This window comes from Echeneis naucrates, chromosome 19, assembly GCF_900963305.1.
Source record: "Echeneis naucrates chromosome 19, fEcheNa1.1, whole genome shotgun sequence".
NCBI lineage: Eukaryota > Metazoa > Chordata > Actinopteri > Carangiformes > Echeneidae > Echeneis > Echeneis naucrates.
This window is the reverse complement of record NC_042529.1, coordinates 5,580,916-5,725,094: the sequence shown is the minus strand read 5'-3', so window position 1 is coordinate 5,725,094 and position 144,179 is coordinate 5,580,916. Positions and strand designations below refer to the sequence as shown.

At 40.7% G+C, this 144,179-nt stretch overlaps 8 protein-coding genes across 10 annotated transcripts; 5 read left to right on the top strand and 3 right to left on the bottom strand.

Annotated features, from left to right (window-relative positions):
* Positions 1-73,525: 73,525 nt before the first annotated feature.
* On the bottom strand, positions 73,526-80,267 carry chst3b (carbohydrate (chondroitin 6) sulfotransferase 3b). Of its 2 annotated transcripts, none has more exons than XM_029527729.1 (3): positions 79,978-80,267; positions 76,012-76,227; positions 73,526-75,808 (listed from the first exon to the last, which is right to left on the bottom strand). In XM_029527729.1, exons 2-3 carry the CDS (start codon positions 76,089-76,091, stop codon positions 74,578-74,580), a joined length of 1,311 nt encoding a protein of 436 aa, XP_029383589.1. In that variant the 5' UTR covers positions 76,092-76,227; positions 79,978-80,267; the 3' UTR covers positions 73,526-74,577. The 2 variants fall into 2 exon arrangements, with proteins under 2 accessions (XP_029383589.1, XP_029383590.1); XM_029527730.1 differs by lacking the exon at positions 79,978-80,267 and adding an exon at positions 76,299-76,499.
* A 624-nt stretch (positions 80,268-80,891) lies between these two features.
* ghitm (growth hormone inducible transmembrane protein) lies at positions 80,892-86,049 on the top strand. The gene is made up of 9 exons (XM_029527864.1): positions 80,892-80,945; positions 81,283-81,441; positions 82,845-82,947; positions 83,148-83,259; positions 83,344-83,485; positions 83,644-83,752; positions 83,964-84,152; positions 85,031-85,202; positions 85,459-86,049. The coding sequence occupies exons 2-9, from the start codon at positions 81,310-81,312 to the stop codon at positions 85,544-85,546; spliced, it is 1,047 nt and encodes a 348-aa protein (XP_029383724.1). The 5' UTR covers positions 80,892-80,945; positions 81,283-81,309; the 3' UTR covers positions 85,547-86,049.
* Positions 86,050-87,397: 1,348 nt separating this feature from the next.
* On the top strand, positions 87,398-100,567 carry LOC115059781 (cadherin-related family member 1). 2 transcript variants are annotated; one of them, XM_029527468.1, is made up of 17 exons: positions 87,398-88,971; positions 89,396-89,491; positions 89,832-89,977; positions 90,065-90,115; positions 90,436-90,525; positions 90,688-90,774; positions 91,811-91,927; positions 92,536-92,679; positions 92,776-92,854; positions 92,937-93,037; positions 93,133-93,336; positions 93,776-93,928; positions 94,423-94,587; positions 95,205-95,272; positions 96,571-96,799; positions 97,074-97,328; positions 98,874-100,567. In XM_029527468.1, exons 1-17 carry the CDS (start codon positions 88,914-88,916, stop codon positions 99,414-99,416), a joined length of 2,586 nt encoding a protein of 861 aa, XP_029383328.1. In that variant the 5' UTR covers positions 87,398-88,913; the 3' UTR covers positions 99,417-100,567. The 2 variants fall into 2 exon arrangements, with proteins under 2 accessions (XP_029383328.1, XP_029383330.1); XM_029527470.1 differs by having other exon boundaries at positions 97,969-99,011.
* Positions 100,568-102,098: 1,531 nt separating this feature from the next.
* On the bottom strand, positions 102,099-103,849 carry LOC115059783 (leucine-rich repeat, immunoglobulin-like domain and transmembrane domain-containing protein 2). The gene is made up of 2 exons (XM_029527472.1): positions 103,075-103,849; positions 102,099-102,871 (listed from the first exon to the last, which is right to left on the bottom strand). Exons 1-2 carry the CDS (start codon positions 103,841-103,843, stop codon positions 102,099-102,101), a joined length of 1,542 nt encoding a protein of 513 aa, XP_029383332.1. The 5' UTR covers positions 103,844-103,849.
* Positions 103,850-105,547: 1,698 nt separating this feature from the next.
* On the bottom strand, positions 105,548-108,214 carry lrit1b (leucine-rich repeat, immunoglobulin-like and transmembrane domains 1b). The gene is made up of 4 exons (XM_029527471.1): positions 108,093-108,214; positions 107,290-107,750; positions 106,710-107,015; positions 105,548-106,596 (listed from the first exon to the last, which is right to left on the bottom strand). The coding sequence occupies exons 1-4, from the start codon at positions 108,212-108,214 to the stop codon at positions 105,548-105,550; spliced, it is 1,938 nt and encodes a 645-aa protein (XP_029383331.1).
* Positions 108,215-111,584: 3,370 nt separating this feature from the next.
* On the top strand, positions 111,585-114,346 carry rgrb (retinal G protein coupled receptor b). The gene is made up of 7 exons (XM_029528134.1): positions 111,585-111,660; positions 111,951-112,107; positions 112,705-112,826; positions 113,120-113,273; positions 113,399-113,516; positions 113,904-114,017; positions 114,206-114,346. Exons 1-7 carry the CDS (start codon positions 111,585-111,587, stop codon positions 114,344-114,346), a joined length of 882 nt encoding a protein of 293 aa, XP_029383994.1.
* A 5,864-nt stretch (positions 114,347-120,210) lies between these two features.
* On the top strand, positions 120,211-122,241 carry slc18a3b (solute carrier family 18 member 3b). Its single transcript, XM_029528116.1, has one exon. It carries the CDS (start codon positions 120,438-120,440, stop codon positions 122,001-122,003), a length of 1,566 nt encoding a protein of 521 aa, XP_029383976.1. The 5' UTR covers positions 120,211-120,437; the 3' UTR covers positions 122,004-122,241.
* A 1,294-nt stretch (positions 122,242-123,535) lies between these two features.
* chatb (choline O-acetyltransferase b) lies at positions 123,536-133,733 on the top strand. Its single transcript, XM_029527895.1, has 15 exons — positions 123,536-123,612; positions 124,147-124,285; positions 124,910-125,101; positions 125,586-125,704; positions 126,706-126,759; positions 126,940-127,120; positions 128,901-129,078; positions 129,210-129,379; positions 129,456-129,556; positions 129,644-129,769; positions 129,869-129,991; positions 130,078-130,219; positions 130,451-130,513; positions 130,738-130,875; positions 131,709-133,733. The coding sequence occupies exons 2-15, from the start codon at positions 124,241-124,243 to the stop codon at positions 131,958-131,960; spliced, it is 1,884 nt and encodes a 627-aa protein (XP_029383755.1). The 5' UTR covers positions 123,536-123,612; positions 124,147-124,240; the 3' UTR covers positions 131,961-133,733.
* The last annotated feature ends 10,446 nt before the right edge of the window (positions 133,734-144,179 follow it).

Here is a 144,179-nt window from a genome sequence, read left to right as displayed (position 1 = left end):
ACACAACCGAACCTCCCATTCAAATCGGTGTCTATATGTTTCAGTCACTGACTGTCATTATCCTTTTAACGTTAACTTCTGCAGCTTTGATGAAAGTTCCTAAACCAGTAAATCATCTACGGCTTATTAAGTTGGGCTGAAATTCCAATTCTGCCCAATTTTTGAGTAAGCTACGATGATGTTTCCCATGGCAACGGTTAACTGGGATTTAGGTGCGCTTTTTGCTGTCGGAGACATCTCTGGGTGTCCGTGTTCCATGGCAACAGGCAAATGACATCTGTTGCTATAGCAACTTGTACACGACAGGTTATGTACCATTAGCAATTTTAGACAAATGCACCTTTATAAATTTATAAATTTCTTTCCATCTTCATCGTTCATATTTCAGTCAGGAAGTAGAGCTAATGCTAAAGTTCCCACTAGACAAAACCTCAAGTACGCAATCTTGCAACACTCTTTGACGAGTCTGTCTCCTGTGTGGTGGATGGTGCGTTGCCGTTGTTGCCATTTTATTTAAGTATGCACGATTTTGCGTTGAGGATCAAGAGTCTTTGACACCAACGATGCCCCCATTTGGTGTGAAGAACTCCAGTTGGCAAATGCTTAGCAGCATGGCCCGTTACATCTAATTACGATACAATAATCCAATTTTAACACTAATAGAATCTACCAATTGTGTAGGAGCTGATATTTTGTAGGTGGTGTCACTTGATAACAAACTGCTACAAATATGCGATCACAGTGTGAGAGTCTTATCATAATCTTATTTTAATCTTGAATTAATGTTTTCCAGCGAAGAACTGTGCACCAATTTTGGACTTCTTTTAAAAAAAAAAAAACAAAAAAAAAAAACAAACCTTTGACTCCAGTGTGCAGTCTTTTTATACCAAAGCAGATACATAACAGAATATTTACATCTGTCTTCATAATAGAGTGTAACAGTACAACATGTTGTTTCAGTCCCACTTTCATTTCAAAGCAAATGACGACTCCCTATATCAAATGACAGCACCATTAGTAGGATAAATATTCGGCGCGGAAGCAGCTAAAATCACCAGTATTCACCTGCTAAGCCCGTGCACATTAACAGTCCTGCTCCTCTCATAATGTTAAGTCCTCACACGCTGCCTCTGACACAAAAGCCTGATCAACACCCAACGCTGCTGCTTGTCAGCTGCGGAATATATAAAGATAAATGATATTATGTTAAATCCCACTTAATGACAAATTTTTAATTTTCTGAACATGGTCATTTTCTGGCTAGTGAATCAAGTGTAAGGAGCTAATTACGTGAGGATCTGAGCAAAAATAACTCCTCATTTTCAGGGATAATGGAAGAGAAATGTTGTAGATTAATGGCACTATTTATCTTTTTTAAAATTCTATCTTTCTCTGGTGATGGCTGCGCTCCCCAAGGAAAATATTCATAAAATGAAATTGAAGTCATAACTTAATAGGTTATTAAAATTTCTGAGTGCATATCACTTCTCTTTTCGCAGCGCTTTAAATTTAAATTGAAGTTTGTGGTGTTCAGAGTCACCAGTAGAGTGATTTTTTTTTTTTTTTTTTTTTGGTTTCTTTTTTACATGATGGCACAAAAGAAAAGGAACATGCATCTTTGTCAGGGGGCATTTGCTATTCTAATTTTATGGCAGGCCAGATTAGCAAAAAGGACTGTCGCAGCGTTGGCTGCCGACAACACCTCAGCCTTCAGCCATGTGTTTCCATTAGGGGCCCTGGACCGTCCAGGGGTTTGTTCCTCCTATTATTTTCCATTTCAGTCTTTTATCTTGATTTAAAGTGAGGCTTGCTGAATATTCTGCCCCCCTGCCATTCGATTCCCCTTTTAGGAGGTGAGAAATGCTATACTGTATAAGGTTTCACAAGAGGGACTCTTGCTCCTGCTCTCCGGGGAGGTGATGGAGATCGGTTCAAGGTGGAATAACTATCTTTAGCTGTGCAGTGTGTTTGGAAATGCAGAGAGGAGGGAAAGAACTACCTGCGAGCTGCATGAAGGCATGTTTCTATCAAGGTCACAGGGCAAATCTTTTCTTCTCAGCCAAGTTTATAATACATGTTTTACTGAATGCTCTCTAGTTATTATGAGGCGGGCCACATCTCATAAATTTGTCTCAGTTGTTGGTCAACAACAATAAAACTGTTTTTATTTGACTTTCAGGTTCATTGCAGTTTTATCATATGCTAAGATTTCTGGGGTGAACCACTGACATTGGTTTCACTGAGTGTTGTTTATATAAATAAATATAACTAACAATATTTTCTTAATTTTTACATTTTCTGACCTTGTTAAATGACAGTATGTACAACAAGTCTTGTTGTAATTTTTCCTCTATGCCACAAACTGAGATTGCATATTTGTTAATATGCCATGAAAATATTTCACGTTTAATATGTTCAACAAACTCAGCATGTAACATATTCCTCATTTGGATGAAAAAGTCATTAAAAAAAAGTCATACTTTACTGGCTTCTAAGTAAATTCTGAAAAATTCATGGTGAGCTATTGCAGATCATAGAGATCATGGGAAAACAATGTATTCATATTTTTTATGATGAATTGGACACAAAGATATCCAGCCTCCAAAAATGACATTGTTAAAAGCTTTTCACAAATATTTTTGACTAACTGCTACGAATACTTTTTACAAACAGATTTGTGCAAGAGTTTCCATCGCAACTATTCTCCAATATTGTTAATTATTATATATTCAATGTGTTAAAAACCAGCTCTGTCTGACCAGCATTTGATTGCAATACAGTGGCTTTTGGTTCTCCTTGGTCCTCGAATGATATCCTCCATTTCTTCAAATGCATCGTTCCTCAGCCTGGAAGGAGGCTTTTAATTCTTCGTCTCTGTTCAGATATGAAGCGCTAATAGTTTTGGTGAAGTCAGTGCTACTTCAGAGAGCAAGAGCTGAGGCTTATTATATCGTTTGACTGCTTCAAGACAAACCGGAGCGTAGGGATGCTCCAAAACACTCAGCCTGCGCAAAAAGCCAAGCTGTCAGTCAATCATGCTCTCCATGAGAGTTGTATTACTTACAGTCTGAGAAATTGTGATATGGGGGGTCTCCAGTTGGGTTGAAATTAATAACATTTTGTTCCCCCATTTCAAAAACGGACACACCGCAAATTTATCATTTCTTAGGCAAGGGGCTCTGTAGCAACCCCTTAAGGATCCATTTTTTTTTCCTTTTTTCAGTTTCTATTTAGAAATTCTGCCAGCTCAAAACCTTAAAGTACAACATATACGAAGGCTCATACCATCCTGACCTGTTTATGCAGTATAAAGTTGATAGGCTGTCAGGCCCCCAGCGAAAAGGCCCAGAATGAAGCGAGCTATCCTTTAAATTGCCGGGGTGATATTTGCCGATAATAAAAGAAATAAATCAGACAATGGGGCTGAATATTTCATTTGCTATCCATATTCCTTATGGGCAAAAAAAAAAAAAAAAAAATGATACAGAAATGTAAAAACAGCAATTCCACTTTACCCCCTCTGGAATTGTAACACTTGAGATGCTGTTTTCATGTCTGAAGACAAAGTGCATGCTTTCCCTCAGCCTGCAACAGATAAATCTAATAGGCAGCCAGAATTACTGGTTGTAATGTTGTGTAGTCTTAACCTAGTCGGCTCTTTCACTATTTTCATTTCTGTCAATCTCTCAAACTAATGGATACTCTGCAGAAATAGCAGGGGACTGCTTTCTATTTATAGATTTATAGAATCTAGCACAAGACAGAAAAAGAGGTTAGACAACCACTTTTTTTTTTTTTTTTACTGCGTGGAGAAAACCATACGTGATGCCTGTGAATATGAGATTTTCTTTGGAATAAAGTGTGTTAAATTGTTTATGATGTAAATTCACACTGATTCGTTCACTGACAAACTGTTTTCAGCTCTTTTTGCCGCTTCCCTAACAGGAAACATTTCTTACCTTTTCAGATTTTTTTTTAGTTTTCGAACATGAAAACTTGAGTCTTTTTTTTCTTTTTTTTTTCTTCTTCTTCTTCCTGCTGATAGTAAACTTTTAATGTCCATTTGCTGGGTCTGCTTCTCCACTTTGGACCAATCTAATTTAACTTCAGTATTATATTAACAAGATGATTTTCACCCAGTAGACTGAAAAACACTGCATCCCGCTGCTACTGTATGATAAGTCTTTTGCAACACAAGGCCCAGAGCATATCGCCCATCTCCAAAGCCATTATACATTACGTTTCTGAGATGACACCTCAGACCTCCCACAACCCCTGGGTGAGATTTCCTCCCCTCTGCAGAGGCACTTTAATCTTTATTTCGTCATGTCCGTCCTCCCTGGACCTCTAATATACTGTCTCCTTTCTTCTTTGCCCATTTTCTGCTAATTCACCACCATCTGCCTTAGCATCTGTTTGAGAGCAGAAACAGTGGAGAAAAAAAAATCTTCATATTGAGGGAGAAAGTCTGCTCTTTCTTCTTCTTCTTCTTCTTCCTCTTCTTCGTTGAACTTTTTCTCTCTCCCTCATTGTGTCTTCTGCCCGTCTTTGTCGGAGCCGAAGCCTCCGCCCCTCTCTGCCTTCCTTTTTCGCATAAGCCTCCTCAAACCCTTTTTAAGTCTAATGCTACATGTAAACCCCGGACCTGCTTCCTCTCTTGTTCGTGGAGGCCCCCCAAAGACGAAGAGAAAAAAATGGGAGGAGGGAGGTAGAGAGAGAAGAGAGGGTGTGTGTGTGTGTTGGGGGGGGGGGTGCCTAAGGGTGGGGGTCATATCCTTTCCATGTCCAACTGCTTAGTCAATAACCACTGTCAACAGGAGCGCACAAAAGATCAGAAAAGTGCAATTGTAATTTTTGGACAATAGCAGGGAGCTCTCATAAGGCTGGGCTGAGAAAGGGACACCACCTCCCCTGTGCCCCCCCCCCCACACACACACACACACCTCCTCTCTCTGGCTTCCTCCCTCTCCTCTTTGAGCACTGCTGACAATGGGGAAGCCTGCTGCATTGCCGGGGAGAGCCACGGGATCACCTCAGTCAGCCTGCGGATTACAGACATTCTTTGGCAGGGCCAGTGTTGCTGCGGAGAGCTCGGGTCCTTGCGGGCCCTCTGAGGGCTGCAGGACTGCCTCGGGCCCCCCCCCCCCCCTCGCCACCTCCCTTTCCTTTTTTGTATTGTGTTCACATGTTTGACAGACACAGAGCCCATAATAATCTCTTTCCCGCAGGGACCTGCACCATTTGTTTGGCAGACCCTACAAACAGTTTCAATCCCTTTTCTCCCTGCCTTGTCTTCGCTGCTGTAGCCCATCGCCGTCATCTAATTAATGCAGCCTTCCTTTTCATCTCCACTTCCTGTTTATTGTCTGATCCCCACCCCAACACCACCACCACCACCTTTTCTTAAGTCCCAGCTTTAAAAGTCACTGCCTTCACTAGTTATCGAACCGTATTGGAGTGGCTGGGGGATTAAATAGGTCTCTTTTCTGTGGATTATGGCTTTCTTACATATTCATTGTTTTATCATTACTTCTGTTAATATCATCAGAAATGCAGTTAAAGAGGTCAGGATTCTTTTTAAACAGAGTAAAAAGGATTAACCAGTTCATGCTTGCCTGTTACTTGAAGCAGCTTCATGTGATTTAATTTGCAGCTAATATTCTACTTTCACATTGTTCATGAAATTAGCATTTTAATTAGGATATCCCAGGGGACTTAGTTATATTCTGAGACTATATGCCTGAAACAGAGTAGATATCTGTTACATAATGATAAAGGCAGAGTGATTACCAAGAAAATAAGCTGCTAAAGGTGCCATATTAAAAGAAAAGCGTTCATAAAAGAGCAGGATTTAAAATTCCTTGATTGCAACCAATCACAAGGTTCTGGCCAGACTGTTCAGGTGTCTATATTTTTATTAAGAAGTTCTATATTTATTTATATGTTCGATTATCCTCCCTGTACGCTAGTCTCTTAAACATTTTTTCAATTTTGGAACGTGTCTTTGAAAAAATAAATCAATAAATAAATAACTTCGTCAAAGATTCATTAAAAGCACATGTTTCCTGAAAGAATTCCAGAAAATCTCCAGGCCTTAATGTAAGAGGCTTGACAAAAGCTTTTCTTCACATTGTTATAAATATTTACAACCAATAAACTGTGATAATGAAGCCATGAACACTTCATATCCCTGATCTACATCCACGGTTCTTCAAGGTAGCTGTTGTTTGTTTCATCATTTATTTTTACCTATTGTTTCCAAGATGAAGTACAAATCCCATAAAACCAGATAAAGTAATCAAATGTATTTACCCAAGTACTTTACCTGTGCATTTTCATTTCTCGCCATTTAAACGGTCTGGTCAGCTTCATTCCAGATACTTGTACTTTACTTTACACTATTTGTTTGACAACTTATGTTACAAATTACTTTGTTGATTCAAACTGATACAAAATTATATCAAGGAAGAAATGATGATGTATTAATGTAGTTTAAGATAAGACCTGTCCTTTGGGGGAGGATTAACAAGCTTTCCATCAACATATAAAGTAATTCCAATTAATCCCATCTTTACCAGCTACCACATTAAAGTAACATCCATGTTAATACATCAATTATAACGATCCAACGATGTGCTGTACTTTATTCTGAAAAAGGCTTTTCTACATGATGGGCATTTTTCTCTCTTTCATTTTTAACAGGGTGTTGTTACTGCTTCGAGTTAAATAGCAGATCAGAGCGTCTCTCCAACCACTGCACTTGATACTCCGCGGCACATAGACAATATTGAGGAACTAAACATGATTACAACCATGATTGCGCCTCTTGTAACCAATTTTCAGATGATCACGCTCAAATGTTCGACTTTCCAGTGGCGACAGTCATTTTGCTTGGAAGCACATAAGAACATTTTTCATGACAACTCTTCTCTGTTCAGAACTTCGCTGGTGGGTTTTTTTTTTTTTTTTTGTTTGTTTTTTTTTTTTTCTCCTGCTTTTAGCTTTTTACTGCTCTCCCTTAATGTATGGCATGTGTACTCAGTTTAAAGATAGTTGTTACCTTTAATGATAGAGACAGAGAAACATCTCCATATGGAGTGATATACAGCAGACGTACACAACTATAGCAACCTATTTATGACCTCTCCCTCTGTGAAAGAGAGATTTGAGGAGCCATAATTGGTTCTCCTCACATGTATTCTCCCCAGTGTGCGCCCTGCTCACTCCACAGGGAGCACTTTGATGATAACTTGCTGCATTACACGCTAACTTTTCGACAATGGCTACACGCTCTGTCTTTATTGCCCCGACTCCTAATGGCTATCTTGAAGTGCTGCCTCTGGCAATCCGGTCGCAAATAAATAGAAGCTGACACAGTAATTTACTCAAATCTTCTCTACAGTTTTGCCCCATTCTCCCTCCAGAGATTTTCCCTGTAACAACAATTATTTCAAATGTCATTGATTCCTGCCTGCAGGGCAAAGACAAAATGAACATAAAATCTTTTCACATGGTTAAAAATGAAAATATTTAGGGCTTTCAATAATGGGAAGTTGTCTCGTGAGGTGAACAACAAATGTCACCATGACTTGGTGGTGGTTATGTTTGTGTTCTGGATCAGACATAAAATCAGCTGTTTTCTTCACCAAATGACTATTAACCTTTATCTAATAGGGGCAATGGCTCTCATTTAGAGAGAGGACCCAGCGGAGGACATATAATTCCCTTTCAGTGGAGTCTTGTCAGCTCAGTGCACTAAACAAGATGAACACACGGCCATAGTGCTGTTGTCTGGTTGAACAATCCTCACCCTGCACCTGACATGGTATCTTACTGTTACCTGAGAGCTTGTCAAAATATTTAAACTAAGCTTGAAAGCAGTAGAGAATGAGATCAATCCATATTTCCAGTTACTGTATGTTCCCGTCGTTGTGTGTTTGTGGCTTTTGTGCATGTTTGTATGTCTGTGCGTGCACACGTTTGAGTGGAGTGGAGGGGGCGGCGGGGGATAGGAGGGTCAGGAAAATGTTTGTGGTTCATTTCCTTGTTTCATGTTGTTGTGCAAGGCACAGCTCAGTGGAGGGGATCTTAACATGTCACAGTGTCATGCCAGTGTCTTTCTCCGGTTCTACACGACCTCCTTCATCCTCCTCTCTGCTCTCCATGGACTCTGCTTGGTCAGACACACCAGATAATGTAATAAAGATATTTCTGCTCCAATAGGAAATAAATAAGGTGTCCTTGTGTGACCGCTTGCTATTGACCTGAGCTCTTTTATGGTCCTGAGCTGACCTGTGAGCAGAGGTCTGTGAGGTTGTAGTTCAAGCTCTGGTATAATAAGACGGTTATACGAATAAGAACTACAGGTAGAATGTCAAAAAAAAACTGATCCTGTCCAAATTTCTAATTATGCTGATTATTGTCATTTTTAATGTCATAAATTTTATACAAAGACAACTCATGCAATAACGCCATTTAAATTGCAATTTAACTTTCAAGGATTTATACATTTTGCTAAATTGTTCTATGTTTAAGAATCATCTCACATTCACTTCACACTGAAAAGCTCCAAGAGAAAAACAATTACATAGAGAGAATTTTGTGGGTTTCCAGTCACCTGATTTTTTCCCTTATCCATGCAGCTGGGTGGTGGGAAAATTGTTCTTGTGTGCATTTTAATACAGTGGTGAAAATTAAAATGTTACATTTAGAAAAGATAAGAAATGAGTAAGTCTTTGGGATGATAATAGTGCGATTTTAGGCCCAGCATATCTAAATACGACAGCTTTCAGGCCTTTTAACTAGAGTAGAGAACAAGAAAAATAGAAACCTGTCAATGTATATCATTTTTCAGCCATCCAGCCAAATAGCAGATAAAAAAAGAATAAATTGGACAAAAGCAACTCCTCAAACCAATTAAATAATAAACCTCACCATGTAAACAAAGTAAGGGCAGTGTAAAACATCATGAATATGCAATGCAATATAAGATTTCCTCCATCATCATGACTTTATTCAGCCGTGTTCAAGTATAGTGAAAATATCCTACATTATATTATCACCAGTTTTAGATGAGCCAGCTTCTATAATCATTGTGTTTTATAGCTATTGTCTATCAAACTCTACATCCCCTGATTTTGCAGTGATGAGCCCTAAAGCATATACCCACAACTGCCCCAGATTGCTCAATATTCAGCTTCTGGCTCAGTTTGTTGATTAGTTAGCCTCTTTCACATAAATACTCGCTCACACAGACAGACACACAAATGAGAATTGCACCCATGGGACCCAATGATTCTATCATACTTTAGCTAAACATAGACTGGGAATTAGTTGACTGGATAATCAATTTGACAGAGTGCCTCAGCAATAAGTGAGTGAAATGCATGTCGGATAAGCCTCTTTTAGGCTAACATTTGTCACACAGATCACAAACGTGATCCGCCTGGACAAAGAGCCCTGAAAGTTTCAATCTGAGGTGGTCAAACATTCATATTAATGCAGGGACTGAGAACACACTTATATTTGTCCCAATAAAATGTCTAGCACAGCGTATCTCTGAATGCGATGTAATACTAACAATACTTTTTGGAGAAAAATATACCTCTCTTTGGGCATGTCAGGATTTTTACTGCAATCCAGATAAGTGCTAAACACCTCTAAAAGTAAATGACTTCTGAATAATTACTACCTAGAACCTCTGCTCTCAAGGGAGCAATTTAGGGAGCCCAGATGGCCACCAAAATAGGATTTAGATGCCAAATTGACAACATTACTCACACAGGGATTATCAATTACCTAAATATCAATTTCAGTGTAATGTTACTGAATAGAAGGTGTCTTGGAGGAGGTGTCACTGACCGTGGTGTTGTGAAAGCGACTCACAGACCCAGGCATCCTGTATTTCTCTGCCACAGAGACGCATCGTATACTTATTTTGTTGAAAGTTGAACTTGTCGGACAAATAAGGTCCTTTTGCTAAGTTATCCAGCACAGGAGCCCGGCTATAAATCCTACCTCTATAAATCGAAATAGGAAAAGTTTTTGTGGACACTGTGGGATGATGGAAGAGGTTTGTGATGGCTTTATATTATAAATACAATCTATTTACAGTCATATTAATAAGTTTGCAAAGTCTTTCAGCTGCATGAGGTGAGACAATTTCACAGACATTAATATTAGCAGATCCTACCATCAACTTGAGACACTATTAATTCATCAGCAGAATACAGATGAGTGGGTGTACAGTATATTACATGCTGTACAACCACCTGGGAGATTAGTTTAATATTTCTTATTGATACTGTCTAAAGGAAGCCAATGGATATACGTACTGTTTAGCTCCTTTCATTATTCTAACATCTTGATTATTTCTAGTCGGCAGGTTTTTCTGTGAAACCTTTCACCTTGCACGTTATTAATTTTCCATCAAATTTGTGAAGTTTGGATGCATGTAATTAAGAAGTCAAGCAATGTAAATGAAACGTTTCAGTAAGTTTTCATGACAGTGATATATACTACATAGATCATCTTCACTTATTTCGACTTGCTAATTAATCAACATTATTTATGCAGAGGGGGAAAAAAAGCTAACTTTGTAATTAGCAAATAGCTTTGATCTGTTGCAGCGGACTCAGCAAGAATTTGGAACTTCCAATTTGATCTGGGAATCTAAATAACTCATTAGCATTGTGATTTAGTAAATGTTACATGAAGTCAGGCAAAACACTGCTTCTAATGCTTGTCATGTGGCTGATTATATTAGTCACTAAATTAACAGACAAATGAATCTCTGGGCAAGTAATTCTATAATAAACACAGGCTTTCCTGTTATGTTTACTTTTAGTAATTAAGAGTATAGTAGACGCAACACGTGCAACACGGCTTTGTTGTCTCTTACAGTCAATTCAGAGATGAACCAGAACTGACAGTCACTTGTTAATCTCTGTTTGACTGAAGAGAAACAACAATCAGTCAGCATTTCATAAAGCACAATAAGTAGGCATAATACATCTTTCCTTTGTGGAAGAGGCTCCAAAGACAGAAACTTGGTCTAGTTTTCGAGCCGGACTGGAGCTTTGTAGCAGGCAGTGAGTGAGCACATTAATCTAATGCATCAGCAGGTCCACATTTGTTTTAATGCAAACTGGAGAAAAAGAAACGCACTGCATCTCAAGGGAGAAGAAGCTTAAGATTTCACTCTAATGATAATAGATGATAATGTTAATGAGTTGTCCAAACATAACAAATGGAATGAATTACTGCCTTAGAACAAAGTCTGTTTCATTAAAATACAATAAAAAGGAAAGATTAGTTTTATGTGAGAAGTAACTTTCCTCTTTTGTGGTATTGATGAGAGTAAGGAGAACATATCAAAGTTGGCTAAAGCCTCTGGTTACTGTTGAAGAAATATTGCCACCATTTTCCTCGGACGGTTGTGACAACAAGCTTAGTCGAATATTGTCACGACTGCTGAAGTTGAGTTTCAGCCCACTCATTTTTGGGAAGCTTTTCAAAGTAAGAACTCATGCCCGTTTGAACACAAAAGGTGAGTGAAATAATATCTTGGCCAAAACTGCCCACTTTCATCTGTCTTGATGATCTTATTCCCCAAGTAATGTTCTTCACCTTTAATCAATTTTGTGGTGGAGCTGTGCTCATAGCAGTCAGGAACACTGGGATTATGTGCTGAGGCTACTCTCTCTCTGTCTTTCGCTCCCTCTCTGAGACGACCTTGTCTGTGTAACAGTACTGTTAGCCCTCGGCCTCGGGCAGTCAAACACACACTCAATCACCCTCGTAACCCTTGCAGTCAACAGCGGACTGTCGCAGCCCGTTGCAACAATCTCAATTTGTATTTCGTCTCAGACTGTGATGACTTGACAGAGAAAAATAAGAGGATTTGTCTTGATCTTCAACTCTCCCTTGAGGAACTAAGACTTCACCTTGAAGTTTAGCAACTGCACAGCCGGCTGCTCTCAACCAAACATATCCCTTCATCCATTACAGGTCATAAACAGAATGCATTTTGCCTGAACTAGTACAGTTATCCACAGTGATTTCAATCATTTGCAATCTGTTTTGTTTTTTTAAAGGGGATTTGGGAGGAATTCAGTGTTTTTTAGATTCAAACTGTACAACACTGACATTTCACTCTGATCACTTATGGCACCTACTAATAGGAGCCTGTAAACAAACAGTGATTACCCTAAATTTAACAATATCATAAACTTTTATGAACATGCATCGTTGATAAATGCCTTCACTGCAGTCCGACATCTGTTCACCTTTAAAGTCACTGTTGTTGGAGCAAAGAATCTCTGTGTAAAAATGTAAAAACGTTCAGTAGCTGTGCATCAAAAATAAACTATGAGATGAATTAGCAGCTAAGGTTTATTCCATTCTTAATTAATCTACGTTGTCAAGTCATTCATTAATCTTGTGTAAAGAATTTCAGAAAACCATGTAATAATATCCATTGCAGGTTCCTAGAACTCAAAGTGACATCCTGTTTCTAAGTCTAATTTAGATTTATGTAATATATAGATGAATAAAATGCTACATATAAAACATATATTATTAGCAGGGAAACACCTCACCTTTGGGAAGTTGGAGCATATCGACAAATGAATTTTTGTTAATTCCTGCATTTAAATTTGGCTGAAACGACCGTCCAAATTTCATTTTCTTTTGACCCTTCTACCTATCTTTTCCACATTATTTCTCGAGATTCAGTGTTTTTAGTTCATGCCAATCAGTGCTGACTTTTTAAGTTGACTGCACTTAGCTTCGCAGTGTGTCAGGATCACGGCAGCAGCACTAAATGGCAGAGCAGCTCTTTGCCAAGCCTGCATCAGTAAACACTGCGAGCCTCTAACGGTGATGCACTGTAATGGCCCAGTCTTGAGTCTGGCCAGAACATCGCATGAGGTGCTAAACAGCGACTGGCTATAAATATAAGTGGTGAACACTGCCAGTTGCACTCTTGCGGCTGAAATGAGCCTGATGATGGGGGCTTGTGAAGAAAGGGGATATCAGTGGTCACTAAATCATTCTGTAATCAGCTCTCTATGCAGGATCATCCATGCATGTTCAACGCCCCATTCTGGAAAGCTCCAGCAACAGAACGCTCCAGCTGACCCCATCTGTACCCCATCTCGTTTTGCATTATCCCAAACCCATAAAAGTCCCATGCAGCACAAAAGAGTTAATGATTCCCTTTGTTTTGTTGCAGGGAACAGAACCAAAGCAAATGACAACAACAAATCCATCAAACTTAGCAGCAGTGAGCACATCAGCAGTTTTTGCCAGCCCACCAGAGGCCTAAAATGCACATATTGCATGCTGGCCCCCCAAGCAGCAGGCGGCCCTGGGACTCGCCAGCCCCTTGGTGGCCAGAGAGGACTTGATAAATGACTGGAGCAAACTTCTCTGTCACCAGTGAGGGAGGAGTCCCCCACAGTAAGCTACCTCATCCTAACAGCATTATTCTTTTCATGCCCGGTGTCGATACAGCGTCCTGTGATTGGCGTCACGCTTTGCACAGGTTAATTGGAATCCTGAACTGGAAAACAGCGAGGAAAAAAGTGCAAATATTGTTGCCCAGAGAGCCACCAAAAGAAGACCAGGAATATGTGTGTCAACGCCAATCCTGGGTAAAGACATGGGATGCAAGTCGCATTTCCTAATATTTTAGCTGCTAAGCGTAGCTTTTAACCGACAGCACGAAATATATGTGCTATCAATATGGTAACCGCAAAAAGTTTTAACGCAGGTGCTTTACATTAAGGAAAGATTCGGGGCCTGCATGTATCAGTTAACACCCAAATTACAGTGAAAACCAATGCCCTTAATGAATGTAAAAGTAAATGTGAACCATGTTGTCAAGGTTAACTCTGTCAGCTGGACTTGATTCTTTGGCCTCACATCAAGATGCAAGACAAACACAGGGCCATTACACTGCAACGGACAGCTTCCCTCATCAGGGCGAAGAGAAGACAATGTCAGGTGGCCTTATTGATAAATTAATGAGGCACAAAACGCTTCTTGGAAGACCCGTCCACCACCCTCCCCACATCTCCTAAATTACTGATTTGCACATTATTCACCATGCAGCATTTTGTTGCAGAAAAAAGTCGAGGTGATTAAACACTGCGTCCACGTGAGCCAGTAGCTTAACCATTTCCTTTGCTGTTCGTTCAACACGGTCTTGTTGACATATGTTTGCCATATATTGTCGTCATAGTTTGTCAATGGACGAGTAGCCGGGAAAATCCCTAATGAGACCCGAAATACTTGTTTCATGTTTGAGCAGTAATGGAAATTACTTTTCCTTTTGGAACCGGCGCACAAGAATCACAAGAGTCACAGAGACAACAGATCAAGAGTAAAATGAAGTATGCAAATGTAATCATATTTATCAGAGAATGCTTATGGCAGAAAGCTATTAATTTCTCCTCTGCTTCTTGACACTTTAACATATGCATCACCTGCTTCTCGCAAATGATTATTTTTGTGTTTTCCATCTCCGTTGACAGAGCATTATTTTCTTTCCCATTGCGTCTTGTTATTTTTCTAAACTTTCTCTGTCTGAAGAGTGTAATGGCCTCTGATTGAAATTTCATTCAGAAAAACTAAGTGAAATACATGTTGTGTATTTAATGGGAAAAATAATTGCACGTCAGATGAAACAAAGCATGACGCATAGTAACCAGGACGACTGACTGAAAACACAAGTCAGCAAAGAGGTCAGGCTGCTCACTCTCTCATTTGCTGCAATTACTCGCCGCTCTCGTTCATCTACTCATTTCATCACACGCTCACCTGACTGATCTTTTGCTCACTCGCTCACTCACTGGCTTCACTTTCTATTAGACAATTCGACAAATCTTATTAAAACACTTCACATTAGAGAAATGCTTTGTATCTTCAGAGTTTAAACACTTCCAGTATGATCTGTTGCAGTGATTTCAACAAGGAAGCATATAGTAAGTGGACTAACGAACCGTGGAAACAAACATGGTGTTTGTATGTCGAGTTGCTTTTAAATATCAGCGCCTGAAAAAACCCTGCCTGCCCTCCTGTGTTAACTCCTGTCTCCGGCCTCCCCTAAACACAATGAACACCATCGCTAGCCAAAGAATAACTAGTGATTGTTTGAAAAGTTGCATCATATATATTAATATAATCACAGGTGCTGTTCTTAGCAGAAACTGTTGCATCATAGTGCATCAAGTCATTTTCATTTATTGAATCAAATGTCAACAATAACAAACTTGTGTGTTTGAGTACTAGAATCTGCCCAGTGCACGACAACATACAGCTTATCTCCACTAAGGACTTTTGGGGGAAAAATAAATTCCCAGCAGGAGGCAGGACCTGTTGTGCCAGGTTGCTGCTGAACATTTAGACATTCAGCACACTTTCATCGAGAAATATTTTGCGATGCATAAAATGTGTTAATTGGTCACTAACGTCACAATTGTACCGCAGAATATAGTATAAACAACTGCAGGCGTTACAGATGTTTGTGCACCTGTCATGATAAACGGCTCTTTTTCTATTATTGCATCGTGCCGTGGAAAACTAAAAATATCACCCCTGTGCAGTATTTCTGAAAAGCCTTCTTGTCGAGCAGCCTCGTCATGTGTGACTTCTATGGAACTGTGAAACCCACCGGCATACAGCGAGCTCTCGTGCTCTCTGGAGAGGCACAGTTGCCGCATTTGGATGAATAAAAAGCAACGTTTCCTGTAACAACTGACCGCGAGATGACTGTTCAGGAGTGCTATTTCAATTCATCCCCGGAGCAGCCCTCAGGAATTGAGCCCATATTGAGCTCACTCCTGTGCTCCAAGAGTGGTCAGGAAGATTGATTCCAGGCCTGCATCACCACTGACTGAAGACTGAAGTGCATTGTGGTTTGGGCTTGTGCATCACATGACCTTGTAGCTTGGATAAGAAACCCAAACTGGAGATATTATTTTTCATATGATGTAAAGATGGCGGAATAGTGGTGGCCCTTTGAATGTATTCGGTACTGGTCATTCATAATTATTGTCTATCGTAATAGAACAGCAGGCAATCATATTTTCACTATGTATAGTCTAATGACCTGTGGGTTATTGCAGGGACAGTATGGTGGTGATCACTGCATCTGCCAAAGTGCCTCTAACCTTTTGAGTATCACTTATAATTAGCAAGGATAAGACTTGCAAAAATACCAGATGGTAACATTATTTGATAGTCTCCCAAAATAACGACCACGGTCCTTTAATTCTTGTGTGATAGTTTTAATTAAAATGGCTTGTCAAAACGACAATTTACACTAAATTGATGTTATGCATGATGCTATTAATACAATGGCACTGACATTCCTATTAATTATTCTGACTAGTTGATACCACACACATCTTCATTATCGACATAAAGATTAAGATTGCCTTAACTGTTAGAGGAATGGAGAGTCCTAAGTGATGCATTCATCTAATATCCATTCAGTATGGATATTAGCTCATTTTTAGGTCTAAATGATCTACCTTACCTGTCATATCTGACATGTATAGGTGTGTGTGTGTGTGTGTGTACATATATATTGTTTTGTGACCATAACACCAACACCATAAGAGCGACAGTAAGTGATTAGGCTCCAACATCAAAACTCCCTGCACTTTTTGTCAGGATCACAGCTGTAGCATATTCAGGATGCAGCAGTTCTCCATCATGCCAGCTACACTCCTCAGGATGATTCAGTTCACTTCATAAACATGATCCTCAGTCTTCTTAAATAAGATACTGAAGTGGTATAAATTCCAATGTGACTCACTCAACTGTTTAATGAAATAATGAACAATGCAGCCAACACCAACAGCCTAAAAATTCATAAACACAAAAATGCCTCCATACTTTTTGTGCAAACTTTGTAAAAAGAGTGAATGAATGGCTGAACATACTCCACCAAAATGACTATTGATCAAAAACGTATGAAAAAGAACTCAGTTAGGTCGCAGTGTGTTGTAAAAGGCCCAGACTGCAGTTGGTGAGCAGTTCAGTCAGCTCTGTGGCTCATCTGTTTTTTTGCTGTGACAGGGTAGTCATCTTCATTCCCTTTGTCCTTACTTTGGAGCAGGAGGTAATATATAAAGGTCTGTGCTCACATGAGGTGTCTCCCTCGCCTCTCCACTTGTCCTCCTGGACTGAGTAATGTCTGAAGCGTCACTCTTGGCTTGATATGATGAGTTATATCCTGATTTCAGAGGAGTGGACATTTCATTCTTTTGTAATGTAGACATTTTATGATGCGGTCATGTATGATTCCATCCCATTGGCTTTAAGGTTTTATTGTCAGATAAGAACTGTGTCCTATTCACATTATTAGCTTTGACATAGAAAAATCTTATGGCTGTAAATCCTTTGTTCTATCTCACAGCATGCATAAGTAAATATTTCCACTCATATTTCTATTCTAAGTTCAATATCTGGGTTGAGTCAAAGCAAACAGCAGCAGTCAGGGTGGTCAGTTGCATTATTTCTTTAATATAATTAGGCTTCATTCAGGAGCAACGTATGTTAATTGTCCAGTTTATGACTGTTTGTCCACACTGTTATCCTTTGTTTTATGGCGCCCACCACCGTGAGCTCAAAGTCAAACTCAATATGATGAGGTATTAGCCTCCACCATCGTTTCACTCAGACATGTCAAGGTCAGGTCATTGTGGGATTGTGTTCAACCCCCAGTGGCTGCGGCCACACATCTTCCCGCTGTATGGGACGTACGTTATTTGTGTTCACCTCATCACTGCTTAGATGGGCTGTGTAGAGATGATAACACCCCCTTTAACCTTCTAAATGATTACAATTGTTAAGAAAACAGCTGCTTGTGCTGCCACTGCTTCGGTTTCGTTTTCTGGCACGGTTTTCATTTTGCGCCGACACAAGTGCTCGATGTGTTTGTGTCACAGCTATTGCATGTAATTAAGAAGTTATTTACACAGACGCTGTCCATGTTTTATAGGGGGGAGCCGTCCTGTAGCCAGACAATGATGAACCTGCCTCAGCTGCCTGATGAACTTGTACTTCAGAGCAATGAGACCTCCAGTTTTCCGCCATGGTGTTTACTCTGAGTGCCAAAGGAGGAAGGAGAGGGGATCCATTTGTCCCAAGGTGAGACACACTCTCCAACACCCTGATGTTAAATAAACACTCCCAGACCTCTGGCCAGCTCACACCAGCTACAGGAATACCATTGGTGTGTCTAGATGATGGAGGGCTATTGTTATCTATCGCCTCTGCACCGCGCTGAGAGGCCAAGGAGAAGGCTGGCCACAGTGGCATGTTACATATAGACTCGCCCACTCACATTAAGTCATATTTGTTGGCCCTAAATAAAAATACAACAGGAGATTTGCAGACACTTTCGTAGAATAACATCTGAGGGGACAACGAGAGGGGAAGAGGGAGAGAGGGGCAGAAAAAAATTAGAGCGCAGCTCAGCGTGTGTTTCATCACCTGCAAAGCCAATGAGGGAGAGCGTCTCGGCGTCAACAACTGTAAAGCGTATCCCAGCTTCTGCTGCTGCTGCCATCTCCGCTGCACGCTACACTAACCAAGAATGTGTATTTCTGCAGATGATTAAATCAATACCATTTTGACAAGACTTGTTGGAACATGCCTCTTTATTTTACACAATTCCTTCCCTTTCGTCAGGAAGCATTTATCAACCTGCCGGGGTGCTGTCACCTAATGGAGATTGTTCTTTAGTCTGCACTTGATAGAAGGGAACAATTATGATGCATGTCGATAGTTTACAGAGATATTGACATGGGAACAAAGAGCAGACCCTTGCGGCTGATAGTCTTTTCCCTGACACTCCCGCAAAGTACCTTGGTCATGTTTCAAATCTTCTTCCTGTGCAGTCCCTCTCCCGTGATGCTTTCCTTTGTTTTAGTGGCCAATTAAGGTCTGGAGGCCCCATAGTGCTGGAGTCCTTTGTATTTACTTTACACAGCAAGTCAGACGACATCCTTCATCCGTCATGGCGTTTGGCCGACCCCCTCCCCCACCCCCCCAAAAAAAAAGTATGTCTCCTTAAAAATGCCTTCACTCATCTTTTATTCAGTACACAAGGAGTTAAAGATAAAAAGCCACCCAGGGTGTGACAACAGGCCCTGAATATAATAAGCTTGAAGGAGACAGGAATGAGAAAAGGTGGGATGCATATAAAAAGAGGGAGGGGAGCAAGAAAACAAATGATGAGCTCTACCTATAAATTCTTCATCTGCATTGGCTGATTGGAATGGCTTGACTGTGCGCTCAGCTGTGACTTAACAACTAATCCAGTTTGTAAGTTATTATTTATCTTCAGGAAAGTTTGTCAAACTTGGGCTTTGATTTTCTATCCTGATTTCCCTCTTGTGGCTTGCTCTCGCACATGGTCCCCACATAATTTATGACTGCCTCTGGTCTTGATGACAGATTATTAAAAGTAGAATTAGTTTTTTGCTCGGGATTTCTCCACTGGGAATTGGGAAGGCAGTGCTCTCTGCGGAAGGTCTCTTACGAGGTCTCCATTACTAATAGAAGTTTTTTCCTCTGATGGGGGGGCAAGGAGACTAATGATTTGAATTTACTGTGGCAGCCGTCACGTGGTCTGGAAGGCATCAGTCGAACAGACAAGAGGTTAACTTCCTCCCTGTGGAGAGGTTTATTGGATTGTTTAGCAGCAGAAGGATAATGTTTTTGTCATAGACTGCTGCGGCAAAACAGTGGTGTAGCAGAGAGAAGGGGAGAAGAGAAATGAAGGGAGGAAGGACATAGAGAGAAGGGGTCCAGGGGATGGATCAGGGGGCAGGGAAAAGAAGGAAGGGATGAAAGAGAGAAAACAGCATGATTGTGGCACAGTGAGTAAGGCAAAAGCAAGTTATTTCTAATATAGGTGGACAGATGCTATAAAGCATGGTGATAGTGTACCATTCCTCTACAGCTCTTACATGTGTGCAGGAAGAAACACGCTCCCATTCAGCGGCGCACAAAACATAAGCACATACACACACGTTCAGTCTCACTCACACACAGACAAAAAGAGAGATGTTAGTTCCTTTCACCTGATGGCCGTTTGGAGCTTGTACTCCCAGCATGCCTCGGCAGTATGGGTACCAGAGGGGAGTCACAGCGCAGCTGAGAGCCTCGGCTTAATCTTATGCATCATTAAGCACTCAGCGGCAAGCCAGCGCTGTTCATATACATCATCCACGCTTAATAAACATAATGATGACATAAGATGTAATTCTAGATGAATTTTCATTTTATAGGGAAATGGAGAATTCCTGTAGAAAGGAAAGGAAAAAAAAGTAAATTATCTGGGAAGTACAAAATAAATTATGTTTTTTTTCCCACTTAGATGAATGTAGGTGTTTGGTGCATCTGAATTGGGGATAGTGTATTAGGCTGAATACGGATGTGGTGTTGATGGGGCGGCGATGAGACTTTGGGTTATGGCTGTGGTTGATGGTGGGGCAGGTGTGGTTGGACGAGAGGCGGGGTTGTGGCAGAGAGTGGGGAGGGGGTTGGCTGGAGAAAAATGGGGGTGGCTATTGTGAAACATTTGCAATTTTTAATTCCTAATCGCAGGGCATGATGGACAGGCAGAGACACCCCAGAGTGGAGCTCATCCATCATGGGAAGAGGAAACTGGAGCGAGCGACAGACAGAGAGAGAGAGAGAGAGAGAGAGAGGGGAGATGTAAATTTCAGATGGAGTTACCTTCCAGGAGGGGAGAGGGAAAATAGATTCTCGATAAAAGGGAAGGATGTGGGAGTGAAAGGGCAGCGGGTACTGTGGGAGGGCATCACAGGCCTGAGATTGCTTCATGTCTCCCTGCTGGGACTCTGGAGTAGCTTGGCCAGGAAATGAGTTCTGCTTTCAGGGACTGTACCAGACACTGAACCATCCTGAGAGGTATCCTCGCTGCACTTGTCTTCAGAAGACATAAAGTGGTGGTGACCTGGCAATGGTAAAGTGAATACCAATGGGATATAATCAACCAAGGAAGCAGCAGCGGCACTAAAACTCAGTGGATATGAAAATAGCACTTTCCTGGATGCTATATTTTCCGCCCTCTGTGGCAACCTAGATTTGACAATCAACAGCAACATGAAATAAACAAGTCTGTGTGCATGAGCTGAGGTTACTTTCACACTGCTTGACATGACAACTTTATCTCCTAAACGACTCTCTGACTCCACCTTTAGCTGATTGTTTCTTCTTTGTCAGCGCAAGTTTTCACAAACTGCCCCGATAGCAGAGAGGACCCTGAGAGCACGTAAACTATACATCAAACATGATAACGTCTCATTATGTCTGAGAATTAATTAGCTTCATTGTGTTGAGGTCCTGGTTGCCTGCCTTTTTTGAGGCGTAATGTGAGTTTTAGACCTCAGCAAGTTTGGAGCCAGTGGACCATACGTGCCAGTATGCCAGTGGGTGAGCCAAGTCTCTCAATGCAGGGATCATTAACACCCCTCTTTCTCTCTGTCGTTCTTACTCGCTCACTCTCTCTTGCTTTCTAGTCTACTCTTGATTTCATTTCTATGTTAAATGTGTGTGAAGCTACCCTTTTACAACTTTTATATTATTATGTGATATGATATATCATTTACCCATAATCCTCCTCACTCTCCTTTCTAGAAAAAAAAAAGAAAAGAAAAGTAATAGGCAGGGAGCAGTGACAGCATCAGAGAAATGGTCTTTTAACTAACATGCGAAGTGATGAATGGATTGATCACAATGTAGACTAATGGAGCCATGGACCTAATTAGGCCGAGCAGAGTTGTGCTTAAATGTAAATGGATTGAGCTGGATGAAACGCAGGAACAGCTGAGAGAATGATGAGGTCTTTCACTTGGGGGTCAATCAATGACCAAGCAAACACAATCTATGGGACTCGGTTGTAGTCGTGTTTTTGTTTTTGTTTTGTTTTTTTTATATGTTATAATCTATGTATTGTTGTTGCGTGTACCTAGTGTCCGTCTCTATTTCCTCTCATGTTGGGATCTCTCGCAGAGCCTCTGAGTCATTGATGCATATGGCCGACTGCATGACTTTGCAGAAAAGCTGTAATAAATCTCTAATCATTCTCGTCCCCGGTGCCCAGCTCTCAGACCCTGCATCTTGGCACCTACCACATGTTTGCCGGCGTGCCCTCTGACTTTGCAGTCCGTGTAGACAGCTTCTGTTGGCCTTGCTTCAAATCTGCTGCTCTCACCTCAAGAAATGGCTGCAAAGATAATTAATGCGCTCAGCTACAACACCTAACCCGGGGTTCTGCGCCACACGTCGTGCTGCATTTCACTCAGGGTTTATGGGCACGCTGTGACCTTGTAAACATCTGTGGAGTGAAGTAAGTGACAGCAGCATGCAGATTTGGCACATGTATTTCTCCATGTGTTTGTCTTTGCCTGCTATGCTACCCAGTGTGTCTTGTGCGGCATTTATTTTGTGAGAAGCGCTCGCTAGCTCGGAAACTACAGGGCAAGAAGAGCAATAACATCCGCTGTGAAGCCCTCCTGGCTGCTGGGAAGCAGTTCATGCCCTCAGTTTGGCTCTGTAGGTGCTGCACATCTCAGAATTAATGTGTGTAGAAATGCAAATAACCCACCCCAGTAAAAGTTGACATTGCCTCCACTGATAAATTTTTCTGCTGAGGTAAGAGACAATTTAATGCAGAATTAGAAGACACTCTCTGCCACCATTTACATCCCTAATTAGCTGTAATTTCTCTGCACCCATTAGAGAGAGAGAGGGAGAGAGAGAGGACACAATAGAAGAGGAAGTGGTTGAGATGAAAGCAGTGTTGCTCTCCCTGTTGCCAGGCTGATGTGTGTCTGTTTGTGTCTGAATTTGTGTATCTGTACGTCCTCCCCAGCTAGGTTGCCTTTGGTGATTGATACACGTCTTGCTCAGTCACCAGCCATTGGCACTGGGGTGGATGTAAACACTGATTAGAGGGAGGAAATGAGGCCCTCACTTTGTCCTCTGTGTCAGGGAGCACTGCGGTGGCTGTCTCTGTTTGTCTAGTTCTTTCCACCTGAGCACGTTTCAGAGGACACCGTTAGCTACGCTTTATAGCCATTATTTAGATAGCGACACAACGGGATGCTCCCTTTGCTCTTTGACTGACATGCCCAGCCATGTGCTCAGCAATTCAGCTCCGTCGGACAAAGTGCCGACAAGTTTGTGAGTGCACAAAAATGATGACGTGTCAGTTTGTGTGAAGGAGAGGCAGGATGTGGTTACTGTTAATTTGATGGGAATGCACAAGTAGCAAGCTGTAATTTAAATTTTCTGCCAGTTTAATGCAGAAGGCTAGATTTCATAAGCGTTTTCCTACTTTTTCACCACTCTGTCTTTGTTATGCATTGTATTTACAATCTCTTCATTTCGCAACGTATTTACAGTTGGTCATATTGAAGTAAAAACCAGACAGATTCTTGATATTGTTTTTTCTAATATTATAAAATTCAGACAAGCAGTATGGTTCGCTGTATGTTGATGTAACTGGTTATATTTAGGGATATTTATCAATATTGTTTACCTGTTATGTTGCAATACATGCAAATCATGAAACTGGATATTTTCCACTTATAAAATTATGACAAACCATTCAATTTGAACAACAAATCAGCTTCAACTTCTTTGGTGGTGCCTTATCGGGGAGGAGAGCAGCACAGAAAGAATGCTGCACAGAAAACATTTTTCTTTCTTTGCCAGGAAAAATGAACTGTCAACATTTAATGATAGATATTTGCATTGTGATACAAATCGTGTCCTTGGCCCTAAACATAAGATATAGATCCATTTATAATGAATTCAGATAAAGTGTCCTTTTTGCATTCTCGCTCTAATGGATTTGTGGAGCCAGCGTCAGTGACCCTGGTGCAATCGACAAATACCTGCGCCGGTGGATGATCAAGACAGACATCTATCATTTCCTCTCACACCTTCTAAGATGTCGCTGATACTTAGGTGCAAATGTTTTTTTTTTTTTTTCTTCTTCTTCTTTTTTTTTTTTTTTTTTTGGGAGCTGAATGTATGTAACTTCTGCAAGCTGGCTGACTTCTTTTTTTTTTTTTTTCATGGTGTTGTGAGAATGTGAAGAAGAAAGGGGGCAAAAAGACATTAGATTTTTTTTTCCATCATTAAGCTGTGTCTGGGAGATGATGTGCTAGCCGTATGTGGTCCAGGGGAAGTATTTATAGCCCTGCTGGAATCTTGCTGTGCTGCGTTGATAGCAGAGATAATGGGAGAGAATGGGACGCAGCGAACTGTTCTAATGACACCAACAAGACAAGGGAACAGCGAGGATAAATAAATGTTAGCCATTTTCTCTCGCACATCATTTGCATTTTTTCTTGTTAAGGTCACTTATAGACTCAGACAGTAACAATGAGGGGAAAAAAGCTCTCGCCGAATATAAAATCAGAAATAACAAAAACAGAACTACTTAGTATGCAAGTAATTGATTTTATTTCCTAATAGTGTGACATTCAGTTAAAGATAGTCCCGGTTTTTAATTTTTAGCCGCTTTAATTCCCCAGTAGCTGCTTGAGTGGGTTTCCTTGTGAAATAGGGGGAATACAAACAAGATTTCACTTCATTACACAGGAACAAACTGTACAGAAATTGCACTTACTTATGGAAATGACTGTTAAACATGCACAGCATTACGTGCTCTGCCTGTGCCGAAAAACGCAGGGAACATTAAAGCATGAACATATGAGTACAGACAGTGAGCCAGTGAGGAGGACCAATTACCAAGGGCTGAGTTTGAGGAGCACTTTTCCCAGAGATGATCAAAAGGGACAGCTGATTAAAGAAATACATTGACCTTAAAATGGGCCTAATTTAATCAGCCCCTGTTGCTGGAGGCAGAAACACATTCTTGATGATAAACTGACTTTTTTCCTCTTCAGATGCTCACTGTACCACCTAACCCAAGCAACAGCAGCAAAAAAAAAAAAAAAAAACTGCTGAGAGATCGCGCTGAGCGGCCGGGCCTCGCGTGTGGAAAATAACTTAATTGTTTCGTTTCATACTTCCATCTGACAACAGGAGGAGTTGCAATAACTTTGTGAAAGAGTGGGTCATTAGTGTAACCTCTGGGCCCGTTTTGCTGCTGGAAGGTAATGAGAGACAAACAGCATGGTCAGCAGTAGGCATAAGTGCTGGGGTTTATGGCCAGTGTGTTGTGTCCCAGGTTAACACTGATGCCACCATTTAGAGCTCTGTGTTTTAGCACCCGCCTGCTAATTGAGATGACAAAGGCCATAACAATGACATTGTTGGCCAAATGGCCCTCTCTAGACCCGCGTCTGGCTCCAGTCAAGGACGTCCAGCGGGCCGTAAGTGCAACCTTGGAATTTAAGATGGTGCCTGAGACCTTATGTGTATCTCAAAAACAATTAGCACGGCTCAGGTGGGCACATTCTCAGACTCTTCCAAGTGCTAGACCTGCACCACATGTTTTGTTTGGTGTACTTAAACTCCCATAAACCACATCCTCCACTCACGACAATAGCAAATAAATGACTCAGGGAAAACAACTGGAATGGATATTGCGTTAGCTATTTCAAAAATCAAGCTAGATTACCTTATTTGTCATTTATGTTTCTCATTACACACTGAGGCATCCTTGTAAATAGGCTGCTGTTGTAATATGAAGCAACATGAATTGACACCCCATAAAACATATATAATGCGTTAACAAGAGATATAAACAAGGCCAGCTGTTGAATTATCTTCAACTATCCTAAAACCGTGTTTGTGATCAATTAAAGCTCAGTCTCACAATATTACACTGAAAACAGGATGTCTTCTGTTACCAGTCTAATAATAGTAATGCATATGGTGAGTGTTTTGATTAACATAATAGAAAAATAGCCCACGTAATTTATCTTCTAAGTCCAAGTGAGAGAGAGCCAGATTGGAGCCTGAGGACTCAATCCACCTCAACATATGCTGCCATTGTAAGTCTCTCAATGTGGAGTATCTCGAGCCTCGTTCCCATGATATTTATTGAAAAACATTTGACTTTATGAGCTGCATACTTAATGAATGCCTATCGATGCTGCGGCTCAGCAGATGAGGCTATAATTCTACATATAAGTATCACAACCGCACGTAGGCCTGTAATGTTGTTCCTAACTGTGATCTGTTCTAATTCCTGTTTGTCAGTCCTGGACTGAAGCTTGTTAAAAAGATCACCATCTGCGTCACAATCAACACTCTTCTTTTGCAAGCTATGTTAGGAGGATATATTAGCAGTATAGCTATTCATTTTTTTTGTCCTAACTAAATTTGTGCAACAAAAGAGACAGAAATCCTGATCTGTATGGTTGACAGCTGGTCAACTTAAAATAACTTTTTCTCTGACTGGGTCGTTCATTTTCTTAATCAGACAGTAAAGATTTAGCTCTTCAATATCGGTTAGCTGTGTCAATCCAGCTGCCATGTGGCACCAGCAGAAACTGCCTCTGCTGGATAAGGTTTTTTTTTGTTTGTTTGTTTGTTTTTAACAAACCTTGCACACATGCAGCTCCTGATGCGAACTATAACTGAGCAGGAGCCCAGACACAATCCTTTGTTGCCATACCTCACCGTTATGGGAGGTGTTGATGTCTAGTCCAGCTCTAGTTTTATATCCAGCAAAAGACAAACATAATTCAAATGCATTGCCTGGCTTATCTTATCTTTTAAGATAGAAAAGAAAAACCTCGGAAGTAAATCTCATTCATATATTGGTCTGAAACCCGATCTTCTGTTGCTACTTAACGCTAGTCCATTGGTTTTGTCTGAGTGATTCACCTATCAGAGGAAAGTTAGATGTATTCCACTGATTGTCTAGCTGCAAGGAAAAATCCATCTCGGAGCATCCTGCGGCTGCTGGGCCTTTATTGACATATCAGATGGGACATTGGAGGAGAAATTGGCCTCATTTGTTTCTCATGTCACCTTAATGGCAGATCTCTTTCAAGGGGCAAAGAATTGACAGGCCCCTGGTCTCAGTGAGCAAATAGCCAAACCTAGTTTATTAGTTTCCTCTTGCAAACACTGCCTAATGTGGCTGGCAAGATCAGCCACCAAATTTGAAAAGATCCCCAGAAAATATTAATCAAGTTCTTTGACTGATTGTCTCTGCATGATAAATTATCTGGAAAGGGACAGTGTTGCTATAGCCCAGGGACATTTATCACACACGTAGGCTGAGTAGGATTTCCAGGAGGAAAAACGACTGTGCTGACAGAGTGGAAGGGTCAATTAGACATTTTCAGTTGGGATGTACTGCGTGCAGCGTCTTAGAAACAGTGATCAGATGTGTCGGGCTGCATTCAGTCGCAAAGGCAATGGAAGACTCAATGCTTTCCACCAAGGCTTTGTGTGACATTAATATCTTCTACCGTCTGTTATCCATCAACCATCATCGCTGTCAATACTTTTACCAATCACTTCCCTCCTTGGCTGTGTTAGCGTCTCGTTTCCCGGCTTGATTGAAGTTTCTGTGCGTCACTTGGAAGTGAACAGGTGTCAACCGAGCACAGGCACCTCGCAGATGGCAGCATAATTAGCATTGATTCTGGCAGGCTTTCACAGGCCAGGGTCTAGATGGCCGTGACGACCAACTAACCTCCCCACCTCTTGATGGGCTACCTCTGGGACAGATCGAAGCTCATTTTACTCCTAGAGTGGTGCACACTAAAGGACTCCTCAGTAACACCCACCATCTGAGGCTCACAAATTCCACTGTACAGTATTTGAGTGAAACATCTGACCGGCAAAACGCGCTCTTTAGTCGGCTCAAATAAGCTATGGTTTTTGATTTAGCTTATTTAGAATTATAATAACTTTAGCTGAATTTGTTTTTCTTCTATACTTTAATGTATTATTTTCCTTATCGAGCAATCATGATTATTTTCTCAGTGATTTATAAAGTTTCTAAAATGGAAAAATGGTCTAAAGTTTTATCCAGCCAACAGATGCTCATTTTGTAGGAAACATTCAGCTTTGAGCAGCAGAGATCTTTAGCATATGTGATTAAAAAAAAAAATAAAAAAAAATAAATAAATAAAAATTACTTAATTCGTTGCTGGTCTTGTTGCCAGTAAATTTTCCAGTCAGCAAACTTCGATATGTCAACCAATCATCTCAGACGTATTGGTGATCTCAGCCTGGATCAATTTACTGATAGAATAGATTCATCTTGATCTAGGTGTATCCATCCCTCCATCATTTTTTCATCAACAATCCTAAATAATATTTTAGACTTGTTTTTGCACATTTTGTGAAGCATCTCGGATTGGGTGATACAACCATTAGAGGAACATTAAACAGCGTGAATAAATTCAGTCAATATAGTCAAAGTAACTCTGAGAAAAAGATGTATAAATGTTGTTAAATGTGGCAGCGTCCCTTAAAAGCAGACAGCAGGATTATTCCCTAAGTGTGTCACTGTCCATGCCTCAGTACGCCTCTTGGTATTTGTATATTGCAGATTGTATGCTGGAATAGGCCAACCACTGCACTTCCTGCACTTTGAAATGGATCTCATCTAATCTTATTTCACCGTGTCAAATGGCAGCATGACATGCTGTTTTACGCCGTAACATTTGGTTGTAGCGAACCAGCTGACTGCATCCGATGCGAGGAGTCCCCTTGTTATTATGAACCACTTGTAACGGTGTGTCTGTGTGGTTGTTGTCGGAGTCGGTGGGTCATGCAGACATGTCGGTCACTAATACAATACACAGAAAATTGCTTCTGCGGCAGACATTTGTCATTTGTTTTCCTTCTTGTATTTGAGTGTGTTCAATCCATTACAGAACCATTTTCTGAATCGCTAGACAAATTTACACAAAGACCTTTTAATAACATCCAGTGTAGCTTGAATATGGAATCACAGCGCTCTAAATGTCTTATATTGCAATAATAGCAACCCGAATACAGAACACCAAACACAATCACACATCAGTGACTCATTATTATCAGTGGCAATAATATAAATCATGATCTCCAGTGCATTTTTCCCTTTTCATCTCAGTCTCTTTCACCAAATACTGTCACCGCTCGGTCCCTAACAATGCAAACCGCCCAAGCTGTGTTCTGCGCTGGTCAGGTGTCAGGATTCATTATATTTGCCAGATTTGCATAATGCAAGAGTCATCAAATTAAATTTGCATAATTCCTTTGATTACACTTGTTATTAATATGTGAGTGACATTGATTTACAAAATGGCCTGATATAAGGTTAATGGCCGATGCCACCTTCTTGCGCCGCTGTCTTTTCTCAATTATTATGACGCTTCGGTCGGTGTGCCATTTCTGTTTCTACATTCCCAAGTAGCACGGCCTTATACTGTACACATCTCTGCCTTCACCTCCACTTATTGTACGGCTGCTGTGCTTAAACCGCCCTCTTTCTGTAATTATGTAAGGCAGAAAGTAATTTGAATAGGATGAACAGCCATAACATTGGTGTGCCCTGGCCCATTTAAGCACATTTATGCAGGCCATTATTGACAGATGGCTAAGTGTCATTTGTCAAGAAAGGAAGAATTGACAGGGCTAAGAAACAGAGAGGAAAAAGCAGTCAATCAGGCCTACTTCACAGTCATAAGGGGGGGAAAAGGGGATATCTCTAGTGTTTCCTTCTCTTCTGGGAGAAAGTGTAAGATCATAATACCTATTTTCATAATAATATAAACAGCCTTCAGGCTACAAAATAAGAAGCAGGCCATACTCTGTGTGTATCTATGCATTGCCTGTCAGAGACAGAGGGGTTTCAATCTCTTTTTCATTTCATCCTGATAGCTCTGCCTTTTATTACCGAGGGACAGGAACGTTTCCTGAGGTAAAAAGGAGTGCACATTCCCAAGATAAAGTTGGAGGTTTACAGCTATTTCCAGCCGTAATGTATTATTCCGTTAAAGCAATGATCAGGTAGTGTTGGATGAATGGGAGATGTTCAGCACCATTACTGCCTGGCACATCAGTGAGGCATTATTACATTATCGCTGCTCTTTAGTAGGAGATTGGGTGTGTGACCGGGTTCTGAATACACTCATCCCACTCTCCACGGCGTAAATTGCAGATTGGCTCATTGACTTCAATGATAAAATGTAAAAATTGCCAGTAAAGAGAACATAGACTCAGGTTACTCCTTAGCTGTTTGTCAACGGCAGATGTGACTCAGTTGGTGCAGAGCATGTTAAAGAGTTCCATCTCCCAGAAGTCAATGTCATTTATGCCTGAAACTGCTAAAGCAATAGCTCATCTTGTCTCTGGTGCTTCATACTGCACTGCCTTTGTCTGAGATTAAATTTTGCTCTGGTGGTCGGCTAAAATCCAAAAATGCCACTTATAGTGTAGCAAGAATTACTAAGAATATGCTGAAATTGGGGAAAAACAAACAGCATGATTCAATATTTCAAATTAAATTCCTTCAAAAGATGTGAAGATCAAAAGAAAGGTGTGTTTCCCTCATTTAAATAATTAACAATTACAATACATGTCACCGGCATCTTTAGGATAATTTGTGTTTGGTAATTGACAGCTAATTCATTAAATAATGCACCAGCCATCTAATCCCAGAGACCATGTGTTCAACGTGCACTTAAGTGCCACATTGAAGGGGGAAAAAAACTGAAGGTATTATTATTCTGCTTATTAGGCCTGGGCAGGTGATTCTGGAAATGGATACCGCTAATGTTATTTTGCACGACACTCCAGAAAAGCATTAATCCATGATAATTACCCCGGAAGGAAGCAAATAAAGACAAACTAATGGCGGGGTTGATCATCAATTTCAAACATTCGACTCAAATGCCCTACATTTTTATGCAGGAAACGTCCAGTTGCTGTGCTTCTGCTTGAAATGCCTTTTTAAGTGTATATTATCCTGTCCTTGACTGGGGAAGTGCTAGGAGAAATCATTAAAGCAAATTAGACTATTAACATCCTAAAGAGCATTTATCTTGTGGATCAATAGGCTCTCATCTTCTTTAGAGGACCCTTTGGTGTCCTAAAGCCATTATGAGTCAGATTATGAGGATAGTCAATTCATTACATGCAGATAGGCCAATAATTATTGACACCACAGGTACTAATAATAATTTCAAGAGCATATCTTTTGCAACTTTCAAATTATTTTTAAAAACAAAAAGACAAGCGAACGTGTTATTGTGAGTAAAAGAAAATGACTAAACGTCTGCAGCTGAATTCATTAAAGTTTTCACACTATCTCAGGAGAATCCAAGCGTTCACTGAAGAGGATATTTAAAGCATCCTCTCAGAGAGAGAGGGAGCGAGGGGGGGCGGGGGGGGGGCGCAAGTCTCTTGGCATTGATACACTTGTCGTAGATCAAGCAACACCTCACCATATGATTTTCCCTGCTTTGCTGACTGTGTGTGAAGATGCCATACACCAGGAATGGATTGGATCTGCAGTCTACCATCACAAGATCCGCGATGCTCCAATCAACACACAAGATGTTCAGACATTTATAACTGCATCATTTTTGCAGCGCCCTGCACGTGACGTCAGCGCCATCTCATTTATGTTTGCACATGCTGACATTTTATGTCTCCTGGGTTTGTTGACAAGATAAATTGACACATACATGTGTTTTGTTTTTTGTTGTTGTTTTTTTCTCTCATCTCAGGTTATTTTTTTTAGGTTTCTATTGCATGTCAAATCTGCATTTAAAGAAGGAATAATCAGACATCATCTGGCCCAGGAGTCATAAGAACAGCACACACAAATCAACAGCGCAGACTCCTTTGACGTGATGTTGATTTAATGAACATGATGTTGGACCATTATCCCTCCCCAAGCCTTTGTCAGTATGTTGACCAAGAAAGGTTTTGTTCAAAGCCCATAAATCTCACTCCCTTACGTCGCGCCAATAATAGCCCTAAATAGGAAGAAAATGACTTTCCCTTCTTCATCAGTTGTTATGCTAAAAACTGTAACCTTAAAGTGACCGCTGCCACGCATAATATGCTACACCGTTTGTTGTGCGCTGAAAAGGCGAGCGGGAGATCCTTCTGTTCCCCATATGGCCCCATTGTCTTGGCAATGCCGTGCAATGCGCCCCCCTCCAGAGCGTGCTCGCGGCCCTGCTGGTAGAGAATAAACTGTTGGTTTCACAGAGGCGAGCAGGAGGCCTGTGGAGACAGAAGTGTGTAAAATGTGGGGCTCCCATGTGCGTGGCAGGTCGATTCCACCCCACGGCCAGGGACAAGCCGGCTGAAGAGATAGAAAACGTTCCCTGAATGGTTGACGAGGAATTCTGAACCACAGCAGGATGCGTTTGAAAAGTTTCTCTGCTTGTAATCTGGGAATAGACAACTCCGCAGTATTGAGTCCCCAAATTAACATCCATTTGCTTCTTTTTCAGACGGGTTATAATGGTCATCCTTCATATCTTCACTTTATGTCAAGCGCCATTGGATGATTCCTGTCACACAAATTTCAGCTTTAATTTTGAAATGCAATATGTCAATCAGTTACATTTTACATTTATGATGACGTATGAATAAAACTGAACAATCTCTGTCATCTCTGCATCTATTTAGATTAATTTACAACATCAGTTTTGATTGGTGTGTTTAGACACACTCCATCAACAAATAATTACAGCAACCTCCAACAACAAATAATTGTAAATATTTTAATTTATTGATTCATTAGCTATTGGCACAGCGATAGAGTATTACTCGAGCTGTGTCCTTTGTGGGGGCTGTGTGAATATTTCTGCCATAGTCTCCATTGTTTGGCCCCTGGTAGCACTGAAGCTAAACTAATCAGTCACGAGTTGCAGAGTAGACAACTACATGTGTGGTAAAAACACAATTAGACCATTAAAACACAAAATGGCCTTTCCGGACAACTGGACAACATTTTACTTTCTTTTGCCTCGGTGCATGTAGAGCTGTGTGTTAAGCTTTTTTATGATAAATTAATATGATAGGGGTTTTTTTTCTCAGTTAATTATTTGGTTCCAAAAAATTGTGAAAATGTCTAAGAGGGTTTCTCTTGAGAAAGTGACCTCCTCAGATGTCTTTTTGGGCCGGAGTTATTGTGGGAACAATAACATATATCATATTAATAACTAAAGCTGTAGACAGAAAAATGACTGAACTGGAAATGAATCAGCAGCTATTTTCATAGACTACGAAATAGTCATGTGAATACATGTATGCTCACTGATCCACCATGAAATATGATATTATCTCTCATACCACAAGCCTCCTTCTTTTAGCTGCGCTTTTTTTTTTTTTTTTTTTTTTTTTTTTTTTTTTGTGCAGTTTGTTTGTTTTGGGTTTGTCTCTTGTTTTTTGCATCCTTTTCTCTTTGTCTTGAACATGTGACCAGGACATTAACAAGAGCAGAGTAGAGACATGAATCAGGGAGTCTGTGTGGATGGAGCTGGAGGCTTTGGGAATGTAAGGGTCACCTGGTCAATGAATATGAAGGCCCCTCTTATTATAACTTTGTCAATGACAAATAACAAACTGTTGGTATATGAAATGCTCCGTTGTATCATTTTGTGGAGGACAAGGGACATTTTCAGCTTGGCTGCCTGTACACTAGCCTCTGAGCTGGCCCTGGAAAAGCTGTTTGTTTGACCCTAAGGAGTGAGAATTGACAAAGCAAGCCGGGAGCATTTGTTTCATCTGCTAAGCCATAGATTGAAAATGATTTCCCAATGCCCCGTTTGAGATCTCTGTGAAGGGGGTCATCAATTATTTCCTGATACGTGACACAATATTGTACCTATTTTACTGACCACTGCTTTCTGGTTGGTCAGATAGCATCTCTTTTATCAGCCCATTATTGATGGTGAATGGAAGCACAGTAAACAGACCTGTGGGTTTATTTCTACTTTCTCTCTGCCAGGGTGCCGCAGCTCTTTAGGGCAAAGAGTGAGGTTGGTAACACAGAGGTTGAGCAGGATACCAAAAAAATCATAACTAAAAAGGAAAAAACCATGTATGTACATTTAGCAATTTGTGAATACCTTGAATGTATGTTCATGCAATAATATTTATATATTTGACCAATTTATACACATTCATCATGGAAAAGAAATAGAATAAAGACGACTAGAACAATTGCAAGACATTCATATAGAATAAAACTCTTTTAGGCAATGCTGTTTAATCTTCATTTCACTGGGAGAAGGGTGAGTCTGCTGAAAGCACACTGTTTTTTGAGCAAATGGAGTTCTAAATTGCTTTTTTTAAGTACCATGCGCCAGGGTAATGTCTAGAGGTACCGACACAGCATTCCCGTGGCAATGATTTATGGTGTGGGGCAGCCACAAATTGACTTGTATGCAAGAAATGTAAATGGAAGTGGGACATTTGATGGAGAAGCTCATTTCCAGCCTTAAATGTTTTAAATTAACCACACAAACTCACAAGGCAAAAATGTTAATGGGCATTTTTTCACTTTTTTTTCCCCCTTCACCCCCCCTCCTCCTGTTAACTTAATCTACATTACAGGTCAATTTATTATACAAACAGTGATATTGCTCTAGATTTGCAAGGATCAATGGACTTGACAAAGGGGATTCATTTCAGGAAATAAACCTTTGAAATTAGCCAGGGAATGAGGTAAATTTTTGAAATGATATATGCTTGGCACAGGACAGTGTAAATTACACAAAGGTGGAACCAGAACAAAGGAAGCCAGAGACAGACCAACAAAGACAGCACAGCAAATCCGCTGCCATTCCTCAACCAGGTTGTTTAATGCACATTAGACTCCAATCCTCTCTTCTTCGAGGAATAGTGCTGTGTAATCTTATGTGACTCTCTCGGTTGTACTGTAGCAATAAGTTCATACGCAGTGCAAACGAGCCTTTTTCTAATCCTGAGCTATTGATTATTACTTAGCTGCCTTGTGAAAAATGTGAAATGGAATCACAACCTTCCAACTTTTAGCATCATTTATTCATCAGACACGAGGCTGGTGCAGGATAGCAGGATGGAGGAGTGAAACGGGGAATCAGTGTTCCCCCCAGGACGAAGAAGAGGTGGCCTAGAGGGAGAAATTGTTTTCTAATAACAAGAGCTTCAGGTCCCCCGAGGGACAATTACAACGTTAGCTCCCTTGTCAGAGTAAAAGCCGCTTTCAAGCTGCTCCTTTCATAAAGCTATCATGTTTGCCCCTGAGATATGCCTATGGTCTTCATGTCTTTCTCTCTTTATTTCTTTCTATCACTATTGATTGAGGGGCCATTTATATTCACAGTAGGGGGTCTTAATTATTAGTGTGAGTGAGGCCAGCCAAATAGGGCTAAGTGGTAACAGGGGGCCAATGCCTCTGCCACGGGGCTCTTTACCTATTTAACATTCAGTGCCTCACACCATGATCATTGGCAGTACACTTATAAAATCAACGTTGCTCAGTGGAATAATAACAGTTCTTGAAGTGGTTTCAGTTTGGTTTGTGAGGACGAGGAAAATAAGGATTTTATTTGGTTCTGGAAGGACAGTCTATATGTTTTGTCACATGGATTGCAATATAGTACCAGTCATTTTAAAAAAACAACAATGTATTCATGCTAGTAATTTACAGTCCTGCTTTTTTCTGGCTGTCAAAAACTCCTGAATTGCATTTTATGTACAATAAGTTTTATAATTTGAGTGGTTTGTTTAAACACTTGTACTATTTACAATATAATATATTTTTTCTCTTTATAATGTGCCCATGCTGGATTATCTACTGCTAAATAAAAATATTACTGAATTAACATCCACTTCCTCTTCTTTTTTCTGATATGGCAGTCCTCGTGAGAACAGCAGCACCGAGACTTTGCCTCCTCTTTAATTTAAAATCCCCTTATGCAGTTTGGCAAACTGAGACCATCCAGCCAGTAAATGTTCTGAGTGTTAAGTCTCTACATTTCAGTTAGTCCTGGAAATGAGCTCAAGCACAGCTGTGCTAGGTTCAATCTGCCGATCACACGGATAAAAAACACCCTTCAGTTTTACCTTTTTCGCGCCTCTCACAATAGATATTCTTCGTGAATTGACAACAGGCAGGCAAAACGCTTAAATACTTCTAATCACTCACTGTGTTCATGACCTTCACTCGGGCAGCTGATTTGCTGGACCCTTGAATGTGTAATAACGGCTTTGATTAAGAAACATCTTTCACTTGTAGCTGCAGTTTCAAATAACCCAACATCTGACCTTAGAGAAGGCTGCGAGCGTCTAAGTTCAAGTCCTCTCTGTGTGGCACCGCTCAGTGCTGTGGCCACCATGGTTGAGGGTTGAGGTGGTGGTCGAAGGGTCACGTGGTGCTTGGCTCATAGGCTTCTGTATCTGCAGCCGCTGACAGGAGGACATTGTGTTCCTCTTTTTTTCCACTTTAACCAGTCAGCCATGGCTTACATGGTTTGTTGTGGCCCCAAGATCAGAGGGAGGAAGCTGAATAATGTCTTCCTATTCTTTAAGGGGAGGGCCACGGTTGGTTGATTATAGAATAGCTTTGACAGACCAGAGGGAACTATGGCTTTTGTCCAATTCCCCACACAAAGAAAGGTAAGTTCAGAAAGAGCTTGGGTTGGCTTTTTAAGCAGACGCTGGCTGGCCTACCCCTCATCATGCCATCATAAACTTATAATACCTTCAGGGACTCCCACCTATCCAGGCTGTCAAAGGACAAGCAGAACCACTCGCACTTAAAATATGAGGCATGAGTAATTTTAATTCAAGGCCAGTGTGAAGTGAATAGATGAATTATAAAATCTTAATGTAAATGTTCAAGGACAGTTAACATCTTACCAAATCCTGTCAGTGTTTTCTAGTTGTAACTGTTTTTAAATGGCATTTTCTACTTACTTTGTGCTTCATCATGATTTTTATTTATTTTATTGCTGAGTAAATTGTATGGATTCAACCCTTCCTTATGCATACATGCAACGTGTGTGACCACACACACACAAAGAGACCCACAGTCCAGGCAGTCTGTGAGAATTAGCATTTCATTCAATGTAACAAGGCCAATATGTTTCCAGAAGTGCTGCCATACTGAAACAAGTCCTTAACAAAACAGAGCCTGAGGGCTCGGGGCTGACTCCTGGGACCCCAGCAGCCTCCACGGCCTATTTGTTCAGCAGAATCTGTTATTCTGTCACAGCAGGCCTGTCACAAGTGAAATCATTTAAATGTCCAATCCTGTATTTAAGCAGACTGTCTCACCACGAACAGATGAGCAGCACAAAGAATTTATAGCCAGACGTATCAAAGGGTGAGCAGAGCAGTGTGCGACCTGGTGAAGCAGTTGTCCTGTGGGAGCTGATTTAGTGGCTCTTTCCCTTATGCAACAATAACAAACACTCTCTCGTAATGAATGTCATGGGCATTTCTCATTGTAAATTCAAATTCGGCACTTTAACAGAATGTGTGATGAAGTGTCCTTAATACAACTGGTTATTACTCGCTGAATATCTAATTTTACAAAGTTGCCCCCCCCCCCAGTTGTTGTGTTGTCTCTTGTTGAAACCAGTAACAAACAGAATTGAGATCAGAAGTTCAGACTGGGTTTGCTCCAGACAAGTTATTCTCTGTAATATTTCACATTGGATGTAATACCTCAAGTGGGACACAGTGGACAAAAGGGTTGAGACCACTAAAAGCAGTTTGATGTTGGGGTGTAATGGACCTGTCAACTCTGATGGATTTTCAACTCTACCGTATTGTTTGTCCCACTACAGACAGTAGAGAAAGCTAAGAAGACAGCCATGCAGGTCTATGTGTCTGTGTGTGTGTGTGTGTGTGTGTGCAGCACACATCGATCAATAATAAATTTTTATCTGTATTGGACCAAAATATATAATTGCATGAAGCAGATAAGGGGGAAATCCGATGCAGACTGCTCTTAGGGTGATTTCTCATAAGCATAAAATCTGTTTGGAGGATTATAATCAATGGTGCAACACGACCCACCACGTTGATGATAGACTATCATTACAGATTGTTCTCTGTGAGTAATGGGTCTGAAGCAAAAACAGATAATGTGATTCAATAATATATTTACTTAATTTGTGAAGAGAAAGAAATGGGAAAATCTCGGAGTATCCCAGAGGCCTTAATTAGAAAACTTGCCAGAATAGTGAGGATGTAAGTCGGAGCTCGTTGTTTTCTGCCTACTGTATGTGCATTCATGTCAGATTTAAGGCAGAAGTGGCTTTCAGCCTCCTAATGCTCGGTGTAGACTCACATTAAGATAGATGATTTGTTTATTAGATTTCCAATCAGAATATAATGGCTTTGAAGCATTAGCTGCTGTAGGGTGTGTCTGCTGAAGACTTCCCACCCCCCCCATGCTACCCCCTCCCCATCCCTCCTCCAACCCCACCCACACCCTCCAACCCTCCTGATTTCTTAGCTCTTCCTTTGAGTGTAAACAGACCAGAAAGAGAATTAAAAGGGATCGTATCGCTGTGTGCCACGCCACTGTGCAATTCCCGAGAGATAAACATTAAGCAAAAGGCAGAATGACTGTGTTGTTGTTTTTTTTGTTTTTTTTGGGGCTGTTTTTTTTTTTTCCCTAACAGTCATCAAAGACCCCACCCTCTGAGATTGTTATTAGCCAGGATCCCAGGGAATGTCATATTAACAATGAATGTCTGGTAGCGAAGGAGATTGTCCTAAGTATGAGCCCGGCAGGGAGCTCTCTTTAACTCTAATTCACACTGGAATCAGATCGCCCTGCTAAGATCTCATCAGCGTTATTACTCCTGTGCCCAACCGACGCCTTCTCTACTGTCCATGTGTGTCCTACTGAGCAGAGCAGGCCTCTGCCATCTCACTCTGTCATTACCACTCCCTCTCTCATTTCATATGGCCTAAACTAATGTTGATCAGTATGAAGGAGGTGTGGTAGGGGGTGGCATAAAATAACCCTTTTCTACTACCCTTTTTAATCCATTCTTTTGCAAACATGAACCCCCCCACCCACCCAAATGGATCATCTAATTCTTCATGAAAACACTTGGTGTGCAGGTCTACCAGGAAGTGATGGGTTTTATATCTGCAGTAGTTTGTCTGGAAAAATAGCTGCCAGGGCAGACAAGTGGCACCACTTGTAACTTTCGATACAGACTGAGCAAGTGAGGGTCCACAATTGGAGAATATCTGAATCCTGTCTGTGAATATGAGGGCTCTGTATATAAAAGGATTGAGAAATGTCAGGAGAGTCGTGTTTCTGCAGCACCACCTATAGGTACATGATGCCATCAATTTTAATACATTTATTCAGAGTTGGAGGTGGAGCTGAAAAATTTTTGTCCAACAGAGGAGTAGAATAAAAGAGTTGGTTGTCTTTTACGCCAAAAAAAAAAAAAAGAAAGACAAGAAAAAATGCTTCTTATATTTAAGTTCCTGTTGTTCTTCAGCAGCAAAATATTGAGGGTATGGAGGATTGTATTTTGAAATGAGCAGTCCAGCAGTTCAGAGAAAAAGGAAAAAAAAATGGCTTCGAGATAATAAAAGTGGAAGAAAGGAAATTGGCTTCATAGACTGTGATTCTGAGAAGGGGCATCAAACACTATTTAATACATAATGGTGTCAGAAATATGTCAACATGAGGCAACAATTAGTTTCTTCTTTTGATGTAATTTGTGACATGTTTTGTACTGACAATGTGACTCAGGGCTGTCATGGATGCTGAAATCAGTACGTTGAAATGTACAAATCGCCATGCAAAGCAGCTGCACTGGAGATCCTGTGGGGGAGACTTCACTGTACAAACCTCTGTGTGAGTGCAGTGTGTTGGGGAGGGGGGGGGGGTGGAAGACTTCACTTGTTTTACTCAGATGAATTGGACAGGCTACCAGAGGCTTCAGCATCTTGATAGCAAACTTGATAGAGCAATGGGCCGTGGTGGCACAGAACATAGGCTTACATCGATAAAATGCAGCGTAGTGTGTATACAGTATATATCCAACGAGATGTGTATTCAGTTGAAACCATTAAAATGCTAAGAGAACCCTATAGCACAAATGAAATTGTTGTACATACTCACTGGGCCCTGACCGACAAAATGGAGTGCAAATGTTAAGTACTGCGAGATGTAAAAGTACAAACACATTATGGGCAGGTATTAGCTTATAAAACACCGCAAAGCAGGGAAGAATGTGAACAATCCTTGCACGGCTGTGGCTCAGCCCACTTTCAAAAAGTAGCGAGAAGGCTTTTTTATTGTTTTCTGAAAGATTTCATATAAAAAGAATCAGATGATTGAACTTTGTGTATTTTAGGTTGGGTTTTTTTTTTCACCATTTATGATACAATATTATTGAAGTAAAGCTGGTAGATAACTATACAAATCAGCAAGGAAGGTCTAATTATTTTCTGATTAAATGCGTAACCATTGCAGACTTTATCTCTCATCCGAATTTTGTGATTTATTTATTCCGAAATCAGAATTTTCATTCAAAAATCTTTGCCAGACTCATCTTATCTCAAACGCGAGTCTGACTTGTTCATAAAGCTTTAAATGACCTGACTCCTCCCTACATTAGAGATCTTCTTTCATTTTATGCTCCTGTCAAGTCACTGAGGTCCTCCCCCAGTCTTTTAAATGTTCCGTATGTTTCCCATTAAAGTGCCGCCTCGCCCGCCTCGCCTGTCTTTATACCCCTCAAACTCTTTCAACTCTAGATATTAGAATAGCAAGAAAGGTTAGTGAAGACCTATCGCTTTAATCTGGCTTTGAGTTTATTATGATATAGAAATTGGTTTTCATAAGTTGGGTTAGTGTCAAAGACTGATAAGGTTTCTTGCTTAACAAGTTGAATTATAGTCAGTTTGAGAAAGTTGATGACATTAAAACGGAGCCACGTGATGTCATGTAAAAATAGACCGCAAACTTTGCCACACTCTTTAGTCTTTAAGTCTTGAAGGGGAAATGCTCACTGATTTGTTACCACTCAGCAGTACTTTTCTTCTTAATGAATTTTTAATATCCTTAATGACAGCAGAAGAATGATGTCATTAGGAGTAGATGTTTGGAAAAATGCTGACTTGAACTCTTTTGGACGACCATTTTTATAATGATTTAATATAGATTAACGCCCTTTAGTAATGAGCAGTTTGGCTGTGGGGGGGGTCACCATTGAAAGTAAGACCCTCACCGTCCATTTAACTGCCCACTTTTAAAACTTCACTCTTAACTATCTGTCACTTATTCTGTGAGGTCATTATTATTTTATTTTTTTTCCTTTATTTTATTTTATCTTTTGGTAAGCGACAGTGACCTATCCTGTTAGATGAGACATCAGTGTCAGCTGATTAACTATCACAACTATCATGTAACAAGTTTTGAAATATCCCTCACATCTCTGAGATGTAATCACACACACATTTCTGAATATCTGAGGCAGGTATGGTCCTACAACAGTCTACAGCCACTAATGCTGCGATCATCTCCGGACAGAGCAGTAATGCCATGAAGGCAGAGAATTAGGATTGTGTCCTCCTGGTAATTTACCTACTGGACCTTGTGCGCTGGTGAAGTGTGAATCAATTTGTAAAGGATAGTTAAATTTCTATAACAACCTCCCCCTTCTTCACACTTGACTATCCCACATCAGCTATTAAAAATGAAAAATAAAAAAAATAAAAAAAATCACACGACATCTTATGAAGATGATCAAGGGGAAGGCCACTCGCTGGGAATGATAAAACGACTGGCTGCACTTTCACCCCTTTTCTTTTGTGCTGAATGGATTGACCTCTCTCTCTGTGTACTGTATATGTGTATGACAAGAACATGCATTAGGTGGCGAGATGTATAAACAAGCCTGGAATATAAAATGAATAAAACAAGAAGGAGGAAGCTGGCTGGCTAGGACACTGATATCCCTTGGCAAAATGTTTTATCATATTCAGCAAAGGAAGAGCCTTTATTTTATTGATTTAAAAAAAAAAAAAATCCCAGAGGCACTAAAAGGAACAGGCAATGATTAATGTCCCTCTCAGAAAAAGAAATTATATGGAATAAATTAAACTACTGCGGCAGCAAATTGAAAAATAAGGATGTAAATGAGGTTTGAATACTTAATATCTTATAAAGAAAAATAGTCAATGAGGCCCAAAAATGAAGAGGGATTGCCAAAGAAACATAATATTAAGTCTAATGACTGAGGCTAGATTCTCTGTACTGTCAGAATTTACCTGTCACAACTGATTTTCTAGCACAGACATGAAAAATGAGGGACAGTGTTTGAGGCAATTGAAGGAAGTCAACCTGCTCTCATTGAGAGAAATAAGAGCAGAAACATGAAAAAAGCGTGAAGTATGCAACAAATCTTCGGCCTCAGCTTAGCACTGGCATGTATGGCACAATGCACCCTTGTGAAAAAAGTAAAAAACTAAAGAAAGCCTGAATGCTACATCTGTTGTCATGCCAGCAAATGTTTGATTGTAATCACATACCAGCCCATTACTATAGCTCGCAGGTTAATATGTGCATCATTGGAGTGCATTATGTTCATATAAGAGCTTGTGTTTATCACAGACTTCTTCTCCAGGCTCCATCAAACCTCAGTACGTCTTTATGTTAATGCAAATGATCTGCGCTTGATTTATCCGGCGCCATGACGTTTATTTTTCTCTCACTATCATTGGAAAAGGTCAAGCTGCTGGAGAGACAGCTCCTGAGATATTTGTCACTCTCACTCGTTTCAGATCGCCCTCATCACGTTCACACTCTCTCAATTAAGTTGCAGGGCAATCTGGAATCAGTCACTCCTCCAGCTATAATTCACATCACGGTAACATGCAGCACAATGCCAGCTAAATGAGAAGAAAGCCAAAAGCGAGGGGGGGGGGAGAGAGAGAGAGAGAGAGAGAGAGGTCTGTGTTACGCTATCATTCGAAGTCGTTGTGGAGTTGGCCGCCGGTCCTCCCTATCCATCAGAGGTGGGGTAAAGATGAGAGAGTGAGACGGGGGCCTGGGGAGTGGCAGTCGGGTGCTTGCATTGCACCCCATTACTTCAGATGGATAGCAGAGGGGTGCTCCACATTAAACACTGTTCCCTCAGTCGGAACCTTTAATTATAACTCCTCAGTATCACTTACAGCAGCCCAGCGCAGATGTTAAAAACCTTTCGCGGCTTGGTTACCCCACCTTACTTAATCTCAAGGAGGGGTGAAGATACAGATGGCATATCAAGAGTCTGAGGATATGCTTGATCTCTGACAACAGAAGTGCTTTTCCTGGTGGGGAGGGTGGATGCTCCTTGTTTGTGTACATGTGCGGTTTAAAAAAAAAAGACCTGCATACTTTCCAGTGAAATCGTACTGAGTCAGAAGTTGAGAAGTTGCCATAAAAACTGGTGAGGGGTAAAATGCATCAGAGCTCACACTGTCACTAAAGCGGCGCAACCAATTCAGCAGGGAGCAAGACTTGTGCTCTTAGGTAGGGAGGGAGCACTGTAAATCAGTGTGCCTATGAGCAGCTTTGTTTACATATTATACTCTTTACTCTAGTCTGAAGGGTTCAGCAGCCCTTATATCACCTTGCCTTTGTGTATGGCTCATAAAACTAAAGAAGGAATATAACGCCAGTGTGGTTTGCTTCTTCAACGCTGTGTTGTGGCAACACCGTCAGAGTAATGCACACGGAAACATCAGAGAATATGTTGAATTTCATCGATACACCAGAACTCATCGGTGTTCAGAAGAAAGTTTTTATCTTGGCTGACACCCCCCCCAAGCAAAAAAACAAACAAACAAACAAACAAACAAAAAAACACTTCTTCACGTATTATCTGGAAAGGTTAATTTACAGGATTCCTCTTTATTGAACTCTGGACTGTGCTATTGTACAGCGACACGGTCATTAAAACGACTCTACAAGAAGTGCTTCACACAGTCACCTGTATTAAACCGAGCAGGTAAACTCGCGGGCAGAGAGCAGCAGTACATCCCACTGTTGCACTCAGATCACTGTGCTTGAATTACATTATACCACAGAGCGGTACTGTATCTCAATGGGTAACCATTTAAACGCTGTAACTGAGGTGCAATTTAAAGCCGTGCCTTGGCAAATTACCACGCTCAGCTGTGAGGAGACGCTGCAATAAAATCCAAATCTGGTTCCGTTTCTTGCTGCTGTTACCGCTCCGTCCGCTCGTCAATAGGTGGCTCCACACTTGCCTCTCGCATTTACGACGGCCTGCTCATTTCCCAGCGCAATAAATTACACCTGTGAAATCTTGTAAAACGTTAATTATCGCTGTCACCTTCAAGTTTGTGATCTCAAAACTTTGTACAGAGCAGTATTTTCCCAATCCTTTCACAACATCCAAATCAAAACACTTTTAAAGGTTTTACTTAATTGCACCTCCGTACTTAATTGTATTTACACTACCAACGTGGAGGTATATTGGATCAGTATCAAGGTCATAAAGCTTGGTTGTTAACTTAGATTTCCAGACATGTTGCTCACGGCTCTCTCATCCAGCTGATTTTATTACGCAGGATCTAATTAATTGACCTCTCCGACGCTCTTTTGTTGTCACGGGTCGTCTGTAAAACAGTGTCTGTGGAGGTGATTTTATATGGGCCAGAGAGTATTTGTGTCAACGTCAAGTCAGGCCTGGATACAAGGTGCCACACTCTAAAGGTTTGGTAAGTGTGATATCCTGACATGGAATCCATTTCCCTGAATCTATAAGCCTTGCCTGAGTGACTATGTATTGTGTGAACAGATAACTCCCTCACCCTCTCTCTCTCTCTCTCTCTCTCTCTCTCTCTCTCTCTATACAAACATTCATTGCTGATGGTGCATGCATGGTACCTGAGCAAACACACCAACAATGTGTTCCAACAACTGCATTTCAGCTTTGCCGTCTTGCCACTGTGATGCAGATGAACCGTCAAAGTGTTTCTCGATTTGTTCCTTTTACATTAAAGAACAGCGTTATCACTCATGACAACGCTGTTTCCCATTAAACTGACATCCTGCTTTAACATACAGAAACAGAGCATGGATACAAAATTATGATAAAGCTGGAGCTGCTGAGGTTACCACAGGTATCAAAGGCAAGTCAGCGAAATTTCACCTCTTACACTATCACACATCACCCTGATAGCTCAATAATCCAGTAAATGCATTTTAAGAGACTCACAGTTATTCGTGATGATGGACTTGTTAAATAAATAAGATGAATGTTCCTAAAATCGCAAATTGTTTTCTTTGATTTTGGAGTAAATATAAATTCCTCGATAAAAGAAAATCCTGCCTTTCCCTCAAAGTACACGTTGTATTGGCAAGTATATTTGAAGCAGCAAAATTTAAAGTTTATGATTCAGAGAGCGGTGTTATTTGACTGTTAACACCAACACATTATTGCGTAAACAGCATGGATTTTAACAGCTTTATGTACCCTAACGATCCAATGTATTAAATGTAAAATCTTAATTTTCGAATTAACCAGTGGGAGTTGCTGCAAAATAAATGTCATGGAGTTTACACACAGCACAAACATTATGAACTGTAGCCTGATGGAGTACAAGAAAATGAAAATGGAAATTGTCGGGTCAAGTAAAGTATTTAGTTGCTTTACAATGCAAGTGTTCAAATTTTCTTACAATATAAAAATCTGTCAATAGGAACTCCAGGGAGAATAGTCCATAATTGTGCTCAGTAAGCGAATCGAAATCCAATGATATCAAAATGTATGTAAAACGATACCAACCTTTCACAGCTAAGATTTAAATTATTTATAAACTTCCCATGTCTTTTGACAATCAATCAACCGAATAGTGTATAAGAAATCAGAAAATAGCTGAGAGCTCAAGCTGTTGTCTGAAGATTGTTTGCTTGACGACAGGCTATAAAACCCAATTTGATCTAGAATAATGTAAAAGAAGGAAAAACAGGAAATACTAATTTTTGCCAGGCTGTAAACAGAAAGTTCTGTCTGCTTGGCTACAACTGCTGGTCATTTCTCAGGTGATTGACTAATGAGTCAATCAACAAATTGTTGCAGCGTGCTGTAGCCTTCAACACAACTGGACATATATTAAGCATTGTTGTTTTGTTTTGTTTTTTTTTTTTGCTTTTATGTTCGAACTGATGGCAGACAAAGAAAAATTAAATCCATCTGTGTCATTTGCATGAATATTTTAAACATAAAAAATACATAATCCACAGGATGAAAACACTCATGCAGATATTGACTGATGTATTCTTGTTTTGGTGCTGGTAATATTGTACACTGTAGAGGTGACTCCGCTGCACAGCACTGGAATAGAAAACTTAACTTAACAGACCTATGCATTAAACATATTGTAGAATACAGTGTAACATTCATCACTGTCAAGGAGAGAGTTTGTATAAATTTAAATGCACTCAAGCGTTTACAGCATTTTTCCCCTCTTCCTTTGTCGATGGGTGGGAGTATATGTGTATTGCTATCAAACTGCTCTATTTTTTTTGCAACACCGCAGGATTAGGTATGAAGACTTAAACAACATAATAGTCTTGTTATGTTTAGCGCAGGTCAAATTCAGGTGATTTTAAATATGCTTAACTATTAGGGCTGCAATACTTTGTCTCAATGTGACATGAAGTCAATTCAATAAAAAGCTGAGCAAAAGGATTGCATTGTGATTTGTGGGAATAGCTTGTTCAAAGATGAAGCCTAGTTTAAAACCAATCATGGCCCCAAGTGCCGAACGTACTGGGAACCAAGACATGGCTGTGTAAGTGCCTGACAGTTTTAACATTAAAATAAATTGCCTAACCTTTTCAACATCCAGTGACAAAAACAGGAAAAATGAAAGATAATGGGTTATTATTCACTGGGAGATCCTATACATAATAATGACATCATCAATAATGGTACACTGGGGCTCATATACCAGGGCTCCTGTGGCTTAAAAAAAAGCATTTAATGGAATTACTTATTTTGAATCATCAGTCCTAGTCCAGTCTTCGGCCATTTGAATAAAAAGGAAAGAAAGTGGTGAATAAATGGTGAGAGGGAAAATATTTGTTGGGAAGAAGGAGAGAGGAGAGGGGAAAAAAAAAAAAAAGGCTGACACCGAGACAGAAATGGACAAAGCGCAGGAAAAATGTGGCACGTTATCATTCTTTGAGGTCCGTTTCCAACCTTCAGCCATGAGTCAATTTGCCAAATAACACAAGCAGAACCACACAAAACAGGCACATCAGTAGCAGCTTAAAGTACATGGCAGTAAGTGGGCAATAGACTTACAAAGTATTGCAGCGCTCGCCTGACAAATGCAATAAACAGCATTATCCTTCAGAGGCGACGCTGGTGGTGGCGGCTGTGCTCCACGGCCCTGTGCCCACCTCCTCCTCATTGTGGAGGCCAGGCACAACACACAACACTTGGGAGAGCCGGGGAGCAGTGGGTGGAAGTGAGCGAAAAAGGGGGCGGCTTCTTATGGGCGGTGGTGGTGGTGGTGCCGGGGGGGGGTTTTGGTACAAGACTTGCTGGTAGAACGTGACTGGCACCGACATGTGGGGAGGTGGGTGTGTTAGGCAATCTACAGAACAAATGAGGGCACTATCACCTGTCATATTTCACATTTTCCAGGTTCTAAATAAGACAAAAACCATGTGAGCCGGGTGAGCAAAAAGCTCTTAGGAGGCATAAACAGCTGGAGAATGCTGCACCTCCACTGCACTGTGGCCCAGGCTGCAATAAATCTGTGTGAAAGTGATTATGATGGCAAAGTGATCAAGCAAATGAAATATCTGGGCTTTAGCATATAACTCGCTGAGGTGAGCTTTATAGCCCTTGCTCTAGGAGAGCCATAGCTTGCATGTCCTGGGCAATTTGCTCCTCTTATTGCATGTTCTTTCTTTACTCTGAGAGGATTTGGTAATGTGAATGCTACATGTTTGAGAGCCTCCTCATGCTGTTGTATGGATACTTGGAAGAGTGGTTTAATTTGTGCATCCACGATGGCATTAAATGCACCTCTAGCGGAAAATATGTCATATGTTACAACTGAAGTGTAGTGTAGTCACCTAGGCAGCAGGATTTCAAAGTTTTTCCTATATGCAAGTTGCTTAGGCCCCCGAGCCTCCAACAAATCAAAACTGGAACTTACATTTAGTCTAAATTGTATTTTAAAGTATGCAACGACTTGAGTTACGTTACTGCGCAATTTGATGAAAATGTTCGGGGTGCTTTGAAAAATTCTGAGACTTGTAGGTAAATAGTCAGTAATTAGTAATGCTTGTTGTAATTCTCTTGTCATAATTAAAAAAAAATTGCAAGTTGTTCAGGGCAGCAAGCCGGCATAGTGGTCAGCACTGTTGCCCCACAATAGGGGGGCTGTGCGCCGTTTGCTTGTTCTCCTCTTGTCTGTGTGGGTTTCCTCCAGGTACTCCGGTTTCCTTCCACCATCCAAAGACATCATGTTTGGGTTAACTGCTGACTCTAAATTGCCCGTAGGTCTGAGTATGAGTGTGAGTAGTCGTTGGTCTCCGTTTGTCTCTGTGTGCTGGCCCTTTGACGGACTGGTGACCTGTCCAGGTGACATGAGTGACATGAGATGAATGAATGAATGAATGAATTATATGAAATAACATATTTGTCATACGCTAAACCAGACTTTGTGATTCGACTAACAAACATATCATGTTAAACTCATGTTAAAATTTTCCAAACCTTCATTAAAATGATGAGGTGTAATAAATTTCTCGGTGAGCACGTTTGGGGATAAGGGTGGAGTACAGATCCCGTTTACTGCCCCTCCACAACCTGGAGCCAGCTTTGGCTCTTGAGACCGCTCTTGTTTGTCAAGATCACGGTGCAACAACTTTTTTTTGTTGTTGTTGTTGTTGTTGTTTGTGTTATTTTTTTTACTGCATTTCAGTCACTCATTCAGTAAGCGTCTCATCAGTTCAGTTAGTCAGTCACCATCCCAGCTCTCTGTGCTGCTGAGTCTATACAGTGATGATCTAGCAATGATAACTGGATCAATACCTCCAGCCATGTGGACAGCCGGTTGGGAGCTGCATCACTACTCTCACAGGCGACCGACTTGCAAGCAAACACTTCACCGCTCCCCCCCACCCCCACCCACCCACCACATTGCCTTCACTCCCACTGCGACTGTGAGCATGACAACTCCTCTGATACACTTCATCTTATAATTTGATCAAGAAAAGTGTCACATTAAGCAGATCTCACGGTCATAAATGAGAAATATGTGGATTTTATGATGTGTAAATGAGTGGCCCTTCATGGATGGTTATTTTAGTGTCAAAATATATTAAATACATAGGAAGGAATGGCTGCACCTGATCACTGTTTCCATACAGTCAGCCTCGCTCTGCGCTTAGTTCTTCTATCTTGTTGCACATTTATCTTAAGCATATTTACATTCAACTATAACCAGCAAAAGAATGAACAAACGTTCATCTTTTAACAAAAAGTCCATAAAAATAAAATTTTATACATGCATGCTGGGAGTGTGAGAGCAAGCAGCAGAGGTAAAACCAATGAGATGTTACTTGTAGAGGAATGAAACTGGTTAATACAAAGGCATGTCGGTAATAACAATGTCCTTTCTCCGATGACAAAGACAAAGTGCCTGCGTTTGGAGCGTACAAGCGCAAGAGACAAGTGATGTCTGAAGGTAGACTTTGGGAGAGCATTTGAATTTCATGTCCAAGAAGAGGCAGCCCGTCATTAAAAAACCCTAATTTCTGTGTCAGGTGGAGTTACAGGTAATCGATCATCTTGTCGCAGCGATTTATTTTTTCTCTGGCCGTTCAAAGTGAATTCTGCTTCTTTCCAATTAAACTTGTTGCTGAAAAAGAAAATGTCTCTGGCTATTAAAGGCACATTTTGCCACGTTGGGTCTTTTTAAACCAAAAGTAATTTCTGAACATTTGGAAGAAAGGAGCCCAAGGGAGGCTGTGGCTTCCAGGCAATTCTTCATGTAGAGCTGATCTGAACAAATCAAACCTTTTGAGGTTGGCAGTGGACGTCTATTTAATATATGTGCATAGTACTGGATGATTTGTTTAGCTCTTTCTACCTGCCATGTGATTAGCAAAGGTCATGGGACCATATGTGTATCTTTTGATCAAAGAAAACATCCTCATTAATTCTTTGCAGTTGCAAATGGTGAAAACGATGAACAATACAGCATTTCAGTAATTATTCTAAGTAATGAGATAATCTGGACACAAAGGAAACTTTTCTCTTGACAGCTGCTGCCAGCTTGCGAATAAATTTGATGTGATTCCAGTTAATCTGTCCGCACAAAATGATACTGCAGTGAAGTTTTTCTATAAGCACTGATAGTTGCTTAAGGTCTTGAGAGGGGCTTATAATGTGGAGGGTTTCCTCAACTCTGACGCCTTCACTCAAGCTGACACTCCAGAAAAGAGGTGCTGGCCCTGACAGTGTGTGCCACCAAGGCATTGGGATATGTCTGCATAAAAAGCCATTTATTGGTACATTTCTAAATGGTAACGCTTGTCAGCTTCAATTTCTTGAAAGACCCTCGGTTCACCTGGGGATAGCATGCCTGTGCAGCTCGGAGGGAATACTCCTCTGTCCCTGACAGACAATGACGGAAAACGTTGTTGCTTGTGGCCTCTGTCACTGACAGTGAGGTTTCATATGGGAGCAAGTGCTCCTTTGTCCCTGGGTCTAATTTATTTATGTGGCTAATCTTTAGGGGGTGGAGTGGGCATGCTCAGGGGTGTGTCATTTTACAGGGGGGACCCACCAGAAGGATCAGTGACCTTGTAGAGACATTGCAGGAGATGTCTGATTCGTTTCAATTAGCACACAAGAGGTGTTTTAGTACATAAACACATAATCAAGGATAATCGAGGGGCATCTCTGGTCCCAGATATACTGCTGTACAGCCCCTATCACACATCCGCTGTTTACAGTTGAACTTACAATCAAATGACTTGAATTAGTCAATCAAAGTAAGGGATGTTAGAAAAGAAATTTAAAGTTGAGTCTTCTTAAAGTTAAAGTTGTGGTCTGGTTAAACATGGCATGAGAGCTGCTTCACAGGGCTCCTGTAAGATTCAGTGTCAAAGCCAAGACTACATTCATCCTTAGCCAACAGCATTTATTTGGACAGAGGTGCAATGGCAGCAGAAAACGAGTGGAGGAGATGGAGCCTTGATTAGCAGCTCCCTTCCCAGCATGCTCCACTATGACAAATGACTGACTTCGAACAATATCTAAGGCGATCAGGATAAAGTACCAACCATTTCAAGGCTCAGCAAAATTCTAATTCTAATTAGACTTTGCACCACACACCAAATAAAAATTGTTCCCATGGCATTTTGGCCTATCAACTGTTTCTCCGATCACTGAGACAAAACGAATAAAGAAAATGATTAAAGTGATAACAAAGGCATAAAATTTAAATTATTGAGGCACCACATCTGGGATCTGTATGTCACTGCGCTGCCATTTTTACCCTCTCATTCAGTACTCCATTCTTTCTGCATGAGAGAAACTGCAAAACAGAGGGAGGCAAGGAAAAGGAGAGAAAGAGCAGGAAGAAACTGTAACATTAAAAGGTAGGAAGCGAGAACGCAAATAGGCCTTCAGCTTTAGCGTTATTAATGACTCTTCAAAAATCTCCGACTTTTCCAATCTCTCAGAGAAGCGCATGAAGGAGTCTGCAGATGAAGCTGACCTTCAAAATGTTCTTTGGTCTTTAGTTAAGAAATTCACTTGCCATTATGGCATCATTAAGGAAACAAGGATAAAATTACTCCATGGTTAATGGCCTATAGGATCCCCCACCAAAATTTGTTTCAGATCTAATAAAACTGTGCTTAACACACTTGAATGAATTATGAGGACTGTTATGCAGGGTATTAAAATGTGGAAAATAGATTTTCGAGAGCTTGGAGGACTGGACTTTTCAAATCAGATAGTAGAATGGGATTTTCTGGGCAATAAATTCCACCATGTCTCAATTTAATTTCTTTCAGCTCTTAAATCTGAAGGTGTGATTTATCACGTAGTTTTGATCAGCTTAAAAATACACTTACTCACTGTAGTCAACTTTGCGACCCCAAGAAGAACAAACACAAGTGGGCATTCACATGTTATAGTCTGCGTGCATTAACATGGAAAATAGCCTTTCGTTTTTTTGCCCACAAAGCTGCATAAAGAAAAGCTTTGTAATTAACAAGACGTGTTATTTGAGGTGATAACTTACTATTAAGGCCTTTCATGAAACGGGGGATTTTGCATTTACATTTGCTCAACATGCTGTCGAGAGAAAGGATGCCGAGTTGGTCATTAGCATATCGCCATCAGAGGGCAGAGAAAGCATGCAGGAAACTGGTATGGAGAAAAATGAAGCGGCGGGCTATTGAGGCTCTTCATTGTCTCATATACAACTGCATCGCAAGCCTGCAGAGCTCTCTCATCTACATCACTTATTACCTGCTATTGTAATCCAGACCCTGATGCCATCGTGAAATACAGACTTATTATGAAGAGGGGGAAAAGTTAGCCCAAGATGGTGCCACAGAGAGGTGGTTTGTGTGGTAATGGCATTTGCTCTCTTTAAACTTTAATCTTTCCTATTAATTCCCTGCAACTGGAGAATGTACGAGAGTTAATGTTCCATGAACGTGTTTCTCACTCCGCAATCTCTTCAAGCTAATTACCTTCAGGTGCTAAATGGTGGGAAATTGCCATCCATTTGGATGAGAAAAATTTCACCTCCTGCTCCCTAGTGAAACATTTTTTTGCCAGGCACATTAAGGAAAAAAAGAGAGGAAAAGAGGCAGGCCTCCACCAAGGTAAACAGTGGTCATAAAACTACCTCTTCCTACTCCTCTCCGCGCTCCCGCCTGAAACAGGAAACCACGGTCCCTCTCTCCCGCCACGCCACTTACCGGTGGAGGTCAGCTAGAGGTCAACAGGTGCTCCTCTTGACAAGGGGAATGCAGAACAGATGTTTGATTGGCATGAATCATCTAAACTGCCCATTAGAAACTTATGATGTGAAAGGATAGGACTCCTGGTGCCAGGACACTTTTTAATTTGTCGTCTAAACAGAAAGGAGATCTTAAAGTTGCTGAATTTTTAATTAGACCTGAATGCTTGGCTGTCCACTATCACCGCAGCAGCAGTCTGGACAGGACTTTGACAGCTTTATCTGACGGATCTGTTTGGGTTATTCATTGAACTTTAACATACGTTTGCAGCCAGCTTAGAGCACCTACATTTACAATTCCAATAATAATGACATTAGTATGATTGCTGACGTGTGTATGTCGTAGCATGTAGCTGTCTGGGCAAACAAATGTAAAAATTAGCCCCCCCGACTTTGAAATAAGTTGTTTAGACCATATAATTTAAGAAGTGCTGAGAAGTGCCTGTGTAGTTAACTTTTTTGTCAAGGTGTGTGTAGTTGTGCTGCAGTGTCTCATTGCTCACAAAAAGTAAGTTAACAACAAACAATTGAAACAATTGGCAAAACTAACAACAATAAGAGCAGCAAGAACTTGTGTAACAGAAACCATATAAAAATGTGACAGATTTACGTTGCAGTGTCTCTCGGCTGCTAATGGGGAATCAGACCCCTTTGGAAGCCTTAAACACTGAGTCCTTCCAACTGTATTCAGCCCCCCGTGAACTCCATATGAAATCCTAACGCTGCAGTTCAGCGGGTTCTCAGAAAGAGTCAGGAAGATGCATCATATGAGGGGAGTAAAAAGGCCAGCTGGGATGGGTGGGCCACATTGTGATCACTCACCTTCATCCCTGATTTGTAGTCATTATCCCAACCAGCGTTTGAAGATCAAAAACAAGGACAGGGAGAGTGATGGGGGACAGAGAGAGGCAGCCAGAGACAGAGAATGGGGGAAATGAGTGAAGGAGGGAGGGACAAAGAGAAGAGACGGCTGGATATGTGTGCGTGTGTGTGTGTATGTGTGTGCGTCCTTCCCAGTGACTGCCGTTTGCCCCTGTTTGGTGGATATAGGAGTGTAGATGGCAGGGATGTTGGGGAGTGGGTGGGGTTGGGAGGAGGGTGGATAAGGGTGATAGCACCTTAAAACCAACCAAGCTGCAAAAGCAATGAATATTAAATTCACGCCTAAATAGCTGGGTCTATGTGAAGCATTACTGTATTATAATTTTAGATTTGTCACCGATGGGATGCGGGCTTGAGTTGGAACAACAAGGCACATCAGAGAAACCTTTACCCCTGTGATAACAGCGGTGCTGGTAATTGACAACCTTATCATCAATTTTTATGAATATGGCTTGTGGTGGTCTTGCAATTAGACAAATTCAAATCAAAGTTTGTTTCATTTGTGCTGGAAAGTATGATAAGGTAAGACTGTAAAAAGGAACATACAGTATAACAACTAGAGGGAAGTATTCTCTTTACCCATCCATGTCCCAGGCAGAGTGTTAATGTTGAAGGACTCCCATCAGGCCATTGTATAAATTAGCCAAACCCTTACTGTGCTGAAATCTATCCCCAACTGTTTGAGTGAGAAAGCAGAGATTTTTCCCTCCTTTTTTAGATTTAATTATCTTTTGTTGTTCTTTTTATCTACCTTCAAGGATTGTCCTCAGTGGGGGGTTAAAAGAATGGGAAGTGGAAAAGACGAGGGGGGTGTCTGACAGCGAGTGTCGGGTATGTAGGGCTAGTTTTGTCCTCTGTTTGATCTGATTCCTTACAATGACACAGCGGGAAATTAAATATGAAACCAAATTTAAGCCACTGCTTAATGAACAACAGGGAAACAAAGTTGACTCTGCTCCAAATGAAGTGAAAGTCTTTAACTTCTCCTCACGGCATTATCTCTTTAGTTCAGCTTAGTCTGAGGTCATTTTTGCTTCATTCAGACACCATTTTCAGGAAAATGTTTTGATGATTTGTCATAAGATCCAAATCTCAAAGTATTTACCTCACAAACATATCCCAAAACTGCGCACAGAACATGGAGCCAGTGCCGACTTTTGAGGGTTTGAAGTGTGAAATCCAGCAGGTTAATTACTGACTCCAGTTTGTGTGTGATGTATTAGAGGCGAGTTATCCACAGTGGCATGCCTTCCCACATTATTGATTTAATAGACCTTCTGAAAGAGCTTAGCTTTTCCCCTTTGAGAGGAACAACACATGTAGAACATTAGCTGAATTGGTGGTGTTAAATAATTTAGTATCAACCTATACTGTTTTGTGCAGGCAGTCATACAGAAAAGAAATGAAATGTTGTTATGTTGTTAGATCAACGAATAACAATAACAACATTTCATTTCTCTTCATTGCTCCTGCAACCACATAAAAGATTTGGCCATACCTGAGTTTATATCTTTTTTTTAAATAATTTAACACTTTTCATGACGAGTTCGGGGTAAATACAAATAAGGATAGAAAAATCGTGACAAAAATGTGTACCATACGTATAATAATTCATCTTCCTTTATCCTCTTCTATGACCAACAATATGATTCTACCTGTGAATAAATCAATGGATTGTTTTACTTCTGGCAGGTGGAATAAGAGGGAATTATTTCAAACTGAAGGAAAACTAAACGCAGCAAAAACACTGCAGAACGATGCCTTTGGCAGCAACTGCTCCCCTGCCAAACTGTCACCATTTAGGCCCCGATAACGCAGGTAATTGCATTTCCAGAAGAGCAGGAGCAGATGAAACATGCTGTGGACAGATACTGCTGGCACACTGGCCCCTTCTGTTGGAAAATTTCATTTTTCCACAAGGAAGCCATGAATGCTAAGGCTGAATCCAAATCCGTTTTTCCGCACTTTATCAGTGTGTGGCCCACCAAGTGGGGAGATGGAGGTAATTCATTCAGCTGAGACTCACCACCCTAATCCAATTTCCAGCCTCCCCCAGCAAGAGATAATTACAAGTATTAAAGCTGTTAGGACAGGGGGGAAAGGGCCCTCTCTCCGAAACTCTGCTGCAGGCCCTGGAAATATCGACTGAGCGGGGGGATTTCTGCTGGGAGAACTCAAGCTAAGGTATTGTTCAAAACTAAGAAAGTGTGTTAACTAATGAGGCAAAGGGAATCTCAAGGTATAAAAGGACACCCATAGCCACATGTCATAACATACCCCAGGACTTTTTTTCCCTTCTTTCACCTCGCGCATCACTTAAGCCTGCGCGAACAATCGGTCATTTCATGTGTAAAGACTAGCAGGGGTTCCTGCACAATCAGTATGCATATAATAGTCCTTGAAATGTCCCAACACTTTCAACTCTAAATGAACTTCATGATCAGAGGCACAGCAACTTACCGTCAGTGCAGCTCTTAATAGAAAAACTCAAGATGTGACCAGCTATACGTCTAAGATTACCAAAACATTGCACACAGTCCTGGAGCTCATTATAATACGCTCCTCTGCGGGGAGAAAAATGTCCCTTTTCACGCTTGTCTTTGCCTCAGCGTCTCCAGCATCACACTCACCTGAACTTAAACCAGTGGTAAACTATATCTTTTCATGTCTCAGAAGCCAAAATGGAGGAGTGAGGATGAAACTGCACAGAGGGTTTCTCTTTCTTTCGTTCTTTCTTTTTTTTTTTTTTTTTCTTTCCGCTGCTTAAACTTTGACTCCTCAAGGAGCAGAAGCTGCAGAAAGCTCTAATTAACGGAAGCAGAGACGCTCCTGCGCTCTCCCATTCAGCACTCCACAATAGACAAACCTATGAAGCAGAACCAGGAATGGAATATTGAAGGAATGAATAGAAAAACACCCAAATAAGAGACCCGACATCACCCTGTCCACTCTTAGTCCCTGCTCTTTATTGTGTATCTTCGTTGAAGAGGATCTGCCATTGGATTCCCAATTCTCTATCAATTACTGAAGATCAAAGCGGCATGTTGATGTAAATGACAATGATTGAGTTTGTGTATCATCTAAAAGGAATTTTCTCCATGTTGAGCCACACGCAAATAGGAACCACCCTTTGTCACAATGTTTGCCCGCTTCAAAAGCCTTCATTTGTTGCTAGTTTTTCATTCAATTAAATGCAATAGTACATAGCAACCAAAACAACAAAAACTTAAGCACTCTTTGGACATCAAATTTCTCAAAGTTTTTCCTGAAGGGGGGTTTAAAAAATGCTGAAAACTAACACAAAAAGCAAACGAACAATGAGACACGCTCAGAGATTATAGTTTTTAGTCACTCTTGCAAAGCACATTACATTATACACCATATCATTTATATTTGTACCCTAGAAAACAATACCTCAGTGCACAGCTCTGTTCCATATTATGTTGTGACAGTGTAACTGATACCAGCTACTTGGAGTTAAAAAAAATAAATAAATAAAAAATCCACATTGTTTTACGTAACTCACATTTCAGAGACATCCCACAGCTCCATGCATATTCATACCAGCCGTTTTAGAGAAGTGCTAATCCAGTTAATGAGGCTCAAACTGGTCTTTTTCTATTACATCTTAGGTGTGTTCGGGCTCCAAGATGAGTCAGTTATCCCTATTTGAATGTTGTACTAATTCTAATAAGGAAAAATGTTTGTGCAAAATAGAAAAAAAAGGAAATGTAATGCTCTCCAAAATTGTCTAAATCTGCTTTTAATGGGAGAAATCACTTTCTCCTGCAATCCAGAGTTTTAGGTCATTAAGTGCAAACAATAAATACTGCAGTCAGTGACAAATGTTAATAACGTTAATAAGGCAAATCAAGTTTATTTGTATTGCACCTTTCAACAACAAGGCATTTAAAAGTGCTTTACAAGTTCTAAAGGAATACAAGCAGTATAAAAAGAGCACGAGGTTTGAATGAATCCTGCTATATTAATTTGTAAAAGGCAGTGCTAAACAGGAAAGTCAGTAATAGCTTTAAGCCATGTAAGTTAAGGGTTCATAGTACACTGCTCGGGATAAATGGGTGCATATTACACCCAGGAGTGATCCAGATAAAGGATGATCTCATAGTAAACAGTGCTTTCCATTTAAATAAATTGGCTTTCGCTAATTATCCCTCCTAACACGGGGAGGATCTGGAAATGCTGCATATTGTTGCTAAAGTGGCGGAAATAGGCTTGCTGCTCGTGCTATTTGAAATTCAGACATTTCTATTCTTTACCAAAAATCATACCACTATTGTTCGCGAGCTTTGTTTCCTTGAAATATGACTTATACTGGGGAACAGGGGGAAACTGCAAAGGGGCTTGTGTGAAGTTTTTAATATGTCACAGGCATAGTGCTGTTTGGAAATGCAGTGTATTTTACTCAGCCCCCAATAATCTATTCTGTTCAGCCAGGCGCATACATTGACAAATGTTTCCAGCATTAGGTATTTACCTAGTGGAATGTAATGGATGTAAAGAGTTTGAAAATGCCTGGCACACTAACAACATGAGCAGTAGCAAGACTATCTCGACTGAGGAGAAAGTACACTATTCAAAACAGAATCAATGGTTCTGAAGGATGGTGTGTGTGTGTGTGCGTGCGTGCATGGTCATGCACTTGTGTTTAGCTTTTTCTGTATGTTTGTGTGCGTACATCAGCTTGTGCTCTAAAGCGCTGACAGTAAACTTACCATAAGTCACTATAGGCACAGTAATAGTTTCAGCACAGTCCATGCGGCAGAAATGTAAATATTTTTCCTCATGCAAAGACAACGTAAATGCACAGTGTTATAGAAAGTTATAGAAAGAACAGCAGGCTGTGGAATTTCTCAAAATACTTTTCGCTCTGGTCATGGTACCACAGCAAAATGTGCAAAATTTTAACCAGAAGCCGCCGAAAAGAGCATGTGACTGGGCATTCATGGTCACATTCAGCTCCTTTACTCATTCTCAATGTGTATAGTTGGAGTAATATTTTCCGGATTTGTGATTTTGATCATATTTATGTTATCATTCACAAATTTGGCATCTTTGTTTCTGGAGCAAATATAGACTTTATGCAATAGAAACGTTTTCTTTCTTTCCTTCTTTCTTTTTTTTTTTAAACAAAAGGCTTTCCTTTTAAGTAAAGCCAATTAACAGTTCTTGGAAGCTGTGGTGACTTCACAACCACATTCTCCGAATAAAATTTGCCAAATTTAAAGTTAGGAAGATGAGTTTGACAAATGCATTCAGCACCAAGAAAACTACCAGACTTTGCTCGATTTGGTCCACGTTCAAGAAGTCCTAATGTAGCGGTTTTGTGTCCCTGGCAGGCAGAGAGACAAGAGTTTCAGCTGGGACAGAGGTCTGTGTTGGGACACTTTGAAGGGGCTGATCTATGCTTGGATTCTCTTCGCCTCATCTGTTGTCTGATCTTTTTCTCTCCCTCTCGCTCCGAAAGTACTTTTCAGATCTATAGAGGCCTTACAGCAGCCAGCTCATTCATTACATGCACCGTGTGTCCTGTCAGACGCACAGACGGGCAGGACACTTTCACACAAAAGGGGGTAAGATCATTTAAATTACAAACTCTAGTAGGAGTATTGCTAACACTGAACTGATCTAAGCAGCAGTAGTTTTAGTGTCTTTGAATGGAAAAACTGAAATTAAACATTACTAAATAATGTCAAGTGACTTTTAACGTTGACTTTTCAATTGTTCTGGGAAAGACTGTGATTGTCAAAGTATAGGAAAAATTAAACATGTGGTTAGGCGGTAGAATAGGCAGGTCTGACACATCAAAAGTCCCATATATCTTTTAGAAATGGGATTTATAATCCAGCCCACAACATGAGGGCTGCGATGATGTGCAGTCAATATATGGGTGGCACTCCCCATAAAGGCTCTGGCCTTCTTTCTGTATTTGATTTATTGTCACGGCAGCTCAGCTCAGATGGCCTCATGAAACCTTTGTCAGTCCAATAATGACACTGTTTGTGTTATTTGAATCATCCTTCTGGTCTTGTTTTGTCCATTTACTGTCTTTTAACAAAAAAAGGGGGGGGAATTTTCCATTTTTGCAGAGCTATAATAGTTAAGAAAAGTCTTTCTTTGCTTTTATTCTGCAAATGTATTATTATTACTAAATTTAGCTCCTCTGTAGAAGTCTCATCTGTCTGACTAGAAAGCAGTGATAAGGAATAATTAATAAGAAATAATGCTTTTAAAACTGTAGATAAAGTTGAGTTTACACAACCAAACTGCACTAAGATACCGCTGGCCATAGTTTAGCCATATTCGTGAACATGCAGACAATATTTGTATTTGAATAGTTATAGATGTAATGTGCTCGATTCAAGTTCGAAAACGCGGCATACACACCGTACTTATTTCACGAAGACGTGCCCTTCCTTCACTCTTCAACATCTATTCTTCGTCCTTTTCACTGATGATGTTTTATTGCCGGTCTGTCCAGTAAACAAGCGGAGGTGTACTTTCCACTCATCAAAATCATTAGCAAATTCAACTGTGGGCATTAGTGTGTTCAATTGTTATTGAAATTTTTTTTTATTTATTTATTTTTTTTTAATTTGCATTGCCCTTACTTTCTTTTTCTTTTTTTTTTTTTTTTTATGGAACAAATTAATTTTTTGTGACAGAGATGGTCGCTGCACTGAACTGACCCTGCCAGAATCCCCTTGTAATATGAGTATAAGGTTGTGCCAGACAAATTAAACGCAAGTTAATGATTAAGCTATGAATCTCTCAGACACTTGGTATCTGGGAAAGTTTTAGGGAGGAACAGTTCGGCCCGGCTCAGCGATCATTAAAACGTGCTGACAGCGATGAGAGAACAAGTTCCCGCTTTGATCTGATGACAGATCTGAGCTCAGCCTAACGTCATCCTCCTGCCCTGCCTCTGCTCTCTCACCTTTATTAACTGAGCTTTGTACAACAACGCCTACCACTCAAAATTTGGCACGTACACGCTTAAAATACTATTAAAGGAATTATGTCATATGGAGAACATAATCCATCAAGGGTGCCCTTAAGAGCTGCATGGCTTTCAATTCAAATTTGTTTGGGTCACAGATAAAAAGCACAGATATTGACATTATGTGGATATTTAATTCTCCAGCTCTTTATCCACAGGATGCCTGTGTTCAGCATATGACATGTAACAGTCACACTTATTAATGCCTTCCTAAGCAGTGAATGGCAACACACCAACAGTCTTTGCAGTGGTCTTATCTTCTTTATGTATCAGGTTATAACATCAACATCAGCATATGCAAACTAATGCTGATTCATTGTTATTTTGAAGACCAGCAGACAGACAGTTCTAATTATTACGTTAAACTGGCCCTTTCCCGTGGTGAGGTCTACATCTGTAATATTTAATGTTTCTCTTTTGGACATCCGATAAAGACAAAGGTAGAATAAGAAAGGCAGAAGTTCCTGTGGTATCTTTGCTTGTTTGGTTTTATAGAGGCAAACTTGACTGTTTCTTTTGGAAAGCTTTATCAGCAGCCTGAATCATGTCCTGGCTTGAGCCTCAGCGGTGGGTAACAGTGGCGTTTCTCAGCCCTAAGCAGCTGTGCTGGTGTAGAAATGAAGGTCTTCTGCTGCCCCCCAGGGGTTTCCAGAGGAGATCACAGACAATCTCCCAGCTTCATTTTTCAGGCTTATTTGATGGTGATGCAGTTTTAATATGTGTGTACAGTCGTGCTGTGGGAACAAATCTCAGGTCACCAGGGTGGGCATTATGTGCTTATCATGCTCAAAGCAATGTGTAAAACCAAACTTAGGTAAATAGGCACCGTTTTGTGTTTTTGTTTTTTGGGGATTTTTCACAACATTTGTGAAAATGGATTATCCCAACACACGATTGCAAGGTGGCATAGTTAGTATGTAGATTTTCCTATTTCCATTTTCATGTACTGTCCTTTTGATTTCTGTCATATTAGAGTGAAAAATCATGCACATAATGCTGTGAAGTCTGTAAAATAAATGAAATTGGTATTTAAAAGATCATTAGGACATAAGCATAATGCCATTAGAACAGTCATGGCCCACATTACTGACTAAATATTTACTCCAGCAGCAGAAAACTGGGCCTGAACAACAAATGTCTCATTGAATGGCAGTATAGAGTGTCAATATACTGTAAGAAGACGAAACGCTGAAGTGCATAAGGACACGCAAATGCTCATAACATCTGTTTCCTTTGTGTTACAGAGGATATTGCTTTGTAGCAAGCAACATGTGCCATCAGTGACTGGTAGAATAATATTTGTGTTCCCCCTTCAAAAAGACGCACTGTCACAAAAGCACTTGTCTACATTTTGTAGTTGCTGGAGGAAAATAATTGCCTTATCTGCAACTGTCAAAATGATGAATGCCCTGGAGAGCACCGAGAATTGACTGATGGAATTGGGGGAAAATCTAATCCCTGATCTGAACACTTTGTATAATACATTAACCCCTCTGGTACAATAGGCTGCACAGAAACAGATTTGTATAGACTTGTAGAAATAAATTCAACAGAGGCTGGAGGATCGATAAACATCAGGAGTTATGGCCTCCTCGTCTGCGTGGAGTCAAACAGAGCGTCATTGAAAACATTAAGTGTATTGAAATGTATGCTGGAGTTGAAGTCAAAGAATACGTGCGCAAAATATGATATAATGGAAAAATGTCTGCATTATCTGCCATTTACAAAACAATAATTGATATGGATAAATAGAGAGCGCGAGTCATTAATTCTAAAAGGAAATTGTTTCCTTTTTTTCCCCCCACATAAAATACAAAAACACAGGCAGCAAAATATATTCAAAAAGATAAAGCATACACAAAACAGTGTAACAAAATGAATGAAAATATGATTGAAAATACACACTTGCTATATTTCTATGTTTGTTTTTTTACTTTTTCATCACAAGATAAAAACGTTGAATGGGTATTCAGGTATCACTCCATTTCATGTAGAAGAGATGGGCAAATAATCTACAGTGTAAAACCTGGTGAGAGATGCCTGACAAAAAAACTGTTATCTGTTCAGCATAGAGGTACACCAACGATACACGTCGGACTGGAGAGTAAATGAATGGCCCAAAATGTCGATATACAGTATAATTCTGTGGCAAATAAATGCAAACTCGCATTCAGTGTAATCAAATTGATTGTTAATGTAGTGAAGTGGACAAACCACCTCATATATATTGAGCCAAATCTAAGCTTGGCTTTATTGCAATTAGCTTGACTTTGTTAATTTATTCAATGGAACTCAAATTAATAATATGATGAACGTCGATACACAATCATAGTGAAGTATCACCCAGCCCCAAATTAAGAGAAATAGATTCTCACTAATATGCCCCCCCCCCAAAAAAAAACAACAAGTTGGGATGAATCTAATTCTGTTATTTGAAGGTGCTTGAATCTAGTCTTATCTTTTGAAGAATATTCCAGTAATGATGGCGAAGAAACAAAGAATTCACTGCAATGCAATATGCACAGGAGGACGATGGGAAACAAGCAGCAGAGTGGAAATCTTCCCCAGATATGGAGGGAGATCTCTTCTAATTAAAAACCATATCAACTTTTCACAACCTAATGTTCCCAAATGAAGTTTCCCAAAAACGAATCACTGGCATTGTCCTGTGAACGGGCTCTCCCTCTTTTCGGTCACAGTCGGGTGGAACACATCAGCCCCAATATTAGGAGAGAACATACCTGTTACAGGTTAATGACCTCACACTTTCCACACCATTTCACTTAGCGGGCCATAGCCAGGAAAAGCTAAATGCTTCACTCCCAGTTCACTAAATTATGAATTAACCAAAAGGTTCATTTGGCTGTTTGACCAATAGATGGTCTTCTTGCTGAGCTTGGGTGGGATATATTCAGCCATTAGATGAAAACTGTCTTGATATCTATTTCGGGGGGCATTAACGGGCATTAATATTGGAAGAGCAGAACAAGTAATCCAGAAATTACCAATCAGTGTTTGCAACCTCAGAGAGAAATTACTTCATGTAGTATAAAGAAAATCACCAGCACAATATCTGCGCACGTAAATAATAAATAACATATTAGAAAGTGTTGAATCATGGGGATGTTCAATTATTTGTGCTGAAATAATTCAACAGCTGTCAAACCACAATTTGTCACCATTAACAAACCTTCTCCACACACATTGCATTGAATTTGGAGGATTTTTTTTATTTTTTTTTATTTTTCCACATTGGTGTTTTGAAACAATCTGTATGCTTACAGTGGCCTTGACGTGTCGGATCTCTTCAGGCTTATCCGCTCTGTAACAAGTGATGACAGGTCACATGGCACAAACTGTGATGTCTGAATAATTTGAACAAATGCTAAATCATTGCAAAGCAGCCAGAGAGATCAGCGACGTGAAAGTGAAGTGTTTGCACTTCCCCAAGGCTCAGTGGCATCTGTTCTACATGTGTGCGGCAAACAACATCCATGTTTCACTATATTAATCCCAATTAATTGTGCTTGTATTAGTGTAAATATTTGACTTTGAAGCGCTAAAGCGTTAATTGGAGTCCCTTCCCACAAACAAATCTGTGCATCAATATTCCACAGCAAAATCGGGGGGGTTGTTTAATTAAAAACCATTTAAATTGTATATGAAAAATACATAATATCAATCATTTGGCTCTAGTAGCGGGAACCTATATTTCAGAGCCTCTGTTTTCCTTTTTGTCAAGCTCAGTCCCCGACTCTCTCCTGTAAAACGTTTGTCTTGAGCACAAATCAGCAGAATAAGACAAGCTGATGTCTCCTTAATTCTGTAAATTGGAGGGTTGCGAGTCCAATTAATGTCTGCTAGTTCAGCCTGAGGCCACCAGGGAGAGCTGTGCCTGTTTCTCTGAGTCACTGGATCTTGCGAGGAAAGTTATCACTAATCACTGCTAAGCTCCTTTTTTTTTTTTTTTTATTGGTCGCGCTGATGAATAGACACAGTAAAAGAGGCATTTTGGAAAAAGTCAGCCATGTCTGACGTTGAAAGTCAGCTTCAGATCATGCCTTAAAAAATTTTTTCAAAAATTTCAAATGAAGTTCTAACTGTACTTCCACATTTGACCCTGAACTTTATAAAATGTTTAAGGGAAGAGAGGATCCGCATTCTCCGCAATCAGTGTTACAGTAATTTCCCTGTCTGCAATAGCTATTACAACTTAAACAAGCTCTACTCACCCAGACTTTTCTCACAAACTGGGCTGCTGTGTGTGTGTTGCTTTTTTGTTGTTGTTTTTTTTTTTTTTAGCCTGGCAGGAATTATGTACATGAAGCCTCTGCAGGATGTGAGGTTGTTGGGGTCTGTTGCCCCTACTGGCCATTAACTGGGGATTAGTGCTGGTGGGGCACACATGCCTTTGAAGAGGTAATTCCTCACACTTCCTTGCTATAGAAAATCAGGAAGCAATCCTAAAGACACCATGCAGATGGCTGGGATAAGGAAGCCCATGACTACTTTCTTTAGTCACAATTAGGACTTGGAATAGCTGGTTGCCATTGTGCAAACTTAGCACAGAAGAAAATTCAGGGGGAAGTCGGAGTTTGTGTGTCACACAGTCTGGTTGTAAACTTGAGTGGGATAGAAGCAAGATCAAATCTTTTTTTTTAAAGGAGTTAACTCAGCACAGTTGCTTTACAGCTTCCATATATCTGTCAACACAATATATCCAAGTACGTGCGAGGCTGTAAAATAAGAGTATACAAGCTGTTGGAGGGGAGATCATTGCGTTGTCACATTGAGATGCTCAGAGACGCAAAGAATATATGTTGCTAAGATGACCAGTGTGAATTATTGTACTTCTGTTAGAAAAGACAATGTTTGAGCTCTTACTGGTGCATGTTGGAGCATACTGACCTCTACAGGGCCTTAAGCTGAGTGGACAAATTCATAGTCTGAGTTTTTATTGACAGAATTTTTTCATTTGTTCTGTTTTTTTACTTCCTCACAGTTTGAGTTCAGATATTCTTTGAAGGTCCATGTGCAGGCTGCAGTAAAGCAGCAGTTTTTGCGCCTTCCTCTTTGGTTTCCTCTGGTGGTCTCCCTGGTAAATTGTTAGCATGTTGTCCAGGCAAACCGTAGAGTGTTGTATATAGCACTGAGGGTTTGTTCACTCTTTCAGAGCTGTCGCTGTTTGGAAACTCACTCTGTAAAACCAGAGGCCTTTCGGGCGGACCTGCAAAGTTAAATTGAAGGTTGGAGATTGCGCTTTATTTAAAGTTTGCACGTAAATCAGGAATTTTGAGGTGGTTTTAAGGGCTGCAGTTGTGCTGTGGGGCTTGCGGCGAGTGTTTACGCCTTTTAGTCCAAACACAAACATATGATTTATCTTTTTTATGAGGAGCAATTCTGCTTTTACAGAGCTCATTTAGGTTTCTTTCAGTCAGGAGAGTCTGAAGGCACAACTTGTTTCATATTACATTCATTTTTATCTCTGTTTTGATCACAGCATTTTTTATTAGGCTATGTCAAATCAGCAGTAAAACAGAGCATATTCAAAAATGTATTATTTGCTTAATAACTTACCCGTTCAAATGTTATTGATGAAATTCACATACTTATATAATATAAACCATGCATTTTTAATATATATCATAGGTATTTTAATCTAATCCATCAATCCTATACTGTAAATCTTTGATGTGTACATAGACATTGAAACAATGCTTCGAGATTACATTGTTAACTAAGCTATTTCATGTAATTACGTCAATAATTGGGAACATAAACCTTTTTTTCTTGACGTTTTTCATGTGCAAAAACAATAGCGGTGAAACAATTCTATGCGCTCATATTAATCATTGTCTCCGTCTCTTCAATCCCGCGCCATGTTATCTTTCTTTCAGCCAAACACCAGCGATGTGATGCAGCTGAAGGGGCCCTGGAGCCACAGTCACAGCTCCCTCTGTTTCAAGCTGCTGCCATCAGATTATCGACTGCTGGGTTACATGTCAGTCTGCCAGAGATTTGATTAGCAGCATCTGTGAAACAGAAAAGTCAGGGGCGAGCATGGGAACTGATTTATCTGCCTTTGGGCAACCGGTCATTTACAAGCCATGTGAGAGGAGCGGCTGGCCTGTGGGTACTCTGTCTGGATTATGAATAATGTCAGTGTGATACAAATCTCCTAATTTAGTGTATGAATTACTTTTATTCATATTACATTCATATTATTTTATGTGATATTAGTATTTGTATCTTGAATGAAGTTGACACTAAATCAGCATTTTTACCTCCACCAATCAACCGTGTTGAATTCCCAAATGCTAAATGCAAGAGACTAGGTGTTCTATCAGTTCAAAATTCAGCTACTGCCTTTGAAAAAGTAAGGAGGGGCGTGTCTCATCCCTTGGAGGGGCCCCCTCTTTGCAGAAATTAACAAAGTACCAGCATGGTTTAAAGAGAGGAAAAAAGAAACAGGGGAAACCGGCTCAAACTTTTTTTGAGTCCTCAAGTGTCCTCAAGTGTACTTAAGAAAGACGCTGAGCCACAAATTGCACCAAATTATTGTGTAGATGTGGGGAGAAAAAAAACTTAAATCTCTTTAGATGAATGCAAATGTAAATAAAATAAAATAAAATCCAGTACTGCTGAAATAGATGTGCCCAAATTTTGCAGTTAATTAGGTACACTTAGCTCAAACTAATGCAGTCTAATTCAACAGTCCTGAAATAAATCCTATTTGAAGGTTATAATGGTTATAATTCAGCTTGGCTGAAATGGAGGAGTTGATATTATAATAATTATTCCAGGGGACGTGGTTTACAGTGCTCTGCTGTTTCACATTATACAGAGTTGGACAGGTGTTTCACCATTGATGTAAATGGGTCAAAATTATAGACACACTTGTTCATATAATGTATTGCAATTCAGCAGCAAGAGCAACTCACAAACTACAACCTCCAAAATGACCATTACTTTGATGGAGGATTTATTGCAGGACTTGGATTAGCCTGCATTTAGCGAAGTGTGCTGCACCTACCATACTGACTTTAGACACTAACAGGGAGATGTAACACTACAGCCATACATTGGCAGTCACAAGAGGAGGAGCACTTTAGGGTCAATCACTTGCTGCTCATCTGTCATCATGCATTAATGAAGGGTCCTGGCCCGGCCACCTGTTCTGCACATTCTAGTGCCACACAGATGTTTGTGTAGCTGCAGGGGGACGCTGCTCTGTGGCCAGCCGTGGTTTTCCTGCACGGTATGTGCAGCATCCATCCTGTTTGCTCTGCCTTTCTAATTATAATAATGAAAGTCTTTTTTGCTTCTTTTGTTTAAAAGTAAGCATGAATCTGCCCTCGCTGGGAGATGCTGGTGCACAGTAGCATAATATAATAGCATCTCACTATCCTTGAAGTTCGACATGCTTGATCGTCTTTTAAGCTCAAAAAAGAGAAACTAAAAAGGCAAATGCTGCACTCTGCCTTTAAATATAGTTGAGCGGACCGTCTTATCTTCATTTTGATCATTTGCATTTACAGCATTTAAGAATTAGATGTTGTTTCACAATATGTCATGTGTGTTTGGTTTTATGCCAGTTCAAATCACCAGCCTTGGGAGCAGAGGCCAACCTGCTCAACCGCCTGGGCCACAGCAATAATAATGTAAAAACATGCAAAGACAAGGCTGCTGAGCATTTAACCTCCATTCTTCTTCCAGACTGAACTGAGGGGTGACAGCTAGGATAACAGCAACAACTGGATTAAATGTGCTAGTGAAGGACAGCCTCTGTCTGACAGCTCTAAATGTCACAGCCATGTAAATGGTGTGTCTTTGAACAGAGATGTGAATGTTTAAAAAAAAAAAAAAAAAAAGTGAGCACACGGTTAGCGGTAATGTGTGAGAAATTCTATACGAAATTCTGCAAGTATTGTAACTGTAAACCATCTTGACTTGCACAAAGGGAAAGACCAGTGTTTCCTGGGATGGGAACAATGTGGGTACATACTGTAGCTGCCCTTTTGGGAGTGGACTTTTGTGATAGAAGGTAAACGTCAGCTTTTTAGGCACGGCTGCCTCTTTATTTAACATGTTTTTCATCCAGGGGAATTTTACCCATAGTTTATCTGCACCCACCCACCACAGCCTTGTGCACGAGGGATAGAGCAGCTGTGTGTACGAGAAATGGCAGCGGCAATGGTATGAAAATGTTCCTGTTTCCTGCCACCCCAATCAGAAGGACCGACTGGCTAACGCGTTTCCTGTTATGTTGATCACTCTCACAGTTCTAGACACTATTTTTGGAGGTGAAAGTGAAAGCACAAGACAAAAGGAGAAGTGAGCCACGATGGTTTTTCCCATCTATCATTTATGGCTACGTTGTTAGGTTGAATTTAATGAACATCCTGCAAATACCTGCCCAGATTCAGGCCACATTGGGGACTTTCATCATGCCTTCTATTTATAGTGTTTTTAAAGTGCATGTTAGGGACATTAAAGTTGACAAATGACCTTATGAGCCTTGTTTTGTCATTTAATGAGTAATATGTTCGCAGTTATTTTAGCACAGTGGTTTGTGGTCAAACGTTGACATATAAGCATGTCATTAATACAGCTCACAGCACTATTTTCATCACTGGCCCATATTAAAAAGATCATAGTATAATAAATATTGAAAAAATCTATTTAATGTTTGCTATGACAACTCCAAAGTCTAAATCCAACTACAGGATACCACAGTTTGTAATTATTGTTCAACTTCGACTCAAAATAAACTGTCCCCACCTCTCGGTCAGCGGTGGAGCAACACAAGTGATTTCTTTGTCTCTCCTCCTCAGGGACAATCATCAAAGTCAGCAGATAGGTGGAAAAGTAAAACCACAATTTTGATTCTTTGGATGTGGTTCACTTTACTGCCCTCACTTTATTTCCTATATGTAAAAATGAATAGTCGCTGTCTGCTTCCGGCGGTCATTGTGGTCTGCTGTACAAACCTTTTTCAGCATCTTTATTGGATGCTTTTATCTTTGGCAGCCATGCCAACAGCATCACATGGTTAGTGCTCACATGGCATCTGTTATGTCAAAAAGGGATAGGCCTGTCATTACACTGTAGAGGCTGGAGATTCATCTATAATTGGTAAATGCATCAAGGCCACATCTTAAGGGAAATGAGGACATTCGCCATTGATGCTTAATGTTTCTCATTAACCACCCCGTGCTCCTTCTGCTCCTTTAAGCCCTAAACTGTAATGTCTGTTTTATTGTGACTAGTAGCGGCAGTAGAAAAGCACTTACTTGGAATTTGGAGCAAAGCCATCAGAGTGGGACAAATGGAGCGAACCATTCAGTAGCTCTAAATTTTTTTTAAAGACCCCTTCACTCCAGCTTGGTGCTGACACAAAAGGAGGTATTGATGTAAGGAAAGACTGAAGCTTTGTGTTAGTATGCCCAGCAGATCTGGCAAGAGAAACTGTTTCTTTCACAAACTTTCATTCAAAATGCGAATGGTGGCACATCTTGTTCTGAGGAAACCTACAGTAGGTCTGTTTTGCTTGAACAGGACTGTGGTCACACACATTACATACATTTAGGAAATAAACAGAAAAGATGTTTAAAAAGAAATGTAGGAAATCCGTCATCATGTGGCTTTAAATTCTCTCATGCAGGAATGCAAGGTTTGGCAATAAATATATGCATGAGAAGCTTCTTTTTTTTGAGCAAAGGAAGCAACTTTAAGTAAATATGTGAATGACACCTACTCACTGAGAATCAGAGTAACACCATCATCATTCATCATCCTGTTTCCTTTGCACCACCTGCTGACCTTCCTCAAAGTATTTACTTAAACATCCCCCTCTCCCACACAGCCATTGTTTGTGTTGCAGAGGTCAGAATGACACAAAGTGGTATGCTAGCATGCTAAAAAACCCTGAAACGTTTACCATGGACTTCTAAAGTTAGGATGGGAGTAATGCTTCATGTTCTCTTGTGGGACTGGGTAGAAGGCTTGGCAGCGCTGTGCATAAACGCTGAGGTCATAATCAAAATGATAAAGAGTGTTCCAGGAAAAGCAAATGCAATTCATAATATTTAACTGTATTTGGGCAAAAAACCTCCTTGTGTGTGTCTTATCACATGTCCTTAAGTAATCTAAGGAATCTATTTGGGAGCAGGAGACATTCAGCCCTGGTGGATTAACAAAATTCAAACAGAGTAAAAAGGAAAGCGAGTGAAAGTTGAGTTTACACTGAAGATTAGACATTACCGTCAGGATCCAAATCAGTTGCAGCAATTTTTTTAAGTCACTGCAGACATCACAATTATTGTTATTCAGTTTCTCTATGTATTTCGTGGCTGTAATGGTCAGACAAAGGTTCAGTTTCTAACCACATCACGTAGGCGCTTCCATGGTTTGCTAAAATCTAAATCCAGAGAAAATGGTCATTCCATTTCTGTCTCTTAAAGGCATTTATGGAGTGGTCAGTGGTAATGGAGCGCTCACAAAGTTTGAGAATTATCATCTCAAGGGTTTTCTGTGACACAGCACGATGAAGCATTTCCTCGTTTCTCTCAAATTGAGTCATAGATAAGCATAAAAGGATGTAAAGAGATGAAATCATTGCTGTAGTCATCTGCGTTTGAGAAACGCTCGCGTTTAAAGAAGGTCTGCAACTTTGCTGGGAAAATGTTTTCGATAGTCAGCGTATCAGTATGACTGTGACAAGGAAACCAAACCACATCAGATCTTTGATGTCTGTCAATGTTTGTATGTGTGAAGAAAACTAAAAAGAGCAGCACTCATAAATCCCCAGGTTACCGTTTCCTGTTTAAGCGCAAACTTTTGAGAAATGTCTGGCTTTAATAACAGTGGGACGGTTCACATGACACTTGATCCAGTGTAAATAAACCCCCCCCCCTTAAAACAAAAAACAAGTTTTACAGGCTGAATTTTAATTGAAGCAGCACGATTTGTGCCAAGAAATGTTTCCTATGCAAAGTTTACCACAAAGCGTAATGCAGTTCCTGCTGATATAGTGAAAAACCAGACATATAGATTTTATGTATAGTAGGAAAATGGTCAAAAATGACAAAACACTCAATAATAGTGATTTTTTTTTTTTCTCGTACGTCAGCTTTAGCTAAAAGATTTAAACTGCTTTATTTTTATCTTCAACACTCAGTTCAATGTTGTGAGTTTCTGTCTTTTCACTCCACACAGTCACTCATTATCACATGCAGCAACCTGAGTTTCATGAATTGCATTCCTCTGTGTGGGATGATTCACTGTGTATTTAGATTTATGTCTCCTCCTCAACCATCATTATCACCTGCTGCGGCACAATTTTTATGTATGGCTGCGAGACATGTGAATCCCCCCCCAAATTTGTTTTCTGTTTATCACAGATCTTCCCAACCAGGTATTTCTCATCCAGGTCCTCTTGCTTGGGATGTTTTGCATATTTCAAACCCCTCATGGTTGATGTGTTACAGCACCATATAATGGAGGAGGAGGGTGGGGTTACCTAAATGTCCTCATTTAACCACAGGGGATGGGGGGGTGAGAAGCTTTAATCCAGTGGAAAGCGGTTATTCTATATTTGCCCCAACCATACAGTGCCTCCACCCTCCACACATCCCACATAAAGCCACTCAAATATACAAGTTTACCAATGCTGACCCTCTTCTCATTAGGTTTATGCTCAGACGCTGTAAACCTGGTAACACTTTACTAAAATAGAACAACTAGCCCAAACTAACCAGATGATGATACATTATTGTGAGTGAATATACTTCTAGGTTGTCAAGGTGGTTTTGGCTTAGGAGTGTGAGAGAGGACAAATGAGGGAATTGCATCATATTTAAACAGTAAAGTCCCTGAATGTAAAAAGAGAATTAATTCAGCAGGACAGGGACTGTCCAAATGAAAGCCTCTGCATTTCTGTAAGTGGGTGGGGTCAGGTGGACCAAAATGACTCGAACCACATTATATGTAAAGTTGGAGTAATTACTAGGTCTGTAGACTTAAATAGCCGGGCTCATAGTGGTAAACATACTGGAAATCAAGGCAGCTGCCTCCACAGTATCCTTCCTACTTGCCTCCACAGACAAACGAGTCAGTGTGCAGAAGAAATTTGCTGTAAAGAAACTGAGAGACGGTTCAATTAACTAGTCAAAAAAAAAAGCAAAGAGCCTTGAAAATCAGTGCGAGTGTGTTTCATGATTAAGGCTGTGAAATGAACTGTGAATGTTTCTTTTATAGATTTTCCTATTTTTTTTCCATATTTTGTTTTTCCACCAAAATAGGTCAACTGCTGTATACACCATGAGCAGTTTTGCTTGAACGGAACCAAATAGCAGATCTCAAGATACCAGTATCCTGTATCAGAAATACTTGTCATGATGGAAGAATGGCCTTGAAAACGCCCTTCCTCCAAACTTTTAAGATGTTGAATTTGGGAGAGGGCTTTTCATTTCTAATGTGGTCGGACAAAACATTGTATGAACTAGTTATTTTCTAACAAGACACAGCTCTAATTTAGGCCTATTGGCCCATTAATTTGGTCCACACTGGTATATATCATTGTTAGAATTAGAATAAAATGTACGTTAATATGTGCTGAATATGGTCATACCCAGCCGTATCACCATGAGGTTGACTTTTTTTTTTTTTTTTTTCGTGAAATATAGCTCAAGCTATTGATCTGCAACATTTTCTTCCTCTTGCCATTAGGAAAGATGACAGGAAGGGGGAATTGTTTATTGTGGCCAACAAAGAACATCACCAAACAGTCTGACATGCCAGAAAATCGGGGCCCAGTTTTTTATCACCAGCCGAGAGACTTGTGTCAACAGAGAGAGACCTGCTGACAAACCTTACACAATCCTGCAAACCAGCTGCAGTTGGAATGTGTTAATACAGTAGCAGTGTAAACATCTGTTTTTACAGAAAGGGTACCTACAATCTAGAGGACAACTTCAGACAATTTTTTTTTTCTCCAATCAAACAAAACATGCATGTACAGCAAACTACTATATATGTGTGCAAGAAAATTACCCCTGCAGAGGAAAAAACAGCCTGTGGAGCACATTCAGCCATGGAGTGATTATTAAATTGTGGCACTAAGTGGAAATAAATAAATTTAGCCTGGAACATTAAATGTAGTTCTTGTGTGTAGAAATAACCTGGGACAACATTGGCATTTCCTCTTCCTGCCACACACAATGCTCTACAAAGCATTTCATTCTTTTGGCAATTCATTCAACTTCATTTCAAGTTTCTTTAGTATAAAAGAAGCTTCTGGTGGTTAACTCAGGAGTTGCTGGACAAAAATGACCAATGTGGTTATTGGAAGTGTTTAAAACAGCTCATATGTTTCTCATATGTTTCATCCCACGGCTAGCTCCCTCAGGAATTTCCCAAATTTCCGAAAGAATAAAATTGCTTGCCTGACCAGCTAATGACATGGACTACGGTCCAGAGTGCAAAAACATCAGATATTCAAGCTCCATATTTTGACCATGTTCCACAATATCTTGTCTTCATCAAACTTTTTTAAATAGTAAAAAAAAAACAAAACAACCTTTAAATAGTGACGTAGTCAGAAAATATATAGATCTGTCTCAGCATAAAAGTTCATTATAAATATCAGTCATCAAATATCAGCCAGAGTGGGTCAGGGTTCATGTTAGTTTGTTGAACACTTTATCCTCAATCAAGCTAACCGACTTATCTGTTAACATTTCTTCACTGCTTACAAATTTGTAGCCAAAAAGCTTCAATGTTGGCCCACAAACTTTCTGGACAACCTGGGCTATTTTGAAAGGTAAACTGAACCTCCATTTCTCTACTTGCTCTGAGGAGTTTTTCTTTGTAGAATAAACACCACTGGCCTCTTTAGAGGCCTGGGTGTTCTTCAGGATCCAGGATTTCACCTGTGGAGTGAATGGGATTCCAGTGAACCTGTACATCTCTGTTGCTTTCTTCATTGGGAACCGAGCGATGTCTTCGTACCGAACTAGCATGTAACGCCCACGCAGCCACGGCGGCTGCCCGAGGCCGATCTCTGCAGACATCCTTATGTTGTCGCAGTTTCCTTTCAGCTTCCTCACCTCCTCATCATCAATGGGTACGTCTCCACCCATGGCCCACTGCTTCCAGTTCCTGTATTTGGCTGCAAAGGCGACCATGCGTGAGGCGAGTACAGCCCGAGGATCGCGAACCAGCTGGATGAACTTAATGTCAAGACGTGGGTCCTCAGCTAGAGGTCGGAGGGTCTCCAGCTGGCGCACCCTCACTGACTTGATGGCCCTGTGCTGCTTCCTGAGGCAAGACTCAGACGCCATGGTCAGGTTTAGGGGCCCGCAGCGCCTGGTCCTGCAATGATAGCGCTCAAAGACCCCTCTGATGACGGGGCTGCAGACTGACTCCCCACACAAAGAGCTGCTGGACTCCCTGCGGAAAAGGGCAGTGGTGATATGATCCACAGGGAGGGGTTCCAAAAAAGTCTCCAGCAGGGAGAAGTCACACAGGAATAGCTTCTGGAGCACGTCACGGTACGCCTTGGCTGCAGCTGTTGCGTTTGTGCCTCCGGTCTCCAGTGTCAACATCTTCTCCACATGCCACAGTGGCTCAAACAAGTAAAACATGTTGTCACCCTGCTGATTGAAAAACTCGCCGACAAACGAGGAGCCTGTCCTGGTTGTGGCTAACAGGAGGATGTGTTTTGTGCCCCTTGTCATCACCTCCTGGTGCTCACTGTTGTTCTCCAGGGGCTGCCTCATCAGTGGGTAGGTGGAGTCCATCTTATTGAGTGAGGTAAAGGAACCATTGTGTTTCAGTAGGATGTGGGAAAAGCCACTCAGCTGTAGAGGGGTCTGGGGGGTCTGCTTTAACGTGAGCTTATCTGACACCCTGAGAGTGAGACAGGAACCACAGAGTCATATTAGCTTTAAAGGCTAAAATTAAGATGTCCAAGCCTTGCTGTTTACCCAAACATTTGAACCAACTCCATGTAGTTCATGTTTTTGTGAAATACATTTTTAAAGCTTGGAAAACATACACAAACCTACTGAAAATAAAAAAACATGCTCTATTGGTCACTTATATTGACTTACCTTGAGATAATGTTGTTTTCCTTCTCAATGATAACAAGTGCCACAAAAAAGACAATGGATATTGTGTATTTGATCCTCATTCTTGGAAGTAGCTGTGTCTGGATATGCTTCTTCAGACTGCTTCTTAATAGGTTCTGCCAATCTCACGAGCCTCCAGTCGCCTCCTTAAAAAGCCTTCCAGTTATTTGTATTCCTTGCTGAAGGCAAAGTTTCACCCTTTAAATGAAATGAGCATCAACCTGTCAGTTACACATTTTGCACATTTGAGCACAACAGTGAGTACCTACTTCTCAATTCTTCGTCTGTTGTTTCTGAAGTCAGGAAGTTAGAAGTCTATGGCTGTACTGTAGGTGTAAAACTGCACTGTGGTGCTGACTCAGTGTGGTAGATACACAGATGCACATCCGCTCTAAGACATCTATGACTCTTTTCTTCCTCCGTCTGCTACTGTAGGTGTGCAAAACATCACTGTTCTGTGTTAGGCAAAGCCAAACGTTTACTTAGAGACAAAAATATCATATCCTAAGAAGGTAAGAATAGAAAATAGCTGAGTGTGTTATAATGGAATCTAAACCAGCCCTTCCCACGAGGAAGTCCTTGTTATCTTTAAGTGCACCAGTGCATTTAAGGAACATGCCCACCCACCATGCAAAGATTCAGAGCTGGTGCACTGAATTTATGAGGCACCCTTTGTAGAAGCTACTTTAAAAATAAGCAGAAAAACAAAGCCGTGAGATCATATGCGTGACAGATTGCAATTTTGCAATTAATCTGTGGTTCCACAATTGCAAAGCTTAAAAAGTCGGACTTGTCTGAACTAGAGTGATAAGCCTCCCTCCCGGTGACAGATAGCAGGGCTGCTTGTGGTCCAAGCTACCAGCTGCTCCTCCATGTCAACACTGGGAGCAGTGCTTTTCAACTGGAGCCCTGAGTGACATGGACTGCTGGTACAGTAGACCATCTGGTGATGGGTTAATGACTGACTGCTTCCCCATAATATGCTTTTGTACCTCTAAAAGACAAGGGGGGGGGGACATGTCCAAACTCTGAGAGGTATAACTGCACAGTGCTGAAATTGAAGGGGAAAGCCTGCTTGTCACACAGCCATAAATTGCAGAGCTGTGAGCCCTGAGGCCATTCAGTACATTTACAAGTCTGTAGAGGGCAGACAGTGGGTAGTTAAATGAAGATGAGGGTGGCTTTAATGATATTTGGAAATATCTTGCACATTCCTGTGGGATTAAAATTAGTTCGCTTTAAAGATAATAGCATCTTGGTTCAGATCCCTAACTAATCTTCGGATTTTAAAATAATCCTGCCTACCTCTTCTGCAAGTGAAAGGGGCAATAACGCGGCAAGTGTAAATGACACAATCTCCTCTCTGAGGAAACTGGCAAAGTGTAATTTTTGTGTGCCCACAAATGTGCCTCAGTCAGGAATTCAAAAGTATATAAGCAAGCATGCAGACAATATACAGTAGAATTTTTTAGATCCTGAATCAGATGTCTAGGTTCGTGAAAACATTTGCAAATCTGCCAGGTGCACTAAGCAGAGTGCAGCTGTGATACTTTATGGATTGCAGGTCTAGCCATTAGTGAAAATGTTGCTATTAATCAGCAGAGCCACAAGCAACAGGCCAGTGTTTTTACTCTGCACAGCAAGGTACTCATATGTTTGACACAAAACAAGCAGCACTGTGGACTGACACATGACTTCCATTTTCTGAATTCTGACAAATCTGAATGTCTTGGAGTTCTGGTTTCTGGCGCTCCACTTCTCACATCCTGTTGCAACCTCTGTCCCGGGGCAGTTTTTAGCACAGAAGTCAGTCCAAGTGACTACAGTCTAAACACAAGGAATGGTTGAATGCTGCCTGTGAAATTCTCCAGGAGGGAATGGGAAGTTTTGAACTCCAGTGGAGCACTGTTGACGTGGAACGGCATGTAATGAAAAGGTGAGCGGCCTGCATACTGAGACACGTTTTCACTGGGAGGAAAAATCAGCTCTGTCTTGCACCACCCTGCCGCATGCCACAACCACAAAGGCCTCTTTACACAGAAGTGACTCTAAAAGCCCCCTGTGGGCTGAAATCGTAGCACATACATTCCCAGGTCACTTCCACACCACAGGGTCAGTGACTAAACCCCTGGATGTTACAACTCATGTCGAACAGGTCAGGTAGTCAGCCGCATCAGAGGAAAGTCCTTAGACACACAGTGCACACCGAACATTGAGAAAATAGCTTGTCAGCTTGTCCTGAACCTGAACAAATTGAGACGAACAACAAAAATGATTCGGCCTGATGAATAAGACACACGAGAACTCTGACTGACCACAAAACTACCGTGGGAGTGAATATGATCAATATTTAAGCAGCTCCGTATATGATTTAAAATGATCAAGAAAGTTATAACAATCCATCAAAAAAATAAGCAGTCTGTGGGTTTGTCATTTATATGGTAAATTAGATATACACCAATTATCTCAGCTTATTGCATCTGCTGTGTTAAGTAAAAAAAAAAAAAAAAAAATACACACGCGCTGACATTCTTGAATATTCACAAACCACTGAGGCATATGACACATTTGATCATCTGCTCATAACAAAACCGGCACTGCGCCATTTATCATTCTGTTACAAATGCTTTTAATAGCTGCCTTTTATTTAATGTAAATCTCATGTGAAGACAAATTAAACAGCAGCCAGCCAAACCCCACTTTGCTTGATATTGTGTTGCAGATGTTACTCTATATGTCACAATATCTCCTTTCAACCATATGAAGGTTTGTCTTTTTCTGAAATCCTCTCAGAATACAGTATTCGGTTGTGATGATTATAGGAAGATGTTCCCTGAAGAATAACAGACTAGAAAATACAAAATGTTTGAAATATAATGGAGGAGTAAGGTTAGATAATACAACAGTTTATACAGCAATGTGTGATAACAGACATTATAAATGAATTAAGCTACCATCATGCAGTCAAGTTAACGCAACAAATAAAATATGACAGGATGCATTGTTTAGCTTCAGACACTGTAATACACAATTAGCCCATTGAAAAAAGACATTTGTTACACACTAGATTCATTCATCAATACTGTGCTCGTGTTATTGTCTATATCAGGAAACACAAATGTGTCCTATTGACAATATACCCTACACTTACCAAAGAAAAACTATGTTGGTCTGCGTTGAATCCGTTTCACTGACTTTTGGGTGAGTTTCTAGTTAACCTCTTATCATCTAACTGAAGTGTTGTTGCTATAGTTACCAGTTCTTCATTTAGAATAGTTAGTCAGTTGATTGAATTTATTAATTGGTGATCTTAGCAAAAAAAAAAAAAAAAAAAGAGAAACTAATTTGGTCAGAAATTAATTAAGATTGTCATTTCACACGTAAGTATTTCTTGGCAGTTCAGGTAGTTTTTTTTTTTTGGATAAGATCAGGTCCTCCATGTTTATCAGGGTGTGTGAGGGTTGACGTTTTAATGACTACAGCAGAGTTGATAGCTATGATTGAGACAGATGTGGTGGTTTACACTTGGACATTGGATGGAGTTGCCCTGAAGTACATTTTTGAGTAAAAAAAAAACAAAACATAAACCTCCATGTTAATGGTTACTGTATAGCTAGAGCAGTGGCAGTGCTGTTTTTTGTTTTTTTTTCGTGATTTATAGATTTTTAAAAAGTTAAAAGTCAAGTTCCTGTGATGTAATCGCATATTTGAAGGTCAAATACAATAGCTGAGAGAAGTGAAGTCATGCTTTCATAATAAAACACATCGTTAATGAAAGTCAGTTCCCTTCAATGCCTTGTTTGTCTGAGTGAGTGACCTTACTTTTGCTTTGCAGTCTGATATCACGAAAAGCTTATCACTGCGCCAAAGTTAGAGGTTGTAGTTATTTACATAAAGCAGGCTTTCACTCAAATTTAAGGTGACGAGTGCGCTATATCAGCTACCCACCATAGTGACCAGCGTCCTGTTTCAGCTCATGAGTGAGGTTGATCAGCCTTTTCTCCAGGAGCGACTCCCGGTAGAAATGAATCCCATTACTTCCCGAGACCTCTTTACCAGTCTGACAAAGAACAACGAAATCCAAAGAAGTGAGCAGAATTTCTTTTTCTTGGTAGAATCTGTAGTCCAGATAGATTCATGTTTGATAAGGCTTCAGCTCTGGTCCCCCGGCGCAGGAGAGGGACAGGTCCATGTAACAAGTTGCAACTCAGTGAATCACATGAGAAAGTTTTGGTCCGAAGGAGCGCAGCCTCAAGCAGGAGGAGCGCCTGGATGGCCCCTGACAGAGCCTCACTTTGTTGTCTGTAATAACAGACAACAGCACAAACCTGTCCATAAAGCATGTGATTAAAAATATCAGGGCAACCCTACCCCCACCCTCTAACCCAGCATAAAAGTGTTGCCCTGAAATTTAAGTCACTTTGGCTAAATTCATGTTTTTAGTGGTTATTGATGTTGTCGCAACAATATAAGTGGGGAGCCCGCCACCTGGTGGAGAAAAGTAAGATTTGCATTAACTTGCAGGTGGACGTGGTGGAGAAGATACTGGCCTGCTGTCTGGTCAAATACTGCACTTAGAGCTTTTAGTAATTTCATAGGGTTAGTGGCACAAACATTCAGGGGAATTCGACAATATTAAGAAAAGGGATATTAAATAAAAGGATGCAATTCAAACAGAAGCATCTTTTTTTTTTTACTGTGGTGTTGCCCTTTGATATCTAAAGAACTCACTCGACTGGTTATAACTTTGCTACTGGCCTAGAAAACTGACGATACTATAGAACTACAACTCCCACTATGCGTGTCGCTCATTGATGACGCACTTATGGAGAATTTTCAGGAAGGTTGCAAAGCAGTTGCGTCAGTAACTTGCGCAGTTGTGTCTGGAAAGGTGAACGACGAACATCGCTGTCTCGGTATGTATCTGTCATTATTCTTGAAAATAGCCACTAAAAATGTATCAATTATGTTATATATTACGTTTTGTTTTGTTTTGTTTTGTTTTTTACCAAACGACAATATATGTATTAGCTAAAGTACTTTAGTAGCCGTAGTAGTAATACGCAGACATGTCGTATTAGCTAACGTTAGCTAGTTACCTAACTGAGACACACGATGACACTAAAGTTTATTTTCTTCCACAAAGATTTGTCACTGTGTCTTTTTAAATCTTGTTGCTTTCTGACATTCACACACAGAAATGTGCTCTTAAAGCGTTGGACTCAGTTTCTTTTCCTGTGTTTTATCTGTCAGGCTGATACAGGATAATAAAAAGTGATCATGTTGGTGGCGAGGCTGACATGCCTGAGGAGTCTCCCCTCAGCCGGGCTCCGTCCCGTGCTGACGCAGGGGTCCCCGGCCCTGAGAGCCCCCACCCTGAAGGCCTGCCCTCCCCTGCTCAGGCCTCAGCAGGTACAGCAAAAGCTAAATGCCGACACACCTGGCTCTCCAACTTGTCTCCAGCTTCCTTGTTGCTGCGGTCACTGTTCATTAAAATGACATTACCACAACTATTAAGACCATGAAAAGTGGACGTTAGGTCAAAATATAATATGTACACTGAACCATGAGTACCTAATTTAATGTGACGATTTCATTTATCTGACTCGTTTGGTTTATCCTTTAGTCTGCCAGAAACAAATACGAACAATTTGAAAGGAAGCAGACGAAATGTCAGAAAATGCCTCCACCTTGTTTTGTAAACAGGATTTGCCTTTGTTAGGGTCTTGGGTGAGAACAAATTAACAAGCAGCAGGTCGATATTCTTCATCATCTTGAAAGAAAAAGTTGGCAGTGATTCAGATTCAAACAAAGATTAAAAAAAAAAAAAAAACAAAGACCTTGTCGAGTAACTGATGGGGTGCAACTTTGAGCCAGTCTTGTCCTATTACTGTCCTCATTAGTGCATCCGAACTTTCCTCTCAGGTAGAATCATTCTCAATAAGACTGCCAGCTCAGTATCTAAAGTATAAAATGACTGAACTTCAATAAAGTTATGGAGACACTGCATGCCAACTGATTGATGTATGTTGCTCACTCCTTTGATTGTTTTTGGGTTTGATTGCTGAAACTCTGACATGATCCAAGTAGTCACTTCCCACAGAATTAGATTTTATTTGGGATGACGGCTGTCTGGGTACTGCTGCATTCTTGAATTGTTTATCAAATAATACTGAATGGAAGCTGCTCCACCACAGATATTTTTCAATTGCCCATAGTACTTTTTATATAGCGCAACAAAAGATCCCACTCTATCTCTTTGCTGTCAACGTCACCTATTGTTCATGCCCTGACTGCATGTTGGCTGCTGTCCTCCTTTCCTACATGTCTCTCTTCATTAGCTAGATCTATCCCTTCCTGACCCTGTCTCTCTGCTGCAGCTGCCACAGAAGCGCTGGTTGAAGCCTGAAAATATTTGAAGCAAATTAATTGTTCAGCCGTCCTGTACCCACATGGCAAACACAGTTTCTAGTTACACTGTTTTGCTCATGTCTCTGGGCCAAAATGTCTTTGCGCCTTTTTAGTCTTTAAAATTGATGGCGCAAATATTCATCATCAGACTTAAACTATTAACTTTAATGTTATCCACTTGCATGGGCAGTCCATATTGATTTGTAATGTATGCAAGCTGACTTCTTTGTAGGGTGAAGTTAACGACAATCTATATTCCCTGGCATGATCATTCAGTCATCTCGGCGGTCAATATTAATATTGTAACAAACTTTTTAAAATCAATCAGTCGACCGAAAATGCTATTAGTCACCTAATTAGTTTGAGCTTGTTTAACACCTTCTGATGCATTTGTCTTTTACTAGGGTTTTTCCTCTAAGGCCAGATTTGGTTTCCGTCGTGGGAGGACAACCAGAGACCAGATCAAAGAAGCAGCTTTTGAGCCAGCAACAGATACTGCCATTAGAAGTATGTACTGTGACATTTGCAAGTTACATATTCCCATGCATAATGTTATATGACTTGATATTAACTTTACTTTTTAAGTAGACATAAAACCTTTTACCTCTGATGGTCAGATTAATTTTTCGAGACTTTACAGTATTCAGGTTTATTGTGTGGTGCAGTTGAGATGAAAGTGCCTGAAATCGTTTTTGTTCTGCTTCTAGTTGATGGAATGGGTAGAATGATTCTCGCTGGAGGTGCAGCAGTTGGCCTTGGAGCTCTTTGCTATTATGGACTGGGCATGTCCAATGAAATTGGTGCCATTGAGAAAGCAGTGTGAGTAACAGCTTCATGTTGAACCACAGGTTAGTACAAAGTGGAAACTGTCCATGATCAACCTTGGTGGTGTTTCTCTGGCAGGATCTGGCCTCAGTATGTGAAGGACAGAATCCACTCCACCTACATGTACTTTGCAGGCAGTGTTGGACTGACTGCTCTCTCGGCAGTAGCTGTGAGCAGGACCCCAGCACTTATGGGTCTAATGATGAGAGGATCCTGGCTCGTAAGCTTTATAACTCATCTGTTTTATATTTAACGTACAGACTTGAACATAGATTTTATTTCGTAATACCTATTTGTTTTTTGTTTTTTCTCCACCTTTGGCTCAGATGCATTTGACATATTATTGATTTCACGTACTATTAATTTGTTCTTACACAGGCTATTGGAGCAACTTTTGCAGCCATGATTGGTGCCGGCATGTTGGTCAGGTCTATTTCATATGAGCACAGCCCAGTGCCCAAACACCTTGCTTGGATGCTCCACGCAGGTTTGTCAGACAAGATCCCTCGGAAGATTTTGTTGTATCATGTAGTCACGTCAGTTTAACACTAGATGGCAGTCACGTAAAAGTTCAGGAGGAACAGCAGCTTTTGTATTTCATGCTCCTACAGAATATGTAGACTTACAACACAGATCTGTGTAGGCTAATTATTGTTTTGAATGTGGTGTTAAGCTGCTTTTTTGTTCTTATTCTCAAGGTGTCATGGGAGCTGTCATTGCTCCACTTACTCTCCTGGGAGGGCCTCTAATGATGAGGGCTGCCTGGTACACAGCAGGCATTGTGGGAGGTCTGTCTACTGTGGCTATGTGTGCCCCAAGTGAGAAGTTTCTCAATATGGGGGGGCCGTTGGCTGTGGGCTTTGGAGTTGTCTTTGCCTCCTCTATTGGTTAGTAGCATCTTCATCTCATAAACCATCACATTTTCACCACAGATGATACTATAAGTTGTTAAGACTGAGAGTTGTAGGACAGATACTCGGCAATGTCAAGCTAGTTTGGCACCTAATGTGCTACAGCAGTCAGCGGACTGTATTGAAATGTTTTACTCAGGAAACAGTTCTTTTTTCTTTTTTTTTTATTCTGCTGTTGTTGGTCTGAAGCCCATATAATGAATTCACTGTTTATGTAGTGTAATCTCTAGTGTATGCAACCTGCAGTTTCCTGATGAAATGAAAATTGTGTGTCGCAGGAGCAGTTTCAACTTCAATTACTTTTGGCAGCAAACCTCAGCAAAAATAATGTAATAAGTACCCATTATTCCGACAAAGTATTAAAAATATATCAAGGTCATTTTTTATAATAATATCTTTTTTCTTGGGACTTTTTTTTTTTTGATGAGTAAAGCACAGATTTACTGTGCTTTACTCACTTACAACCCATTTGATTTATGCAAATTAGTTAGCATCATTGTCAGAATGAATGTATAAATTAATTTGCATGTTAAAAATGTAATATAAATGGAGGGAATTGATTAATGTAATGGGGACATTTTCTAAAAATGTAAAGACTTTCATGGCTAGATGTTCTTTATCTGCGACTTAAATAGAAGTACAGTTTGTTTTTTACTCTCTCTCTTGGCAAAGAAACGAATGAACAGATATCTGGTAGCCATGACTGAGGGAAGCTCTTTGATGGCTCTATTTCTGAACACAGACAGTATCAGTGGGTTATTTAATAAAGTGGACCTCAGTCCTGTAGGTTTAAATCCCCTACTGTAAAATAACTGTGCATGCCAGTCTCCACAAAGTGTCCTCATCTTTTTCAGGATCAATGTTCCTGCCACCCACCTCAGCATTTGGAGCAGGGCTTTACTCAGTGGCCATCTATGGAGGCCTGGTCCTGTTCAGCATGTTCCTCCTCTATGATACACAGAAGGTCATCAAGAGGGCAGAGACGCACCCACTGTATGGTGTACAGAAATATGATCCCATCAATGCGTAAGTCACTTCAATTTTTTTCTGTTCAGAAAATGTTTGCATGCATATGTGTTTTACTTTGTCTGAAAATAGGCAGGAAAGACTATTTTAGCTAAGGAATTAAATTGTCTAATAGCAGTAACATTTAATGTGTCCATTCAATACAAACACCAAAAAATCAGATCAAACTGCTTGCATTTCAGTCTCCCATACCTTTTATTTTCATTGTCTGGACTTGCACCAAGATGTGATTGTTAACATCTTCCTAATCTAACAGGTGTATGGGCATTTACATGGACACACTGAACATCTTCATTAGGCTGGTGATGATTCTGGCCAACGGCGGCAGCAGCAGAAGGAAGTGAACAGCAGCATCCTGACTTCAGCTTCAGTTTCACCTTTCACAGAGCTGAGCAAAATCATGTTCAATTACTAGCAGTATACACCATCTTGTCTTTTAGTGGCTACTCTTAACTATCTAGTAAAGAAACATGAATGCTTTGCAAGTGTGTGAAGATGAAAATTGCACTCTGATCCAGTTGGGCTGTTCAAGTTCAAAAGACAGTTGTTCTTAGATAACACACAAGACAGAGCTCTTAACTTGATTGGAAGTTGTGGTTTATCTGAGGGTCTTTCCTGCCTCAGATGTCCTTTGTATTGTTCTTTAAGTTTTCTATTTATTTTCTTTTGAAGGTTCAAGAATCTCATGTATGCAGCGGAAATACCATTAATGTCATGCATAATCACAATGAATGACTATTCTGTATGTCTTTATTGTGCAATGGGTTAAAGAGATTGGCATTAGTTCACATTATTACAAAAATATACAAACAGCATTGAAATTGCCCAATAAACAGGTAAAAAAGGATATTTTATGTCAAATGTTGCTTTTGTGTAGGCTTAATGTAGGTTCGTCATTTTGGAAAGTGATCTTATGATTCCTCTCATGATTCTTCATCTGCTTTCAACCTTTATTCAAAAAAGATAGTTGGACATGTCACATAGGGGAAATATTGGGAGTAAATAATGTGTGATGAATTCTATAAAATGTTAGAAAACATTGTAAATTCCTCCATCATTAAGGTGAGTTTGAAACTGTCCTGTTGCCAGGCCAAAATCCAAATACTAGAATGTACTGCTGTGACTTGGGTTTTTTTTTTTTTTTTTTTTTGTCTTGGTTCTTCTCTTCTTAAATCAATTGTAAAAACCTTGTCTATTTTTTACCTAGTTAATTATTATTCCTAGAATGTCTCAGATTGACATTTATATCAGAATATTAGCTATTCATAAATATTTGTTTAAGTTTGACCATTTAACATAAAACTCTGTAGCATCATAGACAGTTACAACATTTGAATAGTGACTCTCTTCCATGGACATTTGAAAGTTCAAAGACTTTGGGAAGCAGCAGCAGGTTAATAGTGAGCCGGCCCATGGACATGTTGTGTAATGTTTTTGCCCACAAGCCCTTACATCTATTGGTTAACAATCGTTGATTTTACCTTTTGTCAGTACATTCAGCAATTCTGACAAGTGAGGTCCCACCTTGTATTTGCCTATAAACAGTCAGTGTGTAGCAGCAGATGACAAAAGCTTAGCGTAGTAATCCTCTTGTCCACCATCTGGCCGTTCCTCTAAAATTAAACCTCCAAACCAGGGCACTTGCAACAGATGCTAACATCTGTAAATATGCAGGTGCTTCGTTAAAACACATACACGTGCAGCACGCAGCTGCCAGGAAGCATTTAAACCTCTCAGATCATGCTCATGTTTAAGATAGTTATGATTCATATGCAGTATGAATTGAAGCCGCTGCAGATGGGGCGGATAATAAAGAGGGCAATAATGGATGAGATTGGGGAAAGCTTCAGTAAGAGCTGCCATTACTGGGGATAAATGTTGGCCTCTGTCATTTTCAGATTGATGACTAATATTTGGTTAGGATCCAAGGTTTTTACTGTTTAAAGTGAGCTCGAGTGAGTGAGTGTGTGTGAGAGAAAGAAAGACTAAAAAGGGATGGGGTCAGACAATCAGTCTATGCATGTTGTGTTATATTGATAGTTTTATCTTTTTTTTTTTAACCCACAATACTTCAAGAACTCTCTTGGATTTGCACTAATAATTGATGTTTATTTTGAATATTTGTCTTGATTTTTTTTCTTTTTTTTTTTTTTCAACAACTCCATGAGCAGATTGATATTTTATCATATTTTATTTGTGAGCTCCTGACTTCCTCTGCCACAATGACTTTTTTGGCTTATAGTGGGATGTTTTGACAAATGTGTGGAATCGATAGACAAACGTAGACAGTTGCTTTGCAGATTCAGATTGGTCGTGGCAGAGTGTAATGCACAGCTTTTAAAATATGATTTATTATCATAAATGGAAGCTTACAGTAGAAAAAAGTTGGTAAAAATTAGCTCCAACTTGACGAACTAAAACATGAAAACATTGCTTCTAGGAAACTAAATCAGTAACAACATTTCACATCTAACTCTGATATCTTCACTGTCATGCTGTAAAAGTATCCATAAACAGGTATAAAGCTTTTATTTTTCCTTTATTTAAGTAAACAGAGGTTTTTCATTGTCTGCCAACCAATCAGATGCGAGTGTATCACTGAACGTCAGACACTAATTTTGTACCGGCTAATTTAAGCAATGCACAAGTCTGAAACCTTCAGGGAAGCCAAGTGAACAAATATGACTGAAACGTGGACCCACATAACACCTCATGGAAGGTGTAAAACTCCCCCCAAGGCCAAAATGGAAATTGTTGTGTCCAAAAATACAGCTAATGACGTTTTAGCCTCATGACCGTCATCAGATGTGCGGAGTGTTGCAAAGTCAAAACCTCACACTTCGTCTTCCCCTGTGGCCTTTTTTTTGATAGATCAAATGTGCAGTTTTTTGTTTTTTTCCATTTTAATCTGCAAGTGATTCGCACCAAGTGGACTTCTTGCAGTTGTGGCACCTAATGGCAAATATTGTGCGATTCTTGAACCACACTATGTGCTGCATGTTGTGGGTCGCTGTGATTGACAGGTCACTGGGTTTTCAGCAGGAGAGCGAACTGAAAAGGCCAAAGAAAGCCTCTTGGCTTTGAGTGCATCAGAGATCCACGAGTAGAGTTCAGGCTTGTGCTGATCAGCAACCTGCCAAGGAGAGCAGGGCACTTAGGCTAGTGGGACTTGTTAAATGTGATTAATGAGCTCGCTGAAACCCTTTAAAACACCAGTGGAGGGGGCCAAATGTGCCACGTGTCTCTGCAAATAAACAGAGAAACCAGCGAGCAGCACACAATTAGAATGATGTTTCAACTGTGTAAACCTGAGCAAATTAAATATTCTGACAGCGTTGTAGTTTTAAAAATGTCTACAGAAGCGTGGTGTGTCACAAAGTCACAGTAATCAGTAATCATGGCTCCAGTGCCTTGTGTGTACATTGTCACACATGCAGAGGTGTGATGATCACACCAGACAGTGTGAAGCCTGAACTCTCTTCCCTCGATGTGTAGTTTTCCAGGAGAAATTGGAGTGTGAGCAGCCGGGTAGAAGAAGAAGATGTCTGTGGAAGGAAGGGGTGCGTCACTGGATTAGTGCCTGAGAATCTTGTCCCAGCCTTTTCTTCCTGAGCTGCTGAGACGCCTCCAGAAAGGGCACGACACTCGCTGCTCGCTTTCCCTCCACTAAGCCTTCCACATGAGCCAGCCAAGCCTTACCTCCCCACCAGGATGAAGAAGGAAAAGAAAACCCATGCTTTACTCTTTCTCCTGCTTCACTTCACCTTGGGTAGGATTTTTTTGTTTTGTTTTGTTGTTTTTTTTTTGTCTTCGTTTGTGGCTAATACTTCTTGCCTTGCTCTTATCTGGTTAATCCTCTAACACACAGAGGACATGTAGATCTCTGTGTAGACGGGTCTGACTGCTTGTATTTCATATATAAATGTGTGGTATTTGTGTTTGTTTGTGTTTTGATAGTATAAACTTAAATCCAGATATATTTATATTAATCGTGCCCTTCCTCCTCATCCCTGCTTTCCGTTCCTGCCCTTTTTAGCAAGTGAGTGCAACTGTCATTCCCTGAGGACTAAATATAGACAAATCTATGTGACATTTGCACAGCATATGAAGCCTTTTTCTTGTTTATGTGATTGTTTTATCATCTCTTTTTTACTGAAATAAATTTGATTGTGTTTATTTGGTTATCCCTAAAGGACAATCAGACTATGCTCCATATTTTTATGATAATGGACCCGCCAGTACAAATGGGAATATGGCCTTGTTCAGCATCTCTGAGGACACACCAGTTGGTAAGTCAAGATGATGGCTATAACAGTCGCAGGTCAGTTAAATTTACTGCGAGATGACATGCAGTGCCGTTTATTGTTGTTGATTTTACATACACAAGTGCAACAATGGCATCATCGCACTGCTACAACACTCCAGGTAATCAGTTTAATACCTTTTGGATTGCGACGTACGTCAAGACTTACAGGAAGAAAACAAATGGGTGGTGGCTCATCTGAGCTGATTATCAAATGTGCCTTTTACACAGTATAAAACACATTTAATATGAATGAAATGCTTTTGATGGCTGTAGAAATGTTGTGTTCTGGCTGCCTTTGATAGGTGAACTATATTTCTATACAGGCACACAAATATACATCCTGAATGGCACGGACCCAGAGGGGGACCCGGTGCGATATGATCTGACTTTTGAAAAGGGTTCCAAAGAATATTTCATGGTGGAACCTAAATCTGGAAATGTGACTCTAATTCAGGAGCTGGACAGAGAGGTGAGCCTATTAGAGAGACTTTTGTTTTGAAATCAGTCACCACTGTGGCTCATCACTCCACTGTGACATTTATCCTTCTCTTTGTAGAAACAAGGGGAAATCTCGGTGTTGGTGAGCATCACGGACGGTCGAAACAAAGTAAGCTCAAACTGACTTCAATACATTATTTGCATAATTTCTACTTTCATAACCTCCAGTTCATAATGATTTTACAGTCGTGACTATAACACCATGCTGAACCTGTGAAATAAAACAAAAATAGATAGAGGTGTGAAACAGATGTATGATAGCTGTGAATGAAAACAAACAGTAGAAAACTTATGACGGCAATCTGATAATATATGTACTTATATGTAGAATTGCCATTTTCTGTCCCACACATCCATTTAATCTTGAAATGGATTCTAAATTTTGTGGTTGTTTTTTTTTTTGTGGCTGATTGTGCGTTTTTGTTTCAGGTTGTTGAGACAGTGAGAGTGTTTGTTACAGATGCCAACGATGAACCACCTGAATTTCAAAACCTGCCTTTCATCATTGATATCCCTGAGGTACAAGAAATCAAACACATTTCACCTAAAAAACATAACAATACACTGATGAATCTCCGACTGAGCCATCACTGTCTTCTGAAATTGATGAGCGAGTCAAACAAATTCTAACACTAAGAATGAATTGTTTTGGGGTAATAAAATCAGTTGTTTCTTTACCAGGAAACTTCTCCAGGAAGCAGCATCTATCGAGTCCAAGCAGTGGATAAAGATATGGGCTCAGGAGGCAGCGTGTCATATTATCTGCAGGTAACGGCTCCATTGTTACGCAGATAATGCATGGCTGTGACGCATGCATCTCTGAAGACTGAGAAAATCTTTCTGAATATAATTTTGAAATAGATTGTTCCTAAGGCTACCACAAAATTGTAGGGACACATTTAGTTTTTCTGTTTTTGTTTTTACTGTAAATTTGTTTTTTAAGGGTCAAAAGACACATTGAAGTGTCTAGTGCTGAAAATTTTGCATAATTTAGAAACTTTGCCTTACTCAGTCTCCTTTATCTTTCCTCGGGTGTAAGAGCAAAAAAGCCTTCTAAATGGGTTTAAATGGGTTCTTAAAAAAAATGTGGCCTAAATGTGGCCTAAAATTATTCTAGGCTAAAACAGTTGGAGCTAATTTTACCTGCCTGTGAATTCAGACTTGACTGTAAGATTTTACTAATCAGAGCTGGCTTCACCCTGCACCCTGGACAACGCTCTGAGGTCTGCCTGCAAGTTGAACCTCTCAGTTGCATGAAAATGCTTCTTTTTCTTTCTCTTCAAGCGTGTTCCATCATATTCCATCATTTCCACTTTGTAATCCATTTAAATGAAAAATGCATTATTTTTATTATTACGACCGCATGAGTGTTATTTTCCTGGCGGTACCGTAAACTGGCTTGGTGTGGCCCCGACATGGAAGGGGTAAGACCAGAGGTCGAGCTGACATCAGAGCTGTTGCGCCATGTGGAGGGAGGAAAAGAGCATTCGAGTGATGGGACAGTGTGTGTAGGGGAAAGATTAATCTCATACCAGAGAGCAGTCTGGAAATGGTGTTACTTTAGTGGATTAAATTTCAATTACATTTGAGTAAGTCATTGAAGGCTTAATAGGAGCTTAGTTTTGGTCCGGGCCAAGAGCTGACAGCACAGTAGTTGTCACTGTCCATGTGTTAACTGTGAGACAAAACTATCCTGATGGAAGTGTGTTCAGAACCGATTGGAAGCAACTTTGAAATTAGCTCGATTGCCCCTGATTGCTAACATGGAATAAGACTAAAGTGTGCATCTGCCCTCTCCTTTCAGCCCTCCCCACTTGCCAAGTTCACCATTGATGGGCATAGCGGGATCCTCAGAGTCAAACCAGGCGAGACTCTGGACTACGAGACCACACCAACACATTTTGTGACAGTGGTCGCAAAGGTGAGAAGTCACTGTCAAACACACGTTCACTCTCTGAACAACTTGGAAGATGGGTTACAGGTTAGTTAGGTGTTAGGCGCATCACTTTTTGCTGTTCACACATAATAATTAAATAATTTCTCAGGAAATAAAAGTGTAATTTGTAAAGATCCCAAATAAGTTTGAAAACTTTTTTTTTCTGAGAGCATTAAAGTTAACAAGGCAACATCAGGAAGAAACTGTTCACAGTGAGATCAATCTGAAGTATCCCTCAGCTCTGTGAGCCTGTAGGCTAACATAGTGTAGCTATATGAAGACTTTAATGGGGCAATGAGAGGTTAAAACCATGATGATCTGAGTGTACCTTTTTTGTTTCCATCAATTAATCTGGTGAACTAATGACTAAACCAAGAAGACATCATTGTGTTATGACACAAAGAAAGGTCTCTGCATTTTTAACACTCACTGGGAATTTCAGTGGGAAGTTTTATAAGTTTTGTTATATTGAATTTGAGGCTGAAGTTTCAGACATCCAACCACAAAACTCTGGACAAAATCGTACTAACTTGTAAAAATGCTAATATTTCATTTGATTTTGCATTATTTTCATTTTTTATTTTCTCTCTCAGGATGGAGGAGGAAAGTACAAGGGGAAGCATCAGGTGTTGACCTCCACAGCCACCATAACAGTTAATGTAATTGATGCCCAAGACATGCCTCCGTCCTTTGTGGGGACTCCTTACTTTGGCTACATCTACGAAGTCTCAGTTCCTGTAAGTCCTCCTTTTACTGTCCACACAGTAGCGGTGGCAATGACGCCATTAGTTTTGTTCACATCAGGATCTTTTGTTTTTTTTTTTTTCTTCCAGGGTTCTGAAATATTCACAGTGTTTGCTAAAGATGGAGATCAAGGCATCCCTAACCCCATACATTATTCTATTATGAATGGTAATAAATGAGTTTGATTTTGAAATATCTTTGCAAATTTGTTATCCGTCAGATTCACACCAACTCTGTCCTCACCTTTCAGGCAGCGATGGCGTCTTTGATATAAATCGCACCAGTGGATGCATCACTCTGACAACCTATCCATCGCTGCTGAAAAACGAATTATACGAAATTAAAGTCAAGGTGACGATTTTTTTTTTTTTTTTTTTTAGGACTCATATTATCGCCATCATAAAATTACTACTGAACGTGTTGATTGGTGTTATTTTCAACTCAAGGCATCTGAGGTAGGACTGAATGATCAGCTGCTGGACTACGACGTCACCACAGTGACAGTCAGGGTGGTGGATCTCAACAACCATCCTCCAACATTTTACGGGGAAAATGGACCACAGAGCAAGTTTGAGGTCACCATGTACGAGCATCCGCCTGCAGGAGAGATCCTCCGGGGCTTTAAGATCACTGTCAATGACTCTGATCAGGTCCGTTTATTCCCAAATCCTGCTCTCTTGCCTTAGATGTACAGAAATGCGCTGGTGTCTGTCATTAATTCCTTAAAAACGTGCTTTGCTAATAATTTCAGAGGAATCTTGTTTTGCCTTGTTGAGTTAGTTTCTCTGCTTACAGAGACGCTGTAAAATCTCTGGGTACATTGTAGTATAAATTTCTGCCAAAGAGCCTTAAAGTATGAGCAGTTATGCAACACCATTTAAAAGTCTCCCTAAAATCTGATCGTTTGATGGAAATGTTACTCATGGTGCTGTAATGCTTGTTCTCCCCCTCCTTCCTCAGTGACTCAGAACATGTAACATTATCTGCTGCATTTTTTTTAATCCTTTTTTTAAAATCCATCCAGCTCTGCTGAAGCCATCTTGACTCTGACAAACCTACCAACGTAGTGCTGTTTATCTTTCTGGGCAGGGAGCAAATGCTAAATTTAAGCTGAGACTCGTAGGGCCGAGTCGAGTCCTGCGGGTGGTTCCCCAGACGGTCCTCAATGAGGCCCAGGTGACCATCATTGTGGAAGACACGTCTGGCATTGACTATGAGAAGGGGCAAACTCTTTCTTTTAAGGTGAGACTCTCAATGCTACCATTATAAAACACAGTTTCCTCCTTTTCTATGATCTGAATTTGTGGCCCAAAACCTGAAGATATTTTGTTGTTGACCAACAAAGCCTGTCAGTCTGCCACTTCAGTCCAGACGAAAATATTTCAACACCTATCGAATAGATGAGCAGACATTTATGGTCCATAGAGGATGAATCTCACTAACTTTGGTGTCATTTGCTGTTGATGTAGAAAACAAAATTTAAGAACTGTTAATGAAATCTGATGCTGATCTGATGATCATCTTTAGAAATTTGGTCTGTGATAACATTTTGCAATAATTAATTTATGAGCAGTTACTTTGAAATTAACTTCATCACCATAATTCTCGTTTTTCACCTTAACCAAGGTCAACAAACTTTTGCTCATTACTGTCTCACAGAACCATAAGTGTGGTTGTTTTTTCATGTGACGGTTTCAGCATGAACTCGAGCACACTTTGCACGTATCTGTCTGCAGCTGCTGGCCGTGGAGATCGACACTCCTGAGCGCTTCAGTGCAACTGCTGACATAGTCATCAACCTGCTGGACACAAACGACAACATCCCCAAGTTCACTTCAGAGTATTACATCGCCAGGGTCCCCGAGAACTCTCCCGGAGGCTCCAGTGTTGTGTCTGTAACAGTAAGTCGCTCCTGATTAAACTCCTGCTCTGACCTGACCAAAGTGATTACATAATCCATCAATCCTCCATTAAATGCATATTGCTAGGTGCAGTTCCTTAGGTGAAAGCAATGCTGTCACCAAGCTCTGCATTTCCAGGTTTTGTTTTTGTTGTTCCTCACTATGAAATTCATCTCTGTATGTGCTTTCTGTTATACCCTGGGTGGGGGTGGGGCCGGGGGGGTATTAATAGAAATATTGGCTTGGTTTCATCGGTCTCATCCTTTCTCTTCGTCTGTATCCTGCCGCCAGGCAGTGTGTTCAAGCTGCACGGTGAGGAGTAAAAAGCTTAATTTTGCCCCAAGGTCAATCATATTGCTCTTCTTCTCCATCCCCACTCACAACAGAAGAGACTTATATCCTTCCCCACCAACCACGTGAGCTCAAGACCTTCGCTGTTGTACTCAATCAGCTCCCTTAAAAATGTATGGTCATCTTCAGTCAGCTTGCTTGAATTTTCTGCCACCTGAGTGTAAATATAATTAATTAAATCTATCAGACAGGTTAATATTTCTGTGTACAGAGTACATATTTTTCTTACTTTATTGTATGAACTGCTTCTGATTTCTGTCCTTCAGGCAAACGATCCAGATTCAGGGCCTTGGGGTGAAGTCAAATACACGATTTATGGATCAGGATCAGATTTGTGAGTAAAAACCTTTCAACGCTCGCCAGTTTAGGTTTGATCTGATCAGATACTTAACTCTTGCACATCCACGATACAAACTGAAGAAAAAGTAATTTTTATGGTATGACTCTAAACTGCTCAGAGGTCCAGGTTGTTTGGCAAACTCAGCAGGACACTAGTCTTGATTCCTCTTGTCTCTTTGATGGGGAAGGTAAGCAGGAAACCAGTTTGATTGGCCTCTCTGCAGCACAAACAGCCGACTCTAAAATGGCTGCAAGATTCTGGCTAATCTCCTAATTGGATTGAAGGGTTAAAAATAGACAGCCTGGGCCCTCTCACATAGGGAGAGCCAATTAACATGCAATGTGACAGCTGGAGCCCCAGAAACGGCAGCTTTGAAAAGCAAGGCAGCGTGCAGTGAAGGAAAAGTGAGAATTTATTCTAGTCTGAAGGCAGCAACCTGAGTTAATTGTGCAAAAGTTTTCAGTTCCAAGGAAACTTGTGAATTTTCACAGTGGAAAACAAGACGGAGAAGATGGCTGCATAAAACGGGAGTAAGCCTAATTTTGAACTGGAGATTTCTGTGAAAGCACAAAGCTTCACCAAACGCTGCAGTCTATCACATGGTGGTGGGTGTATTATCATGTACTGCTCTTTGTTCTTTGAAACTAAAAAAATATTATCACCAAAGTCAGACTGCATGTAACATTAACAAAAGGTCCGCATGCAGGAAGCACCAAATGAGATTTGCATGAAGGGAACTAAACGTGGGGATGCACACCAAACATTAACCCGCTCTTTGAACCTCCCCAGTTATCTGATTAATGAAAATACAGCACAGAAGAAAACACAGCAGTCTGTGAAACTGTGCAAAGCTGAGAGAACAAAACGTCAGCTACTCACAAAATGAAAGATTCATGTGAATAGTAAGACAAAGAAATTCATATTCAGGACAAAACATTAGAGATTTTACTGATCTTGAGGAGGGAAAGTCACATGTGACAGTAGGAAAACATGACAAATAATTCTAAAGTATACGAAACAACTGAATGTTTTTACTTAACTGTCTTATTTACATCATAGACATTTATATATTTTTACAACATACTCGCTGTGATAAAGGAGAAAAGTCTTTTTTTAGTGTGAACTCTAAAGGCAGTGAGTCCTATGAAGATTCACAGGCTGTGATTTAGTGTAAGTATCACTTGTGCTGTGAATTCGGACACCTGTCTTGGTTCCGTGGGACGTGTTGAAGACCGAACGGACAGCCGTGAGTGTGACTCACACACAATGCTCGTGCTGTTCTCCGACGGCAGGTTTGCCATCCACGCGTTTTCCGGCGTCATCTCCACGCAGCCCTGGACCAGCCTGGACGCAGAGGTCAGGTCCAAATACAACTTCTACGTCAAGGCCGAGGACTCGGAGGGGAAGTACAGCTTGGCCGAAGTCTTCGTCACTGTCCTGGACATGAATGACCACTCTCCAGAATTTGACGACAAACTCCTGGAGAAAACCATGATCATCGGCACGCCTGTCAGAGTAGAGGTACATCATGCTACATCATTTCTAGCTATGTACTGAAAAATACATTTCCTTGTATGGAAGTATTCTACTATAGAGCCAAATGATCGAAAAAATCCAATTTCATATTGTTAAAACAAATATACTATTAAACATATCAGATTTTATTTACATGTTCAAATGAGAGGATGTGGCTGTGAAAAAAAAGAAAAGCCCGAACAGTTGACTAGTTGCACTTTCTTCTTATTTCTGTGACTTTAGTGTTGTTGTTCTTTTTTTTTTTCTTTTTGTTTTTCAGGCAGTAGATGAAGATGCAGAGTCTCCAAACAATGTCATTGAGTACTCCATCATGACAGCTGACCCCGACAATGCATTCGATATCAATACTGACACTGGGGAGATCAAGCTGAAGCCATATATTAAATCCATGGAGATTGTGCAGAACATCACCAAGCAGAAGGACTGCAAGTGGTCTCTGGTGGTCCAGGCCAGGGACCGAGGCTCCCCGTCTTTCAGCACAACAGCCGTGGTCAATATCGATATCACTGAGGCGGTAAGAGACTCACAGCATGCACGCAACGCTTTTTTTTCCGAGCCTGAGCTGTAGGTTCAAGCAGATTAGCAGAAGATAATAGACGTTGCTGTTATGCTATGCAGCTGCTAACTGAGCTTCCTCGTTTCAGCCAGTCACATTTATCTTTTCTTTAAAGGATAATGTTGGTTATTTTCAAGCTTATTCATAACTAAAAATCCCCTGAAGCACTCAAAATCAACGACAATTTTACCCTGAAGCACTCCATGTGTGACATAGCTCTGACTCTGTCGTCATCCAGTAAAGTTATGGAAGCAAAATTTAATTAATATAATCGAAATATCCAGAGAACGTGGAGCAGCAGTAGCATTCAATCAGAGTTGGTTTAGATGATTCTTATAATGTTTTTTGTTTCAGGATGGCAGGGTAGTGATTAAATGATAATATAATATTTGTAGGATAACTTCATGCTTTTTTTGGTCTCTCTCAGTGATTTGAAATACAGATAGAAATTGAAAATATTATCCTTTAAAGTTTTCAGTCATTTATCTCAACCCACATTGTTCAGATACTTCGTGTTGTTTTCACTCTTCTCACCCTTCACGATGGCATGACTCAGTGTTTTTGGTTTTGTTTCTGTGTTGTGTATCGTGCTTTTCAGATCAAAGGTCGAATTATTTCGTACTTCATGGGCCTCAGCAAGCGTCCGCTGACTGTTTTTGGAATTTGTTTCAGCCTTGTCACGTCCCTCATTTTACTAACAATCTGCATATCCACCATCCTGTACTGTAATGCGGTGAAAAAGTCCCGAATCAACCCAGAGAGTAACTATATTAAAGTGATCCGCAGAGTCAAGTGAGAGACACCTGACACCGTTATTCATTCAAAAGCTTTACAAACAGATTTATTTTTTTACTGGTCGGCTTTTGTCTGTAAAAGAGTACTGGAGCACCTATCATATTAACATTAGAACTTTTTTAAAAATACCTTGATTATTTTTTAATTGCTTTACGTTTTTTAATCAGAAGCATTATAAATATTATATTTAGTAAGGGTTTTTCTACTACCAAAAAAACCATCTTGAACTATTGAACATAGTTGTTTGTTTCAGCACAAGACTGATGCTATTTGTGATGAAAATGGAGCCTTTCACTTGGGATTTAAAACTGGGTTTCCTCTCTTAATCTCTGTTTTTCTCACACAAACATGCGCTTCACTTCCGTTTTGGTCTCATGAGCTGTCATCATTCTTCTTCAGTGCATCATCAGTCACATACCAAAGAGAAATCCAAATGCACTGCACTGCCAGACGCATTCCCAACAACTAGTGTTGTGCTTCGTTTTTAGCTTAGCATTAGCAGCCCTCTGCTGTAGACAGAGGAAGACGAGCGCCTGAGTGTCGGTGTGGAAGTGTCTCGTTGTTAGTAGACATTTTGTTGGGGCCTCCTCTGTCAGTGCTTTGCTCATCCATCTCTCATGCTTGCACGCTTCAGTCAAATGCTACGCTAATGCTTAGATTCAGTCCCTTGGACTCGATTTAAACATCTTTATTTGTGCTCTTTTACAGACTCCTCTCAAGGGGCCTATGGCGGCCTTTTTAATGAAAAGTAGGGACAATCCTATGAAAGCACTAGGCCTGGTCACTTTTATCATAACTATGTTGGTAGGAGTGACAGTTTTGATTTCTACGGCTTTGTACATGCGCAACTCAAAGTCCAACAGGATCATGCCAGCACGTCGCATCATTAAAAGGCGACCCAGAGACCAGCAGCCCTGGACATTGAAGATGCCTGGTATAAAATTCAACAACCCCGCAGACAAATTTGTCCTCGGCGACCCGGAGAGAAGCCCTCAAAGGAACACCAGCAACCCCCGGCCGAGGCCTCCACCCCCCAGTGCTCCCTGTCTTCCTCCTCCACCGCCGTCCAACACGCGGCCCAGTGAGAGGCCCCGGGCGGTCCCAACAATATCTGGCGCGCTGGCTTCCAAAGGCTCTAAGAAAGCCAAATCGAGCCGCCGCAAAGAGGGAAATATAAGTTCAGCTCTAGTGTCTGAGCTGAAGATGAAGCTGGAGCAGAAAATCATCGAGAACAACCAAGGTTACTATTAACACAACCATCTTGTTTAAGGTCATTCAGTCCATTCTCTGAGGACTCCACTGCTCAGTTCTCATCTGAACCTCCTGATGATCTGGTAGGGAGGGGGGCCTACCTTTAGCTTTCTGATGGGTAAACGGCATCTAAATAAAAGAAGAAGGTTTACAGACACTGTCTTCATACAAGATATTAAGCCAATGGGATTAAGTGCATCTGACCTGGTTTAGGTAAAGAGAGGAGAGACCTGGAGTGTATCTGCACTGCAGTAGATGGTTGACCACACTGCCATCCTGAGGAAGATTACATGATCTTAGCCGTAAGCACCGCTGTATATCGCCCAAAGAAAGGATCACAAAGACTTACTGTGTGTGTATACATAAGTTGCATAACAACCTGAATGTAATGTTCAACACGTTGGTGTTTTTAACAAAGAATACAGATTTCAATCCATAAATCCTAAAAAAATAAACAAACATTTATTTTGCTCACTGGAGCATGCAGCTGAATGACACAGTTAGGAAAAACATCACTGCTCATTTTAAAGTGCTAAATGGCCCGTGCGTTCATATTTTTACTGTGTTGCATCAGCCGCTTGAAAGCTGAGAAGTTGCTCTTTTGTATGATGACAACGTGCCACTGTAGGTTTTCACAGTAACACAAGCTGAGTCGCTATTTATTTATTTGACTGCGCTATTCTAGAAAAATGCTTTTATATACATAGTTCTAATGAAATGTGCTGTATTATTTTCATTATTATGAATGTACATACTGTATATGACATTGACATGACATTTCCCCGTTGAATCTTGCAGCAGTTAATAAGATGAAATACAAATGAAACCATCCAACTCCACTAGCGGGATATTGTCGATTAAAACTAGTCTTATGCTTGAGATTTTCAAGCTCTGCTGTGTATATAGCTTGCTTGGACTTTTCCTTTATAGATGTATATGTTTAAATATAAAATCTGTCGACACGCAGTCACTTTCGTGTTACTCTCCATTGCCTTCCAATGTTGGCACTCACAGTTTAATCTCTGTAATAAATATCTTGTATTTGACGACATCTTAACTTATACTGATGTTAAATAAGTTAAGATAAACTATATATCTTAACTGTGAATTACAATTGCCTGGTCCTGTAAAGTAACATATTTGTACCGTCTTTGTACTGTCTTGATTTTGAATAAATACTTCAAACTAAAATGGTCTTTCCCCCATTTTGTCCACTTTGTCCAAAGGCTGGATATGTAAAATGTAGTTTTGTTAAGAACTTTTTATTTTGGTTTGTTTAAAATCAACCTTTAATACTTTTAGATGTCATTGTGCTCAACAGCGTTGCAAAGTGTATATATTTATTCAGGTGCTGTAAGGTTTAGTTTTACTCCACCACATTTGGCAGGGAAATGTACTTTTTACCTCACTGCTAAGGTCAATTTGACGCTTTGCAGATTGAAACAAACAAAAAGATGGAAGTTGTGGTTAACTGAATTTTCGGGTGATAACTAATTAAAATCATGCAGTGCTTAGGTGAGACAGAGGGACAAATATTAAGGATAAAAAAAAAGGATCAACTCAGGCTCTGTTGAACTTTTAACGACGTAGGATTTTGTTCGAATGAAATCAGACTAGTTTGTTTTGGATTTATATATTGTTCAGATTTTGCACACAATAGTTTTTTCATGATATGTGCATATTTTATATTACCATAGTAGTAATGAACATTTGTCAATACATTGGTTAAAAAAATTAAAATACTTAAACATGATGATTAATTGATAGTGACGCCATTGTAACTATGATTTGACAAAATATTTGAGGTATAATAATAAAAACAAATGGAAAGTGTTACACATACTTTCTATTTGCCTGTGCAACTAAGGTACAGACAGTGTGAGCTCGGAGCTGTCATTAAATGGAAATATCATGTCCTGCTGACTAGGATTCAGATAGAAAATCACTTTAATCTGCTTATGGGTGTATGTATAAATGCACGGGAAAACACTGCTTATGTAACAAATCCTCTGAGTGATTGTGGTAAAAAATCACAGTATGTCTCAGCATTCGTCTTTGAATTCCTTTTAATCCACAGAAAACATCATTTCATTCCATCACAAGGGAGAAAATCTGGAGTCTGTAAAAGGTTTTTTTAAGTGCTCAGTGTTTAAGTGTCTTTTTTTTTTTTTTGACATTTAGGAGCACAACTTTGCATGGCTTTGCATTTTGTATCAAAACAGTAATAAAAAAGTGATTCAAAGAAAAATCTAATGCATTTTAGCACAAGCCTTCTATAAAAGTACATTAGCACAGATAATAACTCTCGTTATAATAAGGAAGAAAGGCATCTCCATTGTGAGCTGATGCAAAGATTCTTCCAACCTGATCGGGATGAAAACACTTGTTCCCCCCCCCCCCAAAAAAAAAAAAAAATTAAATTCCTGAAAAGTGATGGTTTCCATCATTTTGTACTAACTGAACCAAATTTAAAGAATTCACTGTTAATTATATTTTTCTGTATTTGTCTTTCTATTTGTATTTATTTGTACAAAAATGTGGTGTTATAACAGCCAGTTAAATGACTTTTGGGGGAAAATAAATACCTATGTTGGTCTTTTTTTTTAGAAAATCTGATGTTGCTTAAATGTACTTTAAGTAGCAGCTGCAGATAAACTCGGAGGTATTTGTTCATGAACAGTTTTAATACAGATGAGCTGCACTCCCTCCTTTGGCCCGATCCTCTGACTTCCCTCTCGTTGAGTCTTTGCACAGATCTTCTTCGCTCGTTGCCTGCAGGCTGTCGAAGGCGCCCGGCCTCTCTGTCTCCTGCAGGTCCTCTCTGTGCAGGCTGTGCTTCTTCCACACATCCACGCAGTGCTCCACACAGCTGAGCTTGGCCTCCGTGGCGCAGGCGTATATGCCAGCCGGCACCGCCAGCACCATGGCGCACACGATGACGATAATGTGGATGAGCCTCTCTCTGTGCTCCAGCTCAGTGATGTCACTTCCTGTGATGAACACGATGCACTGGCCTTCCCTTGGCGGATGGTTCTTTAGGGTCACGCACACCTCATACTTGGTCAAAGGAAGCAGATCGTTGACTGAGTAGCTGTTGATGCCGGGGCCGATGTAGATCGCGTCTTTTTTAGGTTCGTCATATTTGCCAAAGTGGATGGTGAACCATGTCTCTGCAGGGTTGTTTGTTGCTGCGTACCACTCAAGGGAGATACCGTAAATTGTCTGTTTGGCGATGCGGATGTCAACGTAGGTGTTCTCATCAGATGACACCATGGGGACAGGTGGACGGAGTGGAGCTGAGGAGTTGGAGGGTTTGATGTTGACCATGAAGTCGATAGAGGAGTTGCCAATGAAGTTGTTGGCCATGCAGGTGTAGAGTCCTCGGTCGGCCAAGTGAAGAGAGGGAATCACCAGCTGGGAGGTGATAGTCTCTGCGTCTGTCTGTGTCTCTGCAACTGAAAATGGAAAGCAGCATCAGACCGACTGCGTTTAAACCAGTGATTCATTAACATCTGATGAGATCACCCCAAAGAAGCAATTGTTGCTAAATCTTATGAAGCAGATGCAGCACAAAGGTCCAAGATCTACCTCACTAATGCTCCCACAGTAGGTCCACAACAGTTTAATGGACAGTAATAATAATAAAAAAAAATCTTACCAGTAAATCCTCTTATAATCTTCAGACTGTACATCCACTGAATGGTCGGGCTCGGCCTGGCCTTGACTAAGCATGTGAGCGTTGCATTTGTGCCGAGAGGTAACGTGATGTTCGTCTCTGTGGCAGAAGCCTCGGGCTTCGTGCATGTTTTTAACTTGATCTCATGGAAGAACTCGTCTACGTTGGAGCCGGGACCTGAGCACATCAAATAAGAGTTCATCAGAATGATGGGAGGGCCCACCGCCCGGATGAATTCAACAAAGCCTTTGAGGCGACAGTCGCACAGCCAGGGGTTGTCATGTAGAGCCAAAACCACGTTGGAAACCAGCCCTTCTTTCCCCCAAGCCTTTTCAGCTGTTTGGTAAAGCGGCCAAGTTGTGAAGACATCTTTTGATATGACACTAAGATGATTGAAGGATAGATCTAAGTAGGTTAGAGCGGGTAAGTGTTTCAGGGCGTGTTCAGGCAGGACATCCAGTTCATTGTGCTTTAGGTCCAAAATCTTGAGTTTCGGTGTATCCTGAAATGCTGTCCATGGGATCGAAGTCAACTTGTTCCCTTGTAGCCTCAGTTCTGACAGTCTGGCAAGCCCTTCCATGCTTTTAATGTTCATCGTAGTAATCTCATTGAAATTCAGCCAGAGGAACTCCAAGGCACTATCTTTAGAGAAAGATCCTCGCGGCAACTCAGTCAGGTGGCAGTTTTCAATTCGGATTTTCGTGAAATCATGTGGAATATCTTCTGGGATTTGGTCCATGGAGGTTTCCATGCATAGTAAAGACCTAAATTGATAAGACAGGATACACTTAGAAAAGAAAGCAAATGGCAAACTAATATTTTATCTGATTTGAAAAGAATTTGGTTCCTCTTAAGACGAAGCTCGTGTCTGAGAATGGGTTTATGCTGAAGATATAACTTGATTTAAAGGGCTGTACAGCTTCAGTGGTAACTTACCTTCCCAAGTTATCATCTGTGCAGGAACAGCCGACCAGACAAGTCGATGATCCAGGAGTGATGAGATAAAATACAAGAAGAATATGTAATGCAGCATGAAAGGTGTCCATATTCGTGGAGGAGCATGTGAAATAGGCCACGCCAAGCAGGACATGTCCATGTAAGAAAGCCTATTACCTTAATCTTCGTTGACGTAACACTTAAGACACACTTAAGAGACAGGAGAGGCGTATACATAGCGACGGTCTGTGTAGGGAGCATGAAAACAGTCTCCACAAATTAAGCTCAATCCAGATTGTGTGCTCGCTGCTCTACTTTGAGTGACCCCAAAACGCTTTTCATCAGTCTAATTTCATTTATTTGTCCCCCACCAAAGAACAGGCGGTGATATTACGATGGCCGAAGCCCGGCGGGGTTAGCAGCGAAGAGAAGGAAGGGCAGCGGAGAGACACAGAGACAGATGTCTGGAGGACGGTACCCTGACCTCAGTAATCTCAACGCTGGTTATCTGTCAGGTTGTTCGAGGTTGAATCAGCATAAAAAGCAAAAACAGAGAACACACAGAAGCCCAGAATCCATCTATGAAATACATTTTTCTATTCTACAGTATTGTTTACTGTGCTAACCATCTTAGCTTTGCGTGTTATCATGCTACAAATTGCCAACTGGAACAAAATACAGCTGAGTAAACCAAATTTGACAAATTAAAAAAAAAAACAAAATGTACTTAGGAGAGGAGCCATCCTCTGGGGAACGTGAATATCTCTAAATGTAAAAGCAGAATAAACACAGCATGGTTTTCACCCAATTAGCACGATAGATATTTATGTTAAACGAGATTTTAATAGGCACGTTTTTACTTCAGGGAAGATTAGCATCGATTTATTAAGCAAAACTGAATAAAATGCATTTTGAAATGCAAGAAAAAAAAAACTTGTACACATTAATCAATATAAAAATATTTATTTTTAGAGAGTACACTTATGCATACACAAGTCACAAATTTTTTACACGTTATAAAATGTGCTGTATTTTAGGTTTTGACCCAACGGTACACCTGGCACGTTAACATCATACTGACATACAAAACGGACTATTAACGGCTGCTCCATCATTTCCCTAAATACTTTATGTTCAAAATAAGGATCTTAACATAGTGCAGAGGTTACGTTGTGGAAAAGAAATGATGGGTTTTAGACAGTTTAGGGCAACATTTTAAGATGTTTTCCTCCATGAAACATCAACTTTAAAAGTGCATTATGAATAAAAAAAAAAAAAAAGTAGTATTACACATTTACTCTACATGTAAATATTGAAACCGTCGTTGGATATAGTTTCCCTTTTTGGTTGTCCACCCAATAAATGGTGGTTTCCATCCCAACAAGGCTGCAGTATCATTTCATACATCCAGTTCTGAGGAATTTTCAGTGCCGTTCAGGAGCACGTCAGTCTTTTGAGTCTCTTGGCTCTGCTGCTCGTCTATTCACATCCTCTGGAATTTGAGGCATACGTTTGGTTTTTAGCAGAAATACTCATTAGGTGGCCCCTCAGTCCTAGCTGTGGCCTCTGAGTCAACACTGGACCTCGCTGAGAGCAGCCTGTTGGACTCATCAGGGTTTAGCCTGGTCAGATACTCTCCTTCCATCCCTTTAGCTTTGGCCCCGGGGCCAAGGGTCTCAAACGTGACGTATGAGTCCTGCATCTCCTTGGTTTGCCGCCCCAGCAATTTTTGGCAGCGCTTCTTGAGCGCCCCACAGCACACAATCAACGTCAGGGGGACAGCAATCACGCATGCCACCGTTATCACCACCACATTAATAAGCTTCTGTGTACCACTGGCGCTGGCCGCCTCGTCTGTTGAGAAGATTACACACTGCTCCTTTTTCGGGATCAGTCCTTTGACGCAAACACAAGCAATGTACTTTGTTTTTGGCACAAGGCCGTCGATTGTGATCCGGTTCTTTCCAGCACCAACATTAATGCGCCGCATGTCTCTTTCGCCAAATATCGCATACAGGACACTGAATTCTGTGGTGTTTGTGGCTGTGGGGGCTCGCCAGTTCAGGGACACAGTGTGATCGGTGTCACCAATCACCTTCACAGAGCGAACTATCCTTTTCTCAGGAGCCTGCTGCAAGGACGAAGCGTTGGCTGCTAAGTTCTCCAGGGACTTCTGGGGGTTTGATGCCTTGCCCTGTCCCTGAGAGTCACCATCAGAAATGCTGTAGCTCTCAATCTCATATTTCCCAGTCACACCTTTGCCATTGAGGGGTTCAATGATGGGCTGTCCTGCAGTTGTCGTTGGAGGGGGAACATATCTGGCAATAAGCTTCTCCTGGTACGCTGCTCTTCCAATGCCACCAGGTTTCTTGCCTCTGTTTCTTTTTGAGCTGCCACCTCCTGTCTCCTCCGATCGAAAGGAATCTGTGATCACCAGGGAGATGATGGCATCTGCGGTGCCCACAAAATTGGTTGCCTTGCACACGTATTTCCCAGAGTCATGATAGGAAACCGCAGGCACGCTCAGAATGGACCAAATAATGCCCTCCTTTGAAATCTCTTCCTGAACTAAAAACCAAAAAAGCAGAGAGTTAAGCAGATTGGCACAAAAAGAATAGCTTTAAGCTCACTGATACTTTGATTTGGACAGAAATAGATACAGTTAGTTCAGCAGAACTTACCGGTGCCATTCATTTTCTTGCCGTCAGCTCGGCGCCAGGACAGCTCTGGAATAGGGACCCCAACCGTGCCACAGCGTAGTAAGACGTTGTTGCCCAGCGAGCTGCGAACACGAGCCACAGCCGTGTGCACCCGAGGGCCCTGGCACCTCTGCAGCTCCGCCTCGGTGAAAAGAACCCCTGACAGGCTCTCTGGATCTGCACACCTGAGCCTGGTGTCGACCAGAGCCACTGATGACGACGGGGACTTCTGAAACTGCACCAGATCGTACAGTCGGCAGTCACACATCCAGGGGTTATCATGAAGACCTGCAGAGGAAACGCAGTGCTGACAATTAAAACACAATAATCTGTTGCTGCATATTTAAACAACAAGTCATTTGAAGACCAAGACGTCATGGCTGTAAATTGCAATAAACAGAATTAGTCTGACAACTTGACACACTGCACACAATAACTATAATTAGACTAATCCCTAACTCAGCTTAAAATGCATCTGGTTTCAAAGAAGTGGTTAACATGCAAGGCAGCTTAAAAAAAGAATACTTTCCGGTATCTTAAAATGTCACAGCCTGAGCCTCACCGAGAATTAGTTTGGAGGAGTCGCTGTCCTGGGTTGGCTTCACGCTCAGCCACATTGTGAGGACGTCAGCGGGGACAGTCGTCAGGCTGTTGCTGGACAGGTCCAGATAGGTGATATTCCTTATGTACATGGTGGTCTCGGCGGGGATTGTGGAGATCTTGTTGTTGTGTAAGTCGAGGAGCCTCAGGTTTGGCATATCTGTCAGACACTCCCAGGGGAAGGAGACGAGAGCGTTTCCATCTAGCCTGAGCTCGTCCAGATTGTAAAGCCCCCGGAAACTGTCCACATTCAGCGAATTCAGTAAATTAAAGGACATCCAGAGAAACTCCAGGTTGTTGAGGTAGTGGAAGTTGTTGCTGGAAATCCTCGTTATTGCAGTTTTCTCAATACGAAGCTTTGATGTGTCGGATGGAAAATTTGGAGGGATCACAGTAATTTCTGGATCATTACAAAGCACGCTCCTGCAATGAAAAAAATGATTACTACTGTTATTATTTAGATTTGGTGAGACATTAAAGATACTTTCACACTGTATGGGTTTGTTCAGCTGACTTCAGTAACGTGCACCTTTGGTTAACATTTAATAATAATATTCAGATCTTTATTTGTGGGAAAACGTGGCAGACTATTGTTCAGTAACAAGCAAAGCAGATTAAAGAGCAACTCCAAGTTAATCCTCCACTATACACAGACTGGAGAGAAGAAAGCCGCAGTAAAAAAAAATGATAATAAAGGGATCCTCTCCACTGAGGTTACAATTCAAATCAGTGGCACATTTTTTTTTTTTTCTTAATGCAGCTTACCTTGCTTTGGATCCATCGCTCAGCTTGTGAAAGAAGCAGCTACACTGTGCAGGACAGGAAGTACCCAGGAGGGGAAGAAAAAACAAAGCCAAACAAAAAGCAGCAGCAAAATGTCGGCTCATTTTGTCTCCTCGGTATGATTCAACTAATCTACAGTTTAGGAAACACACAGCAGGTGCAGCTACTTTATCTAACCCGACATGGTGGCTTCTCTGCTGGCTCTCAGCTCCATAGTGCTCCGACTGGTCTGAATCCTGAGATAAAAAGGATAGGCAGGGATTAGAGAGGGACTTGGGTTATTTTCATTCACACGATTAGGCCATTGCTTCCTGAAAGCTGATAGGTTGCGTAGTTTTCCCTTTCATTCTTAGGGAACTACTTTCCAAAAGTTGATTGGATGGTTAATTATGGGCAGAACTGACTGTACACAAGGCTGACGCAACAGGCCCGCTCCAAGGATAGGACAGAAACCCAACCAACGCAGGTTACAATGGTGCATATTCATGTAGAAACTGTTGGAGGGGGATTCAAACAATTCCTCATTTCAAAATGTGATGGAAATGATGTACTCCCTAATGCTGGAGTAAACACTGGAACAATGCTTAAAGCTTCCAACCTAAAACAAAACTAACTACTAATGATAACTACTCTGATCTGAACGTGCACGACGTCATCAAATTTGTAATTGAAGATACGATCACTTTTTGACTTGAAATGTTAAAATCATTGACAGACTGCTGTTTGAATGGAACACATCAGCAAATAACCACTAGATGGGAGTGTGGAGTTTATTTCAGCTTCTTGCTATTGAGCTTAAATGATTCCAACAACACATCCAATAATAATCATAAGCTAACAATTTTGATTTTGCTTTATGATCCAGTCTTAAGATTTTACATTTAAAATGTGTTATCCACAAGGAAAGCACAACCCCCGGACTATTTCAGACACTCACTTCTTGTTTTCACCCTTTACAGATCCAAAATCTAAGAACTGTGTGAGAAATACCTGTGTTTTTTAAGATAAATATGATAAACTGAGATAAAACTCGTCTGATAATCTGAATGTAATTGTGTGTTTTGAGGGTGACACACTTTGTGGCAGGGTTTTCCACAGGTGCAGGGGTTTAAAGATGTGGCTGTTCGGCCAGGATTTCAAATCCTTTAATCCAGTCATCGCTCTGTCTCTCATTAATGTATCTTTGTTCTATTTCTTTCAGGAGGGTTGTCCCAGGCTCCAGCAGACGAAAAACAGCCACCCCTGCACCTCTGCCTGCCTCTCTGCTCCCCATCTGGTGCCTAGTGGCACACATCTCGGACATGGGACAAGGACACAGTGGATTTACTGCCTCAGGGGACAACACATGTAAATATGTTTAAAATGAAACTCAAAAACGTTTCTAGTTTGTGCTCATATTCTCCTCATGAAGAAAGGCGTGCGTTTGTGTAGACCAAAGTAAAACCAAGCTCCTCCATTTCAGACACATTCATTTCTAGACCTCTGGAGAAGTCAAAAAGTTGCAAAGGCAAGATTTATTTCACCCGACAACAGATCTGGTGACTGCAGTTATTAGATTCTAAGTTAAAGTATTTAACTCTGTAGCTGCGAGTCTCTGAACACTCTGATATTTATCATGTTGGCATAATCAACAAAATCCTTTCTGTCCGTTGTTCATCGTCCTCCTGTCTTTCAGCCTGTGGATGCAAATGTAATTTTAACAGTGAAACCTTTGTGTCATTGCAAAAAAAAAAACAAAACTAAACAGCAGCTTATGATGGTGTAATTGACTATTTGGCAGCGTACCATTGTGCAGCCACTACAAAGGTACAAGCGCCTTGGAAACAAATATTACAGACAGAGATTCGGGTCATTTACAGCCGTGGGTATAAAGTTTAGATTAGAATTTATACCAGATCATCAATCCACGGCATTCATGTTTAGGGTTGTGCCGGTTCAGCTCGGCCCCTATTTCATCACACTCAGCTGCTGTAGATTAACAGACTCTTTAATCGAATCTTTTACATTGTGAAATTGGCTCTTTGCTGCTTTATGTTCCTGCACGGCCTCACACTGCTCCCTGAGCCTCTGACAAACACCTTTGTCAAGCTCGTGTTGGGATTTTATGGCCGCAGAAAAGACATGCAGGTGCACAAATCATGACACTTCACTTTATCTGCGAGAGAGAAATGCATCTGCCTCCACATTTGAGTCTGGTGTGTCTGAGCAGAAGTACAGCAGTGAATGTGGACATAGCAGCTCCTCTTCTCTGACTGAGGACGTCTGTGTCTGGCTGGGATGGGTGCATTTTTGGGCAGTTTGAGGGCATTTTAAGTCCATTGGGACACATCATTACTTCATAGTTAATGAGTTTGTGGTAATCTGTGGACAGATTAGTGGTGCAATCAGACTCTGCCCAAATGTTACATTTTAAAAGCTTCGAGCTGCCACATTTTGAAGGGTTAGTTTGGTCAGAAGTTCAAGACCGATCAGTGAGAGTGTTTTGATGCTCTCATGGAAGGGTTTTTTTTTTTTTTTTGGACAATTTACACTTCAAACCCATGAACGTGCAGCTCAGATACATTATTATTATTATTATCCAGCATCTACAGAAGCTTCCTTCTGTCACAATAAACCAACCAGTCTGAGCAAACTCCACGAGGCATTTGTTCCATCCTCCATCCAATTGGTCTATTATTTTACTTTTAACACCTAATAATACAGTGACATGAGAAAAAAAAACAGTTTTGATCTTGTAAATGTCTCTCCCCCCACCCTGTGTGACTGTAGTTTGACCCTAAAAGTGATGCAGACTCTCCATGTTGCAGATGAAATACGATGTTCATCATATTGCCATGATAGTTCTGGGCAGATTTGTGTCTTAAAAAGAAAGTGTGAATTCACTCCATTGAAGCAGTTCAGTAGTTTCACCCCCATTTTATGAAAAATTTTGCTTAGAAAAATAAGCCATGTCTAAAATTTTAATGTAGAATAAAACAATAATTTTGTGTGGCTGCCTGTAAGAGTTAAAGTGATCACGTCTCATCGAGTACCTTAAGAAAACGACATTTCCCATGATGCCCTTCCCTTATCAATCACAACAGCTGACTGGTAGGAAGGGGCCTGCTCTGTGCACAGACTGGTTTCTGCAGACAAGTTTTAAACTGAGAAAAGTCACTTCTCTGCGCGTTTTTGTTTTTTATTTTAATTTTCTTTTTTTTTTTTTTTTTTTATTTTAGATCAAAAAGTTGCGCAGCCAAACGCGCAAACTTTGTGCGGCCATTTCGGAGGAGGCCGCCTCGTTAGCGCATTCTTCGGGAGATTGAAAAAGATTAGTGTCTTTATGCGTTTTCACGTGAAAGAGCCTTTATAAAGGCTTCATTTGGTTTGCTGAGAGACACACCAGGAAAAAGACCTGTCTCTCTCTCTCTTTTTTTTTTTATTTTTTTTTTTTTTGTTGTTTTAAGTGCAAAGTTGAATTTGAGCGTTTTCAACATGGCAGCGTACACGTTACCGGAGGGCTTCACTGAGTTTGACATGTTTACATTCGGGACTGCGCTTCTTGTGGGGGGTAAGTGTGAAAAGCACAGGAAGACATGTTGTCACTACAGGGACAGCACACTCAGATGTCCATGAAAGCATCTTTTCACCACTGTTGTCTCAAGGATGTCATTTGCAGAGTCCCATCTAAAGTCCCAGGATTTAAAAAAAAAAAACAAACCTCTAAACTGCCAATCTGGTTCCTCAGTTCAGATTTATTTAACAATTTCATGGCCTTGGTGTTTGCAAATCTGTGTTGACGATTAAAATCAGCAGGCTGCTGATATTAACTGGAAGTCTTCATGTGTTTGTCACTTTCAGGAATGCTCGGATTCTTCCTCAACGCCATCAGCATTGTGTCCTTCCTCACGGTGAAAGAGATGCGGACTCCCAGCAACTTCTTTGTGTTCAATCTCGCTGTGGCTGACCTCAGCCTGAACATCAATGGACTCACAGCTGCCTATGCCAGCTACCTCAGGTATCAAACGCAGGACTTTTTCGAGGTTCATTTAGTACTAAACCTGTGGGGTCACCGTGTTTCTCTCAGAAAGCTCCCATCACAAAAAAAGGCTTTGTGTTCTGTTGTAGGCACTGGCTAAGCCCCCGGGTTTCATAACCCAATCCATAATCCACTTCATTCAGTGTCTTATATTCACATTTTGCTACAAACCTGAAGTCAGAACAAAAACAAAGCTTTTGAATATTGTATTAAGTGTTTTTTAACACTCATTTGTCGTCCTCTGTGTGCAGCACAGTGTAGTGGTACATACAGTTTTAATCAAGAAGTTTGCTATTAATCCAGTCGAAGGTGAACTTCTGTGTCGTGGTCTTGAGCTATTGAAGGAATTTCTTGTTGCGGTAATCCAGCTTTTGGCATTGAGAAGTCAGTATAACTCTGCAAGATGATTAAAAAGATTTTTTTTTTTTTTTTCCATACGTTTTTGGTGAGACATGTCTGAGGTACTCTATATGCAATGTGTGATAGCAGGTAGGAACTGCAGAGAAATGTACAGTAACATTATTAATATCCTCTCCTCTGCATCATGGACTATTTAAATTCTGCTATCATCTGTAGATATTGGCCATTTGGCCAAGATGGATGTGCCTACCATGGATTCCAGGGGATGATAGCAGTCCTGGCCTCCATCAGTTTCATGGCTGCCATCGCTTGGGACAGATATCACCAGTACTGCACCAGTGAGTACCAAACATCACCAGAACTCTTCATGTAAAACAGCCGTTCGAATGATCAAAATGAAATCTTTAAATTAGTTTTAAATATAACATATCACTAACTCAAATATAGTGTCATACACGTAGTAAATAAAAACTAATTTGAAGTTGGTAATCTCACATAAGCACTAATGTCCCACAATGATTTATTTATTTATTTATTTATTTATTTTTTATAATAATGCCAAGTTCTCTTGGAGTCTGTGAAAATCTTAAACGCTCAGAACCAAAGAGCAGAAAACATGTTTATCCTGCAGGACAGAAGCTCTTCTGGAGCACAACTCTGACGATGAGCGGCATCATCTGGATTCTGTCCATCTTCTGGGCTGCTGTTCCTCTGATGGGATGGGGCGTCTATGACTTTGAGCCGATGAGGACTTGCTGCACTCTGGACTACACCAGAGGGGACAGGTGGAGTTATAGAGATAACTAAGTCTGTGAACTATTTTAGTTGAGGATATTCTCTCAGGAGCAGCGGTCACATCGAGCAGGTATTTGCCATATTTAAAGTTTTCCTGTTTTGTCTTTTTCTGCAGAGACTATGTGACCTACATGCTGACTCTGGTGCTGCTCTACCTGATGTTTCCAGCTCTCACCATGTTCTCATGTTACGACTCCATCCACAAACATTTCAAGAAGATCCATCACCACAAAGTAAACATCCTTTTTTTTTTATATATATATATGTATATAAGTGTTTATTGATTTACCAGGAAAATGTGGCTGTAATGTGGATGTGGAAAAAGGATTTGGAGTATTAGAAGTCAAACACTAGCTTTGTATTTAGCGATCAGGAGAGTGGGATCAGTTTTCTTGTCTCATTCTTTAAAGAAGTGCATTTTCAAAACTCATGGACTTTTTAAAAAATATATTTATTCATTTGTTTATTCACACACATTGTTTAAAGGTAGAAGCTAAATAAAAGGTATCAGAGAGGCTACAGACAACAAACACACCAAACTGCAGCACACGATTGTTTCATCTTGTGCTTTTCAGCTGCGCTACATCATGTATACTAATAAACTGACCTTTCTCTTCCAGTTTAACACCAGTTTGCCGTTGAGGGTCATGTTGATGTGCTGGGGCCCCTACGTCCTCATGTGCATCTACGCCTGTTTCGAGAACGTGAAGATCGTCTCTCCAAAGCTGCGAATGGTGAGTTCTTATTGCTTGCTAAGGAAAAATACAAACTGCTTGTTTACAGCCTGTTTATGTTGTCATGCTTGTGTATTACAATGAGAAAAAGAATTTGAAAAAAAAAATATAGAATAGTGATAATAGCCAGAGCAGCAATCTAAATCAAGTACTTTATAAGTGACGGCAGCACGTGTTTCCTCCCTCAGGTGCTTCCAGTTGTTGCAAAGACAAATCCGATCTTTAACGCCATCCTCTACTCATTTGGAAATGAGTTCTACCGAGGCGGCGTGTGGCACTTCCTCACCGGATCAAAGATTGTTGATCCAGTTATTAAGAAGTCAAAATGAAAGGAAACTCAGTGTCATCTGGCAAAAACCACAAAAACCTAGAGACCATTTTTTGCTCTAATTGTAAGTTCCTAATAGTCTTGGTAGGATGCTGTAAGGTAAACATAACTGACCCATTTAGATGCCCGTACAGATGAAACTCAGCAGCTACATTTGGAGCTTGCACTGTTGCTGGATGCTGAATTTGTGTTAATTTTCGGTAATATTTTGCTGATAATTTGACATTCTCAAATTATTGCATCCTTCAGTAACTTTCACTGCTCCTCCGTCTGTGTTAAACCACTCACAATAAAAACATTGTGTTGGTGCTCGTCTACTGATTCCTCCATTTATTTTCAAATGGTTTTCAACTTTCAACAACTAAACTGCAAGCAGGAGCTGAAATTTTTTTGGGCCAGCCCCGCCAAGATGTTCTTTGATGGCATGGCTGCCTTGAGCATTTACTAAGAAGATTATTGAATTGTGCTTTTGTTACAAAGACTTTTTAAGGTGATGTACTTTCTTTAAATAGTAAGGTGGCATTCACAGTGTTAAGACTCCATTATGCAATTATGCTATAGTTAACAATCGAGGCATAGTGAACTTAATCACGTCTGAAGGTAGGTGACTGTTTAAAACCATAAAGTGACAGATATTTAGGTAGACAGTGTAGAATTTCTTTAAATGCTACTCTGAGATAGCTCTCATAAGTTTTCCTCTTTAAATGTGTCACATTGACTGTGGCCTCTTCTCTCTATGCACGTCTAAAGCAGCTCTTGTGCAAGTGTTGCTTGACGTTACTGGATATTAAATCACTTTGACATCTAGATGAAGACATGAAGTAGTTTAACTTCACTGAAATCACAAGTCATTACGATGGACTTCAATTTGAAGAACGGCTTCATGTTGACTCTGAAAAGTTCGAGCAAAGTAATCTGGCAGATTGTGGTTTTTTTTTTTTTTTTTTTTGTTTAGATAAATGCCTTCCTGTCTCTTAAAACATGAGCCACGTTCATTTCAAGTGTGTCAGGAAGGCAGAAAAGAAGCGACAGCACTCTTAGCAATGAGCTGCTAAACACATGCACTCCAGAAATAAGCCTCAGTGAGACAAAGTCTCTGTCACACTAACCTCGGGGGTCAGCGATGTTCTTGCCAGGTGGCGTCAGCCAGTGAAATCCACTCCACGTCAATGGTCACCTTAACAAAGGAGGAGTCAGGCGTAATGAGCAATAATCACGCAGGCACAGAGAGCCCTGAAATAGTCCTGGTAACTATTTCAATTAGATAAATAACACATTGTATTTAAGTCTTGAGCTGGATTGTCATCAGCAAGCGACAGCTGTGACACTTTGTTTAATGAAGGCATCACTTTACAAATGATCAGCACACAAATCAGGATTACATGGCCAGAGGGGAGAGCAGCATTTTTACAGTTTGAATTGACATCAAGGGAGGCCGAAAACTTGGGCCAACTCAAAATCAACGTTAAAAACCATCGCTTCAAGTCAGAAACACGCATACTTGCTGCTGTGTGATAAAAAAATATTTCAAACAACGCTTCAGTCAAATATTCTAAGTATAAAATGGGGGAAAGAAAAAGTCGTCAGCTTGGTTCATGCAGCTGACTCTTTAGTGTGGGATGTTTGAAGCTCAGCTCATTAGCAGGTGTTAAATGTTGGACATAACCATGCACTTCCTTCTAAGCCCTGCTGCTGATGAGCCACCGGGGAAAGATCAGGTGTTTTTCTCAGGAGAGAATGAGAAATCCAGCAGATTAGCATCACTCTCTTGGAAAGGCTGCTTTCTTTGAATGACGATTATGAGGCCAGCGATCTAATTCAGTCAGAGCTCTAGATAGAAGCAGCAGGAATAACATCAAGCTCACAGGAAGAGCGACTCATTTAGTCTCACTGAGCTCCCTCTTCCAAAACATTGTGCCAATAACTGAATGTTACTACAGCGCGTTTTCTTTTAGCCCAGTCAGAATTTAGATGCCATCCACCCACGAGGGGAGGCGAAGGTGTTGGTGACTTCGCTTGACTGTGATGATACAGTAAATTTGTTCAATCTAACACTACTCTCAGACAGATGGTGTCCTTACTCAGCACAAACAGCAGCCTCCCCACACATGGATGCACACAAATGACATGCTCAGAGAGATTTAGTTAATCATACTCACCTTTTGACCTCAAGAAGTCAAGGACACAACAGCCGGCCTGAAATTTAGAAACACCACACAAAGACAGCAAAACTTATTAACTCATGAATTCTCATAAAATATTTGTATACATTCATAGTATTTTTTTTTCATGTAATTCCTCCAAATTATTTCATCGTGATTCTGTCCCGTATCCACTTATACTACCAAGCAAATACAGAAATCTCTTCAATTTATTCTATCACAATCAAACTAAAAAAGGCCAACAGATTTGTGCATGAATGTAATCTCTAATGATAGCTACACTCCAGAAGAACATTTCAAAAACAATACAAAATAATTAAACATACGATGGGGACATTAGGCTTATCATTCTGAGTCATAACGTTATGAACGTTGTTGTACATTTACATAAAATTGTATTTTCTATATGTGGATTAGATTTGTACAAAAATAAAAAATACACATGGAGATAAATGAGGATTATGGGCGAGGAGTACTTTGTATATCTCCAACTGATGATCTGTTTAAGTGCATCGGACAGCTGCTGAGTTACAGTCCGGGGAAGAAAAACATACACAGAACGTGACCGACTTCACTCAGTAAAAACTGAAGCACAGAGGTCATTTAGGGAAAGGCTGGTTGTAAACTTCGTGTTAAAAATCAATAAATTGGCCCTTTTACTGAAACTGTTGAGGTTAAAGTTGATGAACTTAAAAAAAATATTTACTTACATCTTGAAGGAAAGGATGCATGAGGTCAAAGGCAAGAGCTTCTTCAGTCTTATCTGGGTTTTGTTTTTTTTTTTTTTTAGAAAAGAAAATCAAAGGTCAGAGGGATTCTGTGTTAAACATTACACACAAAAGTCTATAGGTCAGATTAATGACAAGTCACATGACAGAAAAAAGGTTCTTAAATAACACTGCCTGCGTCCATCTTAAAACTCTCGTTTATTACCATTTGCTAATAATATTTTAACAGCACCGTTGCTCAAATGTGGCTGAGGAGGAAATGCTATATGCTTTGTTTGTTTGTTTTTTAAAAAGAGAAAAGGAGAATTTTGAGTCACTAGAATGAGTTTGTCACACACATGAAATCAGTGTTTAAAAAACCGTAGTGGTCCGGCAGCATCAGAGCATAATATGCAAAGTGTTTATCTAACAGCTGCTGCAGTGCTCAGCTTCTCTCATTAGTAAAATTGGGCAGTTATTTCCTGTGGAGTGTTAATCCTGATGTTGGTGTGTTAATGCTGCCTTTTCTGCATCAAATCATCCCCTGCACACTCTGGAAACTCCTCCCTGCTGCCAGCAGACAACGTCATTCAATCTCTGGTTTTACTCAGTAGTAATCATCATAAGTGTTGATGGCAATAACTACAAACATTAAGATCACATTTGATGGAAAACCCATTCAAATAAAGCTGTATTAACATCTAAAATACAAAATTTGCAAAAGAAAAATAACTTCTCTTAATAATAACGGTAGGAATAAATAGATGTTGTATTAGTGGGAGTTGTAAAACAATTATCTGTGTCCAATGATTTTCCAATTGTAATCATACAGAAGTCAGTTTAAATACTTGGTCATCTTGTGTTTTGAATTTCAGTGAGCGCTACGCTGCTGTCATTTGTTATTTGCAAGTCATGACTGCCCTCTCCTGGCAAATAATAATAGCACGTTTAAGTTGAGACTGAATATTAAAATTGGGTTTTCACCACCATAATAAAATCATCAGTAAATTTAAGTGTCTACAGTTCATCTAATAAATGGTTTATTTCACAATAAGGTGGTCATATTCAGCATCAGCACAGTAGAAACGGATATATTTTAGATTTTTATAATACAATTATTCTCCATTTTTACATCGGTCTCCAATTACTGGATGAGTTGACAAACGCATCATGAAAGAACTTCCTCCTGCATTATAATGAGTGAAGAGCTATTTATTTACGTATATGCTGCTCTTAAATAACAAATTGGGAAGCTAAAATTGAAGACCTGCCGATCGATCGAATTTAGGAATTCACCGCAACTATAAGACACAAAGAGAACAAAAATCAGAACCACCTGAAAAATTTCTCGGATTGAACTCACATTTATTCTAATCGTGCAGATATGACAACTCGGTTGTTCAGAACACAGTCGTCTGAAATGTAATTTTCAGATGACTCCTGACTTTGGGCGTGTTGGGTGCATTTCTAGCACAAGGTGTCGCCATTATCTCATGCTGGAGTGAAAACGGATCACAACGCGGCCTTCACTTCAACCCTGGACTTCTCAGAGATGTGCACAACAGTATTTAAATACTGCTGTCTCCAGCTGTTTTCATTTACACTTATTCTGAGTAGATCACCCGCAAAACACAGTCTATTGCACCGTGCACACAATTCAGTGCCCTTTGCGTGGGATCTTAGTAAATCAGGCCCCAAGTGTATGATTATGCTGTATTATTCTACTTTATAAAAACGTGTTGCTTCCTCTTTTTTTTTCCAATTACAAAAGTGACACGATCCATTTGACCCTTTTTTCAGTTCAGTGCGAGCTGACCTGTTATCAGACGAGGTCAGGTCAGCCAGCCAATCAAATCAGCTCAGATTGCCTCTAAGTGTGTGATTTGGTTGGTTTGATACATGTTACAGCTTTGACAGCTCTCCCAGCAACGGCATAGCAACACAGCAGTCGATTGTGGGTGTTGCTTACAGTATTTTTATTTTTGCTTGGGGTGGGCGTGGGGGGGGGGGGTTGGCTAAGACTTCAGTGCTATTGTGTGATTTGTGTTGGAAGGAACAGACTTTTATTTTGGGGTTCAGAGGAAGCAGGAGCTGTCCACAGCCTCCTGGTGCTGAAACCTCCTCAGCTATCAGCAGAAACTCATTATTAAATTAACTTCAAACTGTTCCTAAAGCTTTAACTAAATCAGGTCCTCTCACCTCACTTTGTATTAGAGTTTAATGAATATTTGACTTCCCCGAATTACGTCCATAGAAACTTAGTTGTTGACTTTCTTTTATTTTATTAAGATTTGTAGTTTCCTTTGGGCCAATGAGGATGTCTCTGTATTTTCTGTTGAGATTATTATAACGTTGGCTATATTTTGTAAAGATTCATCATTGCTGATGTCAGCTGCCAGAGTATGAGCCAGTATATGAATTTGAAGTATCGTATTTACCCGCAACGCCAAAGTCAAGAGTACCAGACTTGGCATTTGAATTAAAATAGAAAAAAAGCTATTTTCTCTTTCTTCCCTGCTCTTGTAAAGGGGCCGTGATGTGGTGCTCATAGGCTCTTATTGGTTGAAGTGATTGCTGCCATGGTTGGAAATTAACATAAAGGAGGCAAGTGACGAGGGGAATCCACTTGGGGGCAAGCTGGCGATGCGTCATCGCTCTTGGTGAAAGGGGGGGAGACGGATAAAAAAGAAAAAAGGACGAAAATAGCGCAGAACCTGCGGGTCAACCTGCACCAATGGCCACAAAGACACTTGTGGTCTCAGAGCGGAGCGCAAAAGTGCCACAGGTGATAGGAGGCACGAGCACGGAGATGAGAGACTCGGAGCGTCCGAGGTGTTGCAAATAAGCAGCAGCAACAACAACAACAACAACAACAACAACAACAACAACGTCGCTCCAGACAAACTTTGCCATGTGAGATTGGCGGCTGAGACCTCTGCACGGAGCAGAAAAACCTGCGATTTCACCACGTCACTTCTCGGGAGATCATGAAACAACATCGGATGTGGCTGAGGCGAGGGCAAGTTGGGGCAGCTGAAGAAAGCCACCTTCACCGATGAAGCAGCCAAGTTCCTCTGCGCCTCTCCCTTTACGCACAGGCGAGGAGAGGACGGAGAGCATCACATCGATGTAGAGAAACCAGCCAATGCTGAAGGATCAGCAGCAGACGGGAGAAGAAGCACAACTACAATTTTGAAACCACAACAAAAAGCAGAAGCACACCATGGATGGAGAGAGGGGACCCTCCGGGCTGGCCAAATCGGCCGCCGTCAAACTGTCCGAGATGGGAGAGAGAACCAAGCAGTTGGGAACTGCGATGAAGGATCCTCACCAGCAGAGACGGATCATATTAGTGATAGTTTGCGTGGCTCTCCTGCTGGACAATATGCTCTACATGGTGATCGTGCCAATTATCCCAGACTACCTCGCCGATCTGGAGAGCGAGCAGTCGGAGCACGTCCACGTAGTGATGCACCCCAACACTTCAGCCAACAGCACAAGCCAAGAAAAAAGCAATGACAATTTAGACGTCCAGATAGGAGTACTTTTTGCTTCTAAAGCCATCCTGCAGCTCTTAGTGAACCCGCTCTCGGGAACCTTCATAGACCGGGTTGGATACGACATCCCTCTTTTAATTGGACTCACTGTTATGTTCGTGTCCACCTGCATTTTCGCTTTTGGGGAGAACTATGCGACTCTCTTCGCGGCCAGAAGTTTGCAGGGTCTGGGGTCCGCCTTCGCGGACACGTCAGGTTTGGCCATGATAGCTGACAAATACACGGAGGAGGCAGAGAGGAGCAGGGCGCTCGGCATCGCTCTGGCCTTCATCTCTTTCGGGAGCCTGGTGGCGCCTCCCTTCGGGGGGGTCCTGTACGAGTTCGCGGGAAAGAGAGTGCCCTTCATCGTCCTCGCCAGCATCTGCCTGGCGGACGGCTTCCTGGTGCTGGCCGTGGTCAAGCCGTTCTCCAACAGGACTCGAGAGAACATGCCGGTGGGAACCCCCATATACAGACTCATGATTGACCCGTACATAGCCGTGGTGGCCGGGGCGCTGACAGTGTGCAACATCCCCCTGGCCTTCCTGGAGCCCACCATAGCCAACTGGATGGAGACCACCATGCACTCCTCTCAGTGGGAGATGGGACTCACCTGGCTGCCGGCCTTCTTCCCTCACGTCCTCGGGGTGTACATCACAGTCAGGCTGGCGGCGCAGAACCCCAATCTGCAGTGGTTCTACGGAGCCTTAGGTATGGTTATCATAGGAGCCAGCTCCTGCACGGTCCCCGCATGCAAAACTTTTGGGCAGCTCATCGCCCCGCTGTGCGGTATCTGTTTCGGCATCGCGCTGGTGGACACCGCGCTGCTGCCGACACTCGCGTTTTTGGTCGACGTGCGCCATGCTTCTGTGTACGGCAGCGTTTACGCCATAGCTGACATCTCCTACTCCGTCGCGTACGCTTTGGGGCCGATTGTAGCCGGGCAGATAGTTCACACACTCGGGTTCGTGCAACTCAATCTGGGTATGGGTCTGGTAAATGTGCTTTACGCGCCAGCCCTGCTGCTGCTGCGCAACGTGTGCCAAATGAAACCGTCCTACTCAGAGAGAGATAACCTGTTAGAAGAGGGTCCGCGGGGGCTCTACGATACCATCAAGATGGAGGAGAGGAGGGCGAAAAAGGAGCGCTACAGTTCGGCAGGGAACTGCCTGCCTGTAGATGAAAATGGGTTCGATGCCTTCGGAGCACAGCGGTCTCTGTCAGAGGAGTCGTCCGGTCCAGAGTACACTTAGACCGGACACACGCTGACCACCGCCCCCTCCCCCAGAAACAAAGATTTGAGGCAGGCAGAGCATAATATAGTGATTTCGATTTTTATGTAAGTACGGATGTGCAATATAAACACCCAGTCACCAAAATCATGATTGTGGGAGCCGTTTTTCCAAAGTTCTTCTTCTTCACCTTCCTCTTCTTATTATTTTCTTCTTCTTCTTCACTGTGATTTCAATGTGTCCAACAAATCTATGTAGAGTTTGCCATTCACATATAACTGGAGTGTTGTGAGAGATCTGCAACTGTTGAATTTGTGTGTATCACTGAGTATTGTAAAAAGATATAAATAGATAAATGTGCGTACAAGATTATATGGGACCAACTATAAGCAGCACATTTCCTCCCCTTACACAAAAAATAGCCTATATTTTTAGTCTCAAAGGAAACCTTTTTTACTTGCACATCAAAGGCCTCATTTACTTGTTTTTGTTGGTAAAAATTGTGAAATTTTATTTTGTAAAAATAAAAAAAAAAGTGTCAGTTATAAGGATTATTTTTTATTTCAGACAGGTTTATTTTTGTTGTCGTTGTTTGAAATTAAATGTATCATAATAAATGGATTTTGTACATATGTGGATATATGCACAATGTAAATTGTTCAAACATACGTGGACCTCTACAAAGTGTATGTGTGTTTATGTGTTTGTGTGCGCGCGTGTCGGTATGAAATATTTTGTCCAAACGTAGCCAACGCAGCCAGTCTCCTTAGGATGCACAAATATGTATTCATTTATGTCGTTTTAATAAATTTCTGTTTGGATCTGTGCCACACAGGTGATTTCATTCTGCTTTTCAGTTTAAGGTGAATCAAAATAATTGTGGAACAAAGAACTTAGATCGTTGAAGTGGCTCAAAAAGTTCAGAAAATCCAGAACAAAACAAAAAAACGAGTGGATTTTAAAAAAGATTAAAAAAAAAAAGGGGGGAACTTTGATTATTAATAATAAAATAAAGAATTAAAAAAAAAAAATCTTACTCCACAAACATAAATGAAGGCATTTTGAGTCCTTTTCAAATACAGAGGAAGGACAGAGAAAGCGCGTTTCAGCCCGAAATGAAAACTAAAACATCCACAAATGAACCAAAAGTGCAACAGTTTGTGAATCACTGGCTTCAGCTGCCTGTTGTACATCATTATTATTAATCTTAGAGGCAACACAAACTATCATCTCCACGGACCCACACAACCTTCACCTGTGAATGACAAACCAAAATCTGACTCCCACTCTTTTTGTTATATGTGTATATATATAAATTATTAGCGGACGCGCTGAGGAGGGGTGGAGGTGGAAGTGGAGGTGGGGGGGGCTGTCAAATAGTATGTTCCTCGAATAGATGTGGATGGGAGGAGTTTCGTGCCTCGGGGGTGGAGGTGGTGGTGGTGGTGGGGGGGGGGGTGTATAGGTAGATGCAAACACCTTCAGCATCTTTTTTCCCGGCGCGCTTTAATGTGGATTCTCAGACTTCTGTCGAAGCAGCCCGCCGCCGACACGGAGCTTTTCTCCAATATGGGATTTGACGAAGTGGACGCGAGAGGCAATGTGAACTCAAACCCACTCCTCTGATCAGGTAAGGCAACTTCTGCTTTCTTTCTTTTTCTCAAATAATTTTAAAGCTTACTTTGTGTTTGTTAAAACTTTGTCTCCCGTGCATGAGGAAAGCGAAATGCCTTAAAACTTGGGAGTTCGTAAAGTTCTTTACATTTAAAACTGCTTTTGGATCGAAATCATTACATTCGTTTTTGGGAGTATATATTGATATTTATTTTATGAAGTTGCTTTCAAAAGTGAAACTGAACAGCTGCAACAATCTTTCCCTTCAGTGGTTAAAGTGTTCTGTTCTTTCGGGAGGTGAAAGACGCGATTCTGAAATACAGATGTGCTTTTCAGTGCATTTCTCTTTGCAGCAATGAGGCGCAGCTGGAGTTTAAGAGCAAAAAGCTAATTCCATTAGACTGCAAATGTTGACGGATGGGAGTCAGATGGCTCACTTTCAGACAGCCCTACAGAGTTCAATTTCTCAGCAGGCCTAATTTTATTAACTGCGTTTTGTTGAACTTTCTCGTTTTTCTCTTCATCGAATGTCTCAACATGCTTCGCGCAGGGAGGGCTCAACTCCAACCTCCTCTGGAGGGATTTTGCATTACCCCACCACCACCACCACCACCACCACCCCCTGAGTCAACGGGGATGCAAAGATGCCTGTGTTGAAGAAAGAGACGGCCAGAGACCCGGGCAGCCAAGTACGGAAACATTTTGTTCCTATAATAAAACATGCTGCCCTCATGAAGTCCGCAGGAGTCCGTGGACGCCCCCCCCCCACTCCCACATCAGCACGACGCACAGCGCCAGCTTCACTTACATTAATTGACCACTGGGGGCGAAAATAATCTGGATTCCTACTGCCAATGACATAAAACCTCAGTTTATAGCATCCACTTAATGAACACTGAGCCACCTGTGGGTTACATTTTCAAAACGAGTTTGTTTTATGTTCGTTGCGGTTCGAGTGGATCTGCGTTGAATTTGGTTTGTCTTCACAGTCCCCATCTCTCAGAAACATACAGCTTATTTCTCAGTTCTAATGCACTGGTCACTATAAGCATAGTGTGCCAGCAGCAGTATCCGGTATGCAAATGACCAAACATCAGACAGAAAATACCACCAATTACCATTTAACATCCTTAAGAAACAAGGGGGGGGGGGGGTTCATATTCCGTGAGGCTGTGAATTGATTTGCATGTTGACCTGGAAGCATTTCAGATTAATTATTAACTGCGGTTCTAATAATAATGAAAGCCTAAGGGGAAAAATGTCGACGTGCTTTCTTTAATCTTTATGAGCACTTATTGTGATCTGTTTATCAGGTGCTGCCGAAGGTCCCTGTGCCCCCACTGAAGCAAACTCTTGACACTTACCTGAAGTGCGTCCAGCACCTGGTGAAGGAGGAGCAGTTCAAGAAAACAAAGGCCATCGTGGAGAAGTTTGGAGCTCCTGGAGGCGTCGGAGAGATCCTCCAGAAGAAGCTTTTAGAGAGGAGGGACAAAACGACCAACTGGGTAAACCTTCAGACCTGTGAGATTAAAAGAAGAAGAAGAAAATGAATGCATGGTTTTGTTTGACTGTCTTATTTAGTCTAAAGAGAAATTAGAATTGTCTCAGATTTTGTCTTTGGCATGATAAAATTCCTATAATAATACATAATCTGTTTTTAAAAGAACTGAAAATAGTGAAACACTTGGCGAGACAGATTTATCAAAGCCTCCGCTCATCCTTCGTTGCTTTAGTCTCTCTCTGCATCTGGGTGACCGCTCAGACCACAACTCATCCAGCTCGGTGAAATCTATCACACTCCTACTCTCTCTGACACTCTCTCCCACTCTCTTTTTCATCTGGCAGAGACACACTGCAATAGTTTTTTGTTTGTTTGTTTTTGTTTTTTTTTTTGCTCCACTGCCAACAGACCTCAACCTCGAAAGTAATAACTTGAGTCTGAAATTTTTAGCAAAGTAAAATTTCTCAAAAAGCATTTGTGTTATTTAGGTATATGACTACTGGCTGGAGGACATGTACTTGAACAACAGGCTGGCCCTGCCGGTCAACTCCAGCCCCGTCATGGTGTTTCCTAAGCAGACGTTCAGAGACCAGAGAGATGCGCTCCGGTACGTCCTCTACTTTTGCTTCTGCTTTTGTTGAAGTGAAGTTGATCTTTTTTTTCTTTCTCTACTGTAGCTGTTAATCTGTGAGTAACTGCATTAGAGCCCATTTTCGGAATAGTTATAACTAATTTTTTGATTTATTTCAAGCGATTCACAAATCAAGGGAAATTGTTGATTCGATTGGAGTGACTTCAACACACTTTGTTGCACCAAAAAAGAGGTGTCCCTTCCGGGCTCTATGAGAAACTGAAACGTGCCAAAAGAGAAAACGGACACCAGAGACCAAAGGTCAACAGACTGAACGCTGCACAGCGTCTTATATACATACAGTTCAGCTCTGCAGCTGCTGACAGCGTTTATGTTCTTCTAAGCAGGCACAGACTCAGATTAAGATATGAATTACAGACATGGAGAGAATCACCGGCATCATCTCTTGGCCAAATCTCTCCCCATTATTAAATGAGCCATGGTCAACAGGACATTACACCAGTCCACCCAGCCCTATAACTCACCATTAGCTTTTGTCAGCTTGTGCTGCACAAACTGAATATTTCCAGAGCACCCCAAGCAGCTGGTAATCTACTGACACGGCCACTTATTAGATTGCGAGTGACAGGGCCAAACTCTCCACAGAGACTGCTGGTCAGGCCTCATTTCGGGGTGTGGTGCACTGCGGCCGCCTCCTTTCTATTGATCTAGCATAGAACATAATAACAACAAGACAAATGACAAACAACATAAGATCTGACAGGGCTCTGTGTTTTCCCTACTTGCCCACAACGCCCACTCTCACATACAGACAGCCTCTCTTTCACAAACGCAGATAAACACACACAGCTCGCTCACTGTATCCGAGTAATTTACTATAATGTGATTACTGGGTCTTTTGAGAGATGAGAGTGCATCTAATTATAATCATTGGTCGGCCTGTTGTGTATGCTCAGTGTCTCACAGCAAACTCTGCCACTGTTTCCTCTTAATTTCACCCCTTTCATTCTTTTCAGATTTGCTGCTCAAATCATCAGAGGAGTGTTGGAGTACAAGAGACTCATTGAAGAGTAAGTACCCTCAGGGGTCTTTTTCCCATCTACGTTCCCTTCTTAGTGTAAAGATGGAAAAAAAAAAAAAAAAATATATATATATATATATATATATATATATATATATATAAATATCATGACAAGTCATGAAGTCAGAGTCCTCAGAGGTGACCTGATGCGTGTGATAATATCTCTCAGACAAGCACTACCAGTGGATTTCGCCCGAGGCCAGTTAGCTGGAACCCCTCTGTGCATGGAGCAGTATTCCCGCCTCTTCACCTCCTACCGCTACCCGGGGACAAAGTCAGACACGCTGAAGGTCCAGATGACTGCAGCCTCCTCAGTGCCGGAGCACATTATTGTGGCGTGCAAGAACCAGGTGAGGACGCCAGCCACTGAGGAGACTTCTCACACTTTGAACTGAAGACATCATCCCGTTCATTTGACATAAACTAAGTCGTGACGTTTTGATGTAAATCTGCTTGTTAGACACAGAAGGAACAGTTCTCCAAAGCAGTCAGTACATCACGTAAAGCAATAACCCGAATTTTATCACAACTTTTGAAGTAAAAAAAAAGAAATAAAAGAAATTCCTAAATAAATAAAAACCAAATAACTTCCTTCACAGGTGAATTTACCCAGTTACTACAGGAAACGGGGCTGACTAACAATATGACTTCTATTACAAGTCTTCGATGCCGATCACTTGTCATCTAATCTAAAATTTACATGTTACAAGACTGGAGAGGCAGGCGTATGCATGGCTGCATTTTATAGCTATAAAGATCCTTTATGGAACAGGTGAGGCTATTCCTTTGGAATATTTAAACTACTAAGATCTATTTCCATATGAAGATGCACAGATATCTTCAGAATGCAACCATTGACTACATTGCATTTGGTCTGATTATGAAGAAGTGGACTGTTTCACTTTGTCTGTCTTTTTAAAAACAGTCTATGTTGCCTAATAGCAAAACTGTAGATAAAAAATCCTCCTGCACAGACAAACAGTGAATAAAATGACAGCAGTTTAACACAACAGAGTCCAAATGATGATGGGGAGACTCCAGTTTGGGTCCTGTTGTGACTCAGCTGGTCAATTAGGAGTCAATCAAACCAGCACGACCCCAAAAAGTCCGGATTTTTAAGGTGGAATATCTAATTTACTCAGAAGTACCATCAGGACTGATGGTGAGTTTGGAAAAAGTGAACTGAATCAGACGGGAGTCCACCGGTGGTGATGCGTTCAAAGAACTTCCAGCTTCACGCACGTGCGCACGTGCATGTGGCCAAATGTACGGGCTCTGATCTTTGACAATTCAGAGACACTTCACTAGCAAAGAAATTAAACTTCACCACAAACCATCAATCGTTTTAATATCCTGAACCTTGAAGGTCCAAGATCCAAGTCTAAGAACCAGATCTGACTGTACCATTGAATACGGATACATGTGAGGGAAAAGAACCCAAGAGAGCGATGCACCTGAGCTGAGCTCCACAATCATGTTGGACACGTTGTGACCATCAGACTCCTCCAAAGGTCCAGGGTTTCTGAAATCTGGACAAATGACGACATGGCCACGGGGTACTCCAGCTTCCTTGCACAATAAAAATGCTCAAAAATATTTTTGATTTGAATGAATGAATGAATGAATGGCTTCAATTAAAAGCTAAAAAGGCAGATAAATTCACCTGACAGGTATAATCTGATGCAAAGACTCATATTTATGCTTTTGACGGTTTTTCCAGATTATTCTTTCACAATGAGATCATTTTATAAAAGCAGCCGGACAGAAATGTCTCTCCTCGGTCAGGTGTGGAAACCACTTGTGTAATGGTTTATGCTTGTATCAGCGTTTTTTCTGGGCCACAGTGCACAGTTCAGTCCTTTCACACATTCCTAACAAAAGTATGCTGCATATTTTAACTCGAAGACTCTCTATTCACGACAGATGTTTTTAAAATTTTTCAGACATGGTGGTAGACTCATTCTACAATGTATGGATAAAGCTACTTGGCAAAATTTTAGATACTTGCTGATAGATGCAAAATCTGCATTTTGTGCGTTTCTCACAAACTTTTAAATTACAATTTTTAGTGACCATTGGACATTTGGACCATTGGAACAAGTGATTTCTGTAATCTATTTTTCTCACTAGTTTTTCGTTTTGGATGTCGTGGCAAACAGCAAGCAGCTCAATGAAACAGATATCTTGTCCCAACTGGAGAAGATTGTGAAAATGGCAGAAAAGGCTGAAGAACGACTCCCTCCGCTCGGCATCCTGACAACCGACGGGAGAACAGAATGGGCGCAAGCCAGAGAGGCGCTGATGAAAGGTCTCAGCTCAAAGCTGTCTCTAACCTTTTTCATGAGGTTTATAACTATTGTCAGACAACTGGATCAAACATAAACAATTTCCAGGTGAATAATCCAGAATTTTTTTCATCTGCTTCCCTTTTCCATCTAGACCAAACCAACAGGGACTCTCTGGGCCTGATTGAGAGCTCTCTGTGTGTCTTGTGTCTGGATGAACCCAGTGGCTTGATGCCCAGCGACACCAACAGGGCCCTGCTGATGTTGCACGGCGGTGGTCGAGAGAAGAATGGTGCAAACCGCTGGTATGACAAGTCGATGCAGGTAAGACCGCATTAAAAGCACATCAATCCACCACGAACGACCAATTTGTTCCCTGCGTTAATCCAAACCCTGGCAGTTTGTTGTAGGAATGGACGGGACATGTGGAGTCGTGTGCGAGCATTCACCGTTTGAAGGAATAGTTCTGGTGCAGTGCTCTGAATACCTGATGAAACATATGTTAGTCCACTCATTGCATTCACATTTCAGTGGCTTTACCTCAGTGATTGCCGGCGAGGATGATAAGTGTTGTTGTCGTCCATCCAGAATAGGAAGCCCTTCCAAGATGGCAACAATGTCCATGAGAGAGCTGCCCCCTCCAAGGAGACTGCTCTGGAAATGTAGCCCTCACATCCAGGGACTCCTGACAGCATCTGGGGACAGAGTGCAAAGGCAAGACCCGCACAAAGAACACAAACAACCACATCCACAAATAAATCCTTGTCTTTCTAAAGGCGTTAGGTCTTGTATCTGTTGTGCTTTCTATTTCAGGCTGGTGAATAATCTTGACATGGATGTTTTCAAGTTCAAAGCTTATGGAAAAGACTTCATTAAAAAACAGAAGATGAGTCCAGATGCGTTTATACAAGTTGCCTTACAACTTGCATTTTACAAGTAAAAACCATTCATTATACCTGTTTCTATTTTTCTGTTGGCCATCACTATGTTCTTTCTAAATGACTTTCGTGTGTGTCACTCAGATGCAATGGAAGACTTGTGTCCACTTACGAGAGCGCATCCATTCGGCGTTTCCAAGAAGGCCGGGTAGATAACATTCGCTCTGCCACCCCGGAGGCTCTAGCCTTCGTGATGTCAATGGCTGATGAGAGGGCCACTTTTACTGTGAGTCATTTTTCTCACTTTGACCTCCAATTACTGAGTAACTCCCATATCACAGTTCATCAACGAAACAGGTGTGACAGACCACCCCGGCATGCCAAACCCAGTCTGCCCATTCAAACAGATGATCTCTCCGTAGATTTAATGGCTCTGTTGGAAATGAATTTACTCGATGTGCTGCTCTGTTTTTGTACAAGGTGAAAAATGCCCTCTTTCCATTTACTTCTCCTACAGGACTCGGAAAAAATGAAACGACTGAGAGATGCAATTTATGCCCAGACAAGTTATACAATTGCAGTAAGTATTTTAATCCAGTTTTCAATATATTATTGTCAGAAGAAAACATTTTTATGTGCAAACTAAACAAAAATAGGTATCATTCGTTCCCTGGAGAATTTAAAAGGATGGTTGGGAAATTTACTCTCTGGCTGTCTGGCAACACAAGTACTTAATTGAACATACAATATACACTACAGAAGGTAATGTATACTGTCTGACTTTGTATAAAATGTGTCTTTCAGGCTATTACAGGAATGGCGATAGACAATCATCTCCTTGGGCTTCTAAGGATCTCAAAGGAGCTCAACATGGAGAAGCCAGAGATCTTCTGCGATGAGACGTATCTGGCCAGTAACCAGTTTATCCTCTCTACCAGTCAGGTAATATGTCTTATATTAATATATATTAGCTGACATATATTTAGCTCTACATATCATTTACTCTAACTCTTGGGAATAGATATACAGTGATGAGAAAATGAAACTTAGCAAATGCCAACAAATCGACTGTGAGCCTTTTTTGGTATTATTCAAAAACTATCCACTCAAAGGAGCTCACATATTGTTATGTGACCGACTTTGGGAGGCTGGTATAACTGCATGAAATGACACCTGGATGACTCTTTCCATTTCTGGTGACAAAATAAAACAGCTTCTGTTTCTGATACTCAGCCGTGACATGTTCAAATTCACATTTTTAATCCGTAAGCAAAATGAATGCGCATTTTGAAACATGAACAAACATGAAGCATTAAAGACAGCCACATCACATCACTCACTGCAGGTGAAACATTTCCACCTCTTTAACATAAGGAACGTTATAGCAGGCTATTGCTGGCTATGGTAAGATGGAAACTGATGTCAGAGTCATGCAACTCTCTCATTTACAGCTTAATGAATTCATCAATTACATTTTTTTAAATAAATATTTGAAACATTGACTTCGATTATTTATCAAAGTCAAACAGCCATTGTTGAATCCAAATTATCAAATGTGATGATTTACTGTTTTTTTTGTTTTCTTTGCAATTATAAATAAAATATATTTGGGATCTGTACTGCTGATTGGACGTCAAAAGAGGTCACACAGGTCTCTGACAAATTGTACTGAGCGTTTTTCCTAGTTTATGGTGTAAAGAATAATTCCTTTCTTTACATTCTTTCTCATGTCCGTCTAAACTTTACTGATACCTGCTGCGTCCTCTTGTCTTCAGGTTCCTACTACAGTGGAAATGTTCTGTTGCTATGGCCCGGTGGTACCCAACGGCTACGGCGTCTGTTACAACCCGCAGCCAGACCACATCATCTTCTGTGTGTCTAGTTTCTGGGAGAACACGGAAACAAGCTCGGCTGTTTTTGTCAAAGCCCTGAACGAGGGCCTGCTCGAAATCAGGGACCTGTGCAATAGAAGCAAAATGACTGATAGCAGCCAAGGAGCCAATCAGCCACATAAATCAGGGAAGTAAGCCATACTGAGAGAGCACGCCCACTCAGCTGCTCCTCTCAGCACACTTAGACTTTAGATTTTAGCTTTAGACTCAGTAATAGAGATGCTGTCATGTGTCTTTGTTGTCCGTGCAATAGTGTTCCCTTCACAACAAAGTTCAAAGCCTTAAAAGTTCATATATAGTATGTAAATATAAAAAAAAATTATAATGTGAACAAAAAGTGGAAAGTAAGTTCTCTTTTGGATTTGTGTAGACAGAAAGATTTCTGATTGAATCGGTAGACTGAGATGAACTAGTCTGCTGCCTTTAGGAAACTGAAGCCATGCCTGCTTTGTAGCACTGATGTGAGGGGTAGCTCCTCCATCAGAGAGTGAACAAACTGGGTGTTCCCAATATGTATCTCACACACATAGTGCAGTAATATAATAGACAATACAGGATTATGTAAAAAAAAAAAAAAAAAAAAGAAATAACAACAACAACAACAAACAAACAAAAAAGACAGAATATTAAAGTGACCTGTAAAATGTAATCCTGTCTCACTTTGTGTTTTCCGTTATGGTACAGTTCTTATTTTAATGTAAAACTGTTTCTACTCAGTATGTACATTGTTTTATTCTACTGATATTATTAGTTTGCCAAAGAGGTTGTGTATATGTTAAGACAGTATAATGACGCACTTTAAGATATTTATATGAAGATATGACTAACTGGGAAGAGTTAGAAATAACTAGTGTAGAGTGATGTGGTTTCAGTGGCACATGTGAAGTCATCTAGTTGTACTGTATGTTCTATATCATAGCAATAGTTAAAAGATGTAGTGACTTTATAAGTAAGTCGAGTGGTGACGAGGAGAGGCAGACCACTGTGTTTGTGTGTATATAAGTGCTTTTCATTTGCACCTCGAGGTAAAATGAGAGTAGTGATATATTGTTGTACTGTAGGTCATTTGTGCAATAACAAAATAGCAAGTGCAGCGAGGATACATGTGCAATTTACCAAATCTGTTTATTAGATGCATGGAGCTTATGTACATTAAAATTAGACCCATCAGTTGCTATTTTTGATATTAAGAATTATTGGAGTAGCAGAATGATTTATGGCAATCAACATCATGCATGCCGTTTCAGCCATTGGAAGTGTACTGTGAATTTAACTCATCTGCAAATGTATATTGTGGGTCTTAAAATGTGGGGATGTAATATTTGGTGTCTAGATGGCACATACTGTGTCAGTGTTGTGTATCTGTATATCATCAGCCAAAGTGAATGTGAACAATGTCGATGGGTCACGTCAAGAAAAGACGCACATGCATGTTTATTCTTATATACTGACTGTATTTTTCTATGTCTACGTGAAGAGTTTAACTAAGGATAGAACAAAATAGTATTAAAGGGTACACATAAGTGACAAAAATGCCTTAAAATAAAGTGATGCAAAGTGTTTCCTCACAGATGTAATATTCTATAGATGTTAAATGTTTTATGTCTGATGTTCATTTGATGCAGTAGACGTTTATTATCTATTCTGACTGGTATATGTAAAAGAATGTAATATTTCATGTGTTGCTCAATTATCTTGATCACCATGTGTGTGTTAATCGGGTTGTTATATCTCTTGTGCCACAGCTTAGCAATGGGGTGACAAATTTGTGTTTCGCGCAGCCACGACCCAAGCCCACATTTTTTTGAATTACAACTTATGTGAAACTCGTCACTGACAATGAGAATATGGAGTTTTATTGAGGCCATTTAATACTAAATGAATGTTCAGTGAAAAATTATTTTTTCAGGTTACAACAATATTTTGCTTATAAAATGTATTGCAAATTAAAGATGAAACGAAACAGCTGTGCAGCTTAAGCTGATAGTCTATTCCAGAAATAAAATGAACTTCACACCATTATATGGAGTCTTCTAAGTGTTTTAGCTTTCAATTGAAGCTCTTGTCTAGATAATTTTCTTTCATACAAGAAATGTTCTACTAATGTTGGAAAGAAATTCACAAGCCGAGGTTAGCCTCTTCAGCTTCCAATATTTTGACACACTGCAAACTCTAAACTTGGTTAGATTTACTACATATTGTAGTGATTGAGATATATATTACTACTGTACAATTTACTGAAACCTATAATTAGACCATTTTGTTTCATTATGCACATTTATCGTACGTAGAACTTTTAAAGTGATTATGCAGATGTTCAAGGACAATGATCCAGATATTGCTGACTGAAGTATTTCACGGATTAATATTAGTACCATCCAAATTCTTTAGGCAATCCCCAAGAAGTGATCACTTTACTATTCTGACTTGCAAGTACATTTTCCTTCATAAAGCCAGCAAAGAAGTTCAAGAGCTGAGTAACTGAGAATGATCTCAAACAAAACCCACGATGTTTTGTGATGCTGTGCAAGGTTTGATTAGGTTTGATTAGATCAGCATTAGGCGGCACCGTCCCAACCAAAATGAGATCACACACAAGAACAAATTCGCCCAAATTAATTTTCCAAGCACGATGCAGAGCAAGTCCACAACAATCAGTCACAAGTTCAACTGTACGACTAACTGGAGAAACAGTTGAACTTTGTTTGTGTAGAGCTGTCTGTTTGCAGCATGTCCACTTCACTAACACTCCCAACAGATGGCCTTGTTTCATTGGCATCTGATTAGGTCTTTGGGGAGAGACCCAAATTTAACTCTCCATTGGTTAAACCGCTGAAGTGGGTCAACCAAGCGCCCAAAAAACATGAAACATTTAGTCAAGCTTGCATGAACTTTTAGTCTATTTAATTTGAAGTACAAACTGGGCTGAAGCTAAATCGTGCAGACTCATAATGATTAAACAAAGAGTTCAGTGTGTTACTGGTAACAAACAAGCTGTCCTACTACATCAATGCAAACAGTGACGACGTGTTTTGTTATAACTATTTCACAATACAAACAATAATAAGATAATGATACGCAATCCTGCAATTCCAATATGACAAAATATTAATGATCACTGTAGTTCTTTCATTTTTCTTGATTATCTGAAGGTTAAGAAAAGGAGAAATGTTCACTTGCATGTATTTAACTGGCCAACACATGATTTTTTTTTTTTTGCTTTTTCGCTGGATGACCCTCCACTGAAGCCCCTTGTGCTGGCACAGTTGTACCACCATTAGACAGGCACCAAACAAACAAGTGAAAGGTGTTTTATTCCACTGTCAGTCTTGAAACGGATTTTTTTTTTTTTTTTCGCCCATTCCTCTCTAGGACAAGAATCAATGCTGACTAACAGACAGAAAATATAATTAGAATTTCTGCCATTGAGTCTGAATTTAAGGTATTGAAGACCACTGAGGAAAACACCTCACACTGCTGTTCGAGTCCCCTCAGAGGTCTAATATTGGCTGTCTAGCCATGAGTCTATCGACAGAACATTAAACCGGGACATCTAAAGCCAGTGCTGGAGGGGACCTGTGCTAACATGCTGCAGGAGGAACAGATAGTGACAAGACCTGGCGTTCAGATCAATGGCGGAAGGCCACCTGGAGATGGATGATGGGGGAATATTACCACTAATAAGTGACTGCCATGCTGCAGGCAGAGACACAACCTCACCTGCTGGCTGCTATTGACTGGAGAGTGGAGCAGAGGGTAGCAGAGCTGTCTATCCATGTTCCTCCCTCCCTGCTAAGGAGCCAGCTAAAGTCCGAGACAAACAGAGGGCCACGTTTCTACCTCAGCTGCAGACTCATGTGAAGAAACTTTCTCCTTGATAGGCAAGTGATCCACTGTCACTGAACGACTGAAGCTGGAAGCGCCAGGAAAATGCTTAGTAGCTTCACAGCCGTGATTTAGGTTTGTGAAGTGCAACAGAAATTATCTTTCAACGTCACCAGAGTCAAAGAGCTAGCTGTCCGTCCTCACAGCTGACCAGTAGACTAAACCACATGAGCACGTAAGCTCTCACAAATCATGAGCTGTAACCACTAATCACCATGTCGTGGTAATGAACCTCTCTAATTGAAAATGTGCGCATGAATCAAAAACAACAGCCGCAAGATTACAAACTCACTCTACAGCCAATTAGTTACGCTGGACCTGTCACCCAAACGTGTCGCCCGCACTGTTAATGTATTAGATAATTTATAAGCCACAAGCAGTGATGCAGCCATCTGTGAGAATAAATGTGAGGTTCAAATTTTCCCCCCAAAATAAATAAAAAATACAAGTCCCATTGTCTTGTGCTTTTAGATATTGACATTTCGGGAGGAAATATAAAGATAGAACCGCTGCATATCTTACAATCTATCAATTATGGCTGAGTCTATATAATAACTGTTTTCATTCACAAAAGAACTCTGATAATGGCCATTCTGGCATTTATGAGGGAACTGCTCCCAGGACAGGAGTTACATTTACACACCATCTTGGAGCCTAATTGGCCAAGAAGTGAAGCCCCATTAAATAATACGCCTGAATATAGTATATAAGAGCTGAAATGAAGCGTCTCCATGGAACCTGTCCCACTTAAGTTAGGTGTCTATAAAAGCATGGATTCTTCTATGTGAGGATCTCATGTATTTCACCTTTAAATAGTGAGTTGCTTTAATTATACATTTCTAAACCTTGGATGAACCAGCAGCAAGAAAATTTGTTGCATAATTAAAAAAAAGTGAAAAATAAGAGCAAGAACTGTTGATATTTTTGAGGGACAACAAATAAATTCATTTAGAAAAAGACACTAAAGATTGAATTCATAATCACACACATTGTTGCAACTTCAAGCTCTTCACTTCAGCGACTGTCAACACTTTTCTTTGGCTGTTTTGATATGTTATAATGAGGCTCTGCTGGATGACAATATGACACCTATTCATCTCAGCATAGACTGATTCTAATTTCTTTTCCCATTTACTCCCTGTTCAGTGCAGACTCGTTTTCTCACAGTCCCTAAACAATAATCCATCGCCAGGCTGCATATCAGCTGTAACACAAGCCACACTACTGTAAACGTGGTACCTTAACAGTGGCGGCAGCGTATGATTCATTTTGGGATTTGAAGATCAATAACCAATTTGAACATGACCTGGTGGATAGGCTCCAGATTGCAGGACTGTGCTTGGATGTGCAGCGTAAATCTCAGGGTGGTGGATGTGCATCTCGTCCTGCCATAGCTCCTGCACTGGGGGAATGATTTATGCCTTGGCCCTGCGATGTGTCCTGTGGCGGTTGGGCCCTCATCGAACGGCCGGAGCTAATTTCAGCGGTCTCAGTGAAAGAGGTTGGTGAGAGAAAAGTGAAAGGGTCAGTATCTTATGGTTAAAGAAAGTGCAGAAAATCATGATTGGTGTGGAGGAGGTAAAACAAAAAAAAGAAAGAAAGAAAGAAAAAACCCTCAGCTGTCATTTATCATTACCTTTATCATCATGATCGTTATCATAAGCATACAGTGGAGCTCACAGAATTACTTTCTTTCTATTTGTTTTCTCTCAGGCAAACATACAAGCTCTGAAGAGAAAGAAAGAGAAAAAGTGGATAGAAATTGAGAATCCATGAATGGATGCGAGTTAGGACTCTGGAAGGTAAATGGTTGTGCCAGGCCATCATCTTAAGACCAGAATCAATCATCCACAAAAGCACTTCAAAGAGACAACTGCTTAAATGCCCTCCTCACATCAGAGTAACAACCGTTCTTCCGCCTGTGTGGCCTCCCAGCTCAGCACGAGGGCCAGTTGTATAAGTGCCAAATAAGATAGATACAAGTCGACAGGAGGGGGGAAAGTTAGATGGAAGGACCTCATTAGGAGTCTGCACTCTCTTCACACACCCTATCGCAGTAACGCAGAGGAATTTGTGAACTTGCTATGAGTTTTGAAGGATATCTCATAATGCTTGACAAGTGGAAACCGCCACCAGGCAACTAATAGCTCTGCTGTCATGAGGGCAAATAAAAAGGCATGAGTTTGCATGCATGTAAGCTTTGTGGGCTCTGGTCATGTGAGACACGTTTCGTGAGTGAGGCAATTCCTTCACTCCCTCAGTTTCCCCACAGATCTGCCCCATTGCCAGACCAGATGTGAGATGGAGGGATTGTTGATGTTAGGAAAAGGGGTTGACTGAGGAAAAGAGCAGTTAAAAAAAAAAAAAAAGTGTGCTCCACTAAGTGCTCGGTTCCCAGGTGACCATTTGTCCCAGTAATGTCGTCCCTGTGGAGCTAACCCGTGTGAGGTGGAGAGGAGATGAACAGCGGCCCGTGGTGAGCAGCAGCAGCTTCCTCGGGCTCACAGCTGCCGTTGGCTCCATCACTCTCATGGCTCCAGTAACTTAACCACATGCCGTGGAGCGGCGCCCGCTTCCTGCCTCCGCCAATTACAGTGACCCATAATGAGGAACGAACGCAGCACCAACAGATGGATGAACGGAGCTGTGTTCATTTGCTTGTTTGGTGCAAGAAAAGACAAAGCTTATTTTGATGGTGACGTACTTTTCACCTCAGGTCTTAAGGGATGCAGGGAAACTTTTCAGAGCTTCCGTCGTCAATCCTACATATTTTTTATGTGACATTTACATGGTTATTTTGCTAATGTGGGGTTTCAGGATAAGGTAAAAGTTTTATGACTTAATTAGGTACTTGCCATAATATAATGTATCGACACAAATGTTTAATTTTCATACGGCTTCTACAATCCAAAAAACGGAACAGATCATGAACTCCACTTTTCTGATAATCAGAGCCTATAAATGCCACTATTCAATTCACTATCAAACACAACGCACAACAAACAGTAGGAGAAATGTTTAAGTTGTGGGGCTGTCCTACTGGTGAAGCAAACAGCACAGTTGAAATACAAACAGCCCCGTGGGGAACGCTATGTTCAACGAACGCATTATGCTGCATGGTTCACAAGGGAGTTTGCTTAATCCTCCCTCAAAGAGATATAAAGAGAAATAAGTTCAGAAGCATTAGGAACATTACAGTGAGGTGATAATCGATGGTCCCCTTTCACCCTTGGGTTCACTCTCTGTATTTTTCAGCTCATTTGTGTCTATTTACCTACTGGGGGGCTGTGGAGGTAGATGAAGGAATAGCAGAGGGAAGCGAGCCGTGGCTGTAACGTAATGGTTCAATTTTTAATGAGCAGCTGGAGACGGCAATATCTGGTGACAGAGAGGGCTCTTATGCCGAGTCTCTGTCACAGTGGAAAAGCTCATCCTAAATCTCGCTCTTATAGCTATGACCAGCACAACGATATCTCATCCTCGAGACAGAACTTCAGGTTTTTATGGCCGCTCGGATAATTGAACAGCATGAGGTAAAGAGGTCTAATCCAAAGTGTATCCAAACTAGATGATGGCAAAATTGGGATTGGAATTCCCTTCCTCCCTTTGTTGCCTTTCAGTCACAGTAGTCCGTTTATGAAATATGTTTGTTAACGAGTCAGTGCTGTTTGGCATTGGAGCGATGGCATCATCTAGGCTGCATGTGTCCTGGTGTAAATAAGCCTGTCACTTTAGCCACTAGTTCATATGTAACAGAGAACAGGACTGAAGGATGGCAGAAGTGGCACTTTATGGCCCCTCAAACCAAACTTGTCAGCGAAACTGGCCCAACGAGACAGCTCGGATGGGAAGGACAAATAGGCTTTGTCTCTGTGGTTTACAATTATCCGAGCTATAAAGTATTTTCAGTCTCTGAGCTGACTTAGAGAAATATCACCTGGCACAGACTCACTGTTGCTTTTATCCAATGTGAACGAACTCCTCCCCCACACTCAAACAAAATACTGACGGGTGTAAGAGATAAATATGACCGGCAAGGTGCTTTAAAAACACCATGACACTGCTGGACATCTTGAAATTTTGCACATGTAGCAGAGTGTAATACATTTCCCGTCTTCCTCTGCCTCGGAGCAAAACAAATCACTTATCCCTGTGAATCCTAATATTTTCATACAGGCTCAAGCCTTGGTGTGCCTTAATTCCAAATTAAGCATCTGATCATGAATAAGATGTTAAGCAGAGTGCAAAGATAAAAGAATCCATCTATGTATTTTTCATCCTAATTAGAAGTCATGAATCCCCTAGAGTTATGATACTTGAAACCACTTTAGCATGTCTCATTTATGTTTGGATTAAAAAGGATGTCTCTGTAAGGACTGCAGGGCTTTCACAGATGAAATCCAATTAACATTCAGTAAAAAGGCCCAGTAGGGATTCACTTTCTAACCAGGAAATCCTCAACCCCCCATGCAGCCTTGCTGGTGAATAACTGTGCTTTCAAAACACCGTAATTACAGATTTGTCACAGAAAAACACACAAACACATCTTGGTTATTCAGTACATCCATGAATAACAAAGGGAAGTCAAAACAGAACTCATTTGCTCTCCAGCATCCAGGAGAGAAACCGTTGTGTTGTGTGCTGCCAACGCTTCCAGTGACAGCTCCATAAAAAGTCCAATTCACAAAAGAGCCTTGAGGCCCACTCTGCCTATATACTTAAAAACACTAAAGGGACATGTAGACAGCTACCTCCTCTCTATTGACACACACACTGATCCAACCTGTGACACGAGCAGACCACTGCCTTTAGTCGCTCTGGTCTGCGATTCCCCACAGTCCACTGTCACAGACGACACATCACGCACTTTGATAGCTTACTTTAGAAGTTTAAATGAAGTTGAAAGACTTCTCAGAACCCAAGGTGACATCTTTGAATTGCTGTTTGTTTCCAGTCAACCGTACAACAGCCAAAAGACACTCATTTTGTGACATCGAAGGATGTGGAAACTTTAGTGATTAATGCATTCCCAAATTTTGAGTAATCATTTACCCATTTTAACTTTAAAATAAAAGAACAGTCAAACTTGGCCTTGTTTTTCTAACAGATAACCACTGTTGCCATGTGTTGGAATCTAATGATTTCCTGGAAATGATCAAGGCCAAGAGCCAGTCTACTTTGAAAGGTTTGGGGAAACATCTGTCTCTGGCACCTTTGAACCCCCAAGAGAGAAATCTATCTGATGGGGTAACATGCCCAGAGAGCGACATATATGCTCTCATCCATACATCTCATTGTAACACAACTCTGCCATTCTAACAGTTTGAAATATTCTTAAAGCAAAAAACACAACTTGCATTTATTCCCTAATAAACTTCCTGTAACACTTTGAAATCTTTGCCAGGGAAGTGAATATATTTTTCCCTTTTTGAAATTATGATTGGTCTTCAGCAGACAGAAAACAGATGGCGTTATGTACCTCATGGGTGGAAGGAGCAACAAGTGTGCAATTAAAGGCCTGAAGACATGAACTCAGTTCAAAACAGATACACTTGAGAGAGTAAACCAAATCAGCCACACACCTCAAAATTAATAGTTCATACTTGGTGTCTTTGGATAGTTAAATTTGACATTTTGAATGTTAATATATGGTAAAATGAAATCAGCGGCCATACTCGACAGCTAATGAACTGTAAAATTAAGTGGTCAGCAATATGTGGAATATCTTTTCCAAACACTTACAGCTAATCATCTTTCGACAATAATCCCCTGACCAGCACTTTTTTCCCCCCACTTAACTTGCTGAGATTATAGATTTTACAAAGAAGAAAACATGAGTAAAAACTCAAGATATCCAATAAGTTGAAATGAGGAGCAGTGCAGCACAAGTGGCAGTAAGGCTTCTTCCTCTCAAAGTGTTGTGGCGATCAGGCCATCCCTTACACGGGTGCGCAAGCAGCAACGGCCTTGCTCCATCTTTCATTCAAGCTGAGTCAGTATCAATCACATGACTCTCAAATGATAGATAGGCAATTTTATAACACTAGGAGCAAAAATAACTTCACCCACTCAATCCTTGACCTTACGGAGCGAGCAGTCAGTTTGGTTAAAAGCTAGAGCTATCACATAAAAATGGATTTTTCTTTTAGATCAATTGCAGTGGAAATATTTGAACTAAAATGCCCATAGAAAGCTGTCACCAATAAATAATTGCTGTTGTTAAGGATTTATACACTGCCTCCGCCTCCTCTGCAGCAGGCAATATTTAAGAGTGCCTTTGACCGTGGGCTATTTAGGCTGAACAAAAGACAATGCAAGCAGGTTTTCGAGGCAGCAAAGGAACTGCCTTCGGTTGAGGAACAATCTCAGCATGCGTAGAGCTGGAGGAGACACACAATTACCATCAAACATAGAGACTATGCCAGTACTGAGGCCCCATACAGGACACAGAGGAAGTGGTGAAGCATTCAGGTCCTGCTGAGTTCAAACAAGCTTGCAGATACAACAGTCCGAGATCAGGATATTTACAGAGGATGGAAAAGCACTTTTTAAATTTCAAGAAAACAAGCATGACGAAGCACACGTCCTTCCTGCAGTGGAACATGGTTCACTAATGGTTGAACAGAAACTGCTGATGACTGGGGGAAAATAAGGATGGGTGTGGCAATCATTTGTTCCAAGATAAGAATCACTGCTGCAGTTTGGACACTACCGCTGTACTACCCATTCCTCAGCATGAAAATCTCATATATCATCATCTTACTGAAACATGCAACAACATATTACAGCTTCAGATTCAGCTGAACTGACTGTGTCCCCACCAACACACACCTTTGCAGAGGGTCGTGCCAAAAAACAACTCTCTTATAAATCCCTTTTGAAATATGCATGTGCAGAGATTAATTAGAGTAGGCAAGGGAAATATAAACTCTTTGATGCCTAAAACGTCATTTTTTATTCTGAACAGATGACGACTGTAATAACATGGTCCAAAAACACAAAACACACCGATATTAGATTGCTGAACTTCATCAAACTTAAACTTTCTTTAGACTATTTAGATGTTAGCAATGAGTTAGTAATGGAGTTTGCCATACCACAGTCATATAGCAATAATTCATGGCAGTTGCTCAAAATTTGCATCAAATGCAAATGAGCTGCTTTCTACAAGTAGCCTGATACTGCTGCTGGATGTAAACACTCTCTTTTTTTTTTCTTAGATTAAAAAATTTTATAATGGAAAGGACATAGCATGAATAATTAAGAAAAAACAGCTCATGACAACGAATCTTGTTTTTATCTTATGTCCACAGCCCAAACAGATGTCAGCTGCAGTTCTCAGGGTTTCATCAAACATATCAATATTCAGCTGATAATGCCTTTAATCTGTAGCCAACAGAGCTCCTCCAAACACAACAGGGAGATTGCACTAATGATGAAAAATGACAAGGAAACATGAAGTAAATAGCTGATTCAAATAGGCTTCCCCATTTATTATAAAGCACCCTACATTATCAGAGCTGACCTTCTTGGATGGAAACAAAGCAAAAGAGGAAAAGTGAAATCGCAACGTTGTTCAAGCTTCAAAAAGAATCTAATGATGAACAGCTTGATGCACGTTATCTCTGTTCTCTGGGGTCCATTGATAATTAATACAATAAATTAAATAGAACTTGATCACTCAGTTCAAACATATGAGCACACTGTGCTGGTTAGAGGACCTGGATCTGCTGATCCTCCACATCGAATACAACTCAAAACCAAATTTGCCACTAGAGCTGGTAAGAACTGATTGCAGCACTTCAAATGTTTAAAAGCTCACTTCCTGGATTTAAAACACATTTTAAAATTCCTGCTAGATTTATACCTACTAGTTTTCCCTTTGCTGCACTTGAGTTATTTTTGTGAGTATATTGAGGGGCCCACTCAAGTCATGGATAGACTTCAGGGCAATCTATCCAACAGTTGACATGAGTCTTGACTGACTGACTAAAAAATGGGACCCCAAAGGGAAAACAAATCATTGGCAGGGGTAAGCTGACACTCAATACCACCGCCATATTATTGGTTATTTATTTTTTACTTTCGATTAACTTCCCTTTTACTAAACTGCAGTAGAGTGGTTATATTAACACAACTAAACACAGTTCATGTTCACGACTTTATGACAGCCAAAAGGTCAAAGACACACAAGGTTCACTGCAGAAGCTTCAATCCTGTCGGAGACCCCTGTGTGTCCATGGTGGATCCCCCCGAGAGAGATGCCACCAAAGGCTTTTTTGAACCCAGCAAGCTACAAAGAGAGACCCCCTACCTCAGGTCCTCATTCCATGAAGGCAGACAGCACCAAGCTCAGAGACTCCTACACCTCATTCATTCATTCATTCATTCACTTACCGGCTCCCAGGAGTCCATTCAGTACACCATACTGTGGGCATAAAACTCATTTAACATTCAACTAAAAAAATA

Coding starts and splice junctions, on each gene's coding strand:
- chst3b (XM_029527729.1), bottom strand. CDS start 76,091: ATGAGGATCAAATACACAATATCCATTGTCTTTTTTGTGGCACTTGTT. Junction 75,809..76,011: donor GAAAACAACATTATCTCAAG/GTAAGTCAATAT, acceptor TCTCACTCTCAG/GGTGTCAGATAAGCTCACGT.
- ghitm (XM_029527864.1), top strand. CDS start 81,310: ATGTTGGTGGCGAGGCTGACATGCCTGAGGAGTCTCCCCTCAGCCGGG. Junction 81,442..82,844: donor CCCTGCTCAGGCCTCAGCAG/GTACAGCAAAAG, acceptor GTCTTTTACTAG/GGTTTTTCCTCTAAGGCCAG. Junction 85,203..85,458: donor AAATATGATCCCATCAATGC/GTAAGTCACTTC, acceptor CTAATCTAACAG/GTGTATGGGCATTTACATGG.
- LOC115059781 (XM_029527468.1), top strand. CDS start 88,914: ATGAAGAAGGAAAAGAAAACCCATGCTTTACTCTTTCTCCTGCTTCAC. Junction 90,526..90,687: donor TCATCATTGATATCCCTGAG/GTACAAGAAATC, acceptor TTTCTTTACCAG/GAAACTTCTCCAGGAAGCAG. Junction 92,855..92,936: donor ACATTATTCTATTATGAATG/GTAATAAATGAG, acceptor CTCACCTTTCAG/GCAGCGATGGCGTCTTTGAT.
- LOC115059783 (XM_029527472.1), bottom strand. CDS start 103,843: ATGGAAACCTCCATGGACCAAATCCCAGAAGATATTCCACATGATTTC. Junction 102,872..103,074: donor GATTATAAGAGGATTTACTG/GTAAGATTTTTT, acceptor TTCCATTTTCAG/TTGCAGAGACACAGACAGAC.
- lrit1b (XM_029527471.1), bottom strand. CDS start 108,214: ATGAGCCGACATTTTGCTGCTGCTTTTTGTTTGGCTTTGTTTTTTCTT. Junction 107,016..107,289: donor CTCCTCCAAACTAATTCTCG/GTGAGGCTCAGG, acceptor TTTCCTCTGCAG/GTCTTCATGATAACCCCTGG. Junction 106,597..106,709: donor CAAGAAAATGAATGGCACCG/GTAAGTTCTGCT, acceptor TTTGGTTTTTAG/TTCAGGAAGAGATTTCAAAG.
- rgrb (XM_029528134.1), top strand. CDS start 111,585: ATGGCAGCGTACACGTTACCGGAGGGCTTCACTGAGTTTGACATGTTT. Junction 111,661..111,950: donor GACTGCGCTTCTTGTGGGGG/GTAAGTGTGAAA, acceptor TGTCACTTTCAG/GAATGCTCGGATTCTTCCTC. Junction 114,018..114,205: donor TCTCTCCAAAGCTGCGAATG/GTGAGTTCTTAT, acceptor TTCCTCCCTCAG/GTGCTTCCAGTTGTTGCAAA.
- slc18a3b (XM_029528116.1), top strand. CDS start 120,438: ATGGATGGAGAGAGGGGACCCTCCGGGCTGGCCAAATCGGCCGCCGTC.
- chatb (XM_029527895.1), top strand. CDS start 124,241: ATGCCTGTGTTGAAGAAAGAGACGGCCAGAGACCCGGGCAGCCAA. Junction 125,705..126,705: donor GACCAGAGAGATGCGCTCCG/GTACGTCCTCTA, acceptor CATTCTTTTCAG/ATTTGCTGCTCAAATCATCA. Junction 130,876..131,708: donor TTATCCTCTCTACCAGTCAG/GTAATATGTCTT, acceptor TCTTGTCTTCAG/GTTCCTACTACAGTGGAAAT.